Raw genomic sequence first — 121,896 nt, forward strand, 5'->3', positions numbered from 1 at the left:
GTCTGCTTCCTACACTTTGTCTAGGCCCTCGCCCTGTGGCAGGCGCTCCGCAAGATGAATCTCAACTTCACCTCTCCTCTCCACCCGGCGTCTTCTCAGAGGCCCACGTCGTTTTTCATCGAGGACATTCTGCTACACAAGCCCAAGCCGCTGAGGGAGGTGACTCCTGACCACTTTGCCAGCTCTCTGGCCTCAAGGGTGCCTTTGCTAGACTATGGCTACCCCCTGATGCCCACACCCACCCTCCTCACCCCTCACGCCCATCACCCTCTGCATAAAGGGGATCACCACCATCCTTATTTCCTGACCACCTCAGGTAAGTGACAGAGGCCTCTAAAAGTAGGGAAAGAGGGAGTGGTTTTGTTTGTTTGTTTGTTTTTCCACAGCCCCTAGAGCTTTGGAGACCAGACCTGGTGGCCTCCCTCCGTCTGTAGCAGTAGGATGGGGACCTGCCTGAGAGCTCCCTGGAGGCACACCAACCGAGGAGAACAATTTGTGGTCACTTCGCAGTTTGAAAAAAAAAAAAAAAAACAGAATAGGAATTGCGTTGGGGGAGAGCAGCTGGCGTGGATGGATGTGATGGTGTTCCTGGTGGGCAGTGCTTCGTCTTACTCCTGCTTTTCCAGGCTACTTTGGTTCTTCTCTCAACCCCACTTTTTAACTTCCTGTATCTCAGAAGGAGGGTCTCAATCATCTTGTCCCAGGGAAATCTCACTGAACTTTCCAGTGCAGAAAATGAAAAGGCTTCATTCACTTGGCCAGCTCTCTTAGGCTACGTTGGGGCAGGAAGATTTGCCGACTCTGTGGGAGACATAGAAGTGAGGAAGGGCTAGGCAGTAGTCTGGGGGCGGGGAGGGGGGGGGAAGACTGGCAGGAAGATGTGGACTGACAGAAAAGAGCTGCGGTTCTTAAACCATCTTCATTTCCAATGCTCATCATTTAATTTATAGTCCGTCTTCTTGGTTTCCTTCTTCTGGTCCAGTTGCTGGAGTCTCTGGAACCGGGTGCTGAAGTATTTCAAATTTACTGTTTGGCAAGGAGCGGGAATTGGTAAAGCAAGACCAGGCCTAGAAACGCTGTGAAATATCTGGGTTTTGCTGGCTTGTTTGTGTTTCTCTCGGGCTATTTAATGCATACTTTCTTCCTGAGCATTTTAATTCCAGCCATATAGAAAGATTCTTCTGGTCCAGATGCTGAGCATGGTAGTAAACTGGTTCTGGTGGCAGCTGAGGCAAGGCAGCGATGTGTGAAATATAGGAGCTGGAATCCAGAAAAAAAAAATACTGAAAGTGTATGGCAGTAAAATCCACTCTAAGTCGTTTAGGACAGGAGATTTTAAGGCTCCCTTTGAGGTTAGCATTGCTTCCTGGCTTCGCCTTACAGCGAAGGACGAACTTTTCTCCCAGGACTGGTGTTGGCTAAAATTGGTGGTGCTGAAACAGCTCGGATTTTCGTTGTTCTTTCCCTGGGATTGAGGGAACCTGGTGTCTGAGGCCTGTATGCTTGGGGCGCCTAAAACACTGAGTAAGGCTGAGAGAGTGGCCAAATGGAAGCGCCTTCTCCTGCGCTCCAGAAAAAGGAGCTTTGGCTTGCCTGATCCGCCTGATTCATCTGGGCCTTGGAGTTGGAGGAAAAGGATTTAGGACCGGACTAAGGGAGGGAGCTGGGTCTCCCGGACGGACGACCCAGCTACTGACAAGGAAATGTCAGAGGCTTGAGCCACAGTTTCTTGGGATAAGCGTTTTTGCGTTATTTTGTTGGTTACTGAAAGGATGAGGGCGATCTGAGAAAGCTAGTTTTCAGAGTTCAGAAGGCAAAGGCGACAGCACTCGGTGTTGGTAGGACCTCGGAGGGATGCAGATGGACAGCTTCAGTATCTTCGGATTTGCAAGAAAACTTTGCAAGGCCCAACAGATAGCTGCACGAGCTTAGTCTCTGCGGAAGCCTCCCTAGGAAGATGATTTGGCGGGGTAGGGGCGTGGGGGGTGGGAAAGCCCTCTGGATCTTTGCTCTATTTCTTTTTTGTTTCATTTGCTGCTGTTTATTATTTGTATTTCTGCCTTCTAGGAAAAGATCTCCAGGCACTATTTTGCTGTCCTAGAGTTATTGGGGAAGTGGGCTCCAGAAGGTTTGGGGCAAGTAGGAGACAGGTGTTTGGGAACGCTGGGCACCGGAGTGGAGTGGAACAGGTAGTTGTTTCCTGCGGGTGCGGGTTCTGTCCATCAGACTGCTCTTGTCTCTGTAGGGGTGCCTGTCCCAGCGCTGTTCCCGCACCCGCAGCACGCAGAGCTGCCAGGGAAGCATTGCCGCCGCCGCAAAGCTCGCACGGTGTTTTCTGACTCGCAGCTCTCGGGCCTGGAGAAAAGGTTTGAAATCCAGCGCTACCTGTCGACGCCAGAGCGTGTGGAGCTGGCCACTGCCCTCAGCCTCTCGGAGACTCAGGTGGGCAGGAGCAGGGTAGGAGGCCCCGGATTCTGCGTCCTGTTCTTCACCCCTCAGCTCCGAACAGTTCCAGAACCACCAAGTAAAAATGATCCTTTCTCCTCGCCTTCCAGGCTTTTCCCAAGATCCGACAGAATTTATACCCAATTTTCACTTTAGATCTATTTATCGGGTTCTAATGGGGGGTTGGGTGAGGGGAAATCACTTTGAAAGACTGCTCTGTCCCCTCCAAGTTAATGATTCTTTCTATCCCTCCTCTGCCCTTTTATCCAAGGGGCTGGCAAGCTGAGTTAGAGGGGGTTCTTTCTTGCGGAGAAGCTTTAACAGTATGTTTTGTTTTGAAGAGGGCTTCACTGTGTGACCCAGGTTGGCCCAGAATATTCTTCCTCCGTAGCCTCCTGGTGTAGCTAGCCAGTTTACACTCTGTGCTCCTTTTACTCCTCCTTACTGGCCCCCTACCCACCCCGTGTACTTATTTCAATCAGTGTCATTCACATCAGCAAGTCTTCATAGGTACCCCAGGGCTCTCACACACTATAGTGTATAAACCTCTCTCTCTCTCTCTCTCTCTCTCTCTCTCTCTGTCTTTTGTCCTATCCATCCACTTCCTTTCTCAACCCTTTTCTTTATTTCTTCTCATGCTCTTGCTGCGAAATCATTAGTCATTCAGGGCGGAGACTAATATTCTATCCAAAGAAAACCACTCACTTTATTCCGTTCTTATTTTCCAATCCATCCATCACAGGATCCTAAACAGTGTAATACTCTCATTACTTACTATCCAAACCATTTCTCTTCATCACTATTCTGGGGAAATCTTTCTTAGAATTCATCCTAAAAGGATAATTTGTGACTTACTCAAAGCGCGAGGCCGACCATGGCCTTAGGACCGAATTCAATTCAGTAGACAGGAGGCCTCCCTCCCCCGCTCCCGCTCCCCCCCAAATCCTCAACCAATCGTCCAGATCTTACTCCAGTCACCTTTTGTCTAGGGAATGACATGATTTTGTTTGTCTCCCCGGAATCAGGTGAAAACGTGGTTCCAGAACCGGCGGATGAAACATAAAAAGCAGCTGAGGAAAAGTCAAGACGAACCCAAAGCCGCAGATGGACCTGAGAGCCCCGAGGGCAGCCCCCGTGCCCCGGAGGCTGCGGCCGCCGAAGCTCGGCTGAGCCTGCCGGCCGGCGCCTTCGTGCTTACAGAGCCCGAGGACGAGGTGGACATAGGGGACGAAGGCGAGCTCAGTTCAGGGCCGCACGTGCTCTGAGTGGCCAGTCTGAGGGAGACCCGGGCGAGGAGGCCACGGAGCCAGATGCGGTCCTTCCCGGGAAGAAAGACTTGAGGAGACTATAGACTCTGTTCCAGCGGCCGGGCTGGAGGAAAGACAGACACACTGACAGTTCATTTATCAACCGGCAGCCGCTGGTGACTCACCCCCACGCCACCTCCCCGTCCCCATCGTGTCCCAGTCGGGAATCTCTAGTGTGATTGCTGGGTCCCGCGCCCCGCGTCTTCAGCGCCCGGGACCTGCTCTGTGTCTCTGCCCAAACTGGCACCCGGGCTCGTGGATGTACAATTCGACGGAGCTCCATCCCCCCATTGCCCCTCGCCCTGTCAATGCAGAACCCCTCCGTCCTCGCTTCTCATTCCCAAGTCCGCCAGCTCTGACACTCTGTACCCGCGGCTTCTCCACTCTGACGGCCGCTCTCCCTTAAGCAGTTTAGTTGACCACAGATAAAAAGGGACCAGGTGTCTGGGGCCATAGCAGATCCAGGCACAGTCACACCGGCTTCTTTAAACCTCCAATGTCCTGACAGAGTCGTTGGCGGGTGTTCACTACGTCTGCTCACACACCTACCGGGACCCCACACTTTAAACTCAAATCCTTAGGTGAATCCCTTCTATGGACTGCGCTTCCATCCTCTGGTGTCCCAGTGGTCAACGGTGCGCTCGTTGTCCCCTGCGCTTGCAGCGTTGGTGGCATGGAGGCTGCTCCCACAACCTCCCTCCCCACAGAACCGTGGGCAGAGAAAATACACAGCAAATTTCTGCTTCCTGAACTTGTTGCACTCTTGTCCCGCAACCCTTTCATGTTCCAAAGGCTACAGAGATTTTATAAGTAACTGTTCTCGGGTTGTTTGTGGACGCGCTCACTTCGTGCAGTGTTTCAGCAAGGCTTAAGCTCGCGACGAACTCACCCACCACCTTCCGAGTTAAGGCTAACGGGCTTGTGGGTTGCGGGCGCGCACCTGTTGGGGGCCTTCGAAGCTGTCACTCGCCGCGCCACTCCTCTCCTTAGCCCGTGGAAGGTCTTCTATTCTCTTACTAGGTCTGCAGTCTCTTTAGATAATAAAGGACTTGGGGGCGGGGGAAAAATGGGAAGGAGCTTGGATTTCCGGGAATCGTTTGTTGTCCCGCTTTTAGCACACCACCTCCCTAGGTCCGGACAGTTTCTTATTCCAATGAACTTGGCTAATGACCTTAACAGATTCCGTCTCCCTGACCTCAATTTTTCTGTTTTCAATCGTTTGATTAATGGAGAGTAATGAATCTCATGCACCTGAAACATGTCAGCGCAAACGGTATTTTGTCATGCTGAAGGGAACGGGGCCTGTGGTAAGCCATCTCTCCAGCCCCTGGAATGTAAAACTATACTAATGAACTACGCGGGGACACTTAGAGGACTTAACAGTGGTGGGGGAGGAGACTTCGGCTTCCGATCTGACTTCTAGTTGTTTTTAGACTAGCGAGCTGGGGAAGCCTGGGTGAATTTAGTGGATGCATTCTCCCCTCCGCGCCCCCCCCCCTCCCCAGGAGCAGAGATAAATAATTACAAAGACTGCAATGGTGTGAGTTTAGGTTGCATTTAATCTTTTCTTTCTTTCTTTCTTTCTTTCTTTCTTTCTTTCTTTCTTTCTTTCTTTTTCCCCAACGAGGGCATGGATTCTCAAGATTCCTCAAGGTTAAAGTTCTGAAGTCTAAGAATGTAGCAAATGTAGAGCTGCTTAAAAACAAGCGGTGGCCGCAGAGGAGAGCTCCATCCAGTTTGCATCCTTCAGGGAGGCAAGGCCACCAATTTAAAAACAGAAGCATTCCCTGTCTCGAAAAAACCAAAAAAACAAAACAAAACAAAAAAACCCCCAAAAAACAAAAACAAACAAACAAAAAAACAAAACAGAAGCATTGTGTACTTTTAAAAAACAGAGCAGACTTTCTCGAGTGTCTGCTCTGTAATAGTTACGGGAGCTGTGAGCCACAGATCAGGAAATTGAGGCTTGATAAAGTTGATTAATGCATCCATAACATCTGGGCTAGCTAACAGCCAAAGGTGGATACAGATGGACCTCTTTTGACTCTGTCCCCTTCTCTTTGTTTGTTTACTGGCTTTATAAGAACACTACCCTTATTTCTTTAGTTTGTGTAGGTGTGGCTAATGACATAAACCCAGGCTCAGATTTCTCCTCTTCTGTTCAGATAATGACAGTGAGTTTTCAAATCCAGAGTCTCTCCAGGTGAGCCCTCTACTTCCAAACCATACCTCCAGCCTCACAAAGCCTTTTAAAGGAACTAGTTTACAGAAAATGCTTACAACAACAACAACAACAACAACACACACACACTTGGTTTAAAAGAGTGTGACTTATCAATAAGAGAAAGATACTCTCACATAAGAGTATGGAGCCAACAATTAAGGGAAAAAGCTCAAATTGTTCTAGTCCTACAGATAACTGCCAACAGGTTTGGAAAGACTCTTTAAGTGAGTAAAAATAGAGGGAGAGGAAGATAATTTTTTACATATACATTTACATTATTACACACATATACAATAAACTAGATACAACAAGAAGAACCAGGAAACAACCAGGAATTATATAAATCCTGCATTTATAGTGTTTTGGCTATTTGTATTTGATAACCTTGGACAACACATCTTTCCTATCTTGGTGAGTCTAAAATTCTGAAAGTAAATCAATATCTATCATATCTCATCTCATTCAACTTAAAACATCGATCTAGACCTAAAAGCATCTTAATTCCTAAACTACTAAGCTGGATTGTAAAACTGAACTATCTGTTCTTCAACTCCAGCAGAGACTTGAGATGGAATAAAAAAAAAAAACAATTACCTGAATAAACAGGAAGTGCAGGTTAGCAGCTTCCAAAATGAAAAAATGACAGAGACAGTTTGCTGCCTGAACAGTCACCCAAATTCTCTATAACACTGGAGCATCATCTTCAGCCTTCTGACCCAGTATGTCTGAGAGACATATTTGTGAGGCAGGTACTATTGAGGACTTGCTTACCCTGTCTTGGCAGAGTTTGGCCATCGACTCTGCCTGCATCCAAGCTTGCCAATTTTTAGGCAGAATTCTGTCTGTGACAGAAATGAGGACATTTTCCCCATTGGCTGGTTTGTCACATTTGAAGCCATCTCCATAAGGAGGTTCTTTGATGCTCATTATCTTCTTTGAGGTAGGCTGGGTGTTGCCAGGAGTTAACCTGACTTATTGTCAAAGAATCTTTAAAATAATAAAAACACCCTTAAATGCCAGATTCTGTAGGTCCCTGAGGGTTTTGAAGACCGTATCTATTTTACCTTCTCTTTCTATAGAATCATGCCTATCTGTTAAACCTAGGATGTATATTCTTGTGATAAAAATAGCTAGTAATTGACATGACTATGATTTGATCCACTAACAATTAACTTGTATTACTTAATTATCCCAGCTTGCAATAACACTTTCAATGTATTAGAAGTAAGTCTTATATTAAGGTTCAGTTGTATGAGTACAATACCTCACAATATAACACACACACACAAACACACGTGTGTAATGTGAAGAATAATCTTAAATTTAAATTGTATTTCAATATATCAAAGTTAAACTTATTTTTGCATCAATATACAAAATATTATACCAATGAATTCAAAATAACCGTGTGAGTAACAATTAAGGCCTTAATTGGAGGAGTAGATTCCATAATCTACTTTTTTGTGCTATCATCCCTATATATTTCTATACTCCCCTTTCTTTCTTTTCAAACCCTATCTCCATACCTAAGAAAGAAAGATAAAGGAAAAGAGAGACATCCCTGAGTCCAACCTCGTTTTCTCTCTGAATAAGACCAATAATAACCTATAACCAACTCCCAATGCAAATAAACATCTGTAGCCCAAGAAAGCCACCAAAACCCTATCTGACCCCCCCTTAAGGGAAATGCGGTGTTGTAAGAGTTTTTTTTAAATTAGAGGGTGAACACAAAGTTAAAAGCACTTGGCATTTAAAAAAAAAACCCTCTTCTCCTTTCAGAAGATGCTAGGGAGAGTAGAGTGGGGGCATTTCAGCTTTTGCCTTGAAGAAACAGAAGCTTCTGGCTTAAGAATAGCTCTTCCTGACTGGGGCCCAGTGAGTCTGAAGCCCCAGGAACTGGTGTCTGACTTAGGAGCTGTGATTGCTCGGGAAGATGTTCCTCCCACTCACCCTGGTCTTTACTGGAAAAGCTGGGAAGGGGGAACTCTGAGTGCAGAGCCAAGCATATGACTGAGGCACAGTTTTCTCCCCAGCCCCACCCCAGCCCTGGAATTGTGGTAAATAAAATACTAGCAAAGTTCTAACCTCTCCTTCCCTCCTCCCTATTCTCCCTTTCTTCCAGGTCAGTGATGACATTAAAAGACAGACACAATTTAGTCTCAATTGAATGTAACGTGGCAGCAATTTTTGCTTTTGACCTTTGAAATTGATCAAATCCTCAATAGGCTGAAAACGTATTTTCTTGGAAGGGTCTAGGCTTTTGTCTCAACTCAGTTCCACTTGTTAGTAAAGATCCTACAAAACTATGTTCATTATATTATAGAAAGACACATACACCTGATTTCGAAGAAACAAACATCTTTGAGTAGCCAAGGAAGGCAAATCATTTCTTATCTAATCGCAAATGGGACCCCCTTCCCCCATTTTTCCCCCCAAGGCTGTTTTTGAAGGACTTGGTTTCAGAGCTTCTGAGAAAGACTTTTGGTAATATTTCTCAGCTTAGTGTTAGCTGATTGTCACACTAAGAAATGCTTAACTTGAATGTATGACACCACTTAAAGAGGATTGGCTTTCTGAAAGGTAGCAATGTGGAGAGGCACACTAAACAGGGCTTCCTGCAGCCGAGGGAATCATGCAATAAACACATACAGCTGAATTAGTGACTCCCAGGGTCTTCCTGAATTTGGCTCAATCTACAAAATGATGAATTAGTTGAGACACTTATATGTTTATTTTATGTGTTCTTGCCATCACACTTCAAAGAGAATACTGACAAGCTAAAATTTACTAAACATGCAGAAGCCTGGATGCTTATTGCTATGAGGAACACAAATAAAGGACTGTTAGCCATTTAGCTTGTCAGAGGAGAGCTTTGGGGAGGAAGGGAGAGGGAGGCTAGCTGTAGTAACTGCACTTGTAGGGCAGATCTACTCTGCCAAGCTAAAGATGAAGCTGACTTTAGGAACAGAAATTTTGGAACAATAGAGTAATTCCACAAGCCACTAAGCACGTTCTCATTAGGAAGACTTAAGCAGAGGTTACAAGGCAAGCCCAGGGCACTTTTGGTGTGGACTTATCTCTCTCCTTATTAATTAACTTATTTGTGTTTTATGTACATTGGTGACTTGACTGCATGCATGTCTGTGTGAGGGTGTAGGATCCTCTGGAACAGAAGTTCAAACAGTTGTGAGCTGCCATACCGGTCCTCTGGAGAGTAGTCAGTGCTCTTGATTGCTAAGCCATCTCTCCAGCCCCTAGACTTCTCTATCTATGCAAAGTTGGGCTAGATACCTCCTCCTGGGAATTGAACCCAGAGCCTCAAGCATTTTAGGCAGTGTACCACCACTGAACTCCTTCTCCAGCATTTATGTGGTCCTCCTCCTCCTCCTCCTCCTCCTTCTTCTTCCTTCTCAGAGTCTATTTATTATTTATACAGTATCCTGTCTGCATGTGAGCCAGCAGACCAGAAGAGGGCACCAGATCTCGTTTTAGTTGGTTTTGAGCCACCATGTGGTTGCTTGGAATTGAACTCAGGACCTTCAGAAAAACAGCCAGTGCTCTTAACCTCTGAGCCATCTCTCCAGCCCTTCTGTGGTTCTTAATCACTAAGATCTGACATCATATCTTCTCTCTTCAGGAAGGGAATTATGGGCTTCACATTATTTATATGGTCTGCCATTTCCTGAAGACGTCAGTTTGTGCATCCTAATTTAAATAAATAGATCCACAGCAATTAGAGTACTTAGGAAAAACAGAAGAGGAGGCGAGTACATATTTTAATTCATTAAGTTCCAATACTTCATCCTAGAAAGTAAATGAAAATAAAGTGGTATTTTACCAAGTTAAGAACAATGTTACTCTCAGGGAGAAGTTGCTAGTGTCAGAAGACACAGCTAGTAAGTTCTAAGCCCTTCACTTTATACTTAATACTGAAAGAGAGAAAATCTCAGATGACCACAAAGATGAAGGGGGCAGGATTAAGATTAGAAACTGGTTTCAGTAATATGCCACAGGACAGTCAAGTTGTTATAGGTGACAGCAGGTCTATGGGTATTGTTGCACATTGAAGAGAGTTTTTGTTTTTTGTTTTTGTTTTCATTTTTTTGGTAATTTGAGACAGAGTTTCTCTGTGTACTCTTGGCCATTCTGGACTCACTTTGTAGACCAGGCTGGCTCCAAACTCACAGCGATCCATCTGCCGCTGCCTCTCTAAGTGCTAGGATTACAGGTGTGTGCCACCATACCTGGCTGAGGAGAGACTTTTTGTAGCAAAATTGTATGTAAGAATGAAAAGGAAGTTGTATCTGGCAATTGTCTATTAACATCTTAGGTTGCTAAGGCTACACAGAGAAACCCTGTCTCGAAAAAACAAACAAACTTTTATATTTTTGGTTATGAGCCTGGGGTAAGCAAGTCTTCAATAGTTCCTGCTTCACCAATATATCTGCCAGATATATTGGGTCAGAAGGCAGAAGACAATGCTCCAATGTTACAGAGAGTTTTGGGTGACTGTTCAGGCACCAAACTGTCTCTGTCATTTTCTCATTTTGGAAGCGCCTATCTTGTACTTCCGGTTTACTCAGATAATTAATTTTATTCCTTCTCAAGTCTCTGTTGGGGTTGAAGACCAAATAGTTTAGTTTTACAATTAAGCTTAGTTGTTTAGGGGTTAAGTTGTTTTTATGCCTAGATAGATGTTTTAAATTAATAGAAACGAGATATGATAGATACTGATTTACCTTTACAATTGTAAACTCACCAAGATAGAAAAGATATTTTCTTCACGGCTGCCAAATACAAATAGGCAAAACACTATGAATGTTACATTTATATAATTGTGTATAACATTCTTGCTATATGTAGGTTATTGTATATATGTGTAATAATACAAAAGTATATGTAAAAGTAAAAATAAAATAAAAAAACTAAACACAAACAAACAAACAAAAGACATAGGTCAAATTTTAGAAACTTTTCTGGCCAAGAGCAATCTGAACCTGGAATAAAATTTCCTGGGAGGTTCTGATCTCTTTACAGTCTTTTCATTCAAAGCAAGGTGGGGCAACTGCTTACCGAGGTGTTTCAGAAAATCTCCTGCATCTAATAGGATGAGATAGATCCTCCTCAAGAGGCCTCGCATTTACACCTTTCTCTTCTGAACATCTCAGCTAAGACAGACAAGTCAGCCATCCCAGACAGAGAGGGAGACATGCTTGGGGTCATACAGCTTGTTAGAAGAGTAAAGTTGATAGTCTAGTTGGTCAGAGAAAATTCTAGTAACTGTTTATGAGTGAGAGAAAAAGTCGAAATGGCTCTCAGATTTCTCTCCAGTGTATTTTATTTGTTGTTCAAGTCTCACTATGTAGCTCAGGCTGGCCTTGAGCTCATGCTCTTCCTATGTCAGCCTCTCAAGTGCTAGGATTACAGGCTTGCATCCCATGCCCGGGGCACTTGTATCTTGGGTTGTTTTCCCTTCCCTCCTACCTCTCAGAGTTTCTAGAGGGTGCACCAGATAACATAGCCTCCATGGTCTCATTTGTAGTTACCCGTCTCTCTTTATCTTGTGCTTTCCTGGTGGTCTTGGAGAGTTACAGTTGGAGTTGGCAACATAGGCATTGGCTGGATGTGGCCCATAAATGAGTCAAGAATGGTGAACAGAGTGAGATAAGAGCTTTGAAAGGACCTACTATGAGGTCTCAGCTAGGAGGACATAACAGATGACAATGTGGCTCAGAACATATCAGTTAGGACGTCCCTGACATCAGACTACATAGGATCTCGCTCAGTCATATGCTTTACATGCTTAAGCAGACACCTAAGCTTCACCACTTCATCGCAAAGGGCTTAGCATGTCTCAGAGGAGCTGTGTGTGGGGTTCCTTTTTGTTCACGGAGAGGATTTGTATTCCCCGAGAGAGGGGCATGGCTCAGAAGGCTTCACTATGAATGGTTTGCTGACATCATGCCTTTTCCCTTCTACCTGTCCCTTCCCCATTTCTGTCTGGTTTGCTAAGGCGTGTACCATGCAAGCCTGAAGACCAATAGGGCATATGGAGAGGGAGGTTCACATTCATAAGGACTTTCTTAAGTAACAAAAGAATTGCCTTCAGTCTTCAACCTACCAAGGGAAAGCCAGTATCTAGGTTCTAGCTGAGTCTTTAAGCTGTCTCCTAGGAGCACAAAAAAAAAAAAAAACCCCACAAAAACAACTCCTTCCAAAAGTAGAAACAAAAGTGGGTGTAAATGGTCCCTATCTGTGATCCTGTCACTCGGGAGGTGAAGGCAAAGATCAGAAAGAAATTTAAGCTCATCTTTGGCTTGATGTAGCGAGGAAAGGGCCAGACTGGGAGACATGAAACTCTGTCTGGAAAAAAAAAATGTGGATGGATGGAGCAAGTGACGAGAGCAGTTTGTTGGGGCTAATGAGATGTCTCTGCATGTAAAGTGTGCACCATGCCAGGCTGAAGACCTGAGTTCCATCCCGGGAAACCACGTAAAGGTGCGAGGAGGGGAAACAATTCCACAAAGTTAGCCTCTGTCCTCCACGTATCTGCCATGGCTTGAGCTACCCTCCCCATATATAAAAATAGTACATTTTAAATGAAAATAACACAAACACACACACATTGTGAATTTTCAAAGAAGAATTAGTTTTAAAATTAGTTGAAATATTGATGAGTATATTCCTCGGAGGAATGACTAAATTCCCATTATTTATTGTCTCTGTAGACTCCACATTATCATTCATAAGATAATGTAGCGTCCTTACTAATAATTTACTCTAGCTCAAGCCAAGGGATAGCCTGCTAATATTTTATCTTCTTTGATTTGTTTTTGTTATTTTAAAGTTATGTGCATGTGAGTGGTTATGTGCATGTGTAAGTGTGTGTGTGAGATCTTCTGGAGCTAGAATTACAGGTGGGTATGACCCACCCAACATGATGCTGGGAAACAGCTCAGGTCCTCTGTAAGAGCAGCATGCACTCTTAGCCACTGAGTCGTCTCTCCAGTCCCATAGTGTTTTTCTTGGAGAGAGGGTTTTATGTAGCTCAGGCTGATCATAAAGTTGTTGCTGAGGATGAACTTGTGGTCTTCCTACCTCTACCTCCACAGTGCTGGGGTTCTGGGTATGCACCGCCACGCCCAGTTTATGCAGTGCTGGGGACTGAGCCAGAGGCTTCGTGCGCACTAGGCAGGCTCTCCACTAACCGAGATACATCCCTGGCTACTCAGCTACCCCTTCACTTTGCCACCTCGGTGCTTGGCTTGGGACTTCAAGTGGGAATTTATAAACTAAGAGCAAAAACAAGTGGACATATTTGTGTGCATGAATGTGAGTGTGTGTGCATGTGCGTGTGTGTGTGTGTGTGTGTGTGTGTGTGTGTGTGTGTGTGTGCGCGTGGGTACCATAGCATGTGTGTGGACGTGAAAGGATAACATGTGAGAGTTGTTCTTTACTTGCTATCATGTAGGTTCTCAGGGGTGATCACAGGCCATAAGCAGGCACCTTTACCCCACTGAGCCCATCTCACTGACCAACCCCTTCCTTTTTTTTTTTTTTAACTACAGAGACAACTTACCCTCTTCCATCTTGGGCCAATGATTTCGGCACGTCTGAATGTTTCTAAGAGATTTCACTAAATTGTTGTTTTTTAGTATTTCTGGTTTAAGAGCTTCCTAGAGCTTTACGCCTGAAAAGATGGAAATAGTTTTTTTCCTTCCCTGCTTCTGTCATACATGTGTACTCTCTCCATTTCTCTTCTCAGTAATGTAATGTGAGTTACATCCTTTTGATGATGTACATATGCACTATCCAGCTATGCCAGCTAGCCAGTGACTTTCCTGTAGGGCTTGTTTCCTTTGACCGAATTATCTCATTGTGCTAAAAACTCTTAATGTACTTGTGACTCACTTTTTTTTTTTTTTTTTTTTTTTTTGGTCTTTTGAGACAGGGTTTCTCTGTGTTAGCCTTGGCTGTCCTGGACTTGCTTTGTAAACCAGGCTGGCCTCGAACTCACAGCGATCAGTCTGCCTCTGCCTCCTGAGTGCTGGGATTAAAGGTGTGCGCCACCACGCCCGGCTTTGTGACTCACCTCTAAACTCTTTTATCTGTCTCCTACTCTTGAGATACTCACGTACTTCTAACATTCATTTCCCTGAAAAATCTCTCTCACAGACCCTTCTGATGGAGTCTGCTCTGTTTTCAGACTCCGTCTCTGGGATTTCCTTTCATTTCATTCTGTTCTTCTTTCTCATACTATCTTCTTTCTTGTGTACCTTCTCTTGTTTGGGTTTTGTTCTGTGCCTGGAACTAAGGACCAAACATCAGTTAAGAGCTCTACCATGGAGCTACACCCCTTGCTTTGGGAGAGAAATTTGCTTTGTTTTCTAAGAACTGGTGCCTGATGGGTAAAAGTATTGAAATCATCCCTGTCTAAAGCAAATCTTTACTCCAATCTCATCGTCACTAGTGTTTCCTTTTTCTTTCTTTGGTTTTTCTGAGACAGGGTTTCTCTCTGTAGCCTTGGCTGTTCCGGATTCACTTTGTAGAACTCACAATGGTCTGCCTGCCTCTGCCTCCCGAGAGCTGAGATTAAAGGCGTGTGCCACCACGGCCCGGTTGTTAATAGTGTTTCTAAGTAGAAATAATTCATGACTACTTCTGAGTAGTTCAGAATGCAAACACCACTGGTTTAGCTGCCAATTGCTGTTAATCCAAACCCACCTTCTTTCTCGACTGTGGCTATGCTGTTTCCCTGTATCCTTTCTGGAAGCTTCAGGAAGCCCCTGAAACTGACCAGAGTCTCTAAACTTCTTTTCCAAACATGTATATAGATTGTAAAGACAGCTGAGAACGACTCTCGGACAAGCCGTGTTTTGACGCGGCTCAGCCTGAGCAGCCTGGAGGAAGCAAAGAGAAGAGAAGCAGACGAGCTGCCCATAAGAAAGGAAGACCAGCTGAGCTACCTGGAAAAGGGTCAGACCAACCCAGTGAGCTGCTCTTAGGCTGTGCAGTGCACTCCAGGTCCCCCCAGCTGTGTGAGCTGTCGTCCATGCTAGGGTGGGCTTTGGTGATGCAGCTGTCTTTGAGTCATTTCTGCTCCTGTGAATAACCCCTCACCCATATTTTTGTAAATGACCCCAATAAAATTAATTGGCTCACCATGTATGGTGGTATCTGTCCTTTGATCTGTTGTTGGTTTCCTATCTGGGATAAGTGAGCATGTGTTCACATTTCCCCAAGAAGAGTGTCACACAACTGTTTCCTATGACTCATCTTGAAAATGAAATAAGATTGTGTGGATTGTGTGTGTGTTTTCAGTCTACCATATTTATCCAAAAGTTTTACCATCTGAAATTGATATATATATATATATATATATATATATATATATATATATATATATATATGGCCTTTGTTTGTCCCACTGTTGGAATTGAATTGATCCTTTATCTTTATCTCTTGGGAATGAAATGAATTTGTTGAGATATGGGGAATCGCTTTATCACTAGAGTGATATCCCTAGATTTAGAGCTAGGGATGTGGGGAAAGACTTCACAGCCAGATAACAGGGTGGGGACAGGCTAGCCAGGCTCACCAAGGTGATTTTTGACAGTCTGCTAGGTGGCCAAGATGAAGTACAAAATTAAGATGGGGGATAAATTTGTCACCAAGAACAAGTTTATACAGGGAGCAAAGTATTTTAGCCCATAATTTTATCCAGCCGATTGCCTCTTTTGTGTAAGAGGAAGGAAACACAGACTAGCCCTTCTGAAGCCAGAGTAAGAGATATGCACCCATGGGAGTTGTGAGGTTGGGAGCACAGAGCCTAAGAATTGTGTCTGTGGAAGGCTCTGAATAACTCCAGATGTTTGTAGAAATCACAAGGAGTGGGCCAGTGACGTAACTCAGTGGGTAAGGGCTCTTGTGACCACTCCTGATAAACTAAGTTCCAAACCCAGGACTCACATGCCGAAAGGAGAGAACAGGCTCGTACACATATGTACACACAAAATAAGTAGATGTGGCTTAAAGGAAAAAAAAAAACCCTTCCAGGGTGGGCATTTCACTGAAGTTGGTTCTCTGCATTTGGATGGTGGAATCTGTAGCTGTGGATCCAACCAGCTTCTGAAAAGATTTGTTTTCTGCTGGAACACGTGCAGCCTCTGTTCTCTTGTCACCATTCCCTAAACAATGCAGCCTGACAGCCACCTCCATAGCGTGTGCATTGTGCTATGTTAGCTGTCACAAATAACCTCATTTAAAGCACCTGGGAAGATATGCAGAAGTTACACACAAACACCATGCCATTTCAATCAAGGAGCTTGAACAGAGTTTTTCGTATCTGTGGGGAGTCTTGGGTCAGATTCCCCTTGGATTCTGAGGAGTGGCTGCATTGCCTTTTCCTTGAATTGGGGTTAATTTAAAATGTAGGTATGTAGCCTAGCTGGCGGCGGGGGAACGAGAAGAACAGACAAGAGACACAGACAGACAGACTGACTGACTGACAGACCGACTTGCACATATGCAGGCTCTCAGGAGATGGGGATGAATGAGGCAGGCAGAATTGGAAGGTGACCAATTAAGACATTAAGTGTTTTGTGCCACATGGACGCATCTGTATCGGGCTCTGATAACAAGGCCATCAGCTCATTTTCAGGGGGCCGATGCCTTCTTCAGCTCACTCCCCAGATCAAAGCAGAACTGTCCGCCTGCATTTTTCAGGCAGAATGGGGATGCTAATTTATACTCCTTAATGTGTGATGGTGAGAGACCCCCTTCAATTAACTGAATTCTATAGCCAGCAAAATAAAAGGTACACACACACACACACACAAAAAGAGGTGCAGGCTGGAGGAGCCGAAATTCTCATTAAATCAAAAGGTCCAGTATTCATTAGCTCGTGCATCTGAGGCTAAACACTAAATATGGGGATCATCAAAGGAGATTTAATGGGTTAAATTGAGACTATAATCTAATTAAAATATTAGACACAGCTAAATAGTTCTTTGATATTCATCTAAAGCTTTCATTAAAAATAGGTGCTTGAGGTTTGTAACATAGGAGATTATCAATTTTAAGTAGGGACAACAAATTTAGGGACCTCATCTGCACCACTTCAAAGTGTCACCATTGTGTGGGTGCAGGGAAAACAGGAGTGCACCTCACCGCAGGTGACAGAACGGGAGTAGGAGGCAGGGCCAGCCAGGCTTCACATTACTAATTTTGACCACCGCTTGGATGTCTAAGACTATAGGGAAATATTAAATGGGGAGAGAATTTACCATGAGGGGAAAAAATGGAGCCCAAATTATTCATTGCCGAACTCTTGACCGAGTTTGTTTAGAGTATTCTCTGATTTTTCTCTATGTAGACATTTTTTCAAAAGATTAATTTTTTTGAAAGGGTTTTCTTTCTTTTTTCTTTTCTTTTTTTTTTTTGTACAATCACATTCACAGTGTTGGTGCAAACTTGGGGCCCAGGGCTGGGGAGATGGCAAAGCTCTTGCTCTGCAGCCATGAAGGCCTGAGTTCAAATCCCCCATATCCACGTTTAAAAAAAAAAAAGAAGAAGAAGAAGAAGAAGCCAGGCATGGCTACCTATGCCTGTGACCTCAGCATTAGGGAGTGGAAACAGGCAGCTCCTGAGATCTCGACAGCTAAGCATTTTAGTTTCTGGTTCAGTGAGAGACCCTGTCTCAAGGCACTAAGGTGAAAAACCAACTGAGAAACACACCTAGTATCTCGTTCTCTTGCACGCGAGTGTGGATGTAGATACACAAATTCACACGGAGCTGGGGGCTGCAACAACAAAGCATCAGCTGAAAGGCAGGTTAGCAGTCCCACGACGAAGGTGGGCCTCTACCGACTGACATTTCTTTTTTTTCTTTCTTTCTTTTTTTGGCTCTCTTCCATGGGGTGGGTCTCACAAACTGACATTTCAATAAAAGAGTGTGTGTGATGTCTTAGGAGGCATGCCAAGACCTTACTAAATAATTTGCCTAGGATTCTCCCATTGCTGTCATCCTTTCAACCTGTTAGAGCGATGTAACAGCAAAGATCACTTATCCAGCTTATTGAAAATTAATTACTTTTGTGACCCGGGTTTCCAAGGGGGAAATAAGAAGGTAATGGAGAGGCAACAGGAGACACAAACCTGCCCACCAAATTCTTCTTTTCCTCTCTTCATATTTTATAGAGAGCACTGTGTTGCTAGTTAGAGAGCTCAAAAGAAAAGCCAATTTATCTTACATCTTACTGAGTTTTGTAATGTATTTTTAAAATAATATTTTGGGAAGTCCCGGCTTTCCAGTTATTTTACTGAACGAAATTAAGTCATCAACAGTGCAATTTGTGGTTGTTTCAAACTGTGGTGTGATTTAGGGAGTGAGGTGAATAGATGAAAAATCTTCCATTAAAAGCCATTTGCTTGAGAAATTGGTATTTATGTTTTCTCGGTCCCTTTAGGAGGAGAATGTAGGCTGTTGCTTAAGGAAGCCATTGAGTAGAAATGGACCTTATATTCAGTGTAGAAATGGTGGGTACTGGGACAGGTCTGAATATCGCTGGCTGTCAATCATGTTGAATGGGTTCTCGCTACTTAAAAAAATCATATAAAATAAATATAACTTGCTTGCATGTGTGTGTGTGTGTGTTTGGGTGTATGTGTTTGTGTGTGTGTGTGTGTGTGTGTGTGTGTGTGTGTGTGTGTGTGTGTGAAGGTCAAGGGTAGAAGTCAGGTTTCTTCCTCAGTTCTCTGGTTTCTCATTGACCATGAGCTTGTTGACTCTGCTGGACTGGCTGTCCACAGAACTCCTGGGCTCTGCCACCCAACAGTGCTAGGGTTACAGATGTGTGGGTACTGGGGATCCAAGCTCAGACCCTTACTTTAGGACTGATCCACTTCCCCTGCCCTTAAATGTAACTTTTTTCCCCTAAATGTAACTTTTAAAGAGTGCGTGTTTCACCTTAACTTTCCCTTTATAGTATAGAAATAGTATTGTTTTCTTTGACATCATAGACAATTTCTTATAATCACTGGTGTAGAGTGAGCATCATGGAACAACAAAATCTGTCCTAAAGCAGAGAATTCACTTTGTTGCTACGGTTTTCAATCCTTCCCTTCCTGGGAAAATAACGAGAGGCATATGGAGCATTTGTATACCTCTGTCTGTTTCCAGCCACTGGCAACAGAAACTATGGAACCAAACTGAGCCTCAGGGAAGAGAGTTCTTGTGCCTGTGAATACCTGAGAGATGGCTGAACTGCATGTTATTTATGGTTCACTACAATAGATAATAGTAATACTAAAGAGACCATAATAAGAAGGGCAATTGTAATTTTTTTCCTTAAGAAATTCTCATTTTCAAAGGCTACTTCTAATGTCACAATAATATATGCCATGATATAAACGTCATGGTTATGTATACGTATGTGTATACACCAATAACAACTTAGGGAGAATTAGCCAGACTTGGTGTCTGCAGACTAACACCCAAATTCAATTTCCTTCCCTGCTATTTTTCAATAAGTAATTAGAAAAGAAACCCCGTCTGAGTTGACCGAGTCTGCTATTGTAGGCTGTTTGCCGTCAGCTCAAAGTTCTCAATTAGCTCCAGTGTTGTTATAATTACTGGACGTGTTTTCAAACAACTCCCAGTTAATAACTGTTGGGATGAAGAGTCATTTTCTCACTGAAGATGGGACTGTGCTCGCTCGTGTTTGCTGTGATGTTTTGACAATGATTCATTAACCAATAATAAGCCCCAATTGGACCCATTAGGCACCATTGCCTTTGCTAGGCTTACCTTTCATTTTGTTCCTCAATATTGCCTTTTCTTGACTTGGTTTCTGGATAAGTCCCAAGAGACTCCTTACTACACAAAACAATATCAAGAAGACAGCTGTCATTAAATTCAGCTACTTGTATTTAAAAAAAAAAAAAGGCTCCGTGTAAGAGGATGCTCTTGTTGAAACTTAAGATGGAAAAAGCACTGTAAAAGGAAGGCTGTAATAAGGAGAATTATGGCTTAAAGAGCCTTTATCTGGACCCGCTCACAGGGACCAGGCAGAATTACCCTATGCCTTTCAATGGCTCATATAACATCTGGTCAAATGCACCCTCCTCCCCATCCGCCCTGCCACATTCCTCATCTCATTCAATTCTGAACTTCTTCCTTGACCTTGCTTGCTTCCCTCCCTCCCTCTCTCCCTCCTTTCTTCCTGGCTTCTTTGCGTCTTTGATTGTTTCTGTTCTTTCATTCTAGTAACCAATTTTGTTAAAACTGAAGGGTTTCCTAGGTTGTGGTATTTTCAGTCTGTCTGTTTAGTGTGTGTGTGTGTGTGTGTGTGTGTGTGTGTGTGTTTGTGTGTGTGTCACAATGTGCATGTGGTCGAGGACAACATTCGGGAATCAGTTCTCTCTCCTTCCGCTGTGGGCTCCAGGGGTTGGTTGAGCTCAGGCTGCCAGACTGGTGTGTCAGGTACCTTTACTCATCCAGCCTCTTGTGAACCCTCTATGTATTCTAATAGAAGATTTTGATGTCATGTTGATATGGTGGTGCACATGGCTGCCTCCCAACAGGCAGGTTCTTTTTTTTTTTGTTTGTTTGTTTGGTTGCTTCTGAGACAATAAACAATAAAATTAATCACTCAAGTTTGTGAAGCCAATATTGTGCAATGTAAAGGAGGCGATACAAAGCATTTGTCCTTCACTGTACTGACTCCTCCCCTCTATGTCTGGACCACGGGAGCTTAATGACGTTCCACTGAATGTTAGCACTGTGAGGTGGTGTGAGGCCACAGGAAGACCCATTGGATTCATTCTTTGACTTCAAGCCCAAACCTTGAGAAACTATTTCATGTCTTTAGCTGAAGTATTTTAGATGCCGTTTGGCTCTGAGTTAGGAAATTTAATGTCGTAGGGCAGTGGTTCTCAACCTTCCTATGGCTTGGACCCCTTTAATACAGCTCCTTACGGTGTGGTGACCTCCAGCCATAAAATTATTTTGGTTCTCCTTCATAACTGTAATTTTGCTGCTGTTATGAATCATAATGTAAATATACGATAGGCAGGCTATCTGATATGAGACCCTAGAAGGTCATGACCACAGCTTGAAACCAATGTCCTAGAGTCTTATGTGCTGGATGGTAAAGCCTGGTCCTGGAGGACCCTGGGAAATGATGTTTCCAGTCTGCCAACTCACTTCACCTGCTTCACCTGAGCATCGGCTCCTGAAGGTAAACGTGGAGGCGGTGGGAGGATTTGACATTCATAACAACATCCCTTGTCCACAAGCAAATGGGTTTCTTGACCATCAGCTCTGATTCCAGCTTTAAGAGGACGGTTCAAGCAGGGAGCTTTTGTACCTACTGTGACTCACGTAGCACACACACGACTTGAAACTTGAAAGTGAATTTCTTTTTTTGTGTGTGTGTGTTCATTTTAGGTTTCTGAGACAGAGTTTCTTTGTGGAGGCTTGGCTGTCTTAGATCTAAGAGATCAGCATGCCTCTGCCTCCCAAGTGCTGGGATTAAAGGTGTGTGCCACCAGTGTCTGGCACAAGAGGGAATATCTAAAGCCAATCCTTATGCCACATGCACACATTTGCTCTAGGTTGTTAAAAATGACCCATTTCTGGACATACTCATCAAAGGATGCCATGTCCAGCAAGGGGATAAAATGCGAATCCTTTAGCAAATTTGTTGTTGTTGTTTTGAGGCAGACTATTGCTATTTATCACTACACATCAGGCTAGCCTCGACCTTGGAAATGCCCCTCCTCCGCCTCAACGTCCCAAGAGCTGAAATTACAAACGTACATAACCATTCTTGGCTCTCTAGTAATTTCAAGACTGAGAATCTTGGTAATGTTTCAAAAGAGAAAACTAAAAGTCAGTATGAATATTTGTACTCATAGTAAACTCTGAAGTGCACACAGTCAATAATATTTGGAGATGCTTAGTAAATTTACGGATGTGGGGTCAGTGGCTTTGACCACAGAGTGATCTGAGGTGGGTTTCCCTAGGCATGTGGGATGTGTGACGAATACCTGAGTCTTAGTGCTCTGTTAGAGTAGAATTAGGTTTTTGGTTTGGTTTTTTTTTCCCTATTTCAGTATGCACAACTAGATGCAGCTTCAAATTTTCAACTTTACATATAATAACTTTTATGTAAAACTCTTTTGAAATTTGAGAGTGTTATTTTGGACATGTTGCCTCCATGACCGGGTCAGCCAAACTCATTTTAGGGAAACTGAAGAATGCACAGTCTCTCAGGGGTTAGAGAAACACACGCAGACAAATTTATTTGGCGATACTTGTGAATTTTCATTATGTGGAAGAAGGGCAGAGGTAGTTTAACAAATCAGAAGATCCAATATAAAATCAAAGGCTTTATTTTTCTAGCTTTGTACCAGCCCAAATTCTAACAGATTTGAAAAATAAATAATTCTATGTATTTTTCTCTCCAGAAGGTTAAACATGTCACCAGTGCTGACTGGGCCCCACATTAAGGACAGCAGGAAGGCAGGCAGGCAGGCAGGCAGGCAGGCGACAGTGTCAGGTCACCACTCAGTGTAGATGCAACTGTTTAGTTGTTTCTCTGGGTCCCTTTCACGACGTTTTTGATCCCCACCAACCACTGTCTAGACAATGTGAAGGACTTTGAAAGCAGCCACAGCCTGCTTCTCCCTCTCGTGTCTGCTCTGCAGGATCTCCAGCAGGGAGATGTCTGGCAAGCTTCCTTCTTTTTCACTGTTCCTCACATTTTTATTTTTCTTTGTGGCTTGGTCAGTCAGATTTGGTGGTTTAGGTTTGGGGATAGTCTTAGCATATTCCAAAGCCTAAGGGCATAAAAAGAAAAAAAAAAAACCCATCATTTGAAGTGGCAAGTTAGTCTTAGGGGAGGGTCATGATATGGATGGACACAGCTGCTGTAACACGGGCAGAAATGGTGATCGAATAGAGAATGCAGGCAGCACATTAGAATGGGTAGTTTAAAGGACATAAGTCACTAAACAACATGCTATGGAGCAAAAAGGAGGTGGGGAAGGATGCGGGCAGCTGCTGTGTTATTTAGATGATTTTTACTGTGACAAAGATCCTTCTAAGTGTTTAGAAACAAATTTCGCATGTGTTTAATCTGACAGCTTTCTGAGGGTCTTGTTAAAACCAAATTTCTAGTAGAATTAAACAAGCCCAGATAGGACTTGCCACCAGGGACTGAAGGTGTCATGTGTATCTGACGAAAATAGAACTTTGTTCATTACATCCCCTTGTTCTTTGAAAGAAAACCTGGGTAAATTTTAACTGCATCTATAGAAAACAGATACCAAAAAAAAATGTATGCTTTTAAAAATTTTACACCAAGCTTTAAAGGTTAAGTCATGGTAAAATGAGACCAGGATGTGGTTAATGATAGAGCCTTTGCCTTAGGTGCACATTAATCTGGTTTTGGTTAGGGTGGGCAAAGAGATGGGGAGGAGCAAGGGGAGAGGGCAAGAAAGAGAGGGCATTAAACTGGCTTTGCATTTTAAAGCTCTTTCGGTTAGATTTATTTATATGTATGAGCTCTTTGCTTGCAAGCGTGTCTGGGCACCATATACATGACTGGTGCTCTCAGAGGTCAGAAGAGGGCACTGGATCCTCCACAACGGAAGTTACAGAGGGTTGAAAGCCACCACATGGGTGCTGGGGACTAAACCAGGGTCCTCTGTAAATACAGTGAATGCTTTTAACCATGAGCCACCTCTCTAGCCCTGAGTTTCGTCTGTTTTTGTTTTGTTTTGTTTTTTTTGAGACAGGGGTTTCTCTGTGTAGCTCTGGCTGTCCTGGAACTCACTATTTAAACCAGGCTGGCCTCGAACCCACAGCAGTCTGCCTGCCTCTGCCTCCTGAGTGCTGGGATTAAAGGTGTGCGCCACCACCACTCAGCTTAAACTTTGTATTTTAGTAAGAATTTATTGGCAGAGGAAATGAGAGTGAATAGTATTTTCAAGTATCAGAAAGGGAAAACAAAATCCAAAACACAAAAAATGTTCCCATTATGAACATATGTAAGAGAAAGCTATGGGAATTTTCAGTAGATTTGTCATCATAAACTTCTTCATGAAAGTGTACTTGGTTGGAAAAAGAAAGAAATGATGCCATGGGCATTCAGTGAGGAAGATGAAGTCATCAATCTGAGGAAGAATTAATATGATGGTTGGTGAAGGAGAACGCGCAGCACTTGTTCCTAAGGCACCAAAGGGTCGCATGTTCCTCCTGTGAGGAGTCCCCAAGGCTGTGTAGGACAAAACAAACCAATCAAGGCAGTACATATTTCACTCACAGTCTCTTTGCTAGATAGCATCTGAGAGGGCGGCGATTCTGAATGTTTTTAAAATCTTTTTTTTTTCCTTTCACCAGAGGAAAAACATAGGGAAATGAGCTTAAATTATGAGGGACTGATTTATTGTTTGTTTGTTTATTTCACCTGAACAGCAAAAGGATGTGTTCCCTTGAAGGTTATTTAATGATCGAGAATGAAATCTACAGTTAGGATGGACTGCAAGTTTCTGCTGAGAAGCCACCATGTTATTTCTATGCGTGACAAAATTAAGACAACATACTGACCTATGCGCGTGTGAGTGTGTTTACACTAGTATTTGTATCCACAAACATGTAAATGCAGGAATGGCTGTTGCTAAACATGTCTCCTATGTCCCAAACATATCTCTTGTGGTGAGGAGGTGACCAAAGTGTCCCTTTAATTCTGACTGAAGCAATAAACGCCTTGGGGAGAGCGCCTTACCTTCTGCCGAGAAATCACTGACTTAGTTTCAGATTTTGCTGTCTGCGGTTTGGACAGGGCGAGAGTCTTCATGTTGTATTCCTTGACTTGCTTTGCATATTCTTTTTGCTGCATTAACTTTTGCATCTGCTCAAAGAAATGGAGCAGAGTGAGCTAACCACCGCTAGTTCTTGCAGTGACATTGGTTGTCTGGAGGTGGGCAGCTCGGGAGGGTGAGCAGGGTAACGTGGCAGCAGCGAACTGGTTAATGTTTCCCCAGGAGAATCCAGTGTGAGTGCAGCGGTGGCTAAATCCTATTCAGCCGCTTCTTTGTTGCATTTACCCAATTTATTTTCATTTTTGCTTCCAACTTTGAACTATACTCTTTTTATGCCTGAGTGCAACTGCAGTTCAAACACATTAAATGAAGATCTCCTTTCACTCGAGGAAAGAGAATAAAGTGGATGCACTTCCTAGGGGTTGGGGAACTCGGATCCTAAGTGTCTGCTCTGTAGCCACTTCAAAGTTATCAAGACAACTCTATCAGGGAGACCAACGACCACAGAGCACATGCATCCCTTTCCACACTCATGTGCCCCACTCCTCTCGGGGGAGGCTTTCAAATATAACTGAAGGGCAGTGCATAAAAGAACGGTTCTTTATTTTGCAGCAGGAGTATCTGGGACTCTATTATGTCAGCATGGCTGTTTTTGAGAGGTGTCCTCTGGTGTTTGCACTGGCGTTTGGTGCTGGGCGCATCTTTACCCCACATTGCTAAGGACGGATAGAGATATCCAAGGCCGAAAATGCAGCATGTCACTTACTTTTTCTCTGACGGACGCAAAGTCAGGTCCCAGGCCTCCAAGCTTCACGTCTCTTTTCTGATAACCTTTCAGCTTGGAACTCTGAAAATACAAGCACAAAACGGTTCCTTTGCAGGACCGGTGTCCCTTCCAGGAAGTCATGGGGCATAGGAAGGAAGGACAAGGAAGCCCAGAAGCCCTGGTGGAGGAGGGAGGATGAGCTCACTTCTTGGCAATGGTGCTGTTTTCATGGTAGTTACTGGCCATAGTCTATTTGGTGCTTGTAGTTGGTTAGCTAGCATGCTTTGACTTTATCACTTCTGAGGGAAACTAAATTGAAATTCTGAAATAATAAGCAATTTCAAGGTAATAATTTGCTCTTTGGTTAACATTAAAAAAAAAAGATTTATTTACTTTATGCGTATGGGTGTTCTGTTTTCATGTACACCAGAAGAGGGAATCAGATTCCATTACTGATGGTTCTGAGCCACCATGTGGGTGCTGGGAATTGAACTCAGGACCTCTGGAAGAACAGCCAGTGCTCTTAACCACTGAGCTATCTCTCCAGCCCCTTTGGCTAACATTTTTTTATTATGTTGTAGAGGAATTTATTAAATGAGCATTTTATTAAATTATTAAATTTATTAAATTAACATTTTCAAGCAAAGTGTGTATAATACAGCTCTCCCTCTGCAGCTGTTACTGTGATGTCTAGTCTCGAGCAGTTTGCAAAATCAAATAGTAGTCAATACACTGCTTCAGAAAGTTCCTGTCCGGTAAGGTGAACACTGCCTTTCAGAGACACCTCAGAGGACAAACTAGAAACTTTTACAGTTCGTTGTTGGAACAACAGATTTTTTTAAGGATGAAGATCAACTTTGATTCATTGATAATACTCAAAAGGAAGCATTTAAGTCTTGGCAAGACCTACTGAGAAGTTCACTTTGTTCTGTTAGTGCATTTTTGGAAAATCTGAAGGGCACCTAGAAGAAGTCAGAAAAAGGGCGTTGGATCTCCCGGAGCTGGAGCTATGTAAGATTGTGAGCTACCGTGTGGGTGTTGAGAACCAAACCTGGGTCCTCTGTAAGAGCAGCAAGTACTCTTAACCACTGAGCCACCACGCCATCCTGATGGACTGCGTTTCTGATATACAGCTTGGCGATGATTATCAGACGAATGAATACATTTTTATCAAATCAGTTAGGACTGCTTCTTATAGGATCCTAAGAATGAACTGCACACATTGTACCAACCATCTTGACATGGTTTCTACTTCTGTTTCCGGAACCCATGGATATGAACCCACTCTTTCCCCCAATATCCCCAGCTCAGAACTCTGGCCCGTGAGCTATAATTGAGTTTGCTGGGCAGCACTCATATTTTTGAAGGCTTTTATTCAGGTTGGCAAGCCCCTCCCCTTTTGTTTTTATTTCTTCTCTCTCCCCGCCCCCCCAAGTCGGTGGGATTCCTGGAGCTGGAACAGCACTCCTTCAGACAAGGGGGAAACAGGAGATTCACACAAGTCTTGGTTCTGATGTTTGGAGCTGTGGAGACCCCAGTGCTGGCAACTGCCTACCTCTGGGTTAACTGTATGAAGGAATAATGAAGCTATGGTTTTGAAATTGCTGGTCAGTCTGTCACCTCTGTGGAAGGCAATATTCCCAACACACCAGGGCTTCAGTGTCACTATTCAGAGGACCAAAATAATGTGTGACACTTCTGCACTCCAAGGATTAAAGGCTCTGTAAACAGAACTGGCCCCATTACAGTGTTAACCGTTTATGGTCAAAACTCCCTCAGTGCATCTAAGTCCAAAAGGCAAGGGAGAGTAAGATTCTATTTTAAGGAAGCTTTGGTCTAAAATCATTAAAACTAACATTGAAATAGGGGGAGTTACTGCATATCGAAGGACATTCCAAAATTATAAATCTTTAGAAAAACAGTCATTACCAACATAAAAGCACCACGTCTGCTCATGCCTGCTCCCTGTCCGTTATATGTTCATTCATATCTTCCTTTCTTTTTCTTTTGCGGGGGTGTGGGGGGCTGGGTCTGGCTCTGTAACCCCAGCTACCCTTGAACTAGCAGTTTTTCAGCCCAAGTGCTGGGATTACAAGCACATGCCGATATCTTTGGCTTGTGTATACACTTGTTGTTTTTAATATGAAAGGTTTTTTTTTTTTTTAGTTAACAACATTAATTTGGGTGTGCTTGTGTATGTGCACAGGCACATATACACATTCACATCATTATGCCTGTGGGACAAACCCCTTTACCTACTGAGCCATCTTGCTGGCCCCTCTTCATACATTTATAAAAGTATCCATTACTACTAACCATTTTGGTATTACACTTTACTTACCTGACACCAAGTGGATTTCAAAAAGTGAATTTTAGCCAAATATCCTATCATTTAGTGTTATCAAACAATTTAAGCATTTCTCTAAATGTTGGTCACTGGAGGTATGCTGAGGTAAACATTTTATGTTACTTTGATTATTTGTTTATTTGTTTTTATTTATTTATTTACTTATTTATTTATTACATATACAGTGTTGGCCTGCCTGTATGCCTGAACACCAGAAGAGGGCACAGATCTCTTTATAAATGGTTGTGAGCTACCACATGGTTGCTGGGAATTGAACTCAGGACCTCTGGAAGAGCAGACAGTGCTCTTAACCTCTGAGCCATCTCTCCAGCCCATTTCTTTGAAATAAATTGATGGGAGTATGACTATCAAGATCTAAAGAATGCTCAGCAGTGGTGGCGCACGCCTTTAATGCCAGCACTTGGGAGGCAGAGGCAGGTGGATCTCTGTGAGTTCGAGGCCAGCCTGGTCTACAGAGTCACTTCCAGTACAGCCAGGGCTACACAGAGAAACCCTGTCTCAAAAAACAAACAACAAAAAAGTTCTAATGAACATTTAAGGCCACCAATTAGCATTTCTGCCACTACTGTGATGATTAAAATAGTTCTTTTTTTCAAACCTTCATTACAAGGTAAATTATTATCATACTTTAAAAACTTCAGTTATTTCCAGCCAGGCATGGTGGCACATGCCTGTAATACCAGCACTCGAGGAGTCAGAGGCAGGCAGCTCATTGTAAGTTCAAGGCCAGCCTAGTCTACAAACCAATCCAGGACAGCCAAGCTACTTAGGGAAACCCCGCCTCAAAAAAAATAAAAAATAAAAATAAAAACAAACAAACAAAAAACCCAAAAAACAAAAACAAAAACAAAAAACAAAACAAAACCAACCAAACAACCAAACAACCAACCAAACAAACCCAAAACCAAACTTCAGTTATTTTTAATAGTTGAGTCAACTCAGATAACCTATGCTTGTGACTACAAAGTTAGTCTTCTCACATGTGCCATCTGTGTCACTGTTTCAAAAATCACTAAACTATGGTCTATTTGCCAAAGTAAAAAAAAAAGATGACAGAAAAGATTAAAAAAAAAACCAACCCCACAAATTACCACTCATATTCAGGCCATAAATCCAATTTGTCCAAAGACGATGAGAAAGAAATGATCAGTGGGCAGAAATCTCATCCTTAGCCTGGCGCAGCTTAACTTTTAATCATGCTACCAACTCACAAAAGACGCGCCAGGAAATGTGGATAACTGGGTGTGTTCATCTTCAGCCATTGCTTCTCCATAGCAACTTCAGTAAGCATCAAGGTTAGTGTTAAAAAAAAAAAAAAGAAAAGAAAGGACCAAGGGCCTAGCATTCCATATAGACAGGAAGGGAGAGCATGTGGCCCAAATGGGCCATCCCCATGGCTGCTGATCCCTTTACAGCATGAGCTGCCCACAGCACAGAGACATTTCTCAGGGGATGGGCTTGGCTCTTAGGGGAGTTTGTTCCGGGTGACTGGTGGTGAGAATCTTGGATCTGCTTAAGTTTGGCGCAAGTAATCAGGAAGAGCTCCACGCTGTAATTCTGTTTGATCTCTCTCCATCTAAAGTCTTAACAGCATTGCTGAGATGTAATTCTTATAGCACGAAATTCACTCATTTAAAGCTGTCCCGCTCAGTGGTTTTTAGGATCGTCACCGAATGGTGTAAGCATTGCCCAGTCTGATTGTACAACGTTTTCATCGTTCTGAAAACAAACAACTACAACAACAAAACCTCTAGCACCTGTTAACCCTCATTTGCCTCGCCTAGTCCCCACACCTCTAGCTCCAGGCAGCTAAGCTACTCTCTGTTTCTTCACTATTCTTTTGCAGTCAAGCAATCCACAGGTGTTATTTTCAGTTACTTCTCCTTGCCAAAATAATGATGTAGTGATAATGGTGATAATGATGGTGCTGATGACATTGATAATTATAAGAACTCAACATCAACAGTTCTGTTAAGTCTGTGAATACAGAGAATAGCATTAGACTAAAGAGGCCTGTTCTACACAATGATTGGCGGATCTGGGACCAGGGGTTCTGCACAAACTGTGGCACCAACCAAGGACACTACGTGCGGTAAACATTGAACCCTTACCCAGATCTAGCCAAGGGATAGGACATTCTCTACAGATGAGTGAAGAGTGGGGACTGACTTTCACATGAACTCTGATGCCTCTTGATGGGGAGGCCCAGTGGCTCTCACGGGAAGGATAGCAGGCTACCAAGAAGAGACTTTATACCCTATGATCATGTACAGGGGGAGGAGGTCCCCCTCAGTCACAGCTGTAGGGGAAGGGAATGGGGTGAAAGTGGGAGGGAGGGAGGAATGGGATAATAGAAGGTATGGGATAACAATTGAGATGTAATATGAATGAATTAATAAATAAATACAATTTAAAAAAAAAGAGGCCTGTTCTAGACAAATCTGTAAACATATTCACCCCTTGTCTTTGCATAAAGTTCACACAAACTCAGGCTTGGTGGCTTCCATGAGTTAGAGGTCAACTTGGGCTAGAAAGTGAATGAGACCCTGTCTTTAACATTTTCCCCAAACTACCAGGTGTGGTGGCACACACCTTTAATCCCAGCACTCTGGGAGGCAGAGGCAGGCAGATCTCTGTGAGTCTGCGAGTTGGAGGCCAGCCTGATCTACAAAGCAAGTCTAGTATAGCCAAGGCTACACAGAGAAAGCCTGTCTCAGAAAAAAAAAAGTTTACAAATCAACCAATCAAATGAACAAAAACAGCTGAAAACAAACAAACACACAAGCCACATACTTGCTGACATCTATTGGCCTCGGCCCCTCAAGCAGTGGCTGCGTGGGACTTTCTTGAGGCTGAGGTTTGTACTAATTATTCATGATCCTCTCAAGTAAGGTGTGTGACTGTCCCTGTGTACTCCAAGGGAACGCCTGCTTTAAAATGACCTTGACTGCTCTGTGAAGACTTGCTTCAGGTCTCAATTGTAGATCCTGCTGGGGGTGGGGCACTCGCAGCAGACCTGTTCTCCAGAAAGGACTGCAAGTTACTGAAAACAAGATAAAAAACAATGACTTGGATGCCGGGCAGCATTGAGCAAAGGATGTGTGCTCTGTGGTCACTAAACTTAATCCAAATAAAGCTCTTCTTAGGGGCAGCCAAGCAGCAAGCCCCAGATTGCCTATGACAACAAACACCAGTTAATTACAGAGCTTCAACCCTCGTCTGCTAGGGAACTCTTCACTGAGGCCCTATTTAGTGGTGACTGGAGACAGCAGAAATCTATTTTGATAGTTTGGAATCCCTTGTTCTGTGTTAATTTCTTAGTCTTGAGCCTGGATTTAATGACAAGGACAATGCCTAGTATTTTGATATTGCTCCCAACAGCACTGCCAGGAGAAGAAGAGGGCCCCAGGCCTATTATCTTTACAAATCCTCAAAATTTTGACTGTGATCAGGGCGATTCCCTTGGAAACCAAGAGATTTGACGTGGCCAGCAAATGGGCGTGCCGTGGATAATGACTCCCTCTGTCTGGTGCCCGGGCTACCTGCTGTCTTATACAAATCACTCAGTTCTAAGTCACTTCAGCTTCTGGAACGGCTTAGAGGACAAAGAGGGCTCCTGTGTGCTTGCCACATGCAGACTAAAGGGACTGGGCTGAGCAAATGGATGTGTGTGTGGGTTGCAGCCACCCTCACAGAAATCGGGGAGGCACGGCCAGGAGCAGGAAATTGTCTCTGCTCTTCTCATCTTTCCATGGCCTTAGAATCCCAGTGAGACACACTTTTACCAGGGCATTTTTCTCTATCGTTTCTCAGCACAACAGGAATTCAATTTGAGAAGAGGAAGGAAAGGGAAGTGACAATTAATTGGTGTATAATCTTTGCTAGGGAAGAAGCTGAGGGTTTAGCATATTATTTCATTAACTATCACACCACACCACAATAACTGATTGTTCCCTATGAGGAATCAGGGACTGGGAAGTCAGTAACTCCTCAATTGAGAAAATGCCTCTATTAAGATGGGGCTGTAGGCAAGACTGTAGGGAGTTTTCTTAATTAGTGATTGATGAGAAAGGGCTCAGCCCATTGTGAGTGAGGCCAATCCTAGGCGGGTGGTCCTGGGTTCTATAACAAAGCAGCTGAGCAAGCTGTGAGGAGCAAGCCAGTGAGCAACACCCTTCCAGAGTCACAGAGGCGCTAAGAGATGGGGTGGGCCAAGGACTTTGGGTGTCTGAATCTGCCCACTTCCTTCCCAACCCAGTTCAAAAGCTGTTGTTTTCAACAACAGGGATGTTCTTTTCCAAGAGGCTGTGTTTGTTTAGTTCTTAGGCCTTGGTGATCTATAAGCTCTGAAGTGAGCAGGCAGTCTCCATACTGTTAGAAAGTGTTAGTTGCAAAGGCTGATGGCACAAATGTTTTCATGGAAATAATACATATAATGCCCACCTCCCAGTCTGGTCTATAAATCTTGGTTTATTTGAGAAACACTTGAAAGCGATACAAGCAGTACTTTAGAACCCAACAGCCATGTAATGATGCTTCTCTGGGAAAAGAAGCAACTGGTGATTCCTGAATCTCAAGTCTCCTTATTTACAGAGAAAGTGGGTCTTCCAGTGTCAAGCTAATAGGCGCACTTTCCACACCTCAGAACCATGAGCTAAGCAAAATAACCTGCCTCAGGTACTTTATTATAGCAATGAAAAGCAAAAATACATTATTTCACCCTGGAAGAAAGTGATCTTCCTGAGAATTTAAAAAAGTTGCTTTTCACACAAAGAGATTGAACTGCACAAAAGTGCTCATCACTTTTTGACCCAAACTCTAGATAAAGAATTCATTAAAAGCTGGGTGGTGGTGGCACACGCCCTTAATCCCAGCACTTGGGAGGCAGAGGCAGGCGGATCTCTGTGAGTTCAAGGCCAGCATGGTCTACAAAGTGAGTCCAGGACAGCCAAGGCTACACAGAGAAACCCTGTCTTGAAAAACAAACCAAAACAAAAAAGAATTCATTAAAAAAAAAAAAAAACAAACCAAAACAAAAACAGCTGCCAGGGGCTGGAGAGATGGCTCAGAGGTTAAGAGCACTGCCTGCTCTTTCAAAGGTCAGGAGTTCAATTTCCAGCAACCACCCGATGGCTCACAATCATCTATTGTGAGATCTGGTGCCCTCTTCTGACCTGTAGGTGTTACATGCAGGCAGAACATTGTTGTTAAAATAGCAACAATGACAAAAAAAACTAGTTGCCATTCTGGAGAGCAGCTAAGTCAACAGACCGGCCTGGATTTTTTTTTTTTTAATGGATGCTGAAATGAGATGTGCTCCAAGAGGAATTATAGATGCTGAGGAATAGTGGTGGATAGCGAGGGACTAGACCCACAGAGCCTCTCGGAAGAGAACATTCCTGTTGCTGAAAACAGCAGCTTGTGAAATGGGTTCCCAGCTGCAGGCTTGGGAGGAAGTGAGTCCTTGGTCCAGCCCATCTGCTAGCATGACCGGGAGCCTGGAGGTGCTGCTGGCAGGCTTGCTTCTCACCGCTTACTCAGCCTGCCTTCTTTAGAACCTCTGTCAACATGGCTTTCCCTCACTCAGCCTGACTCTCTCTTTTCAGATATGTGAGACTCAGCTTAGGACGGGGCTGGGATGAGGAAAAGGGATGAGTAAAATGAGGATAAAAGCAAGATCATTATTACTTGTCTGCAGGACCAACTCTTCCCTGAGATGACCTGAAAAGAAAGTGGAAGTAGGCATCGTTGGCTACAGAAACTTCTGGAAAGGCAGCAAGGGAAAAAAAATCAGGAAGTAGCAAGGGCTGGAAGGGACAAAAGGTTCTTGGTTCCTAGATCACCTTACTGTGCAAGAGGCTAAGTGATGACATCCATGTCATCAAAACAAGACAAACCAAACCAAACAAACAACAACAAAAAACCCGACTTGGCTGGACCACCATGCTTTTATCACCTTTGTGCCGCTTCGTTTCCTGGGTTGCTTCCCTCTTTCCAGCTGAAGCAGGTAGCCTTCTGAATTACTACGGGTCATCTTCATCTGCCGGCTGTAGCTTCCCTCTGAGTTGAGCTGAGATTCACTCTCTACCCTGGACATGATAGGCGGGAGTGTGATGCTGGACAAGGAGCCCTCGCTGGGCTGCACCTCTGCTAGCTGCACCAAGGCTTGCTGGTGCTGCTCCATGATCTGGGCGAGCCGGGAATCTGGAGAGGCACTAACGGGCTCCATGTCTGAGGAAGAGTGGAATTTCCTTAGGAGAAAACACAGGTGTTTTATTTTGTTTTTAAAATAAAACTTGAACCCATCACCCCGCTTTCTGTGTAGAAATCTTTAGGAACCATTATTCTTGTCATGATTACATTGATTTCTTGTCTTCAAACCCTCCTCTTTTTCTTTGGGGCATTCTAACTCTTTCTCAAAAATATTTCATTTTTTATGTGTCTATATGTGTATACGTGTGTGCAGGTGTCCTTGGAGTCCCCAAGAGGGTGTCCCTACACCTGGAGTTAGAGATATCTTACATGAATGCTAGGAAGTGAACTCAGGTTCTCTGAAACAGTATTCTACTCTTACCTGCTGAGCCATCTCTCCAGCCCCTAACAGGACCTTCAGTTAATGCAGGAAGCATAGGATAATAAGCAAACAACCAAACCAAACCAAAAAACAGCAACAGAAGCCAAAACACCATTTTGGAAACCAAAGACCTTCCCATTATACAACAGCTAGAAATGTATTAAATTAAATGTATTAAATTAAGTATGTGCTCTTTAAATACATAGTTGGATCTGCCAGAGAATCTGGGACTCTCCAAGGGATGAAAACAAAATGGAGTGAAAGCCAAAGCTAGCTGGAGATATGCCCCCCCCCCCCCCCCGTCTCTGTCTCTGTCTCTGTCTCTGTCTGTCTCTGTCTCTGTCTCTGTCTCTGTCTCTCTCTCTCTCTCTCTCTCTCTCTCTCTCTCTCTCTCTCTCTCTCTCTCAGGCTTTTTGGTAAAGGATTTGACTTTTAATACAGGCAGGCTGGGAATGTGGCTCACTTGGGGGTGGACTACATGCCTGGCCCAAAAAGCCAGGAAGCAAATCTTGGGATTTTCTTCTCCATATTGGGAGGCAACTGTCCTTTCTGGAGCTCCATACCTTTGAGGTGTGCATTTCTGAAGACAGAAAAATACTGTTATACTCGTAAAGTATCAGGGACAAAAATTATTTGGGCCACCTAAGAAAAAGACTCAGGACTGGCAGGAACACCCTTCCATCAAGTGGCCCAGACTGACCACCCCACAGAAATCCAATGTCAATAGCCCTGTCACCCAACTAGCTCCCAATACAAATTTTTCAGATTGTCAAACGTGAGGCCAACCCTAATGCAGATGCAAAACAGGTGCAGAGCTAGAGCTAGAGCTAGATAGAGAGATAGAGAGAGAACAAACAAAAATTCCCAACCTGCCCCCACTAGACCCAACCAAAACCAGGAGGAAAGAGTAACAAAGAAAGTTTACTATGTTTAAAATTTTCAAAAATTTGCCATCTCCTTCGTTGACAACGTAGGATGTCAAGAAGGAATGATGCTGCTTCCCCGTAAGAGATGTGTCAGAAGACAGCCAGAGAGGCAAGGTGCACCTCAAAAGCATGAGAGCGGTGAGAAGGGTGGAAGTCAGCTGACACAGCACCCAGAGAATCTAAGAGCAATCCTAGAAGGATGTGTCTCAATAAGTAAGGCACTCTACTAGAGAGCACAGACAGAGAAGATGGAGGTAACAGGAAGAGGTGACCCATGAGACCCTCATATGTTTTTCCCAGAATGGGAAGAGGCAAGTCTCCAGCTTCAAAGGAGCCGGCACAAATCTATAAAAACAGTGATCTTACAGCTTCTGGAGAGAAAAATCAACAGCCCTTGAGATGGATCTGGAATCGGGTGGCTTCATGGTTTACAAACCTCACAGTGCAAACAAGAAGATGATTCTGAGGGTAAACGGTTAACGTAGAATTCTGTGATATTTTGCCAGCTGTCATTCAGAGACAGGGGCAGAGTGAAAGACAACGTCGGCCAGTGGTGCCAGGTCTCAGAATGCCTGGCTTCCAGGCAGTAAACAGAATGTACTAGAGTGAGAGTGAAAAGAGCAGAAGAGACGGGGTGGGGTGGGTGAGTGGGGGTGGGGTGGGGGGTGGGGAAGGCACAGGGAAGCTACATAATGGAGCTAAGGGGCATCCTTGTGGTAGGATGAGACTTGTCACAGAGAAGGTGCACGTAAGACACCACAGACTGACAGCAGCCTGCCCTGTGCCATCGCACTACACCACCGGCTGAGAGCAGCCTGCCCTGCGCCATCGCACTACACCACAGGCTGAGAGAACCTGCCCTCTGCCATCGCACTACACCACAGGCTGAGAGAACCTGCCCTGCGCCATCGCACTACACCACAGGCTGAGAGAACCTGCCCTCTGCCATCACACTACACCACAGGCTGAGAGAACCTGCCCTGTGCCATCGCACTACACCACAGGCTGAGAGCAGCCTGCCCTGTGCCATCACTACACCACAGGCTGAGAGAACCTGCCCTCTGCCATCGCACTACACCACAGGCTGAGAGAACCTGCCCTCTGCCATCGCAATACACCACAGGCTGAGAGAACCTGCCCTGTGCCATCGCACTACACCACAGGCTGAGAGAACCTGCCCTGCGCCATCGCACTACACCACAGGCTGAGAGAACCTGCCCTCTGCCATCGCACTACACCACAGGCTGAGAGAACCTGCCCTCTGCCATCGCAATACACCACAGGCTGAGAGAAGCCTGCCCTGTGCCATCGCATTACACCACAGGCTGAGAGAACCTGCCCTGCGCCATCGCACTACACCACAGGCTGAGAGCAGCCTGCCCTGTGCCATCGCACTACACCACAGGCTGAGAGAACCTGCCCTGTGCCATCGCACTACACCACAGGCTGAGAGAACCTGCCCTCTGCCATCGCACTACACCACAGGCTGAGAGAACCTGCCCTGTGCCATCGCACTACACCACAGGCTGAGAGAAGCCTGCCCTGTGCCATCGCACTACACCACAGGCTGAGAGAACCTGCCCTGTGCCATCGCACTACACCACAGGCTGAGAGAACCTGCCCTGTGCCATCGCACTACACCACAGGCTGAGAGAACCTGCCCTGTGCCATCGCACTACACCACAGGCTGAGAGAACCTGCCCTGTGCCATCGCACTACACCACAGGCTGAGAGAAGCCTGCCCTGTGCCATCGTACTACACCACAGGCTGAGAGAACCTGCCCTGTGCCATCGCACTACACCACAGGCTGAGAGAACCTGCCCTGTGCCATCGCACTACACCACAGGCTGAGAGAACCTGCCCTGTGCCATCGCACTACACCACAGGCTGAGAGAACCTGCCCTGCGCCATTGCACTACACCACAGGCTGAGAGCAGCCTGCCCTGTGCCATCGCACTACACCACAGGCTGAGAGAACCTGCCCTGTGCCATCGCACTACATGTCTCATTCAAAGAAAAACACAAGAGGATGAGTTCAACAAAATAAGGAAAATGTGAGATTTCAAAAAAAGAAATCCAGTCTGGAGAGAAACCACAGTGTTCTCAGGCCAGATGTGAAGCAGGTCTTTCCTGACATCAGAAAATTGTTAAGACATGTTAGCCAGGTATGGCCAATGAGTGCCTGCAACCCCACCACTTGGGAAGCTGAGCCAGGAAGATTGCCATGAGTTTGGGGACAGCCTGGGCAACACACTGACTATTTGACTCTAGCTGCGGCTGCATAGCAACTCTGTGCCCCTAACCACCCAAAGGGAGAAAAAGTAATAGCAGAAAAGAAAACAAGGACATGACTACAGATATAAGAGATCTCTAACACTATGAACGGATGATATGAAAACTTTAATGGTACTATATTTTTGGTAGTGCATCTTAAAACAGTTTTTATAGAAAATGTAACTCATCAGACTGACTAAAGGTGAAACAGGAAAGCTGGAAAGACTAAAGGTCATTATAACAATGAATTGGGGGTTCAAACCACAGACAGCGATACAAAAACCCAGGCCAGACAAAACAACTTTGATCTGCACAGTTTCATGGGAAAAATTCAACGAACTTTCATGAATGTGTGCTTACAACACATATATCTCTGGGGATATAAAAGAGTGAACGAGAGCCCAGTCTTCAACGTATTCACTTGCAGGTTGCCCCTCCTCATACCGCCCAGTCTGACCAGGAGCTCAAATGTAACTGACCTGCTCATTCATCTGTCTGTGCTAGGACTGCAGACCTGTGCCGCCCCATCCGGTTTGAGAGCATATTGATAACATACCTGGACAAGGCCAGTAGGCAATAGGAAAGCCTTATCTTTATTCATGCATATGAATGTCATTAAATTCTAAACAAATAAATTGAGCAATCTATTAAAAATCCAGTATGATGGGCTGGAGGATACAGCATGTGGTAGAGTCCCTGCCTAAAATGTGCAAGGCTCTTGGTTCTGTCAACGGCATCATGAAACAACAAACAGAAGACCAACGTGACAAGTTGGGTTAATCTTAGGCACCGAAGGATGGCAGCACAGTAAAAAGTCTGAGAATATATTTCATTACATTATAGGATTGATGAAACATACTTCAGTGACATGCTCACTTATAACAAGAGCTCTTTGTAAAGGAAAATAGTAGCAGGAAGAATTTCCTATATCATTCTAGTAAAAACTAAAAAGTGTTTATGTTTATTATTGTGTATATGCATGTGGTTGTGTGTCCATGCGTGCGTGCCTGCACGTGTGTGTGCATGCTGTGTGAGTTTATGTTTGTGTGAATGATGACATTCACACACACAGGTTACAGGAGGTCAGAGGATAACGGTTAGGGATCAAACTCTAGTCACTAGGCTTGCGTGACATGCTTGTGGTTTTCAGTCAGGTTATCACTTTGCAGCCTAGGCTGTCCTTGAACTCAGTATCTTCCATCCTCAGCCTCCTGTGAGTGAGATGACTGGGGCGCACACAACTATACATAGGTCAAGTGTTAAGAAAACATGCTAGCATTAGGAATGGTCTCCTGAAATGACTTAAAAACATCTTTCTTGTTATTGTTTGTAGACTACACTTAAGGAAATTGAATAACTCTAAAGAAAGAATAAGAAATAACTTTGCTTTCTCTGGCCTGAGATAGCCACTATTTCTTTTAAGATTTTTAAAGATTTAGGTTTTAATTAATTGGCTAATTAATTAATAAATCCATCCATCCATTCACTTATGGCAGGATCTTACTATGTAGGTGAACTTTCTTTCCATGTGCACTTTAGGATTGTAGAGTTCACAGCTTTTGGAGGTAACCCTGTGCCCCATTACAGGAGCATTTCCTCAGTGGCATATCTGTTAATGTTCACAGGGGACTAAATATCACAATTTCCCTAAACATTTTTCCATCATTAGATTTTCAGGTCATTTTTATAAGTAATGGTATTTCCGTGCCCACATAGCTCTCTAGGGAATGCCACTCCAGGCTGGAGATAACTTTTTCTCCAGCCATTACTCAATTCTTTCTAAGCATCGTGATTAACTTTGACTGGGTCCCTCCGCCCTCCTTCCTCCAACTTCGAGTGTCCCTAGCATGGACACAGTAGAGGAGACCCAGGAAGAGAGGGAAGACAGGAAAAATCAGGCAGGAATCGGAGGCAGGGGAGGGGTTACGTAGCCTTTTCTTCTAGCGTCACCCACCCATTGAGTCCCCTGTCCCCTTTCTCTACAGGCCTCTTGTTTCTCCTCCAGAAAACCACTTAAGACAAGGAAATTCCAGGGAGGCGTGATAGCTCTGTGGTAAAAGCACTTATGCAAGCCCTAATAACACTTAGACAACCCCAGATCCTCACACTGTCCTCTGACCTCCACACGTGCTCCACAATGTGCTCTCTCTCTCTCTCTCTCTCTCTCTCTCTCTCTCTCTCTCTCTCTCTCATGTGCACATGTGTGTGTATTCACTTGCACACATATACACACACTACCATATGCACATTAATAAAAATAAATAAAAATTTTGAAAAATTTAGAGAGAGTTCTCACCAGAGCATCTCTATGTTCTTGTATTTTGTCTCCACCTGCGGCTGTTTGGATTGCTTCTTGGTCTTCGTTGACCTGTGCTTATTTATGTCATAATTAGACTGAGGGCCTTTCTGGCTCAGGGACATGTGTCTGTAAGAAAGTTCCTCAAAATCACGCAGATCCATATCAGAAAGCATGTAAATGGGTTGCTGCTGATAGAAAAATATTTTCTCGTCTTTATGTCTGTGTCCTCTTTTTTTATTAGTATTCATTCCTGAGACAGGGTTTTTATACAATGCTCTGTCAAAAGCATGCTTGGGTAGAATGAATGTGTCCGAGGTGGCTTTGGGATTGTGGGTGAGTGCTCTGGAGTCCTGTAAATTGGTGTTAGAAACGTTCATACGAGCAGCCAGCTCATACTTTGCCGAGGCATCCCTAGGCTGCCTTTGGTTTTGAGGTTGTTGGAAAGGGTTATTCTGATTTTTTTGACTAACAGCAAGCTCTTTGGTCCCATGAGACTTCAGGCCACTTTGGTGTCTCCTGTGTTTCCGAGCCCTGGCTTTGGCTGCTTTTCTGGAAGGTTGCTGGCCGTTGGTTGCATCGGAGGACTGACCTCTTGGGAGGTTGCCTGACTTTGTGTCTTCATGCTGTGACAAATGTTCTTGGTAATTCTAAAAAAGATATTATGGTTAAGGCAAAAGTCAAAAGATGAGTACTTTTCATAAATTTGCAATTAATTCTTGTTTAAAACAGGGGGTGGGGTGGGGTGGGTGTGGGTGTTAAAACTTATAGAAATGTGAGCTCGGAGAGAGTACAGAAAGTTCTCTTCTAATTGCAGGTGATTGGAAGGTGAGGAGCTGAAGAAATGTTAGATTGTGAGACAAGAGAGATCTTGAGAGCTTAAAACAGCCCCTGTGTTAGCTCTCTGACTGGCAAGCTATATGGGCGAAGTGTCACCTAATGGAGAATTGGATGGGGAGGAGCTTTTCCTCCAAAGAGATGCACAGAAAGAATATACATCTGTGCCAACAGGTGCAGGCTTATGTTAACTAAATGAGTATTTCCAAAAATCTCACCCAGAAGTCACCAGAGGCTTGCCTGTGCCAACCAGGTACAAGTTCAATATAAGACCCAGTTCAGACCATCAGCTCTGTGTGCTCACACAGGTCAGCTGATAGAAATGACCTCTCCACCAGGTGAAACAAATTAGATCTTATTCAGAGGACTGTGAGAGAGCCAGAGCTGTGATAGGGCGTCCGTGAAGCCACAAGAGTTGTTTTGCTTTCTGTTGCTTAATATAGCCTGCACTTAGGCAATCAAACATCTGGGGGGAAGGGACCTCAATCTCAGAACGGTCTTCATGCTTTTCCAAGTCTGCTAGCAACAAAACGTGCTCCCGGTACAATAGATACCCTGTGTAACTATATAGTGCTGTGCAGCCATTTAAGAGTATTTGCCAAGGAGTAGAGCACTCATTACTTTGTGGATAATGAGCGGGGTGAGGAGGCCTTGGCAAGAAATGATTAACTGCTTATTGAAACAGTAAGATGGCCACGTGCATCGACGAGTTATAGAACTGTAACACTTTTGTCCCTTTCAGGACTCCCATGTAAAAAAGAGCCCGCCATGACCCACATCTATGCAAAGTTAATTGAAAAAAAAATGTAACCATTAGGTAGCTCATTGGAGGCCAACACTCAAACTGGGCAAGACATGCTTTTTCTTGTTCAGATTTGTTTTAGTCGCTTGGGAAGAAAGATCATAGCATGAGGATCAGTTTTAGGTTTTATTTCACTTCACTGATACACTCTGCAAGGCTGACAACGTAAGCCTCTGCACGTTCCCAAATAATAGTCATGTTCCCCACTTCTAATAAAACCACATTAGGATGCTAAGGACAAGACTGTTAAGTTTACACCAGTAATATACAGTATCATTTATAATATCAGATTTGTAAATATGTATTTGTAAAGAATGTCTTCTATTTTAAGTGTAGCATGTTTTCTTTGGAATTTGAGCCATTTGAGGATTGGCCAGGCTCTCACTGGCTCTTAAAAACGTTTGGTTTTCACCTGAAGTGTTCTCCCACCTTTAAAAAAACTGACAAAAATAGCAAATAAACCCCTCCCTTATGCATCCAGGTAAGAACAACGCTTATCAAGTCGCATGGGAAAGCGTGGGTAAAAAGACTCTACCAATATGTGGCCTCAAGGAGATTCTTTCTTATAGTGGCCCCAACTTTGTTACCTCCATTTTTCAAATTACATTTATTTATTTGTGTGTATGTGCAGGCATTGGTTTTCACCTCCCACCATGCGGGCCACAGGGATAGAGCTCATGTGGTCAGGCTTGGATGGAAAACGTCTTTGCTTGCTGAGCCATCTTGCCAGCCCAGAAATTATTTTATAATCTGACAGGTGTGTTTCTGAGACCCGGTGGCTCTTTGCATGCTGTCATCATGTTAGTAAAGGTCAAACAAGCCTCTGTTTGCTATGATCTATAACCTCTAATTCATACTGACCAATCACGGCCTCCTTTTCAGCATATGTTCAGCCTTTCACTCTCTGGGGGTGGGGGTGGGGGAAATAAAGGACTAACTAGAGACTCTCTGCTGTCACCTGACTCACATTTCCCCAGTTTTCTCTCTTTATTCCAAACCAACCCCCCCCCCAAAAAAAAAACAAAACATCTGAAGACCTGGTTACAGCTTGGTTGTAGCCATGTTGTCACCTTTGTTCCTGACGATTCAGATCACAGCAGCCCTCCTCGTTGGGTGCTTTGTCAACAAAGGCCAAAGACTCATCCTTTTACCAAACTTGAATTGTCTCGAGTGTTAAACCCTCTATTCACATAGACATAAGTGCCTAGAGATGGCATTTCAGTCCTCAGAAAGGAAGACATTTACCGACTTGATATGATTTCTCTCACCTTCCAAGTAGCCTACTTGAAATCTGCGGCTGGCTGGAGATTTATTACCCTACAATTGAGGCATCAGGTGCCACGCTTTAGGTGGTGAGACCTGAGTTCCCTGAAGTTAATATACAAAGCCATTCTCAGGCTATTTAATCTCCATCAGCGCGGAAATCCGCGATTTCATTCCGTTCTCACTAGGATTCTTTTGTTACCCACGCTGGCAATTGGTATACCCTCCATGCACTCAGCCTAACGGCTTAATGGCAGTAGGTTTTCGTGTTACATGTGGAGTGTCAGCGCTGGGAAATCTCGATGCCTAAGGCTCAGACGAGAGGGTTTTAGGGAGACCCATCTTTAGTTATCAGTGTCCAGCCACACTGTGCCATCACTCTAGCCCCGTGGAAGGCCCTGGCTGGCTGCTTCCTTCTTGTGGCTCTTCTGCTCACGTGTTAGAAGCAGAGAGGAGAATGCACACTCTTACCCACATCTCCTCCAACACAAAGGCCACTGGTGCTCTTAGCTGCCCTGACTGGGCCCTGGGGTCCTGAGAGCTCTTTCCTGGGCTTTAAGATGATCTCTGGTCCAGAGAACTTTCTGGTGAGCTTAGGTTCCATTTTTTTTTGGAAACCCTGCTGCTAAGGTTGAAGCCTGACATTACCAGGAAGCCTTGAGCTTGGTGCAAAATGACAGAGTCCCTTTGCCCTCTTCTATTCCTGGAGGGGATCCCAGACCCCATGCCCTCTACTTGAGGAATGTCATATAGACCTTAGGGAAGTTACAGGCCCAACTCCCTTCCTGTCCTGCCTGTAGAATCTGTTCAGTAAACACCTAGGATTCCTTGAATGCCACCCAGTGAAAATGAGGCGTCTCAGTACCCTAGCCTTTTGGCCACCCTGGATTTCCTCACACCTCCCTCAAAGTTCTATACATTCCCTTCACCCCTGGAATAAAGTTGATTGCAGAAGTTCACTGCCGGCCCTCAGAGTCATCCACCTCTACCCCCCATCCCATGCCTCTGCTCCCTTTGTCCTCTGGGGACCAATAGCTATGATTCCCAGGGGCCAGGGAGAACCCGAACAATTTTATCTAATATTATTTTATGCATATGTGAGTTTTGTCTACATTTATGTCTGTGTAGTGTGTGTGTGTGTGTGTGTGTGTGTGTGTGTGTGTGTGTGTGTGTGTGTGTATCTGCTGTCTGGAGGCCAGAAGAGGATGTTGGGTCCCTGGGACTGGAATTACAGATGGCTGTGAGCTACCGTGGGTGCTGGGAATTGAACCCAGGTCCTCTGAAAGAGCAGCCAGGGCTCTTAACCACTGAGCAGTCTCTCCAGCTCCTATCTAATAGTATTATTTATTTTTTTCTTCTTTTTCTCCAATATTATTATGAAACATCCAGTGTCACATATCTTTAATCCCCGCATTCAAGAGGCAGAGGCAGACAGATCTCTGAGTTCCAGGCCAGCCTGGTCTACAGAGTGAGTTTCAGGAGATACAAAGCTACACAGAGAAACCATCTTGAAACAAACAAACAAACAAACAAACAAACAAACAAATGGGCTGGAGAGATGGTCAGCAGTTAAGAGCACTGGTTGCTCTTCCAGAGGTCCTGAGTTCAATTCCCAGCAACCACATGGTGATCATAGCCATCTATAATGCCCTCTTCTGGTATGCAGGTATACATGCAGACAGAACACTCATATACATAAAATAAATAAATAAATCTTAAGAAAAGAGAAACATCTAGCATGAATTATTAATGAAGTCCCTCACTGTCAACGAGGAAGACCTCAGGTCAGATAAACAGAAACAATGCAGGTCTGCTGCTGGTGTTGAGCAGACCAAAGGTACGGCCTGCTCTTTGAAAAGATGGGGAAAGGGGCTGGCTGGTCACAGAGACTTGATGGTGATTAGTGAAAGGCTCCATGTGCTGTTTCATGCTACCATCACTGATGCTTTTGTTTTGAGTCTGGGGAGATCTTACTTCACCCTTAGGACACCTGGAAGGGTTCTGTATGGCCTCTGTGCAACTGCTGCCTTCAGTTTGGGCATATCAATGAAATGGGACCTCCAAAACCTGTGAGGACCCACAGGAGAGCACAGATCATGCTGCAGGACAATACAGTCCGAGGTAAGGTCCATGAAGAAGGCCTAAGCAGGAAGTAAAGATCTTAAGTAGGCACAAGAATCTGACACAGAAACGATGGAGCAGGGCTCTCTATTAGATCGACTTAGTGGATCCTGTCCTTCATACCCCACTGCCTGGAGACACTTCAGTCCCCATCTTTTCAACTCTTTGTGTGGCCTCCTGACATCAGCTTTCGGGAAGCTCTGGGTGAGTGACTATTGATTTATTCAGTTATTTCAGTTCTATCAGCAGCCTGGAGACCTGCTGCTGGAGAGAGAGTTTAGGGTGTCTGATTTTCTGAGTTCTCCAATGCCTGGAGGGACTTTAATGTTTTCAGCTTTACAGTTGCTTCATGTATGACTTCAGTTGGTGGTGTCAAACAGCCTCCTTGGGCTTGGTGATCTCAAAAGGCCTACCACCCCACAGGCTTTGAGACAAGGCTTCACTGTGTAGCATGGGCTGCCCTGGGATTTGCTATGTACACCAGGTTGACCTCAGACTTAGAGATCTGTCTGCCTCTGAGTGCTGGAGTGCTGGGATTACAGGCGTGTCACTATGCTCGTTCTTTCTTAAACAGGGATGGAGCCTGCTCCAAGAATGACTCCATGTAATTCCATGCACTGCCCGAAGGAAAGATCAGCTACTAATGATTCTTTTATTTCTTTTAGAAATAGCGGGACAATTTACCCATCCCCCAACTACACTTATGAGTGCCCAGGGACAAGAAGGATGCCATCGTGCTAGGATACCAGTTAGTAAGCTTGCACATTCTGCAAACTAGGCTTGGTGTGGCTCTGAGGGATCTCATCCAGCTTCCTGGACAGTGTCACCTGAGTCTACCGGGTAGCTATCGACTCCTAAAGGAAATCTTATTTTTCCTCTGCGCATGCCCTATCCTTCAGTGAGAGGTTTTGTCTGTCTGTTTTATTTGGCATGTAGAATGATGGCGTTCTGGGACAGGGGACTTTTCAAAAGCAGCTAGGGTTGCTGGAGGAGCAGGCAGGCAAGCTGTGGCTCTCCTGGGCAGAAGGCTGTCTTCAGCATAGGTAAGTATCCTAGGCATAAAATCACCCTTAAGTGACAAGAACACGGTGACAAACATTACTTCTACCCAGCAGTACCACTTGAAGCACACTTAACACACAATCTAGCGGGTGACCTTGAGCTGCTCTGCTCTCTGATGCCATTTGTCCTCAGGATCCATAGAAGTGTGTTCGACTTCTTTGTCATTCTCGATAGCCGTCTTGCCGGTGGCTCTGATGGGGCCGGAAACCTAAGAGCGTAAAACACATAGGGCAGTAAGTGGCGTATGCTGCATCATAAGTGGGTTCATTTCAGCCCCACAGTCACGGGGCTCCAGTCTGTGTCCTCTAGAGAGGGGCCCTGCAAAGAGAGGCTTTATGCTTGCTTTATAGCAAGGGTTCTTCGATTCAGTTCTCAGGCACTTATGTCAGTCAACCTTTTATTACTGTGATAAAACAAAATACAAGACAAACAATTTCAAAGGAGGCTACACAGAGAAATCCTGTCTCAAAAAAAAAGAAAGAAAGAAAGAAAAAAGAAAAGAAAAGAAAGAAAGAAAGAAAGAAAAATACCCATGTGTCTAAGTTATACAGAACCCAGTAGAACACCTGGCAGAAAGCAAAATTAGAGCTCTCCCATCTCATGGCAGGAAGAGAGCCTAGAAACAAGACATTTCAAGCTCTAGGACACCCACACCGACTCTAACAGACATCATGTAGTCTGCCTGTGTCTCCTGGCAGGCGGTGTCCATTTGTCAGTAGGAGGCTACGTTTGAAGGTCTTCCATGGGTTAAGGAGAAAAGGGAATCGTTCCCGCCTGATGAGCAGGAAATCCACTGCTGAGTAGTCCTGATGTCAGAAATCTCTCTTTTTCTTGTATTGTCTGCCCCTCTGCTCTTTGGTATAACACAGACCAGGTGACCCTGCTTCTCAGACAGCAGATTTGGTGCCAACCGACTCAGAAGTCTCTCTTACAGATTCTTAACGTTTCTGTCTCAAGATTCCTCATCCGTTCCCACTGTGACACGCTGCTCCAGCTGGGCTCTGGTGGCTAAGGTCTGCTTCTCCACCTATGAAATGCCAAGTCTCTTCCCTCCTAAATGGATGCAATTTATTTTTTAAATGTAGCTCTAGGGCTTTGCACTTATCTTGTTAAATTTCCTATGGTGGGTTGTGGCATGTGGGGTGGCCAGGTACAAGAATGCGGGATCATGGGGGCTGGATCTGACCGGCTTGAGTTCAAGGTCTCTCTCTGCTGGTGTTTACCAGTGGAGTCTAGTGTTCAGTCAGTAATGACAGAAAAGTGTATCTGTTGACTATTATGTGCTAGGTAGATATTTGACAGTGAAGACAACTCAACCCTTTGCATTAGGTATGGCATCCGTAGCTCCAAAAAGATAACATTGTGTTTCCTTTACTTTGAGTGTAACCTCATCTATCCCTAGTAAGTCCATGAAATAAGGAGCACAGTTACTAAACACATAAACACACACACACACACACACACACACACACACACACACACACACACGGAAAGAAAGTTAGGCAATATGGAAGTTTAAATGATTGAAAGTTGACCTTGGTGCTGAGACTCACAACCAAATATTGGGCGAAGCATAGAGAGTCTTGTGGAAAAGTGGGAGGAAGGATAAAAGGACCCAGAGGTGACAAGAGATCCACGAGAAGACCAACAGAGCCAACTAACCAGGCCCCAGGGAGGCTTGCAGAGACTGAAGCACCAACCAAGGACCGTTCATGGGCTGGATCTAGGTCCTCTACATAGATGTAGCTGATGGGCAGCTCAGGCCTCACGTGGGTCCCCTAGTAAGGGTAGTGGGGGCTGTCTCTGACATGGACTCTGTTGCCTGCTTTTTGATCACTTCCCCCTGAAGGGCCTGCCTTACCAGGCCACGGGGGAAGAGGATGAACTCAGTCCTGATGTGACTTGATGAGCTGGGGTTGGTGGGTTGGGGGGCTCCCCTTTTCTGAGGAATAGGAGAGGGAGGGTGGAACTAGGAGGAGAGGAAGGGGGTGGCTACAGCTGGAATGTAAAGTGAATAAATAAATTAATTTTTGAAACATTGAACTGGGGCTAGTGAGATGGCTTAGATGCAATGGTCCTCAACCTTCCTATTGCTGCGACCCTTTAATACAGTTCCTCATATTGTGGTGACCCCCAACCATAAAATTATTTTGTTGCTACTTTGCCACTATAATTTTACTACTGTTATGAATTATAATGTAAATATTTTTGGAGATAGAGGATTGCCAAAGGGGATCCCAGCCCACAGGGTGAGAATGCTGGCTGAGAGGATAAAGTGCTTGCTGTGAACACCTAGCAAGCTCATATGTAAAGGTTCTAGGTGAGTTCTGACCTTGCAAAGTTCTCTTCTGGTCTCCACATGTGTGCTGTTGTATGCATGTGACCATACTCACTCATCACACACATGTACGACAACAACAACAACAATTTTAAAAGTTGATCTGAAAGTGAAAAGAAAGCTAAAAAACAATTGCGTGAATTTTTTTCCTAAAATAGGGGCGGGGAAAATGTGCTATTAAATAATGGCTGGAATGATCATCTGCTTGTGAATGAATAACCTCTGCAAGCGGAAGACCTCACATCATAAAATAGTCCAAAGTTTAGAATGCTCAACGAAGGCCAAGAACTACTCCCCAACTTTACACCAGGGCTCCCCCTCACACAACTGCTCCCAGAAGCACCCTGAATCACAAAATAATAGCTTTCACAGCAGTGGCATAACGCAAAGGTTTCTGTTGTTGTTGTTGTTTTAATTTTTGAAACAAGATGTCACTATGTCGCAGTCCAGGCCGGCCTTCATCCTGCTGCCTCAAGCTCCCTAGCTCCGGGGTTCCAGGCCCGGGTGCCCATGCCTGGCTACCTTCTATCTCTTATTACCATGATGTTAGACAGAAACATGACTTGTTTAAAAGAAAAATCAAGTCTGTCGGGGATGAGAAACGAAGGTCAAGGGAGGAAAAAATTATAACTAGGTGACTGAACGAGGCGAGGATACTTTTTTAATCTCAAGGAGTCCTCTGGAGGGGACAGAGGAGAGTTGACCAGCGGGGTGTAGGTTCTTCAGCTTTTGCAAACGCTAAGAGAAATATAGGTTGTGCTTTGTGTAATGGGGTTTATCATTGGTGACATTAATTTCCCATCGACAACCATGCTTACATAGTTCTGTCAAAAACTTCACATATTGCTAATAAGAGAGTTGGCTGCATCCTTTGCCAGGGAGCGAAGGACACAGTTTCTGTGCACACTGTTCTGGTGAATCTTGCCCGCATCACCCCAGTGAGCTTGCTGGGCAGGTAAAACATACTTCTACATTAGCTCTTTGAAAGTGGAATGGGACACAACCTCTGCCAGCTTATTTTTTTTCCCTCTTTCTTTCTTTCTTTCCTCTCTTTTTTTTTTTTGTGAACCATTCTATTAATACCAATCAAATCGAGAAAATGATCAAATGAAATTGCATTTTGAGCATCGTAAGCTGTGTAATGTCTATTCTGTTAAATTGGGGCCTATAATTGCTTCTGTTCTGAAAAGATACAACAAAGACAGCAATCATGGCATGTCATTATCCCAGACTAGAAAACCGGCCTTTGCAGGGAGAACTTCAAAGGCTTGTGGTTCTCAAATTGCATTTGGCTGCTATTGTTGAAACGCAGGCAATCTTGATTAGGTGTTTACACTGAGGTAAGGCGCAGAGCAGAGAGCCTGAGTGCTTGGGTCTAGAGCCATTAAAAAATTGTACATTATGTTCCTTGCTTTGAAGTGAGGGTTTGTGGGGAGGAAAGCAACTCAGATTGAGGACAGCTGAGCTAGACTGGGCTGCGGTTTCTCTCTCAAAGAAAACGCACCAGGTTTGTAGAGAATCAGCCTGCGATGCAGGGAGTACAGCCGAGGCCTCGCCCAGAGCCGAGCTGTGGGATACAGGAGATCTGCATGACACACGCCGACACGTGCTTCATAAACACACTAATACCAGCCTGTAATCACCGTGGGCTGTGACCCATGTTTGCCTTTATATGGTGCCTTCTCTACTGTCTGTGTGTTATCTGCTGCGGGGAATTAGTTGAAAGGGCTTTCTTTGATAAGCTGGTCCCTAGTGGTGATGTACTGGCAACTAGCTACAGGCCCAAATTAAGTAAGCCAAAGTGTCAGATTAAAGAAACATTGTATCTATTGCATGTATATGTGTGTGTGTGTGTGTGCATACACATTGTCATGTGCAGGCCACCATGGTTCACATGCGGAGCGCAGAGAACAACTTGAGGACTTTGTTCTTTCCTTTCATCACATAGGCCCTGGGCATCAAACTCATGTGGTCAGGCTTGGCTGCAGGCACCTTTACCTGGTGAGCCATCTTGCCAGGCCAGAGTCAGGGTTTTTTTGTTTTTTGAATGTCACCATGGTCGTGATATATCAGCTACTTACACTTCCCCTTTGGGCATAATCACTGTCTCCAGTGAGGGTTTCTTTATTCGTCTGGCTAAGGAGTGCTCAGAAACACTTACTCCTGTCACATTCCTCATATATTTGCCCTGGTTTGTTTTTACACCTGCTCACGTTTCCATGGTCAGCAAAGAGAGATGGATTCAGATTCTGCTACTGTGCGGTGGCTTCGCTGACACTTAGCACCGCTGCCTAAATTATCAAGGGGTTTTGTGTTTTTCAGCTGCTTAGAGACAATGCATGTGCAATATTTGGACTCTGTTGCCAGCCTGTCTTCATCCCTATAGAACACTACAGGGTTTCTTTGTGTGGCCCTGGCTGGCCTGGAACTTGCTCAGTAGACCAGGCTGGCTGTCGAGGAACTCACTGTGTAGACCAGGCTGATCTCTAACCTGCCTCTGTCTGGCAACCAACACTCGCTCTGTGTGTGTGTGTGTGTGTGTGTGTGTGTGTGTGTGTGTGTGTGTGTGTATTCATATGTATATTTTGTAATGTTCCTTTTCAATAGCAGGTTCTGGAGCTGTTAAGACCCCCAAAGTGATCATTGTCTCCTACTTGAAAACACTTTCTTACTTTTCCATTGCCCTCGATATTTACAAATGCGCAAGATATTTACAATCTTGGGTTCCCAGCCACTTCTTCCGGCTTGGATCCCTGCTCCTTTCCTGACTCTTTGCAGTCCCACTGGTGGTCATGTGGACCATCATCTCTGGGTCTGTGTGAAGGCTAGTCTCTGCTTGCACACTACCCTTCACTTTGTTGGCTGTATTTATTTTATTGAGGAGAACACCTAGGGAATTTGTTAATGCTAGGTAAGCTACATCCTTACCCTCTAATTTTTTTTTTTCTTCTAAGACAACATCTCATGAAGTTACCCAGGCTGGCTCCTAACTCACCATCCTCTGCCTCAGCTTCCGGAGTAGCTGGGATTTCAGGTCTCCTATCCACAGCGTCGGCCTTGGTGCAAATGTAACTTCCTCCATGAAGTCTTCCTTGATTGCCACATGAAGCAACCATAGACACACTTTGTATTTTCTCTTTCCTAACAAGCAGTACCCTGTGGCTTGTGTTTCTTTCGCCTCCGCTTTAGTTGGGGTTATCATTGCTGTGAGAAAGCACCACGACCAAAAACAACTTGGGGAGGAAAGGGTTTATTTGGTTTACACTTCCACACCATTGTTCATCACTGAAGGAAGTGAGGCCATGGAGGGGTGTTGCTCACTGGCTTGCTCCCCATGGCTTGCTCAGCCTGCTTTCTTATAAAACACAGGACTGGTGGCCCCACCCACAATGGGCTGGGCCCTCCCCCATGTATCATTAAGAAAATGCCTTACAGCTGGATCTTCTGGAGGCAATTTTTTTTTCTCAATTGAGATGGCCTCCTTTCAGATGATTCTAGTTTGTGTCAACATGACACATCTTGTCATCACACCTTTCTTTACTGAAGTTCCATGATGGCAGAACGGAGGGACTAGGGCTGGGCTGCCATGTTGTACAGATCAGGACACTGTGCATTTCTACTTCCTAGTGGCTCTGAATGTGCCTGGCATACAGATGGCCAACAAATACAACTAGATGATGAGTTGGACCCATGTTGTCCCCTGAGCTCTCCTATCTTCATCAGAATGGATTTAATTAGTTCTCTGTTTACACAGGTTCCATATCCATGGGGTCAGCCAGGGCCTGGGGCATGGCTTTGTTATAGAGTTACCTCCCTAGCCTGCACGGGGCACTGACTTCAATCCCCAGTACCACCAAGGGAAAAACCAAAACAAAACCAAGACCAAACAACAAACAAAACCAAACAGATATCCAACTGACCATGTTTTTTTGTTTTTGTTTTGTTTTTGTTAAAACAAACAAACAAACAAACCACCAGTACTGAGCATGTGCAGACTCAATCCCGAACCCCATCACCCCCAGAATAATATGGCATAATAGCCATTGAAATTTTTTAAAGTTATGAATTGACATAAGCAAGAGCTGTCAGACAGTACACACAAGCAGGTGCATAGGGTTCACACAAATACCACACCACTTAATAGAGGGACTTGAACTCATCAGATTCTAGTGTCTGAGAACGCCCCCCCCCCCACCCCCCATGGATATTGAAGGACAGTTAAGTCTACTTAATTAACCGGGCAGGTTTGTGGTTTATATTAAATCCAGGCAGTCAACTGCCAGCGAAATGGTTTGGGAAGTAGGGCTTCCTCTTCTATCCTATTCTTGCTCACTGGGCCCCAGGTCCACTGGGCCTTCAGCCCCCCAACTTCTCACTGTTATCCCCTCTCCATGAACGATCTTCCTCCAAATATTTGTGTGCCATGTTTTCTCATGGTCCCCATATCCTCAGAGAGATACTGCCGTGCAGCCTTAGTTTAAATTGTGATTTCCTTAGCCTCTTGGCAAAGCTTTCCATATCTGCTCTGCGTCATCTCTTTCTTATTGCTAATGTGTTATGTCAATTGCCCACCCTTCCTACATCCTCAATAGGTCTCTGTATCCAACCATCCCACACTTCTTTTCTTTTTTCTTTGTTTCCTCTTCTTACCATAAGAGATCAGGTGTAGAATTTTCTGGTGGCTCAAGAGTTTTGGATTTGGGAGCATTTTAGGTTTGGGGTTCGAGATTAGTGACTCTTGGTCTGTAGAGCAGTTTCTAGTAAGCTCTGGTTTGTTGACATGTCTCCTTCCCTCTCCTCCATGAGATCTCAGGAGGAGGCATGCAAACAGTAGCATGACATGACCACAGGTTCACAGCAGCCTGGGTCATTTAATACAAGTGACAAAAGTGTCATTCACACTGCTTCTGACTTTGATTCAAATTAATGCAATGTGCCCCAGGTAAGACATCACAGAATTATCTAAAGTATGTCTTTGAGAGCTTAGAAATGACTCATCCTTGAAAATGATTAATTGTGTTAAATTTCCAGTTTTCAGAAGGGCACGCGAAAGCTACGTGCGAAGTTTTCTTCTGTGTGGATCGCTTTTCAGTCACGTGGGTTTAATGAAGTGTCACTCTACAGTGCTGAGCAGTGCCCACCAGAAGGATGCCTCAGAAATGTCTCATATTGAAAAAAACTATAAAGTTCAATTGGAATTACGTAGTCATAAGTAAGTGCTCTTGTGTTGGTATAGGACAAAATAAGAAAATCTATCAATCAATGAACAGACCCAGAGTCCCTGCTGGGAAGACGAAGAATTTCTACAAGTGCTGTGGAGCCGGATATCAAAAGCAGCATTGAACTGAAACAGTCTATGAGAGAGGAGTCTATGTTTTCAACTAAATAAAGGTATAAAAAGATGATCATAATTTAAATAAGATAAAGTTAAAGCTAACAGACAACCCAAAGCTTTTCTTAATTCAAAGCCACAGAAAAGGAGAGCAATTTAGTACTTGGATAACGGTCTTATCAATAGGAAAGTGTAAATTCATCTAAGCATTAATAATAAATACGTCATATCGGGCTTATGTGACATTAAAAGCTTCCACATATAGAATGCCATTTGAACATCCCAACAATCCTGACTCTGCTGTAGAAAGTAAACATTTGTTTCATTGAGACAGAGTCTCATGTAGCCCAGGCTGGACGTGAGAGCTCAAGGTGTCAGAGGATGGCCTTGAACTCTTGACTGCTTCAGCTTCCCAAGTGACAAATGTGTACCACCGCGCTGGGTTTATGCAGTCCTGGGAAGTCAGAACCAGGACTATGTACATTCTAGTGAGCACACTGGTAACTGCGCTACATGCCCAGTCCTAGAAATCAGACCTTTGTAACCTCACTTTAGCCAGGAAAATGAGGCTCCGCATGCTTCTGTGTTTGCCGAAGGCAAATAATGGCTCTAAAAGTAAAAGGGTTCAGGCCAGCAGGGTAGCTCAGCAGGCAGAGGTGCTTACCACTAAGCCACATGACCTGTGCTCTATCCCCGGAAGAGAGAATTGACTCTCAAAAGTTGTCCTTGGACCTCTGCATATATATGCTCCATGACACGCATGTACCTCTACAAATACACAATATCACACAGAATAGAAAAAACATGTGGCAGAAATAAAGGACCCCAAGTCACACTTTTTTTTTTGCTTCAAATTACATGGCTAAACTCAATAATTACCTACATTCTCTCCCTCCCTCCCCACATTTCTTCCAAATTTTGGACAAAGAAAGAGTATTTTAAAATTAATTTCTTTGGTACTATTTAGTTATGTGTGTCAGGGCTGAATTGGTCCATGACCTTGAGGAGCTCACAGTTATGAAAATGCACGCGCGCGCGCGCACGCACACACACACACACACACACACACACACACACACACACACACACACACGGGGGGGGGGGGGAGGGAGAGATTGAGAATGGTGTAATGGTGTAGCACTCTAGGTTCCGTGACAGTTGTTTAGGTGTGAGGAAGGAAGATGGAGGGAGGATATTTAGGTGTCTTGACAGGGCAGAGACCTCTGAGTTGAGACCATAAAGGAATAGAAGCCAGGAAAGAGCGGTCTGTGAACAGGGGACAAGTAGGTATCCAGAACACGTGTTGGTTTGGGAACTGTGAGCCCAGACAATAGCTGGAGTACTAGATGCAAGTAGGGAGGGGGTAAACAAAGAGACCAAAGGGCAGGAGGGGCCGGGTCGGCAAGGGCTTTTCACATCCTCAGAGTCTGCATTTTATCTGCAGGAGTGGTGATACACACCTTAACATCCCAGCACTGGGAGGCAGAGGCAGGTGGAGCTCTACAAACTCAAGGCCAGCCAGCAAGACCCCAAACAAATAAACAAGTCAACAAAAAGATAACAGGAAGATAATCAGAGCTGTAGCCAAGCAGGCCTCTAGGGAGGTCACATTTGAGGAGGGGAAATGGTGAAAGGATTATGATATAAAATTATAATTTAAAATCAAAGCGATAAATACTGTGTACACAACCCAAAGCTATTCATAAGCTCCTTATCTTAAATCCAAAGCCCAGTGGTTCAAAGCAATTATTAAAGAGAAGTGCCAACTGGGTGGATGTAAGATTGCAGCGTTCAAAGGCTAGTAAGATGACTTCGTGGTAGAGGTACTTGTGGCCATGCCCAACAACCTGAGTTTGATTCTTGGGAACCATATGGTGAAAGGAGAGAATCAAGTCCCACAAGTTGACCTCTGACCTCCACATGATGCAGTGGCACGCACATGCCAAATAAATAAATAAATAAATAAATAAAGTAAGTAAGTAAGTAACAATAAAAATGGGAGGGTTCTGTAATCCATGGGCAGAGTTTGACTAGGCATGCTCAGGAGACAGCATTTCCAGAGAGGATCAACTGAGAGGGTCAGACTTGCCTTGAGTATGTGTGTCCGGATCCCATGGGTTGGCTGTCTAGATGGAATAAATGGGGGAGATGACATACCCCACTTCCTGGCCAGTGTAAAGAGAGCTTCTCTGCTCTGCCACACCCTCTTCACCGTAATGGACAGAAACTTTGGTTTCCTATAAACCTTTCTTCTTCCAAGCTGTTTTCTCTCAAGTGTTTTGTCACACCACCACCACCAATGGCACAAATTCTGACTAAAAGGGATTCCTTTTATAGATAGGCTTTGAGTAGCCACACCATAGATGGCACGTTATATACAGTAGACCTCACGTCATACTCAAGCACACCAGGTAGGTCCTACTGTGTTGTGTCCTTATGTCACCTGAGATCCTATCTCTACTTCTGGGCACTGCCACAAGATAAGAAAAGACCATTTAGGAGAGCCAATCCCTTAATGGTTTCCTTTCTTTTCCTATAGTGAAAGGACTGTGTACACATGTCCACACATATATGTATACATACATATATATACATTTGTGCATGTGTTTGTGCAGGTCTGAATGTGGAGGCCAGAGGATAACCTTGGATGTGTTCTTTCTCAGGCATCCTCCTCTCCATCCCCTTCTTTTTGCTTTTTGTTTTTGTTTTTGTTTTGAGACAGGGTTTCTCTGTGTAGCCCTGGCTGTCCTGGAACTCGCCCTATAGACCAGGCTGGCCTTGAACTCAGATCTGCCTGTCTCTGCCTCCATAATCTTGCTGGGGTTAGGGGTTAAAGGTGTATGCCACTACTGCCCAGCTGCTTTCTTTTCTTTTCTTTTTTTAAGACAGGGTCTCTCACTGGCCTTGAAGGTCACCAATTAGGCTACGCTGGCTGGCCAGTGAGCTCCAGGGCCCCGCCTATCTTCCCCTTCTCAGCATACGCTACTTTTACCAAGCCTCCCCACCCTCCCAGGAGTTCTGGGGATCAAACTCAGGCCCTTGCGCTTGCTGAATGAGCCAACTCCCCAGTCCTATTATTTTCCCTATACTGCAGATCTGCCATATGTTAGGAGCTTTGTATAAAATATTCAGATAGTATTCCAATACAGAAGTTGACCCCGTAGATAAGCAAGATAAGATTTCAAGGAGTTGCTTGCTCAAACACTTGGCAAGTCCTCTGCTGAGAGCCAGGATACAGCCCTCGATCCTCTGACATCCCAAGCAAGGTTTTATTTCAGTTTTATCTCCCCTACCCTGTAATGAGAATCTTGTAATTTTAGTTTCTTTAAAAAACACGGAATTGCTTTGGGAATACGTTTTCGTTTGTGTGGGGATAAGAGGCTGCCTCACAACGGGTGACTATGATTTGCCTCATGCTCTAGCAGGGGTGTGTGATTTTGCCAGCTGCCCATCGTTTCTGAGTGTGTGACATTTGGAATCCTGGGAACTTTTCAGAGGGTATATATAGATGCTAGGTCCCCAAGAGGCGGGGTTGTTGCTGTTGCTGGCTGGTTGGTGGTTGGATGTTGTCAGTTGTTGTTTGTCAAGTAGTCATGTGCAAAGAAACAACAAGAAGAAATCAGGTATCAAGTGTGAAGATCAAATTTGCCCCAGGGAACTCTACCCCCCTAGTCTAATGATAACTTCACCCCCTTTCCCTCTTCTCTCCTATCTAGTGTTAGGGGTTAATACAGGTAGAATAGAATGGAAGAGAGAAAAAGGAACCCACAAAGTAGCAGAGACTGGCTGCCTCCACCTCCACCCCCAGCTCCATATTTTCTTATTCCTCATGTAAGGGCGCTGTTACCGATACAGAGGTAGTCAACACTCTTTGCAGATCTTTAATGTGTTTGTCTTTTGGATTCATCCCTTCGGGGCTCAGCTCAAATGATGCCCCTATGGGAGAGGCCACTTCAGTACACACAGCTTGTTTGGTTTCCTGTGAGATGTTACCTATGTCCTGTCTGTCCCATGGATGGGAGGCAGGCCCTGGATGATGGGTGCTCTGTATGCCTTATTTCCTGCTGCATCCTCAGTACAGAGAAGAGAACCCTAGGGCATAGTCAGTGCTCAGTGAACACTCGCTGACTGGCTGGCCTGCTGCTGCTGGTCCACAGATCTGGACAGCGGCTTCTGGTTTATGATTTTTACATGGTGCTGAGGACCACAGACAATCGATGACCTTTCTGTATTTACAATTGTAAAATATCTGTAATTTCTTTTCATGATATCAGTAGGAAAGGGCCAAATCGCACAGATGAGGCACTTAGAGCTCTTCTGAACTCAGGCTAGACTTCACCTTCATCTTCAAAGTCTATTGAAATCAAGGATAGAAGGGCAGTTCATTTCAGAACACACAATTTCCGTTAATGGTAGGTCATAAATTTGACTCAGACGCTAATGAGTTTCAAATACTCTAGGCTCTTGAATAAGTGCCAGTGGTCCCCAGCAGAGCGGAGGCCGATGGTGATGCTCAGGTGCCCTCTAGTGTGTGTTGCTTTTCACATCCCTTCCTGGCACCACACACACATCATGTGCTTAAGTCTTTATTGAAAATTTGTGTGTGTCCCTGGCGGCGGTGGCACATGCCTTTAATCCCAGCGCTCGGGAGGCAGAGTCAGAGGAGCTCTGAGTTCAAAGCCAGTCTGCTCTATAGAACAAGTTCCGGGACAGCCAGCACTGCATAATAGAGAAACCTTGTCTCCAAACAAATGAAAGAAAGTACGTGGTCATGTGTACCAACAATTCTATGAAAAACAAACAAGCAAACCATCAGGAAAGATGATGGGGAAAACTGAAGTTTAGGCCAGAGATTGCATTTTGAACCATATTCAGGTTGGGGGCAGGGGTAGGGAGATGGGGGTGTAGGGGTGTAGGGGGTGATAAACTTAGGTGACTGTTTGCGGCCAAAGGGTGAGAATTTAATCAGGGTTATTACACAATAGATATTGTAAGTGACTCTTGCCTTGCACTCCCCCAATCCCTGCCCCTTTTCTGAGAGGGGATCTTATGTATCTGAGGCTGGCCTCCGGCTGCTATGCAGCTTACAAAGACCATGAACTTCTGATACTCCTGGCCCCCGCCATCTCTATGCTACAATGTCAATTGTGTGCTACCATGCTTGGTCAATACGGTGCCACAGATCAAACTCAGGATTTTGTGGATGCTGGGCAAGAACTTTACCAACTGATCCACAGCCCATGCAGACCCTCATTTGTTGCTATTTTGCAGTTTAGTTTTTTAAAAAGCAGTAACTATACTATATAGGTATGGTTCAAAAACAATACACACAGAGGGTGTGGTGGGGCATGACTTTTAATTCCAGCACCGCAAAGGCAGAGACAGGTAGATCTATGTGAGTTCCAGGACAGCTAGGGCTGCCTTGTGAGACTCTGCCTCAAAACAAATAGCAAGAGAAAGAAAAAGAGAAATCCACAGGCATAAAAAGGCACAAGATGGAAAGCTATGCCTGTTCCCTCCCACTCCTTTCTATTAATCGCCTATGGAGTGTTCCAAAGTGTCTCACTACATAGTCTAATCTAGATCTAAAATCTATAATCTTCCTGCCTCATCTTCCCCATGTGCAGAGATTACAGGTGTGTGTGAGACACACCAACTTCACACATATTTTTATTCCTTCTGTTTTGTTTTGGTTTTGCTTCTTATATCTGCCTGTCTCACTCCTTGAATTTCTCTGACTGACAAATCCTGTTAAGTTGACCAAAGCATTTCAGAGCGGGTCTTCATTTCTTAAACAGCCATAGTATTATGCTTTGTCATAGGTGTAGACCTACCCTAATTTCCTTAACTCTTCCCTCCAAAATGATGGCTATTTGGGTGGCTTGTGATCTTTTGATACCACAAACAAGGCAGAAATGAATGATTTTGTATAGGTATTTTTTCAACACTGAACACATCTATCTATTTAGGATAAATACCTAGGAGTGGACTATGTTGGGCCAAATAAAAATGCTAATTACAAACTCATTTGTAGCCCTTACTGTGAGTCAGCCTCTAATGTAAGCCCTCTCTGTAGGCCAGTCTACTCATTGGATATTCTTAACTACCCTATGAGGAAAATACTATTATTATCTCCTTTATAGATGAGAAAGCTGGGCCACAGAGAGGTTTAAGAGCTTGCACAAGGTCATGAAGCCAGCGCAGGGCAGAGCCAAGCAACGGGGCTGCTTTTAGACACTATGTGCGAGTTTCTCTGGGAGTGCAATTGTATGCTACGTAGACATAAATCATCCCTTGTTCTGGTTATACTGATTTCTTCAGTTCCTGGCATTACTGAACATTTTCATCAACAGTTCCAGTGCTTACTAATCACAGGTAGAAGTGAATTTCACTGTAGGATTAATGGGCTCTTCTCTTAAAGTGATACGCTGAGTGTGTTCACAAAGCGCTCAGTAGCCACCTGTTTTAACTCCTCTGTGACTCTGTCTGAGTTTCTCTGTATGTTTCTACAGCGACTTCAGCCTCCTTCTTATTGACATGGATATCTCTATGCATTAGAGATAGAGCTTTACCGGTGGTATAAATTAGGAAATTTTTTTCCTAGTTTGTTTCTCATATCTTACGTTGTTTACACTTTTCTCTGGTAGGTGTTTTTGATATACACAAACCAAATTAGTAATCTCTTAGGGATTCTAGACTTTTAAATATGTCAGGGTTTGAAGAGAACCTTCCTATGCTTTTTCTAGTGTTTTGATGGTTGGAGCTTAATAATTAAGCATCTGACCTATTTGGAATTTGTTTTGTATGATGAGCATCTGAATTCAGTTTGCCATTTTTCTTGGCTTGCCCAGGCCGATTTTTGAAAAGTGCAGCATTTCTTATTGTACCACACGGTACATCATGTGCAATTAGGTTCTATTTATAGACTTCTCATCCTATCGTGTTCATATTTTCTGTCTATATGTGAATTAAATGCTACCCAGTGATTTGGAGCCTTGTAATACAGCATCCAGTAAGACTCCATCATTCCTTGCTCACATGTGTGCTGTGTTGTCTGTCTGTGGGTGTGAGTACCAATGTAGGCACATGCAGAGGTCAAGACATGACTTAGAGGGGTTTTTCTATATTATTCCCTTCCTCATTGCCTTCAGACAGGGTCTCTCATTGAACTTGCTGTCTTGTCTGGACTAGTTGGCCTGCTGTGAGCTTTTGGGGTCTGTCTGTTCTCACTGCTTCACATGCTGGGGTCACAGGAACACATACATATGTCTGGCTTTTTATATGGGTCCTTGGGATTTGAGCTCAGGTCCTTAAGCTTGTGAAGCAAGTGGTCTTACCCACGGAGCCATCACCCTCTTCCCAGACCTAGCTTTACTCTTAATTTCCACAGCTTTCTTTATTGTGCTTATTATGAACTTAAGAACCAGCTTTTTAACTTTTATTACAAATATAACCAAACAAATAGGATCAGAAGTTCAAGGCTATCTTTAGCTATATATAGGGTTCAGGGCAGCCTGGGTTACATGAAACTGTCTCAAAACCCAAAACAAGATAAAAAACAGACAAAAGTAAACAAAAACCAGACTTCAATGGGGGGAGCTGTCGTATGTTTATATGTAACAATTTAGAAAGAACTCATGTTTTGTATTAGTGACTGTGTTCAATAAAACAAATGGCACATACCATTATGGCACTCTGTTAGTCAAACACATTTCTACCCTTTAAAAAAAGAATAAGAATAGTAAGAAAAAAAAATCCATCTTGGAAAATCAATGAAGAAATAGTTTCAAACGCTATAAGCAACCAGCATCAAGACATTTAAACTCAGAGCAAGGGTGAGCAATGTCAACATTTCCTTCAAATAGTAAGTCAAGAGCTCAAAGACAGAATATCTAGTGTGAATTTAGTTTCCCCTGTGACTGTGAGAACACTGACAACCAAAGCACCCCAGGATTGTTTGCCAAGGTAACTTGTAACTACTATGCAAATGAACAGGTAAGAGGTCAGCAACAAAGTTCATGGTAAACTCTTTTCCTCTTATACTGGAAAAATAATGCCTTCCTTTGGCCTCACTATTTCCTCTCCTTCATGAGCAGTGTGTCTTGGGAATACTTTTGAAAGTAGTGACAGGAGCTGAATATAATCCCAGCACTCAAGGGGCTGAGGTGGGATGATTGCTGTGAGTTTGAGGCTAGCCTGGGGCAGCATGAGCTACAAAGTAAGACACTCAAAACAGGAAATGAAACAGTAATGCAAAGTGTTATCCTAGGCTGGGAGAGATGACCAGCAACAGACATTGCCACTCTTGAGTTCATTTCAAATTTAAGTAAACAATCAAGTGATATTTGAAATTTCATGTAAGGTTTGTTTGTTTCTTTGTTTTGTTTTGAGACAGGGTTTTTCTGTGTAGCCCTGGATATCCTGGAACTCACTCTATAGACCAGGCTGGCCTCAAAGTCAGAGATTTGTCTGTCTCTGCCATGTGAGTGCTGACATTAAAAGCGTGTGCCACCACTGCCTGGCTGAAATTTCATATAAGTTTTATGAAACAACAACAACAAATATGTTTATATTTAAAACAATGAAATTTAGCTGTCTTGGTAATGAGTTAAATATTCTGTACCCATTCCTGTATTTTATTGTTAGCTACAAATGTCACATATTCCTGGATCTTGTAGGTGCTGAATTCCAAGGTGTTCTTTAGTAGGGGTATGGAACTGCCAGTCAGGCAAGCTTTTTACTTGAGTCCATTGTATATATGTCATATTCACCATGAAGTGAGCTGAGAGGGTTGTCCTTATTTGTGTCCATGAAATAAAGCTAGATTTACTTGTTATAATAGCATTTCTTCTTGCTGTTGTTTTGTATATGTGAATATGTGTGTATATGGATGTGTGTGAATTGTGTGTGTGTGTGTGTGTGTGTGTGTGTGTGTGTGTGTGTGTGTGCGCGCGCACGGTATGTGTGTGAATGTGTTTGTGTGTTCCTGTTCCATAGTCCAGATTAGCTTCATATTTGCCATCCTCCAGCCTTGGTGTCTCAAGTGATGAGGCTACAAGTGTGTACCACTGTGCCTGGTCTCCAACAGGCCGATCATTTGGGAAATAAGTTATCCTCAGAATGATCAGATGGGGAAAAGAGGGCATTTATTATTTTCCAATTTTACATAGCGGAGAGTCTAAGCTGAAGTCACTTCACACTGCTTATACTGGACAATGAGGGGCAGTGCAATGGTTATCAATGGGCATCGGTGAGCTATGGAGTCATTTGAAGAGTTAAAAAGAAAAACCTTCCATGTTGTGCTCTGCTTCACAACACCACTCCATGCCACCCCAGCTCAGCACCCAGCACCCAGGACAGAATCTGGGTGCAGAATCACTCTCAAGGCAACCTGTGGCTCTAGGGGTGAACCTGTCGTGTTATCTCCACTTAGTGAGGTTGCAACCAATGGTGAGGCAAGAACAAAGACAGCCGACAGACACAGGGAACCAAACGCTCAGGCCTGCATTTCATCTATTGGAACACACAGCGGGGGGGGGGGGGGGGCTGGACTCCAAGGCACACACGTGGTGTACAGACATACGTGCAAACAAAACACTCATGCACATAAAGTAAATATTTTTTAAAAACAGCCTTCATGGGTCTTTGAATGGAGACATTTTAGGTACAGTAATTGAATCGTAGCAGTTACAGCACTGTGAACCACAGGTGGGTTTTAATTTCCTCTTAAGAACTTACGGAGTTATAATCTTCACCCTATAAGAAGCAGCTGTGCTAGCGAGGTGAAGGCACTTACCAGCAAGGCTGGCGACCTGAGCCTCAGGATCCACAGGTAGGAGAAAAGAAGTGACTCTTGCAAGCTGACCTCACACACAATCACATACATACATGCCCCCAACCCCCCCACCAACTCCCGACTAAATACAAAGAAAGAAGGTGGAAGAAAACGAAGGGGAAGAAAGAGGAGAAGCTTTACTCGGGCAAGTGGCTATCATAGCATCGTCATCCAGGAAAAAGAGACGTCCAGCCATTTCAAACCTGCACAAATTCCAGGGCAGCTTTAGAAAGAGCTGTGTGAACAACTGCTACGCACCTGTTCGAGGCGAGTCTCTCCTCTCTTTCTATTGTGAAGTTGAAGGTACGAATCTGTCTTAGGGGTAGGTAATCCCAAAGTCAGCTTGTTCTTTTCCACAAAATATTGCTTGGACTTCCTTCTGCGAGGGCCACGTGATCCCGGCAGGAAAACTTCGTTGTGTGAGCTTGAACTCTTTAGGTATTGAGACAGGTCGCTGGATTTCTCCTCCTGGTCACTGTCGCTTAGCTCTGAAAAGGAGTCATTTTGACGGATGCCATTCTCGTACCTTGGGCTTAGAAATTCGCTTCCAAGTAAGGAAGCTTCGCTTTGAGTATTCCTCTTCTCTTTGCCTTCCTCCCCTGAGAGCCCCATGGATGGCTCCCTGGAAGGGTAGAGTGGAGCAAAAGGCAGGGTTTCTGAAGAGCTAGCGGCAGACCCTGGCAACGCTTCCACAGTCAATAGCTGCCCCTCAGCTTTCTTATTCTTCCAATTGGGATCGTATCGGAGGTCTGAATACTTGTCTTCTACCTGAAGCTGGCTGTCCGAAGCAAAAAAAAAAGAGAGAGAGAGAGAGAGAGAGAGAGAGAGAGAGAGAGAGAGAGAGAAGTCCTTAATAAAAGTAAATTCCCATGGGGTCTCCAATTGTGACAGACCCAATACAACACACACACACACACACACACACACACACACACACACACACACACACAAACTCACTCATTCATTTCACTTCACCATTTTATTCAAATTCGATCTCAGACTGGGCCTCCAATTTCCCTTTCACTCGCTAGATGGTGAGGGTGCATCTAAGATTCAAATTAGAACCACAGAAAAGATCTAATTACCCAAGCTCACTGAAATCTGTAGTAAAAATGGTTGCCAACTAAATTCTAAAAGCAAGAACACGAACAAAAACGGAAGGTCTGCAATGCTAAGCCAGCATGTATTTATGGTTCAAAGAGTCCTGTTGCTTACGAATACCAGCAACAATCTGGTATTTCTCCTGCTGAAGGTAAAAGTACAATTCATACTGGACAGCTGGGCTTGTTGTAGTTCAGCTGATAGAGTGCTGGCCTAGCATGCACGAGACCCTGTATGTTATCCCCAGAGTTAGGCATGGTGATGCACGAGGGAGGTGGGCGTGGCTGGAGGATCAGATGTGTAAGGTCATCCTTGAGGACAGGTGCATGGAGATCAGCCTGGACTATATGAAACCCTGTCTTAAAAAAAGGAGGAGGAGGAGGTGGAAGAGGAAGAGGAGGGGGAGGAGGAAGAGGAGAGGAGAGAGGGACAGGGGGAAGGAAAAGAAAGAAAGGAAAAGCTTAACAATTTATACCTCAGCTGGTTCTATGCATGTTTGAATATTCATCTCTAGGAAGAGAAGCATATAATGTCACCTTGAATTTTCCCTCTTGAGAGGAAAGTCAGGTTTTATTGCAAATTGAATATCTACACACACAGGCTCTTTTTCCTTTTTTTTTTTTCAGGAATTTTGGGTTCCAGTCCTCTTATCTATGGGTGTTTATATCAAACGTTCTACAGAAAAATCTGCCAAGACTTAGAAGCAGACTGTCGCTCCGAGTCCTGGCTGTCACAGCCAATGCACAGGAACCTCAGGAGACAGGTCACTGTGGGCCTCAAGTCTTAAAACAGTCTCACTAAATTAAGGGTAGGGGCATGGCCTTGCCTGATGGAAGTAACTTGGACCCCAAATAAAGTCCTCTGGTCTGCCACGACAGCCTCAGTTTGTAAAAGTAGCCCCCAGTCTTAACCAAAAAAGAAAAGGGAAAAAGCTGGTGATACAGCATATTTAATGGCCTCTTTGATCTTCAAAAGCTAAATGGGACAGATTTTCCCGTGCTGAGGACAGTGGATGCAATCTCCTAATCAAAAAGAAAATGTAAATCACCCAGCTTTTTATGCTATTTGATATTCCCGATTACAGAGGACATAATTTTATGCTGGGTAAACAAACTAATGGTCCCTATGACGCCAATTTACCGTTCTTAACGTGAACCTAGATGTCTTTGATTCACTGTAAAGAAAAAAAAAACCAACCAAACAAAAACAAAAAACAAAAACAAAAACCTCATATGCTTTCCTAAATTGTCATTGTGAGTTTTCAGCCCTCCTAAGAGGGTGGGAAACTTTCGGATGGAGGAGGCTCTTCCCTTTCCTGGATGGGATTTTCCCTAACAAAACTCTGGAGAGAGATTGGTCTGTCTGTCAGGAAATGGCCCATCACTGTGTCTGCCACACAGACACCACAAGATGGCCTGTCTCCAGGGCCATGATGGGCAGGTTCCTCCTGTGGGCTGTCTGTCCTACTAACTTCGGTATTTGGACATTGGGCCTTTCACCTTTCACCTTCGAGGCAGTTTGTCTCAAATGGAGATGTTGTATTTCCTCCATTTCTCAAGGCTGACTAAAGACTGGCAAAAAGCCATGTATCTTAAAGCATGCACTAGCTAACTTACCACCATGGTGGTCTTTTCACCTAATTAAGGTCATAGACAGCAGGGGCTGTGGTACACCTCCCTTCCCTAATCTCTGTCTTAGTATAGGGCAGCGCTTTAAAGTCAGACAAGTTAAATGCATCTAGAATAAATAACTGGATCTCCATAAATACTCCAACATAAATACAGCAGATGGTAGTTATTTTAAAAACTATCAACATAATTAAAATCTTAATGTGAAGATGCTTCTTGCACTGGGGCAGATTAGTGAATGATGTTAGGGTTTATCTTATACTGAGTAACCTAAGGTTTAGCTGCAGTTGTTTATATGGAGAAGAAAGTTCAGCTATTATCTTCAAGTAGATATAACTTTTTAAAACAAACAAACAAAGGCTGTATTCCCATATCCAGAGTTTACTGGAAGGAATAACTTATATTCATTTACTCGGTAGCTCACAGTTGTTTGGACAAGCGTTTCCTGAGCACTGACTGAGCTGGGAGATACAGGGTTAAGAAGCACAGTGTTGGGGGTCTCAGCTTGGAAGGGAAACAAAGAAAAGCAACAATCAACCCCATGGAGTAGTGATGCCTGTTCTGGCAGGAACCACAGGGCCACCTGGATTCCGGAGCAACCTTGGTTGTGGCTACAGGAAGCCATGGCCATGACCTAAGGCTAAGGAAACAGCCACCAGGCTGAGAGGACAGTAGGAAAAAGGCATGGAGGGGACAGAGCAGCTTTGCTTCCAAAGAACAAATGCTCTGCAGATAAGGGAGACTGGGAAGAGGAAAGCTGAGGCCCAGAGCTCAAGGTTAACCAGAGGTCAGATATGCCAGGACCTCATAAACTCTGCAAGCATTTGGGGTTAGCTAGATTATATGAGCACTTAATTTTGGAGAGAGGACTGGGCACCAATCAAGAGCAGCCGAAGGAATGAGCTTCAGAGCAGCCTTTTGAAGACATTTAGAACAGTCTTCTTGATGACCCAACTGGGCATCACTGGGCTGGAGGGATGACTCAGTGGTTAAGAGCACTTGCTGCTCCTACAGAGGACCTGGGGTTTGGTTCATAAGACCGGGCATGGCGGCATGATTGCTCATAACCACCTGTGACTCCAGTTCCAGAGGCATCTACATTTAATTGTTCAATAATATCTCAAAACCCACCCTGTCATCATCCTGTTAGCCTGAGATAACTCAGTTACTGGTGTATCTGAGTAACACCTGATATTTAAGAAAAATAGGTAGTTGCTATAGTTTGGGTTTTAAATGCCCCGGGAGGCCCACGTGTTGAAGGTTTGGTCCCCAACTTGTAACAATACCGAGAGGTGGTAGAACGTGTGGTAGATGTGGCCTCATAGACGGAAGCCATGCCCTTTGGGCCACTGGAGCTTTGCTCTCTCTGTTTCTGGGCCTCCATGGGGTGAACAGGCCTCCTCTCACAGACGTTTCTGCCTTAATATTGCCACAAGCCTGAATAAACAGGGTCAAGTGCCCACGGAAGTGTGAGCCCAGAGAGATTCTTCCTCCTTTTAAAGGTGTTTATTTCAAGCATTTCATCACAGTCATGGAAAGAGGCAGTCAATATTTGAAGGGAATGCATTCACCTATTCTTACCCCGTGCTGTTACATTAGAAAGAGCCCCCTGACTGGTCACACTGCATTTAACTAGCCTCAAACAGTGACGACCAATAGGCATCCATTTGCCGGTTCAGGCAGATGCTACAGCTGAGTGTGCAGAGACAAAGCTCTAGAATAGAATTGCCTGCCCTTAATTTCTGGTGCTACCGATCACTCTGTGAATGATGGGCAGATTATTTAACGTCTGCACCTGGCACAGAGTAAGGATGGCGTGAACACTAGCTGGGAGAGCCTGTCAGTAAGCTGTATTGCCAGGGTTTGCTCACTGTCTACTTCACTCAGTCTCTAGGATGCAACACAGTTGTTGTGTACTATGCTTCCTGCTGATGAAGCTCAAGGGATGCTTCTCCCCACCCCCACCCCCCAGGGGTTAAGGTATTTCTAGGGCATGAGGCTCTAAGTGGTACCCTAGTGGCCTGAAAGATATAACACTCATTAGAAGGAGAAAAAAAATCTGGCTTTTACACATGATTTAGATTCTGTGGGAAATGTCTAAGGCATAATTTAGGAAATGGGATTAAGAAATATCAATGAATACACATGATGAACATGTGTTTAACAACCACTAAGTAATGATAAGGGAGATACAAGTAAGTGAATTAAATTATTTTGTACCTTCCAGAAAGCTCATATTGTCAAGGCCCTAGCGCATTCCATGTCTTTAAGAAATGGCAGTTTGGGGCTGGAGAGATGGCTCAGCCATTAAAGGCTAAGCTGACAACCATAAATATAAGAAATGGCAGTTTGTTGGTCGGTGATGGTGCACACCTTTAATCCCAGCACTCAGAGGCAGAGGCAGATGGAGCTCTGAGTTAGAGGCCAGCCTGGTCTACAGAGTGAGTTACAGGACAGCCAGAGAAAAAGAGAAAAAGAAATGGCAGCTTGGAAGATCATCACAAGCTGCTGAGAAGCAGGCTTCTGAAGCAGTGGTCAGAGGGAAAGTACCAAGGAAGGTGTATTGTACACAAAGCATCCTGAAGCATCCACGGTGCCCATGAAAGCTTTAAGGATGCTGTGCCATCTATTCTGGCAATGGCTCTCTCCAAACATCCCCTTCACCATTCCAAATGGAAGACATGTTGAAGCTAACGGGAGGCTTTTTCCTCCCCAAAATCATGTGCATGGAAAATTGTAATGCTTCCCAGAAATGAATCGAGTCATTGAAACAGAACATGACACTAAAGGACCCCATTGTACCGAGCTCGTGTGCTAAGAAGCGCAATTGTGTTTTGCAGTCTGGGTCAACACACGGGGACAAAATGAGTGTGAAGTGCTCTTTCACGGGCAATCATCTGCACACAGACCGTGCACCTCTTCTCCTCCTCATCCGATCGCAAGGTCACACAGACAATGAGAACACAACTCCTTTGTTACCCGTCAGACAACAGATGTCGGGGCTCCTCTTCAGAGGCCTGGGTTAGAAATGGATGCAGAGAGAAGAGGGAGTTGTGTGTGTGTGTGTGGGTCTCACATGCGTTCAGTGGGGTATTTGCTGCCTTTAATGGACCATGTTTGAGTCCGTGCTGTGATAACTTCAAACAAATAAAATCAAATCTCCATTTAATGAAGAGCCTCATACTCAGTTTGTATTCAATCAAAAAATTACTAAAATTAGAGCATGTTTCTAGTTCAATTAACATCCTCTGCACTCACAATAAAATATTCAATAACTGGCCATTTTGCCAGTTGAGGAGGGGAGTAAAAGCAAAGCCCACTGTGAGTTAGCTGTTATTTATTTGCCACTTTATGTTAAGCAGGCAGTTAGATTGAAACTGCACATATTATTACTGATTTAGGTTTCATTTAATCCTTTGAAACAGAATAATTATTCCCAATTTATATGCCATTAAATCTTTTATGCACACGAGCAGCAAATTCAATTTCTGTTTAAGTGTAGAGTTTGTGATGCTCTTTAAAGGAGCCTCAAAACTGACAATTGTTTTTGAGGGCTCCTAAATCCTATCTCATCTTGCTCTTCTTATCAATGGCTTTTAAGGAAATAAAATGCAACAAATCCAAAAGATTAAAAGTTCTGGAGGTAGGAAATAAAATGTTTCCACTTCCAGACATACTTTGTGGCGGTTATTTGTAACCTATAAATTTTCATTTAATAGAGGCATTTATTTTACTTAAATAATTAAACATTTTAATAGAAAAACAATGTCTTAATGAACTGAAGGTAAAACCTGTCTATAGAAACACATTAAAATGAAGGGGGTTAATTGTTATTTAGTGAACTTTGTTTATAGCAATTACATCATTTGGATACTTTTGACTCAACTCACTTTTTTCTTCTTTTTTTTTTCAACAACAGATTTGTGTTCTGTTGTTGTTGGGCTTGTTTGTTTGTTTTGGTTTTCTTTTTGAGACAGGATCTCTCCACATAGCCGTAGCTTTGGTCCTGGTACTCATTATGTAGACTAGGCTGGCCTTGAACTCATAGAGAGCTACCTGCCTCTGCCTCCCAAGCGCTGGGATTAAAGGGGTGTGCCACTACGCTGGGCTTCAACAACAGGTTTGTTACTGTTATAGTCAGGTATTTGTCCCAAGTTATTGCTAGGACCAATTGCAATTCAAGGACAACCTGTTTACTTAGGGAAGTAAATTCTCTAAGAATCACAAGGTAAAATTTTAGCATCTCACTTCTACTGGTGTGACAGTTACCCAGAACAAAGGCTACAATGTCACAAGAATTGTATTGTTACAGTATTCTGATCAAGGTTCTGCTGAACCGGATGGAGGAAAGGCTTTCTCCTTCTGGTCAGGAGAATGGGGTCTACTGCTGGTCTGGGTATGACCCTAAGCTACTCCAAACATAAGAGTCAATCCAATTGGGTTTGTCAGTTATCTGGCTAAGGAACCACCCCTCAGAAAGTGGATTCCCTAATGCCATGATAAAAAAAAAAAATCCAATTATTACCTTAGTGAGATAATGTACCTTTCCTTCCTAGAACTCCGTACAGTAACTATAGGCCTGCCGTGAGGCTTTACTAAGTCTGTCCACACTTCTGAGCCCTGACTCAGAAAGGTGTAATTCCCAACCCTGCCCCATGCCACTCCCTCATCTCTTTCTTTCACATATTAGCCAAGGGGTAGGTGCTTTATCTCTGGCACTTTGGGTTTCTTCCTTTCTCTCTGAAGCTCTCTTGCCCTATAGCTGCTCGCTGAGCCTCTGTGCTTAACACAAAAGGGAAGTTTTAAATAATTTTTATTTATTTATTTTTATTTTACGTGTATGGGTCTTTTGCCTGTATGTGTGTGTATATATGTACCCACCACTTGCATGCAGTACCTGAGGAGGCCAGAAGAGGGCATCAGATGTAATGCCATGGAGCTGGCATTACAGAGGATTATGAGACGCCATGTCTACCCTAGCACTCAAATTCCAGGTCCTCTGCAACAGCAGCAAGTGTTCTTAATCACTGAACCATCTCTCCAGGCCCTCTCTTCATATTAATTAGTAAGATGGGGGCTCCCCCAGATTTCCAGTAATTATGAAGCAGCACCTGGAGCCACAGTTTCTCTCACTGTGAGACTTTATGACATGACTTGCAGACACTTTCTACGGAAGGTTTGGGTGTTCCTTCTATTCAACAAAAGAATTGTCAAGAATAGAGACTTTGCTTTGTTTTGAACTTCTTATGCATCTAAGAATGAACTCTGGATCCTCCCAACTTATGCTGCTTAGTGCGGGGATTACAGGTATACACCACTGTGTCCAGTTTATGCAGTGCTGGGATTGAACCCAGGCCTTTGTGTATGCTGGGCAAGCATTCTACTGACTGAACCACCTTCCTAGCCCAATACCTCAACTTTTAGATGTTCAAGTACTTATACCTCCTTTAGACAGTGTACATTTTACATTTTAAATGTGAGAGTAATAGTATTAGAATTTATATTAGACATCATGGGGGAAAACAACGGACAGGTCTTACCCCTCTGTGGTGGTTTTAGTAAGCATGGCTACTGTATGCTCATATATTTGTATGCTTGGTCCCTAGTTGGTGGAACTCATTTTGGGAAGGATTAGTAAGTATGTAGCCTTGTTGGAGGAGGCATATCACTGGGGATGGGAGGTTTCAAAATCTCATACAAGACCCAGTCTCTCTCTCCTCTCTCTCCTCTCTCTCCTTCTCCCTCTCTCTCCCCCTCCCTCCCTCTCTTTCCCCTTCTCTTTCTCCCTCACACCCTTTCTTCCTCTCCCTCCTTCCCTCTCTCCCTCCCTCCCTCTCTCTCTCCCTTTCTTCTCCTCTCTCTCCCTCTCCCTTCCTCTCCCTCCCCCCTCTCCCCTACTGCTCTAGTGCCATGCCTCCCTGCTACCATGGACTCAGCCTCTGAAACTGTAAGGAAATGGCCAATTAAACGATTTCTGTTATAAGGCCCATTGGTCACAGTGTCTCTTCACAGCAATAAGAAAGTAACTAAGACACCAGGTTCTGCCACCAGGCTCTGATCAATGGGGTAAGCCTGAGCAAGTCTCTTCATTTCTCTTTTGTATGAAGGAAAACTGGCTGACCTTTATGAGTTAGGGTGGGCTTTTACTGTGTAAAACTTCTAAATGTTAGTAACTATGGGGAAATCACCTAATTTAAATGCAATACACTAAAAAATTATACTAAGAAGATTGTAATACTGAAACTAAAAAAGTATTAAACTGGGCTTGATGACTCACAGTGGGAATCTCAACACTTAGGAAGGACTTCCATGAATTCAAAGCCAGCCTAAGCTAAACAGTGAGACCCTGCCTCAAATGACCAGACGGCTCCACAAATAAAGGCATTCGTTCCTCCTGACCCACGTGGTAGAAGGAGAGAACCAATTCCCGAAAGCTGTCCTGTGATGTCCATGACTTCACCTGACATTTGTGATCCCACACACAAATTTGTCATTTTTTTTAAAAAAAGAAAGGATGTTGAAAAAAATATAGTTATCCAAGTTTTCTATATCTTCCAACTTGCCAGGAAATGAAAAAGATGAAGCACAGGGCATAAATTAAGCTATTTCTTCAGTAACTTGTTACAATCTTCTTGATAAACTCACAGGATTGCGGGTAAGTAATTGTACTTTCTAAGGTTTTAAAAAACTGGCTCTGTAGTTACTTGAACACAAAAAAAACGTACCCTACTTTTAGAGTAAAAGAGGAAGGAACTAGCAGCTCCTGGGGCTATAAGAGAGAGCCCCCATGAGCCTTCATGGCTTTAGTATTTCTGGCAGGAGCCTGGCCTCACACACACTGCTTGCTTCCTCCATGACAGTCCACCTGTCATGAAGGCACCACATCTGCTCTGAGGAGCGCACCAGGGTTTAACTAAGACATAGTTAGTGAGCAAGTGACTGAGTGTAAAGCAGAAACAGTTAATACCTACAGCAAAAAAGCACCGCTTTGATATAACCATTGCCACAAAGAAGATTTTTTTCTACTATTTCCTACATCACTTAGGACTCCTAAAGCCCATGGTATACAGGATAGTGTATTTAAAGAAGCTGGCCAATCAATGACCTTAAATTGAAAGTGTCCTCATTAACAGGCAATAGAAATCAGCGTAGATGCGTACCATTAGAAATAAGTAAGAATGAAAGTTAATGCCCAGAACCTTCTGGAATGGTCTTCACAGTCCTAGAACGTGAGAACAAGTCTTGGATGACTTTCTTGTTTTCCCAACTGCTGAAAAGAAAATCCACAACCCTCACTCATAAGGGATACTGGTGTAGCCTTAGCTTAAATATTTTCCAAGTGTTCTTGAAAACAACTGGAGAAATTTAGGGGAAGAGGAAATTTGGGGGAAAGGCTTTCTTTACCCACCTTGCTTGTTTACACTCTCCAGTACTCCTGTTTCAGGCCCTAGAATTAATTATTCAGTGCTTTTTCGGATTCCTGCATTATTACTAGAAGCAACATATTTTAAAGTGCCAGGGGGTGGGTGGTTTTGCTATAACACAGTAAAAACAAAGGTGCTTATTACTAAGTCAGTCGTCCACCCCTTCCCAATAGTTTCTGAGGGCTTGACTGAACTGGTAATGCATCCCCATGCTGCTTGCCTCCCATTGATTCCTAGCTCACGGAGCACCCTTAGACAGGATCCAACCCCTTTGGATACTGATACTGTGGTTTCCAGGTGGATATGAGAAGAATCTGCCGCAGAGCACTCTAGTGGAAACATGGCTGTGCCACAGGAGACGTGTTCAAGAATAAAGGCTACTGTGTCCCCTGACCTCATCGAGCAAGGGGAAATACAGCAATGGTCTGCTTATTCTGAAGACACGGCATCCTTCGGACAACTGGCCTACTTTATAAAGATGTGTACTTCCACACACACGTTTACTCTGGCTTCAGGGTAGTCTTACCCTGAGATTGCTCTACTTGAGTCTTTGCATTTTCTTTTATTATTATTTTTGTGTGTGAGTGAGCACACATAGTCAGTGCAGGTGATGAGGTCAGAGGACAACGTGCGGGAGTTGGTTCTCTCCTTCCACCACATGGGTCCAGAGGAATCAAGCTCAGACCCTCAGCCACCTCAACAGCCCCATCTTCAACTCTTTACTAGTTAGTTACCTGGAGTCCTTTATCAGACCAGTTCACAATTGCACACTCCATTTCATGACATTCTTTTATTCATTTTATGTGTGTATGGGTGCACACCCCAGTGCACATGTGGAGGTCAGAGAATGGCTTGTGGGTCAGTTCTTTCCTTCTCCTATATGGGTCTTGGAGAGCAAACTCAGGTCGTCAGGGTTGCTGGTAAGCCTTGCTGGTAAGCCATCTTAGACCCACGATTCCATATTCAGATGTTCACAGTTAGAGCTTTGGGTCATCTAGCAACCTCTAGGCTCTTATACGTCCTAAAGTCTCAGTTTCTTCCTGGCAAAATAATGGTAATGCCTCAGGGCAGGGTTCACACGCATGGGCGCTGCATGTGTGAAACTCTGAGCTCATTTCCTAGCACTATAATAAGAACTGGTTTTTAAAAAATTAAATTAACCTTATCTAGAGGCTCCAGCTAAGATAAAGGAAATAACATATGAAGCAAATGGCCCTACAAATAAAAAGAATTATAGAAATATCCCTATAAACAAGACCTTATTTAGCACACGTGCGAGGTACAGGATGGCTGCCTTCTGATTTTCCTCTTTTATTAATGCACAAGACTTCAGAAGGCTTCAGCACTGAAGATGTTGTTTCTGATGCTCTGGGTCTTACATTGATCTGCGTCTTCGTGAGTGCCGGGTGTCACAAGGCTTAAGGATTATCGCATGGCGACCCTCTCTCCACTCTTGATTCATTCACTACTGTCAATGCTCTTCCAATTTCCATTAAGTAAAGGGGTTTTCTCTAAGCCACAGACTTGACTTCTGGAGGTTCTAGTAACATCAAAACGCAAGTGTGGGGCTAAGTGATTTGCCAGCAGCTTTTAAAACTATTGCTTATGAAAGCAAGAAGAAAGGTTTGTCTTGGTTTAAGGCCAGGCATGGACTAATTTCTCTTTCTTTCTTTGAACTACAATCCCCAGAATGCCATCTACCTTGTAAAACTGAAAGGCTGCTTCAATTTAATGTGGAGAGCCTGGGATCAATGTATGTGGAGCGTGGCTCATAACCACTTAGATTTGAGCGGCAGCACATCTAGGAAAGGACTGTGTAACTAATACACAGAGGCAGAGAAAAGATCGATACTCAACCATACTTGAATCGCATTTTGGAGACATTATTTGGACAAATCCTTCAGTTTGTTTTTTCTCTGTAGTGCGGAGACTGGCTTTTTCGCACCCAGTGAAGGGGACGCTGCCTTCTCCCGGGCACTAAGGTTGCCATCCATTCTAACCCCGCCCTGCAGTTTACAGTCTAGCATGAAACATCACCATGGCAGGGCGACCAGGGGGACACAGGGTTACTTAAGGGCTTCTGAACCAGAAGGTGAAGAACCTAGCGATGACTTTGACTTTTGGAAGCACAATCCTTTATTTTGAGATGTAGTGCATAGTAATCTAATGATCCCTTGACTGTCCAAACAAGGCTAAAGTCTGGTACCTGCTAAGCATGGTACCAAAAGAGGAAACAGCGAACAACCGCGATAATGAGGTGGAGTCTTATCTCGGTGTCCTTATCTTAAAAGTCAGATGAAAAAAACAAAACAACAAAACAACAACAACAAGAGAACCAGTACAATGCAGAAGACTTTTGGGGGTTGGAGAGATGACTCGATGGTCAAAAGCATTGGCTGCTCTTGCACCAGCACATAATAGCAGTTCACAACCATCTGTAACACCAGTTCCAGGGGATCTGATATCCTCTTCTAGCCTCTGTGGGTGCTGCACACTTTGGGAGTATACACACACACACACACACACACACACACACACACACACACACACACACACAGGCAAAACACTCACACCGACAAAGAAAATGAAAAAACAAAACAAAACAAAAAAGACTTCCTTCTCTTCCCCTTCTCTGAGAAGAAAGGGAGGGGGCATGGGGGGAGGGGAGAGGGAGGGACTGGGGGAGGGGGGAGGGGAACTTCCTAGCAGGATGTTAAGTAAATAAACAAATTGATTAATGAAAAAAAAGAGACTATTTTTTTTTTTATGATGTCTTCATTCATTTACTATCTTGAAGGGTACAGATCTCCCACATCAGAGCATCAAGTCAGACTGCATGAATGCTCTGCTCCAGGACTCACTAGAAACAAATGGCACCCATCAAGATGGGCTGACTATAGTATCTACTTACTATGGCTGCCATAGGATTCAGCAGGTGACATATATAACATATGTAGTACAATGACAGGCTCATGAGAGAAGTTCTATACATGGTAACTTATTACACTTCACTAGTGGAGCTGAGTGTGGTGGCGCACGCCTTTAATCCTAGAACTCGGGAGGCAGAGGCAGGTGGATCACTGTGAATTCGAGGCTAGCCTGGTCTGCAAAACAAGATTAGGACAGCCAAGGCTACGCAGAGAGACCCTGTCTCGAAAAACCAAAAACCAAACCAAACCAAACCAAAAAACAAAAAACAAAACAAAACAATAACAAAAAAAAAACCCCAAAACAAAACACTTCATTAGTGGCTTCCTTTGTCCCTCAACCTCAGTAGCTAATCTGTCACCAAATTCTGTCTATTCTTATATATATATGTGTGTGTGTGTGTGTGTGTGTGTGTGTGTACATATATGTATGTATGTATTTCAATTAAAACCTTGTTTAAAAAAAAATAAGTCAACCAGGGCACCCAGGGTGTTAGATAACCATACCATAACATCTGTAGACACTGGCATACTGTGTAGCATGAGGCAAGTCCATAATTACAGGTACACAAAGTATATTTTGTTAAATGAAGTCATCCAGTCATTGGAGAGTATGTCTGAATTGACTTCCTTTGGCTAAAAACATACAAGTCATGATGGACAAGCAATTAAAATTTACCAACAAGTGGAATGTTGTAACCTCTCAGAGTGCAGAAGTTTAAGAATGTCTAGGCCATTGGGCAGTCTGGGAAGCCACAGGCACTGTGGGCCCAGGTCCCTTCTCCTATCACTCTGTACTTCTGCGCATTACATATCCTAAAGGAACTCCCATACCCAACAGGCCACAGAAGGGTACACACAGACAAGTGTGAAATAAGAGTTGGAACAACCTAAGTATAGGCATCAGTAGATGTGATGGCTGATGGGAACTAGAATCAAGCGGGAGGCACACCTCTGGGCACACCTGTGAGGTGAGGGGACCCTGACGCTGGAGAGACAAGGGGACTGTGCTGCGCAGTAAGCTCACCCCTCCCTGCCATGAGACTAGCGGTTCATACACCTGCTGCCATGACCTTCCTGCCGCGAGGGACTGTAGCCTTTAAAACTGTGAGCCCAAACCCGAACCCTTCCTCCTTTAAGGTGCTTCCTGTCATGTGCCTGATCACAGCACTGGGAGAATGAACTTACAGTAGGAAGTGGGTAAGCTGTCTGTCCTTCCACACTATATAACTTACCTATAAGACAAGCAAAAAAAAAAAATGTAATGCTGACTGAACCAAAATGGAGATATTGTGCACATATATGTATATATGCACATGTATACATATACATATATGTATATAATCACGAATTATAGGCACCCGTGAAAGACATGAACAAGGAAAAGGGGGTTAAAAAGGACGTACAACCACATCAGTATGTTTCAGTCACTTCTGAGGGGGAAAAGGGGAAATACATGAAAAAGGTACAAGGAAACTAATTTTTTTTTCCTTTTTAAACATGTTTATCTCTGTGTATCTGTGTATAGATATGTGTGCAGTTGAGTGCAAGTACCTGCAGTGGCCAGAGGTGTCACATCCCCTGGCACATGAGTTACAGGCACCCTTGAGCGTCTGTTGTGGCTGCCAGCAACCGGACTTGGGTCCTCTGAATGGGAAATACAGACTCGGTTGAGCCGCCTCTCTAGCCCCAGCAAGGAAATGCTTAGATGATATTTATGACTGCAACTTTAAAATAATCTAATATAAATATGACATTAAAGGGTTATGTCATTTCTCCCTTCTGGGTTTTTGTGTTTTTTTTTTTTTTAATAGGAAAGACATTTTCCATAGTTTAAAAAGCTATAGGCCCATGTCTGGCTCAGTGGTAGAGTGCTTTGCCTAGGATGCCCAAGGCTCTGACTTTGATCCATAATACCAAAAACCAACCGAGCAAACAAAAACAAAAAACCATGAAACATGACAGTAATAACCAAAGAAAGGCGTGCCTTTAAGCCACTGTGGCCTCGGACAAAGAATTTCTTCTCTGTTAGCCTCATTTCCCCCAACTTTAATATAAGAACCACAACACAATTCTCAACAGAATTATAATGAAGAACTGAGAAAAGGAAAAAAGAAAACATCCTTTAAAAAAAACTACAGTATTGGCTGGGCGTGGTGGCGCAGGGCTTTAATCCCAGCACTCAGGAGGCAGAGGCAGGTAGATCACTGTGAGTTCAAGGCCAGCCTGGTCTACAAAGTGAGTCTAGGACAGTCAAGGCTACATAGAGAAACCTTGTCTTGAAAAACCAAACAAATAAATAATACAGTATTGATATTGTAATAATCATTGCTAGCTTGCTGCTTCATTGTCCATAGTTTGTAATATTCGCTCTCTGATATAAAGGCACCAGCTTCCAGAAATACTGCTTCATCATGATTCCATCCCCAGCCCCCCACCCCCAGCCCCCCACCCCATGTTGACTCAACCAGTCTATTTAGTTAAAGTCATCCTAAACCCTCTTCTGCCTCCAGCCTTTCAGTGACAGCACTTATCATTTTTACTGGATTTTGGAAACTCCATAATAATTTGATGACAAGTTGTTGATTTTTTTTTTTTAACTTGTATCTCCAGGGAAATGAAGGAGAGGAAGGAGGAAAAGACTCAGGACCGGATGCTAACGTTGGCTCTTAGAGACCTCACTGTACTCCTTGGACAAGTTCTTTGAGGTGTGAAATGTGGGCCCCCCATAGGCTTGTGGTCGACAGCCAGTGGCCCTATTCTGGGAGGTTGTAGAACCTTGGCAAATGTGCTCTAGCTAGGAGAAGCAGGTCTTTACAAGCTGGGCCGCTTCAGGGTCCCCTGGCCTCTGCTTCCTCCAGCACAGACCAAGTCTCCTCAGCTCCCGTACCCTCCGCACACAACAGAGTGCTCCCTCTGAACCAGGGGAATAAATAATTTTTCTCTTCTCTCAGGTACTTTGTTACAGCAACAAAAAGAGTTACTAAGACAGGTGCTTATACCCGATGACCTTACGGATTGTCTCGTGGCTCTTAAGGCATGTTCATGAGGCCCCTTTACCCGGTCAGTAATGACTGCATTGCTTAATTAAAGAAGAGGAGGAGGAGACCAGGCACAGTGGCGCACGCCTTTAATCCCAGCACTTGGGAGGCAGAGACAAAGGCAGGCAGGTCTCTGTGAGTTTGAGGCTAGAGCCTGGCCACAAAGTGAGTCCAGGACAGTCAGGGCTACACAGAGAAACTCTGTTTTGAAAAACCCAAAAGCAAAAAGGAGGAGGGGGAGGAGAAGGAGGAGGAGGGGAAGGGGGGAGGGGAAGAGGAGAGACGAAGAGGAAGAAGAGGCGGAGAGGAGGAAGAGTGGAGAATGTGGTGAAATCAAGGAGCTACACTGTCTCTAGTTGCTCAGAGACCTGCCTTGCACACTCTTCATTAGGACAACACATCCTTTCTCACCTGGTAAGGTACTGGAAACTACTCAACACCACTGCCTTTCACAGGCCAGTTCCTTACCTGTGATTCCCAGCGCCACCTTGGGATCCCAAGTTTTCCTTGTTGGCGCTGTGGGCTGCTTTTCTGTTCACTGCCTCCTCTGCCCCTCCGAGGCTGTCAGGGCTGTCCTCCCCTAAGCTGTCAGGCTCCATGTCTTTGTGCTGGATTCGGTCCTCAGTTTCGGACTGAAACCGAATCTCTTGAGGAAGGCTTTCTGAATCCGATTCTAAGGAATCCCTCGAAATCAGGTTTAAGTCTTCCTTCTTAAAGGGTCTGCTTGCAGCCTGGGTCCTCAAGATGGTGTGATAGACAGGAGAGTGACTGGAGAGCGTGGGGACTGGTTTATATTTACTCATCCTGAAAAATAGAAACATGGAACAGGAAGGCTCTTGTTAGCAGGAGCAGTTAGTTGATATTTATAATTGTGGCTCTCAAAAGCATTGCTTAAAAAATTATATTTATGTTACTCTGTGGCTACTGAAATCATAATGGCGATGTTTGTCAAAAATGTCAACGAGCAAGAGAACCTTGTTATATTATCTGCAGGCTTCTGAATGCAGCCTTTTGAGTGTACGAGCAAGGAAGGCCTATTGGAAAAATGATTGTTTTTCTCTCTCTGCAGAAACACATCTGATTTAGGGCTCATAAGCAGCCTGAGTAATTGAATGGGGTTTTATTGAGGAAATCAAATGGCTGCTTGAAAGCGGATTCCGTTTCCAGCTTCCAAGGGCTTCTTACAAACAAGCCGGAACAAAGCCAAATGGCTAATTGTGAGCAGTGCTTTTGGTGGCTTTATTTCAAATGCCCAGGGCAAGTGTGTGTGTGTGTGTGTGTGTGTGTGTGTGTAGCAACCACAGACTGGTTCAGGGTTTACCATTTAGAAAGTAAGGGAGAGAGAAGCATCATTTCCTCAAGGGGAACTGTAATGCACAGACTGTTTCATTCCTAGACCACCGTCAACTGGCTCCATCATTTAGAAAAGGCTTTTACTATCCAGGATGCTGCTGGAAATGAATGTGTAATTTGGTGGCCATTATATGGCGCTCAATCTCAGCTTTCTATTAAACAAAAACAGTGTAATAATGATTGTTTTAAAAAAAACGTTCAATAAACAAGGCATGTTCATGCATGCTGATAAGCTAAGCACTTTAGGGAGGGGAGGAAGATCAGGTATTGGAAGGAGGTCAATTTGGGCAGCCTGAGACCCTATCTGTCTGTCTGTCTGTCTGTCTGTCTGTCTATCTATCTATCTATCTACATCGTCCCAAATTGTTCAACAAGAGGGCTGTGAATCCTGCCACAGAGTGACTCAATCAATGCAGAGGCCAGATGTCTGCCTACCTGGGGTAGCTGCTGCTGCTCTTGGCCTGCATTACAGCCAGCAGTTAGTGGAGTCCCATGCAAATTGCCTAAGGGTATGGTGCAAAGCGAACCCTCACTGTCTCCAACAGCTACTCTAGTGACCCAGGGGACAGTTTACAGAAGAGGTGCTTTTGGGTCGGCACAGGATTGGAAGACGATGGAGGGAATGGGATTTCCTTTCATCTCTACCCAGGCTTTCTCTTCCGGTTTATTTATGCTCCTCTCTCTCTCTCTCTCTCTCTCTCTCTCTCTCTCTCTCTCTCTGTGTGTGTGTGTGTGTGTGTGAGAGAGAGAGAGAGAGAGAGACAGAGAGAGAGAGAGAGAGAGACAGAGAGAGAGAGAGAGAGAGACTGTTTTGACTGGCTGTCTCATGTTCTTTTGGAAAATCTGGTTTTTAATTAAAAATACCTTGACCTGATTCCTGTTCCTTGAATTATTATTATATTGACTTTGTTGCTAGGGTTTCCAAGGACACAGTCTGCTCCTTGGATGAGAGCACCTTTACAAACGTAACAGACAAAAGATAGTGCTCACGCTTAAACAAACATGGAACGATTCTCTGCTTAACCCCAAATTCCTTCCTGGTCATTGCCTAATTTTAGATCAATTTGCCTGCAGGAAGTCTCTTGTTTAGTATACACGTAGCATTCTGCCATAGTTTAATACTGATGTGGTTTTTCAGGATTTTTTTTTTTTTTAGAAAGCAGCATGAAAACATTTTAAATCTAAGTCTCAATATACACCAGTTTTGTTTCTTAAAAAACCCACTGTATTTGAAATCTTGAAAAACTAGCTGAAAAAAAAAATCTTAAAAAACAAAGCTAGGGAGTTATAGCTCATGGTTAGAACGTACATGATGCCTGGGCTTTAATCTACAACTCCAGCAAGAAAAAAAAATTAGTCTTCATCTCAGATTTGCTTTTCATATAATAATTCCTATTCATCATTCTGTCTTAACGAGAACCCAGGATTTCTTGGCAGTAATAAGCAATGGCCATATATGAGAACAATTTTGTCGTTGTTGACAGAATGATAGAATTTAGGGGAGAATGTAAAAGAGCAGAGTGAAATATTCCCCAAGTTGAGTTTTCTGTGGCGGCCTGATTTTAAAGGGGATGGGACAGAAGGATTATAGAAAAAGAGAGGACCCCCTTGAGTAAATTTACTATGTGGGCTACATTTCACGAGTCCCTAGTGACACTCCATACAAAAACAAACAGAAAGAACGAAAAATAAAGCAACGGTTGGGCCTCTGCGATTCCTGACCAATCCACTTTTTAGTAAACAAGGAAGGCATGGGCAAGTCCTCTATTATCTAGTGATGGAGAAACCGCAAGTTCTCCGGAATCCCGCTGTCTCTGCCACTAGTTGGGGACAAATCCGCCTAAGGCAGAGGACAAGGAGGCTCCCTTAGGATGAAGTCGCCCTGTTTGGAAGAGGCAAGATGCTGCCCCGTGGGGATCGCCTGGTTTTTGCCGTCGTCGCCTCTTTCTAAGGGTCAGGGCAGACTGCAGGGGGCGTTTGAAGGTCCAGAGGTGGCCGGTTGGAGGTTGGGACAAGGGGCTGAGGGCAGGGCTGTCAGGCCTGTGGGTTGCGGCCCTGCCTGGGCGCGGTCCTTCCTCCCGGACCGGAGACTATCGCTCCCTCGCGCCCGGCCGGGAGTTCTCGGTACACCCTGGCCCGCGCGGCCCCTTCCCACCCGCCGGGAACCGCCCGTCACCTGTCGGCGCTGTTGGGCTGCCGCGCCCCTGGCCCCGCAACCTCCGCGGCCCCGGTTCCCGCTGCGGCTCCCGCCCCGCCCGCCGCTGCCTGGAGACCGCGGCCAACACCGCGCCGCTCGCTGGGGGCCGCGGGCCCAGCGCTCCCGCTGCTCGGCGCGGCGCGGGGGGTGGGGTGGGGGACCACGGCTCGGGCTGCACAGGTCCAGCTACCCCGACCCAGCGGAGGAGGAAAAGCAGGGAGGGGAAGAGTCTTGTTGCTAGTGTAGGTGAAGACGCATTAAGGAGAAAGGTACCCAGTTAAGTGAATGGCAGGGAGGCAAGGAGAGATGAGACAGGACCAAGCGGGAGGGAAGAAGAGAACATATGGACAGCCAGTAAGCATTTGACCTTTACTGGAAAGGAACTTAATTCATTAATAATTAGAAGAGGGAAAATTAAAGCCACGCAAGAGAGCACACTCACCACAAGGGCATCTTAAGGTGAAAAATTGGCCACCTGTTGGTGATGCCACCTCACCAACGCGAGTCTCAGCACTCAAGAGGGAGTGGCTGGAGGATCAGGAGAGTAAGAGCCTGTCTTAGAAATCCAGAACACCTAAATGAACTGCAAGCAGATAAACACACACCAACACACACCGGTTCCAAGTGCCAAATGTAAAGGACTTATATGGGAGAAGGACTCTCAGGCGTGTGAACCAGACCACGCTTTGGGAAATGGGTTGGCATCGTCTGGGATGTGCGGGTACACCTTAGTTCCCAGCAACCTCCCCTTGAGACATTCGCCCAAGGAAGCATGTGTTTTTATGCGTCTTGATGTCTTAAATCTGTAATGCTCCACCGGCTCAGGGACTTGAAAACCTGCCTCTTAGCTGGTTGGTGGCATTTTGTGTAGTTGACTGCGACTGGCCTTTGAGGATGATAGTCCATTGGTGAGTTCTCTGCTTTTCCCAGGATGTGAAGAGCTTGTGCCTTGCTGGTCCCTTAGAGTCAGCCATGCCTTCCCCACCTTGATAGACTGAAACCAAAGCTGAAATACTTGTCTCTTCTTGCTGTCCGGCATTTTGGCACAACTATGAGGAAAGTACCTCGCATGGCATCCAAACTGGAGAATATGGGAACATAAACATTAAATATGAGAACATAAAAAGTAAGGACAAAATTTTAAGGGTTTATAGGTGCACACACAGCAAAGCCAAAGGGGGCGGGGAGCAAGGTAGGAATTTATTAGCTCCGATCAGCCCATGAAAGTGTGAGGGAGAGCACTTTTGAGATTATATTTCTTGACTTTAATGGTTGATGTCTTTAAGATGCACATTATTATGTGTAAGATGCCTCACTATCAAAAGTTTTCGACGACGAAGAAAGGACATGCTGGAAATTCACATAAAGACACAGTAGATCCGAATAACTGCCTTCAGAGTGGCAAGAATGTCTTTAGACCAGTTGCTTTACTAATAATAGAAACCAGGAAATTGGAAAATAACCTTATACCTAGTTTTACCGCTTTTCAATGTGGTTTTTATTTCGTCCCTATACATGCACAATAAGACCCCAGTGTTCCCTGACAAATAAAAATAAGTTATCGGAAGCATCTGTATTATTATGCCCAGTCTGTTGCACAAACTGTCATTATAGCCACACCAAGCATGCAGAGACAGGCCATGCTAAAGTATTCACTCTTCAAGGCAGCTTCTGGGTGGGTTGTTCAAAAGTGAACCACTCGCCTGGTGGTGGTGGTGCAGGTCTTTCTTTAATCCCAGCACTCAGGAGGCAGAGGCAGGTTGATCCCTGTGAGTCTGAGGCCAGCCTGTTCTACAATGTGAGTCCAGGCTAAACAGATGAACCCTGTCTTGAAAAAAAACAAAAAAAACCAAAAAAATCAGTGCAAGTTACTGCTGTGCTTCTTCAGGTCCTTCAGCGGCCTTCTCATCAGCTGGAGATCACTTCTTCTGGTTTTCTGCAAAGCAGGGACCTCTTGTGGCTCACGAGGGTTGTGATCCAGTGGCTACCGGTAGAGACATGCCACCTGCTCAACACAGGACCCCGGGAGTTTGGCCCACCTCCCCTTCCTCCTCTGTAACCGCTAATCCTGCTTACTCTTTGTTGTAACTAAAAGGCTGAAATAATAAGCACAAATGCCAGGTTCTATCAGGGGTCAGAAGCGATGTCAGTTGTTTATAATGGCGAGAATTTGACATGAAGATTCAAAGAGTTGGAGATTCTCATGGTATAGAGACCACAGGAAGCGGCTCTGGCCTTGAGACTAGAGAGGGGAGCGCAGCGATGAACCTGACATCATTGTCCTTGAGAAGCCTGGGACAGGAATGCTCGGAACAAGGATCCAGGCCTCTGAGGGGGGTAGGGGGACTAAAAGAGCTGGCCCTGGGAGGAACAGGCCGGGATGCTTCTGAAGCGCACTGAGCCTGGGGCATGCAATGACTCTGTCAGGGGACTTGGAGGAAACAGGAAGAGGAGTGTCAGACCCTTTGCCTCCTTCACCCAGGCCACCTCTGTCTCCTGCTCACCACCAGGGAAGCCAGCAAGAAGCCTACTGGGAAAGGAGAAATATGGTTCGCCGGAGTTATGTCTGCCTGATAGTCACTCTGTGTCTGTGTGTATATGTGTGTGTTTGTGTGTATGTGTGCCTTTTTTGTGAGTCTGTGTGTGTGTGTATGTATGTATATGGTGTTTGTATGTGATTCTGTTTGTGACTGCAGGTACCTGAGGAGGAAAGAGGCAATAGACCCCCCTTGAGCCCGAGTTACAGGTGGTTGTGAGTCTTTGAATGTGGTTCTGGGATCTGAACTCTAGTCCTAGAGTAAAGTGCACTCCTAACTGCAGAGTGGTCGTCTCTCCAGCCCTGCACTTCCTGTCTTAATAAAGAAAAAAAGAAAAAAAGAAAAAAGAAAAAAGAAAAAAAGAAAAGAAAAGAAAGAGAGAAAGAAAAATGACCTAGCTGGGCTCCATGACACACACCTGTAATCCTAGCACTCAGAGAGGCAGAGGCAGGCGGATTGCTGTGAGTTCAAGGCCAGCCTGGTCTACAAAGTGAGTCCAGGATAGCCAAAGCTAACACAGAGAAACCCTGTCTCAAAAACAAAAAGAAAAGAAATACAAAAGACCTATTGTTTCACGGAGCCAATTATTTTCTCTTTTTAAATATTAGTACAGTTGTTTCCCTGAACTTTGGCTTTTCTAGAAATTAAGTAGGATGACTTTTAAAAACAAACCCATAAACTGTATGATGCATTTGGGGAGACTACAAGACAGTTTTGCTTCCTGTGACCAGTTTATTTGGGTCTGAAAACAAGGAGCAGAGGAGACAAGATGGTGGAAGTTAACATATTTCAACCCTGATGACAGACCTGCTAAGGAGTGCATTACAGGAAGTGAAGAGGCCTTCTCCTTTAGAAGGTTCAGGATGGTTAAAAAAAAAAAATACAACCGCGTTTCATCTAGATCAAACCCCTTTATGAATATAGCAAATTACCATGACTTCAGCCAGAGGAAGGGATGGGAGATTATGTTGTTGGGGTAAATTAGTGGGCTCATTAACGGTCAGCAGTTCAAACCACCACCTCCTTCATCTACAGGGAGCCTCGTGACTTCAGGGTGTTCAGCCTGTTGGGTGGTTGTCATTTTCTCTGTTATTTTCACCTAATGACAGATGGTATGGGTGATGCTTGGAGCCAGAAGTATGTAAGTGTTTACTTATTTGTAATGGGGCACTATGGCAAACATTCCTCTGACTTACTTCCTGGAAGGCAGCATTGGGAAGGGCGTGTCCCTTCTTCTCTGGCTCCATCTTCCTTAAGTAGGAAAAGGGCAGCATCCTGCCTTGGGCGAAATTCCTAATCCAGCTGTTTTTCTCACTGCCTATGTGTTTGGTAGCTGCTTGACTATGTCTGGGTCACTGTACTTACATCAGTAAAACAAACGACTCAGGGTCAGTGTTTTCCAGGATAATGACTGTGCACAAAACAACCCGCTCTTGGATTTAAAGCTGCTCCATTTGGGAGGTGAAGGTGACTGCAGATCCAAGTCCTGTGGCTTGAGTAACTGTCGGATCTTCAGTTCACAATCATTCTGACAGAGCAACTCAAGACCAGTAAGGACACAGCATTTCCTACTTCTCTTCCCTGCTGTGTCCTTGGCACACTATCCCTGCCCTGGAAGGAGTAATGGTGGCTCCAGGCATCATTTGGAGTTACATTTTCCAAGAAGGATGCTTTGATTCCAAAAGCCTCTTCTCATCACTAAGAAATGTGTTTTCTGTGCCAGGCACAAGATGGGAAGTTTGTACATTTGAGGCTATCTTGGGCCACACAGCAAGATCCTGTCTCAAATATGTAAATAAACAAGAAAGCCTATCAGGAACTTATTCATGTCTCAATGGCCAGTGCTGCTTTACGCTATTGCATTTATTGTAATATGTATTCTGCATGCATGGGTGTAACAAATCTTAGGTATAAAACCAGCTTGCCCTTGTACTGAGCATGTGCAGCCCTTGTCATGATTCCCCAAACACTGGTCTGCAATTGCTATCTGCATTGTATCAAGTATCATTCACAGTCAGGAGGTGATATATATTTTCAGACAGATGTATGTGGCTTAGAAGTGACTATCACTCTGTTTTCTATAAGGGACTTGAACATCTTCAGGTTTTGGTGGTCTGGGGATGCTGCCAGGGAGGCCCTGGGAGTTTCCCACATAGACACGCACCATCGCTATTTGTGATTCAAGTACATTTGAACAAAACTGGGTTAAATCGAGCTACACAGATCCCTTCATGGCAACTTTTAGATTCTGTATGTTGAAACGATAATGTCTGATGGCTCTCACATTTGTATGACCCCAGGAAACTTTAAAAAAAAATTATCTATTCATTCCTTTTGTGTTAGTATTAGTATAGACGAGTGTGCCATGATGCATGTGTGGCAGTCAGAAGACAACTCCCACGGGGCCATTCTCCCCTTCCACCACATGGGTCCCAGATACCAAACTCAAATCTTCAGGATTTGTGGCAGAGGCCTTTACCTGATGAGCCATCTCACCATCCCAGGAAAGTTTTCTTTCCCCCACAAAACTTCTACTAATATTTCTAGGACATTAGCTTTCTTGAAAATACATTTTAATCTTGGCATAAAGATCCTTATTAATCTGAGTATTTTACCTGTGGAAACTAAACCAGGAATTACTGGGGTTGTGAGAAGTCTATAAATATAACTGCTTTATTGGTAAGTGTCTCTGTAACACATGGATGGTATACACTCAAACTGGGTAATAGAAGGGATTTAATAAACTAAACTCAAAGCTTTGGGGGAAAGAAAAGGTTGCGCAGGATCCTGTGATGCCCATTTAGAAAGAAAGAAAGAAAGAAGTGGGTAGATTTCAAAACCAGAGAGAGAGCAAAACACCTTACAGGAACTGCAACCTCTAGCTGAAGAGTGCAGCCAGTCCTGCTAAGCCTGGGCAGCTGGTGCTCTTTGCTCACCAGCTGGTACCTCACATTCACTCCAGAGAGAGGGAAAGGGGTAACACTGATGCAGCCCACATCATTAGTCTCCCAGGGCAAATAAGAGATACCGAACACAGTTCCTAGCATCACATTTCATTTTAAGTGTCCCCTCTATAGCAATAGAGGGGGCACGGTAGTCTTGGACTGGCATCCAGGTTCTACCCTTAGTTTGCTCAATCTTGGGACGAGTGCTTTATAGTGATGACCAGGAGACCGTGATCACCTCAACCATAATGGACAGTTCAGCTCCACTTTGAAGACATTTGGTTTGAGATCCATGAGGTTTCCCCGACCAGGTATCAGGACAGTCTTTAGAAAATCCTGATTCTAAAACTTTACCCCAAGTTCCCTGGCACTAGTCACTGGGAATGAACTGGGGATCCCCATCTTAGGAAATCCTGTCAGGGGCATTCTGACAATTGGCTAAGTCCATTCCTGTACTCCACATGTTGCTGACTTGTTGGCACATTGACTTGGTTCCTAAAAAAAAGGATCTTGTGAAATGGGGGCAGTCACAGGGGGCAACCTGTGGGAGGACTCACTGCAAACATAGACTCAAAGTTGGCCAGCATCCGTTTAATTGGCCATGACAGGCACCGCCTCTGAGTTAAGAGCGCTTCCATCTGGGTTGTTTTCAAACTGCCTGTGGCTTGATGAGTGGCTGAGGCTGTGTGTGAATGACGTCCCAGATCTAGATGCCTTTGCACATCGAAACTCCTTTGAAAGCAGTACGGTACCTGGCTCACTCCCGTTCTCTCAGCCTCCTATCCCTATGCTTGTCCCAAGCAGTTCTGTCCTGGAAACAAAGCAGGTGGTCACAGGAGTGCGAGCAAGAACATGTGGATGTCCAGAGAGGGTGTGGGAGACCAGCCTAGGAAAGAAGCAGTGGCCTACATAGAGCTACCCTTGGCCACGGTGTCAACTTGAATGGGCAAGAAGGATGCCACATAGTAGTATATGTGTACCCGGGTGGCCTGCCAAAGGCTTCCACACAGAGGGGCCACGTGGTGTGAGGTGCCAGAACTCAAAGTTAGTAAGCAGAGACTGCATGGAGGAAGTGAGGACAGAAGCACAGAAATTAAGAATGGGAGCCCTAGGCAGTGGTGGCGCACGCCTTTAATCCCAGCACTTGGGAGGCAGAGGCAGGTGGATCTCTGTGAGTTTGAGGCCAGCCTGGTCTACAGAGTGAGTCCAGGGAAGCCAGGTCTATACAGAGGAACCCTGTCTTTGGGGGCGGGGGAGTTTGAGCCTTTGTAGGAAAGGGACTTGCTATGGACAGAGGGCAATGGCAGAACTGGGAGATGACCTCTACTCATGGAATTGATCAAATTAGCAAATATTAGGGATTCAAAAACTCATCTCTCAGAGGAGGGACTTATGAATACAGAAAGAGAGACTCTAGAATAAGGTCATGGTTTCAAGAGACAGACGTAGACACACACACACACACACACACACACACACACACACACACACACACACAGAGAGAGAGAGAGAGAGAGAGAGAGAGAGAGAGAGAGAGAGAGAGAGAGAGAGAGAGAGAGAGAGAATACATGTATATAAATAGTCCAAAGTTTTGTCCATTGAGAGGACCTGACAATGATGATACTTCAAAAACAGTGGTGACAACTATCACAAATCCTGGCTTCTACACACCAGTGTCCCCTGTTAGACTGCAGACCCTCTTCGCAACTTCTCTCCATCTTCCAAAAACCAGCCCATGCCTCTCTGGGACAAGGTTGTGCCATGCTGTGGCCTTGAAGCCCAGCCCCTCTCAAAGCTGCAAGTACCTGGCTCCTTGTTCACACCAAATCAGATAGTGTGGAACTTGCGGACAGCCCCTCCAAACTATAAAAGTTAAGTATCTTTGTTGTTCAAGTGATTTCTCCTAAGGCACACTCCCTCCTTCCTTTATGTTCCCCCATTGTGTTATCCATAGAGACTATCTTTACTTCTCTTTAAGCTATTTTTTTTTGTTTTTTTGTTTTTTTTGCATTTTACCCACCCCAAAGCCCAATCATAGTCCCAGTGTTTTCAAGACTCTCTCCTTAAAAAAGCTTACTTCTTATGGGCACCTGGTCTCAGCTTCCTTTCTTGCTGTTTCGTGTGCTTCGGTAACTTACAACATCCACTGCACACGACTAAGGATTCCTAGAGAACTGCTGACTTCAGGCCTGTGACAGGGAAAGTCTGAAGGTCTAGTATCAGAAAGCAAACAGTGTGCCTGAAGATGGATCCATGTCTTCCAGGGGGATGCAGAAGCCGCTGTCTGCAGTTTGACTGTGAACTTCGCAGTGGGCCAGTTTGGTAGTCACGGATTACAGCTCTCTGAATAACAGAGGAGACCAAGGGCTAAGAAAGTGCAGATCTAAGAAAATGAGTGAATAGCCTTAAAGTTGAACGAGGAAAACAACATCGGCAAAGTTTTGAAGCAAAATACTGAAAGAGGAAGAGAGGAAGTTTGCAGTGAAGAATTCCAACAGCTCCAAGGGAACCAATCAAAGGGAGTACCATAAACCAAGTGAGATAAATAATACACAGGAGAAGAAAACCCAGCAGGCCTCCTTGAGAGTCCAGTACAAGTGTAATTTGACCCCCCCCCCAATCCCAAAGAAACATTGGACAAACCCCAACTGAAGGCTGCTCTTTAAAAGAATTACCCTGCGTTGCAAACACCCAGGTCATGGAAAGAGAAACAAGGCAGACAAATAATTCCAAACAGACAGAGGTGAAGATGAAGTGAGCATCTAACTGGGGCCTTTGGGACAGTTGGGACAATAGGAAGAGGTTGACTGGCGTCTGCTTTAGTCCCTGTCCTAATGCTGTGAAGAGACATCACGGCCGAGGCAACTTTTATGAAAGAAGGCCTTTAATCGTGGGCTTGCTTACAGCTTCAGAGCGCTGGTCCATCATCATCATCATGGTGGGAAGCAGACAGGCATGGTCGTAGAGCAGCAGCTGAGAGCTTCACATCTGGACCGACGGGCAGTAGGCAGAGAGAGCGAGACTGGGCCTCGTATGGAGTTTTGAAACTTCAAAGCTCATCCCCAGTGACACGCCTCCTCCAACAGGACCACACCTCCTAATCCTTCCCAAATAGTTCCGCTAACCCGGAGACCAAACATTCAAGCATAGGAGCCTGGGGTGGCCATTTGCATGCAGACCACCACAGCAGGCAAGGGCTGTGAGTGGAAAGACAGAAACGCTGCTTTCCTGACTTCGATGGTTGCCTTGCGGTGATATGTGTCTTTGTCGGAGTACCCAGAGGGCTTAAGGGGGCTTGAACATCCTGTCCATTCACTCTCAGATAGGTGAGGGTGGTCCTCTGTGCTGCTTTACACTTTGCTAAAATTTTGTGATTGCTAAATGAAAAAAAAAAGTCACAGAAGGAATAGGACCAGGTTATGTGTCTACAATAACACGTGACCATATAGGTGTGTGTCTATACGTGTTTGTGTGCATGAGTGTGTGCAGGTAAGTATGGGTGTGTATATGAGTATGCATAGGTGTGTGCATCTAATACTTTCAAACTGGTTTTCTTAAATCCAAATAATGAGAAACGCTTCCTAGAGCACCAGAACTTGCTATGTCCTCTAAATTAATGTTTAGGTAAGAGAGTTATCAGTCATTTTCACACAGATAATTAAGAAGCGCAACGACCTCTAGAAAGACACACTCTGCTCTTTACTAAAATTGCAAAAGCCATTCACAAGTTCAACAATCTGTCAATCAAACTCGGGAGCCTCTCCTGTACATGCTTTTATCGTGTTGTAGTTAGGTTAAAAATTGTCTGTCATTTTGGATCACATGGTGAGTAAGGCGGCCTCCTGGCAGTTGAATGCAGGTCTTGTGCTGAGAGTTGTGGGTCTCTGGCTTGTCCTGTCCATCACATGCTGTGACATCCCACTTTTCCGTGTTGTCCGTTTGGCATCTTCTGAGAGCCTGTCTTGAAAGCAGGTTTCCGGTATCTCAGATCTTCTCAGGCTTATGCTCTTTTGACCAGAAGGAGAAATTTCAAAGCAATTCAAATAGTTCCACTACTGTCCCGTATCTAAGAACTCCCTTCGAGGTCATAAGATGTTCGCTGGTCATAGTGACCCTGATCAAAAAGACTTAGCAGACTCCTCCAGCTCAGAGGTAGTGTCAGTCATAATAGGTTCTTTTTATGCTCTTCTTTCAATGAGGAGCTTTCTGTCCACGGCTTGGTCCTCACGTTGCTGTCCTGGCTCAATGGACACTGTCTTGAATTCTACTCAATGGACATTTTTTTCCTATGTCACAGTACTTAACGCTCCTTTCCAGGGCCTGATTCGGCTGCCCTGAAATCCCATCTTCTATCGCAGGGAACGCTACACAATACTCTCTGGGACGCGACTGTGCTTGCCTTCCAGTTTCCAATGCTGGGCATTCTCCCTCTTAGTTTTGGCTCCCGAGTATAGCCGCGTGATGTAGTTCATGCAATGCTTAGACTTGGAGGCTGAAAGAAAAACACATTGAAGATGAGCTTTGAACAGCATTGCACCCATTTAGTTGAAGCTTCGTGGAGGTCATATTTTAGTTTTAAAGCTTAACCTACCACGATCTGGCCTTTGTAAATGTTCTAAGTGCACTGTTGTGCCTTAATTAAAAAAAAAACTTATGTTACATTAACAGTATGCCAATTGACTTAAGATACAATACATAGATAATTTTGCTCTCTACTGACTGAAGAAAATTAACACGTTGCCTTCAGCAAAATCACATACTAGAAAATAACAAGGCCTGCGGGGGAAAATAGGTTGAAGTGGAACTGTCAAAGCTTCGAGCCGGAGATGGCCCAAACCCTGATCTTTTGAAAGCGTAAGACGATGCGGCTGCAGCCTTGGGTTTGAGGCGTGGAGGCCATGAGGATTGTGCTGCTTATCTTGACTGCCAGCATAATCGGGTCGACAAACATCCAGAAGATCAGTAAAGCATGGTTCTGGGGGTATCTGTTGTTTCTAGGGAGGGTGAAGTGGGGGGAAAGCACCCACCCCGAGTGTGGGAAGCACCAACTGACAGGCCAAGGCCCAGGTGGAATCAAAGGGAGAAGGAACGAAGAAGCCAGCAACCAGATGGCCTCTCTCTCTGCCCACTTCCTGGCTGCCATGATGTGAGCTGCCCTATTCTATATTTCACCACTCTCCCCACCCACCCACCGCAGGGAGCGGAGACCTTGGAAAGTGTGAGCTAATGTAAATCCTTTGTACCTTTGTCCGTCAAGTATTGGCTATAGCAGTGAAAAACCAAACCACACCTGACTAACACAGGAAGAAAATGGAAATCTTAGCCCAGGAGAAAATCCCTCCGCTTTTGGAGATGGACTGCTCCCATCTGTGCAGGGAGTCCTGAGTGCAGGCGTCCATTCTGTTTCACCAAACCGTGAGGACATTTGCTTGTTCAGCACCCGCGGTGAGGGCTTTTCTGTCTCTGCTGAAGCTCATGATTCTCCTCCACTGTTTTACCTCCTCCTTGGCCAGGAAAAACACCACAGGCATGTACACAAGTGGCACCGGTGCCAGTTGCCTGCGCAGCACACCCAAGCAGACTAGTTCCCACACATCTCCCCATCATCCAGTCCCTGGGTCTCTGTTAGAAGCCTATTCTCTCTGTTTCACACTTTGGAAGGTCAAAATGAAACAAAAAGGCATAGATGTCTTAAGGGAGTAGCTCCTCTTACCAAAACCCTCAGTCAAATAGACAGAACCAAGCAGGAAAGCTCAGTACATTTCTTGAAACGCCTGGCAGGAAGAATAAGTTAATTTGCATGGAGGACATGCAGCAGGTAGAAGGTATAAAATTCTTGCCTTGCTATTGACCTAACTTCTGCCCACTAGATTTAAAAAAAGAAAGAAAGAAATACACATGTGTGCACGTGCAGACCCATTCACACCCATCAGCCACACCCATATGCTCTCTTTTCCCCTTATAGAGTATTCTTCACCATTATTTTGCTCGAAGTATTGAAATGAAGCCATCTAACAACCTCAAATATTTCTCTTTGTATTAATTAAGCCTTGAATTGCTTTATTAAATGAAGCCTATCAGACACTCCATTTGTGCCAGGCTCCATGACAGACTTCAAGGATGCAGAATGAATCTGGTTTCTTACTGCCTGACAGAACAAAGCATTAAAGCGATATGGAAAGGGTGATGTGTAGAATGCTGCGCATCTCAGGCCACACAGTGTGGCCCTGAATGTGACAAGAAAGCTAGAGCTGGCCTTCCTAAAATAGAAGGCCTTTCACTACATGAATTTAATTAACATTTAAGCTTTAAAGGTAAACTTTCTTAAATACTGTAAGTCAAATGCTTTCCCTAAGGCAGCTCAGGAATGAACCTCACTGTTTTAAGTCTCAGGCCATATGCTTTACTTACTCTGGCTGTTATTCTCTTGGGAAGATGTTTCTTCATTGTTGGATCTTGATCTGTAACTTTCCAGAGTTTGCTCTGCAATCTCACTTTCTGCAAGAGAAGAAAACTAAGTTACTAATTTCTGGCATCGCAGACATGATTAGAAATGGATGTTTGAGTAAGATGACTGCATGGCCACAGTTGAAGCGTCATGCCCTCCTGTGCCCTGTGTATTCATTAGCTCAAAATGGTATGTCTTACAATGTTTTCAGGGTTCCCAGGGGGCACTGTAAGAGATGAAGTCAAATGACAGCAGAATCGAAGCAAGCACTGTCCTTCGGAAAGGAACAATTGCAGCAGCCCTTACAGAATGACGGTGGCCAATCACCAATGAGAGGCTTTGAAATAATACTGTGCCATTTGCCTATTGCACAAATGAAGCATCTGATCCTGTCTCCGAGCTTATTTATATGTCTTTGTTCTATGGCCAAATGATCTTTTACATGATTTAATTAGTATACAAAATGTTGGGTTTTCATTGTGACAGTCTCGTGCATATTGTGGAGGTTTGAATAAGAATGAGCTGTGTAGGTTTATATAGTTGAATGCCTAACCATCATGACATGCAACTGTTTGGGAAGGATTAGAAGGCGTGGCCTTGTTTTGAGGAGGTATGCCACTGGTAGTGGGATCTGAGGTTTCAAAAGCCCACACCAGGCCCAGTTTCTCTCTCTACTTGTGGATGAAGATGTAGAACTTTCAGCTGCTTCTCCAGCGTCATCCCTGCCTGCATCCCTGCCCACTATGATGATAACGGACTAATCCTCTGAAACTGTTATCAAGTCCCTAGTTAAATGTTTTCTTCTATACGTTGCCTTGGTCATGGTGTCTCTTCACAGCAATGAAACAGTGACTAAGACACATATGTCTCTTTGAAGTTTTCTTATGTTTATCTCCCACCATCGCTCTATTGACTTCTCTCAGAGTTCTTCTCCCCTCCCACTCTTCCTCTCTGGACTTCCTTCTACTTTCATGTCATATGTCATACGTCTGCACATGAGAGAAAGCACATGCTATTCATCTTTGCCTCTCTACCCGCTCTTGGGCACCCCTTTGGGTCTGTGCATAATGAGTTATTTCTTCATTTGACTATCTAAACTAGCTCATACTAAGCTAACAAGAGTGGTGCTTTTCAGTCAGAGATATTCACAGATGCTGCATTTTGAGTTGATACAAAAACTTTTCTGTTACTGGAGGCCTTGGGTCAAATGTGACTAGATCAGTTTTGTTCAGCAGCGCTATAACCCAAGTCATTGAAAATACTCAAGCAGCTACAGTGAGAAAAAGAAAGGGGGGGGGAAGTAGAATTTAATTTCAATATACAATTCAGTTAACTGGTATACCTCAAATATCATATTATAGTTGAGTTTGGGTGTGCATGCGTGTGCACTGGTTTTTCAAACATGGGTAGTTTATCTTTATAGAGAACCTTGATAGAGGCTCATGACAAGACAGGGGCTTGACCGTCATCTTGTGGCTGCTGCAATGGACAGCATAGGACTAGATGAGTAGTTGAAATTGAAGAAAGAATTTCTTTTAAGTAGTTTTTTAAGTCTTTGATTTGTATATAATGTACTGTGATCATATTTCCCCCATTGTCTTTTTCCATGCCACCTCCCACTCCTGCTGACCCTCAAATTTTCCCCAACTAGTCTCCCTCCTGCTATTATGCTTTTTGTGTGCTGGCCGCTCTTACACATGCGGTCACAGCCACTGTGTTCATGATGCTGACAGCCATGCACAGCTACAGCATTTTATGGCACTCCTCCCACGCTCCAGCTTTTACAGTCTTCCTATCCTCATGAAGAAGGCCTTGAATCCCACACATGCTTATGGAATGGAATTACCAAATTAATGGATTTACTGTCAAACTCTGTTAGGTGTTGAGTGTATATATTTTAATAGGAATCTTCTATACTAGCGATTTTTATTTTTGATTTATTTATTACTATGCTATTATTAGGGTTGATATTATTTTGTTTTAATAGTAACTCTTTCATTAGAATGACTGGTGTCATACGGATGAGTGAAGCCAAGCACAGTCCTGGAAAATAGGAAATGCACAAGACATTTATCTATAACCAGAACATAAGGAGAGAAGGGGGCTCCTGTCTTGTAGACTCACTCAGCCCTGATACCTGGACTGATACATGGCATGCAGTGGGCACTCGGTGAGACTCACCAAGGGAATGGGTGAATTGGCTCAGTGTTTTGTCAACAAGAGCATCTGTAGTTCAGCACCAACTCCCATAGCTGTTTTAATTCCTGCCTGATACTTTATGAGAGAGGTCCCTGGAGATCCATAGTGCACTTTTGTTAGCAAACAAATGATTGCTTATTGGAGTGACAGCCCTTACTTGCCTACTTGCACAGCAGCTAAGAGAGGAGCTTTGATTGACAGCGTTTCCCTTCTGTCTAGTCAGCCATTGGGCCCTTAGAGACCTCGCGGGGTTCTCTGCCACTCACCCTTCTTCCATATCATGTGTGCTTTTCGCAGCTTCATGATGAAGAGCTGAACAATGATGAAGAGGATGAAGATGAGGAAGGACACCAGTGTGAGCAGCAGGATGCCACTCTTCCTCCTCGCCAGTCCTGTGTACTGAGCAGTGGCTTCTGTAAGGAGAATGAGAGAGCGCTAGGCAGTTTGCATTTTGTGGCTCTTCCCTCTGGTTTTGCTCACCGCGGAATGTGATGGTTACTTTTCATCTTTCTTTTTTTACTATTTTTTTTCTTTTTTGAGATAAGGACTTGTTGTGCAGCCCTAGGCAGCCTGGAACTTGCTGTGTAATCAAGGCTGGCCTTAAACTCACAGGGACCAACTTGTCTCTATTCCCCTAGTGCTGGGGTTAAAAGCATGTGACACCACACCTGGCCATGATGTCTAATTTTATTTGTCAGCCTGACATAATGAAGAGTCACTTGCAAGCAGATAGTCTCAATGAGAGAGTGCCCAGATCATGACGTGGGAATGTCACTGGGAGATTGTCTTGATTACGTTAGCTCAATGGGAAGACCCAGCCCATTGTGGGTGGCACCATTCCCTGGGTTTCTTTCTGGACTACATAAAAAGTGAAGAAAGGGATCTGAGGAGTAAGCATGCATGCATGCATTCTCATCCTACTCCTAATAATGAATGGGATGAACTGCTTCAACCCCCTGCCTTGACTTTCCCACGGTTATGGGCTGTAACCTGGAACTGTAAGCAGAGTAAGTCCCTTCTCCCTTCAAGCTGCCCTTGTGAGGATATTTAATCATAGCAACAAGGGTTGCAGCCAGGACAAATAATATATACTGCACTCCTCCAGTGCAATATGGACCAAAAGGCAGCTCAGCTCAAGAGCTAGGCCAAGTTTCCTGTAGAAATCACAAATTGCGTACTGTTCAGCTCTCTGAAGGAAGCAAATGGGCAATAGAGACAAAGCAAACTAATGGATAATTTGAAAAGTTTTTTTGTTGTTGTTGTTGCTGTTATAAATGACATAGACATTTAGTTCTTTTTTTCATTTCTAGAGAAGGCACACAAGAATAGTGACTTAAATTACAGTCTGGGAATTTTAAGTAGCTATGAGGAATGTTTGTTCAGCACAGTGCAGCTCAGTAGCTCGGGAGATTAAGGGGTTTGGAAAAAACTATCCAAATAAAACAAAATGCCTTGTACCTTGGCTAGGTTAAATGCGGTCCTCGTAAGGCATTAGGGGATACACTTGAGGAGCTCTTGAAAGTGCTTCTAAACTAGTCTATAATTTTGCCAAAAGTCCTTCATCTCAGCCGACAGGCTCAGAATTAAGGAATGGTGGCTCAGTTGAGAACAGAGTACTTGAAGCTGCCTAGGACATAATCCATAAGCCGTAGGGGATCATTTTCTCTTTATAAAAATAAATACGTTTAAAAAGGCAAACAGAAGTAAGATGTGCTAACTTCCAGAATCATGTGCATTTACAGACTAGTGTTTTTGGGCATTCAGAGACAGGTATCAGCCTTGGGGGAGAAGCAAGGCCATTTAGGTGAAGCCTCTTCTACCACGGGGTGATAAGGATAGACTAGGCAGGGCTCTTGATACAGGATGGAGCCTCCGATCGTCATGTAACTTTCAGGGACTTTCTAGAAGCAAGAATGCAGAGGTAAGTGGCAGAGCACACCTTATGCAGATGGAGGGCTTATATTACATGTTATAGACTATGGAAAGCCAGAAAGGTTCTCAATACACAAGTGTGCAGGCTACAAGGGTCTGTTTCAATGGTGCTAAGCCTGGACCAGACAAGGAAGAGCTGAAGTTACAAGAAGACAAGGGCCTATATTAAGGGAGTGACTATGATCATAGACAATACACCTGGGAGAGAAGACTCACGAGCCATTGGCAACTGCATGTATGTGCACGTGTGTGCGTCTAGATCTGTATCTACACAGAGAGTGAATGGTTAGGAGTACACAATGCTTTGAACAAGCTGATTTGTGAAAAACGATGCTACTTGAATTCTTTAAAATGTTGAGCTTAGGAGAGAGGACATTTGACTAAAGACATGGAAGAAAATAGAATGAGAAGGCTGGTGAGATGGCTCAGCAGGTAAGGGTGCCTGCTGCCTAGCCTGATGATCTGAGTTTGATTCTTGGGACATACAGAAAGAAAGGGGGGCACCAACTCCTGAAAGTTGATCTCCACGTGCATGGCATGCCCCCTTCCACAAACAAATAATTAACCAAGTAAATAACTAAACAAACAAATAAGTAATCATGTAATCAACTTTTTTTTTTAAAAAGGAGCATGGACTGGAATTGAGAGTGATCATCCCAGGAACATTTAAGTATGGAACCCATCCATGTATAGGCAGCAAGAAACAACACAGGAATGAGTGAGCTTTGTATAAACTAAAGGAAGCTGGTTGGGGACTGTAGCTCAGTGGTTAATGCTTGCATACCGTGTGCGAAATCTTGGGTTTAATTCCCAAAAGACAAACTTTAAACAAAGACTGGATGAAGCAGTGACGTCAAGAACATCTACATTTAAGAACTCAGAGGAGGTGACTGAAGAAATGGCTCAGCAGTTAAGAGCACTAGCTACTCTTTCAGAGGACCCATGTTTGAGTCTCATATGCCTACATGGTGGCCCACAGTGGTCTGTAACTCCAGTTTCTGGGGACCCAGTGCCCCCTTCTAGCCTCTACAGTCACTAGGCACACATGTAGTATATATAACAAGCATTCAAGCAAACACTCATACCCATTAAAGACAAATCCTTTAAAAACAAAAGAACCCAGGGAAAGAAACAGAGCTAGTTAACTACTGGAGAGATGCAGTGGTTAGCGAAAACAACAGCACTGGGTAGTAGGTTAAGGAAGTCATGATGGGACAGGGGCGTGACTGACATGTCTTGAGGGTAGAAGGTCAAGGAAAGCAAGGACTGAAGAGGCCACTACATACAACCAGGAGGTCAAAATACCAAACAGCTGTTCTAAATGTAGTAGGTGACACTCACCAGTGGTCAAGGCAGGGTCTTGAGTGACATGTTCCTTCTCTTCCTTGTCAGTCTCTGGTATACTGGAATTTTCCATCATTGAGACTAAGGTGAGAGTAAGACATGAAACAACATATCCTATATATGTGACTCATCCAATAACTGCTCTGGCTTGGCCTTCCCTCTAAACCTCATGTTGACATTGACTTGCGATGTGATAGTGTGGACATGTGAGTCTTTAAGAGGATTAGGTCCAGAAAGCACCATCCACGTGGAAGAACTAATGGGATTACATGAGAGCGAGTTCCTTTTAAATATATTTATTTTATGTAAATGGATATTTTGTCTGTCTGTCTGTCTGTCTGTCTGTCTGTCTGTATGTATGTATGTATGCACCACAGTGAGTGCCAAGTACCCAAAAAAGGCCAGGAGAGGGTGTCAGATCCCCTGGAGTTAAATATGGTTGTGAGCCACCATGTCAATGCTGGGAATCGAACCTGCAACCTCCAGAAAAGCAACCAGTGCTTTTCACTGAGTCATTTCTCAAGCTTAGACCAAATTCATTTTAAAGAAATGGCTTTACCCCTCTTGCTCTCTCTCTACTATAGCCCTTGATGGCTGTGGCTCCTTAATGGACTGACCGTGATTTTGGGCCACTTTTCCATCATTCCCATGTATTATATTATATTATATTATATTATATTATATTATATTATATTATATTATATTATATTATATTATATTATATTATATCATCTTTCTGCATAGTCCAGGCTGGCCTAGAACTCACAGAAATCTTCCTGCCGCTGCCTCTTGAGTACTGAATTTAAAGGCATGTGTCACCATGCCAGCCTCCATCTTACTTTCTGAGGCAGATTCTCTCTCATGGAACCTGCTAGACTGGTTGGTCAGCGAGCCTCGAGGAAACACCCATCCCTGTCTCCCCAGGGCTGATGTAATGCATGCTGCAGGTTCTTACACATATGCTGGGGATTTGAACTCAGGTCCTCATGTATGTGCAGAAGGCCTTACCCTGCTGGGTCATTCTCCTAGCCCCTGTGGTAGGTTGTTCTAATCTATGGCCACCCAACCATGCTGCAGAACACCAGAACCCAGTCCCCATCTCTAACGGGCCTTCGGCACTCATCATCTGTCCTCCTTCCTCCCTCTCCCCTTCCCCACCCCTCCCCTTCTGAGTTTCTATTAATAATAATTACACTTGTATTTGCTTTTACTTTTAGGTCAATATTTTAAAAAAATATCTATCTATTTATTATGCATACAGTGTTGCCTGCATGTAACATCTGCAGGCCAGAGGAGAGCACCAGATCTCATTGTAGGTGGTTGTGAGCCACCATGTGGTTGCTGGGAATTGAACTCAAGGCCTTTGGAAGAGCAGCCGGTGCTCTTAACCTCTGAGCCACCTCCCTAGCCCCTAGTAAACATTTTTAGCTCCCACATATGAGAAAGAACATGTAGTCTTTGTTTTTCTATGCCTGTGATATTTTGCTTTGAACTTCCAGTTTCTTACAAAAACAGTCCTAAATGGCTACACTCCTTTTGTTTACTGATAAAGGCAACCCTTCATTGACCATTTAGTGTGCACCAGGGTATGTAGCTGATGTGTTGGTATCTCACCTCAGCTCCGAGAGAACAGGTTTTGAGCAGTTAGCAAAAGGCCTAGTCCTGAAGCAATTGCGTAGCAGGGTCAGCAAGAAAACTCCCAGTTTGTTTTCTAATTTGGGAGTGTAAATGAGAATCATCACTCTGTGTTTCCTTCTTGAGTGAGAACGACTAGGGAGAAGGTCCATGGGATGCTTCAAGAGAACCACTGAATATTGGAGGACGACAGGGACAGCATCTGGGCTCTCTGGGGGAAAACCTGGGTAGAGATGCACATGGCAAAGTATTTTGTGTTGTGCTAGACTCTCAGCTGCCAACCCAAGGCCTGGGCGCCGTGTTTTAGAGGCAGGAGGAATTGTGAGGCTTTAGCAGAAGAACAAGCACAGTAAGATAGCTTTTCTGGAGTTCTGTTGTTTGTGCTTCCAATCCCCCCTCTCTCTCAGCTGCCCATCGCACAGCGCCACTACGTGGCCCCAAGGGGAATGAAGCCTCTTGGTCTCGAAATAGATATTATTAACAGCAATACAATTGCAGAAATTGAAAGCCGAGAAGAATTTTACAGACCATGTCTCTTAACCCCTGCATTGTATATGAAAATGCGGAGCAGAAAATTGAGTTGTTCGGTAGTGGTGCCAGGCAATTTAAAAACAACCAGATTCCAAACACGTTTAAAAATATTGGATTATTAAAGCAAGGATGTGGTTGCCGCACTTCATAATGTTTTCAATTTCCACTACTCTTGAAAAAACCCTGTACAGTACATATTGTATTTTTCAGTGTTTAAAAACCCAAAACATTTACTTTTCAACGTTATTCAGGGCACAGGATTTTTTTTAAAAAAATGTGACATGTTGCTCAAAACTACGAACATGATAATGACCCAAAGACATTTACCCTCCCAGATGGAATTATTATAGAGAACGCGCAGGAGTGCATATCTTCCTGAGGGAGGCTAGCTAGCATGTTCAAAACACCAACAACATCTCTCATTAGTTAATTAATCAATTCATTCATTCATTCATTCATTAATTCACACACCAGTTGTTCCACATTTTCTGAGAACCCACTATTGCCACATACAATGCTGCATAAAGTTAAATGAACTACACAATAATTTCCCCCAAATTAACTAGTTAATTCATTATCTAAAATACAAGACTTTCTAACCTCTTCTTATAGCTCCACCCTGTCAAAGTGACCCATGGCTGGAGGGATGGCTCAGACAGTTGCACTTCCAGAGGGCCTGGGGTTCAATTCCCAACAACAACATGGTGGCTCACAACTGTCTGAACTCCAGGTCCAGGGGATCTCACATGGACATGCAGGCAAAAGACCAATGCACATAAAAATAAATAATTTAAAAAGATTGACCCATGTCCTTGACAACCAAGTGCCTTCAAAGGTGAGTGAGCTCATAGTGACTGACAATACTTCTGTCCCTGGCTTCTGCTCCTTAGGCCTCTGTACATGGGAAGTATTTATATTAGGGGTGATGTAGGCAGAAGACAGGAGTAAATCTCCTAAGTGACTTCAATTCTGCCTTCGTCTCAGAGGTCATTTGCATGGCACAGTCATATGTACAGGTGTGTGTGTGTGTGTGTGTGTGTGTGTGTGTGTGTGTGTGTGCATGTGTTAGATCTCCAGCTTAAGATCTCTAACCTGATAAGGCCTTATGACACCAAACTCATGAAATAAGAGTTCTTGACCTGACTCTATCCTGGGACACCGTAAAACTGGAGCCAACCGGAGAGAGGTCTACGTAGTCTTATGAAAAATAAATGTGAAGGCTAGAGAGATGGTGTAGTGGGTAAAGTGTTCAGCATGCAGGCATGAAGGCTTGAATTCTGTTACCCATAGAAGTCATAAAAGTCAGACACCGTAGCACGTGCATGCAACCCAGCACAGGGAAGTAGAGACAAGATTCTGACAGGTTTGTTTGCAGGCCCGCCAGTCTAACTGAAATGTTGGGCTACGAGTTCAGTAAGAGACCTTGTCTCAAAAATCAATTAATCAATCAAAAAGAACCAGGCAGAAAGAGTGATTGAGGAAAGAAATTCTTACATCAGCCTCTGGTTTCCACGCACATACATACACACACACACATACACATATATATACACATACACAAGTTTAAAAAATATTCTTTAGCCCAGACATGGTGGTGACCACCTTTAATTCCAATGCTTGGGAGCCAGAGGCAGGAAAGATCTCTGTGAGTTTGAGGCCAGCCTGGTCTACAAAGAGAGTCCAGGACAGCCAAGGCTACACAGAGAAACCCTGTCTCGAAAAAAATTTTTTCTTTAAATGTAGGATTAAAAATGTGCATTCACAACCAGACATTTCTTCTGAGGTTTCAGTAATTTTTGAGACTTACCCGTACTTGTGGGCTGCTGGGGGCCTTGAGAGGAGAGGGAGCTCTGCTCCGGGGCATCGGAAGCTGTTTCTTGATCTGCAACTAAAAAGGGGGAAAAACAAAATTCTGCAACCGCCGAGATCAGCTTTAGCCACATTGCGCTCAGTGTCACCGTGCACAGAGCCTGCCTGCTACCCACTTCGTGTGTGTGTGTGTGTGTGTGTGTGTGTGTGTGTGTGTGTGTGTGTGTGTTTTGAAACCTGGAGCCCCACACTTTGTGTCTTGAATCTTTCCCCTGCTGCTTGCCCATCTGCTAGGTGACCTGGCTGAGAGTACAACATGCTGGGACCCCTGTGTGCAAGGACATTTGGCCGTAGCAGGCATAGGGCATTCACTGTGTCCTTCTGCACAACCCTATCAGTTCCTCTGTCTGTCCCTCTGCATATGGAGGTTTTCCCATTTCCAGAGGAGATACACTTCCATATCATTGACACATTTCTCCAGCTGCAGATAGAGCTGAATCTCAATGCTACTATCTGCATGGTCCTCAGTGATTTGAGCCAAATGCTTAATTTATCCAGCACTGAACATTTCCCCATATGTGTGAAATACAGTTGCTAGATTTTGCCTCGTGTGTGTATGTGTGTATGTGCAGCAATAACTCCACTCATATAAAGTGTTTAATGCTGTAATGCCTGTTTACTAAGTGAAATGCTCACTAAACTTTATTCTGTAACATAAAGAAATGTTTGTGAGCCGGGCACTCCTTTAATCCCAGCACTCAGGAGGCAGAGGCAGGTGGATCTCTGTGAGTTCAAGGCCAGCCTGGTCTACGAAGAGAATTCCAGGACAGCCAAGGCTACTCGGAGAAACCCTGTCTTGAAAAAAAAAAGTTTGTGGCTATTTCCCAAGAGTCAGCTTAGATCATTTTCATCAGTTAGTGAAAAGGCCAGCCTCCAGGAAGCATGTAAGTGTTTAAGTACCTCACTGTCTATCAACATACAATATGTGAGAGGTGGGTATCAGTTCCTAAAAGCTATGGATGCTTCTCAATGTTCATTCAATCAAAGAATTTTTTGTGATTTAAAATTGTCATTTTAGTAATTAAGCATATGTAATTTTTAAACAGTTGCAAAAAACAAAAACAAAACCCTGGATTGAGGGTAAAACTTTAAGGGAAATGAGGAGAATTATGAAAAACCATTAAAGACAACATTTCAGAAGTTCCCTTTACCTATGATGATACAGTTTTGCTTGCTTTTTGAGACAGGCTATTGTTGTATAATAGCTTTGGTTGATCTGGAACTTGCCATATAGACCAGGCTTGTCTGGAATGCCTGATGACTCTAGTGAATTATTATATACTTATCTCAAGCAAGATAATGCAGTAGAAATAATTGGACACAGAAATGATTGAAAACAGCATTGTTTCCTATTAAGCCAGACATCAAGCGTTTTTAAAAAAGCATAAAATGAAAATTTCCCACCAATGTTTGTAACGTTGTTATTTCTCATAAAACTATGCAATGCCTGTTAACATATAGTAGATTTATTATTTCAAAAATCACTTAACCATGTATTTTAAATTTCTCAGTTTAAATTACTAATAGGTAAATAGTAGCAGAGACAATTCAATATATAAAAGTTCATTGTGGTCCTCAGTCATCCTTAAGGGTGTGGAAGGTGGGCTGGGGAAAGGACTCAGCTGGTAAATGCCTGTTATGTAAATGCAGGGACCACAGTCAGCATCTCTAGCACCCTCTGATAAGCCTGAACAGCACAAACCTGTTCTCCCAGCACTCAGAGGCAGAGACAGGCAGATCTATGTCACCTGCTGGCCAGGCAGTCTCCCAGACCAATGATCTCCAGGGTCAGTGAGAGACTGCCTCAAGAAGTAAGATTAGACAGTGACTGAGGAAGGCATGTTGGCCTCTGGCCACACACGCTTTCACCTACACCTGCACTGGCACACTGTGCATACACCGACACAAACACGTATACATACACAGAGAGACAAACACACATATGCACACACAGAGTGTGGGGGGTATTTACACTGAAAACATTTGAGAGCTGTGGCTGAAGGCTGTAAAACCCCACTTCCACATTAGTGATGGGAACTAAAAGTTCTTTGTTTGGAATCCCAAACAGACGAAGCAAATCAGTGCCCTGGAGAACTTAACCCTTCTTGTTCTGTTCTCTAGAAACCTTGCCTATTTCTAGATGTGACACATTCTTAGGAGCATCCTTATGCTCCCAGCATCCCACCAGAGGAGTGTAGGTGCAGAGCCTCAGAACGCTTACCTGTTACAGTGCTTTAAAACATTCTTAGCTAGTAAGTTTGTTTTTTTAACTGATTGGGTAAACAAAAGACACGTGTGGCATATGCTCACTTATAAGTGGGTATTAACCCACCATAGATGTGGCTCATCAAAGAAAAAAAGTAATAAACAAACAGAAGCCAGCTACTGTTGATATAATGGCCCATTTCGAATATTTCTCTGGAGATCTGGCATGGCTCTAGATAGTCAGTAGATAGCTATGATGCCTATTATTGATTGTCAACTTGACACACTTGTGAAGAGGGAAAGTCAAGTGAAAACATATTGGCCTACAGGTGTGTCTGTAGTGCCCTGTCTTGACTGATGATTAACCTGGGAAGGCTTAAGCAAGGGTTGAACTCTGCCACCCCTTGGCAGGCGGTCCTGGGTTCTATAAGAAAGCAGGGTGAGCAAGCCACAAGGAGCATCAGTTAGCAGCACTCCTCCATAGCCTTTGCTCCAGTTCCTGCCTCCTGGTTCCTGCCTTGAGTTCGTGCCCTGAGTTCCCTCAGTGATGGGCTGTGACCTGAGTGCTGTATGATTAAATAAACCCTTTCCTCCTTTAAGTTGCTTTCGGTCAGTGTTTTATCACCGCAACAAGGAAGCAAACTAGGACAATAGTGAAATATTATGGTAAATTAAAGACAGTGAAACATAACCATTCTTCTTACCCAAATCTTCAAACCGGAAGGGGGCAACCAGCTTCCTTCCCTGCAGGCCCGTGTGCCGGATAATGCAGTGCACTGTTGAGTTTTTGTTGTATGTGTGGACTATGAGCGTGCTGGTGGTGTTACACGTTTTCCCATCAGTTTCAAATTCATGGTGGTGTTCACCTGCACAGGATTTTAAAGAAACGGGAAAGGTTATGGCTGTGGAGCTCTATTGCATGGTTGTCACACACAGCAAGCAGAACTGCAGTCTAACACTAAGGATAATGTTGAGTGTTCAAAGCGTGTCTTAGGCTGATGAAATCGTTTGGCAAGCTGGAGCGTTAATGAAACTTTCATGAGGGCTGGAGATGGTTCAGCACTTAAAGGCACTGACTACTCTTCCAGAGGACCGGGGTTCAAATCCCAGCACCCACATGGCAGCTCACAACGGTCTGCAACTCTAAGATTTGACACGCACACAGACATATGGGCAGGCAAAACACCAATGCTCATAAAGTAAAAGTAAATTTAAAAAGAAAACTTTAATGAAAAACACCTTATGGTGTGATTTCTTGGGACACAGTGACTTGGTAAGCTGAATATCATGCGTACACATATAATGTTAAATTTGTTTCCAATTTTATGGCTGTGAAAAGGCTTATACTCAGTGTTACACTTATTTTTGAGAATTTTGTCAGCTTTTAAGAAGTATTATAAATAACCCGCTTTATATTTCTACCATAATTTTAAAAATTATGGTTTGGGATAGCCTTTTAAAATTAGGCAAAAATTTGATAATTGTAATGCTAATTTCTCTGGAGCATAACTCATGTAAAGAGTGCCATCTTTGGATACCTTTTGACACCAGAGGGCGCCATAACACTTAAAAAGCTTTTGGAAATTTTAGCAAGACAGCAAACAAAGAACCCTCTCAGCTTACCATAGATCTCCAGGCCGCTCCCCAGAAGCCAGGTGATTTGTGGAGGGGGCTTGCTTCTCTCTGTGGAACACTTCAGCACGACATGTTTTTCTCCATTCTCCCTTCTGAGAACTGAAGCTTCCACAGTTGGCTGGAAAGGAGGCACTAGAAGAAAATTAATTTTTCTGTGCTGAGTTGTAGGTGAGCATGTGTGTGCACAGGCATGTAAGGGCCGGAGGTAGATTTCAAGTGTACTCTTTGATCACTGTCTATCAGAGGATTTGAAGCTCTTGGATGCGGCTAGACTGGCCATCCAGTGACCTCCAGGAATGTACCCGTCACCTTCATTGGTGCCGGAGTTAAAGCTGCCTGTGCCCAGCTTTTATATGGGCAGTGGGCTGGGCGTCCTTACTCAATTTGTCAGGCTTGCATGGCAAGCACTTTTCTTAATGAGACGGCTCCCCGCCCACCTGGTCTGCATGTGTTGGCAAAGCGCAGCCCCTGTGTATCTTAGGGTTTGCTGTAGGATGATTGTTTAAGTACGGGTCCTATTTCTTGCTTAACTTTTCCGGGAATCCAATCATGTTATGTTTCTGAAGAACCAACTTGGCTGAAGTCAGGATGTTTGCTGCCGAGTATGTGACCGAGAAATCCTGAGAATTCCCAAAGAGGCGTCCTTAGCACAGCAGCCTGAATGGGACGTAGCACCACGGTTGCCAGGACACTCGGGACAGACCTGCCTTCTAGTCCCCTCCCTGTCACCAGCTAGCTGTAGAAACGTCAGCAAGTCCTCCAGCTTCTTGGTATGTCAGCCGTTAACACAAAGGAGCTGGCTTTTTAGGTCTAAACTTTTGTAAGTTTATGCAAATAAAGGCAACATTAATTTCTTATGCCCCTTCCTTACATCAAAACATTTCGGTTCACAAGGACCCATGGTCTTTTCTCTTTGTACTGCTGCCCTGGAGATTATTTTTAGCTGGGTGTGCTTTTTCTTTTCTCCAAGTCTATATTTGCTTTCATGGAGAACTGCATTTGTATGCATTTATTGAATCCATCCAGACATAGGGAAAGCACTGACTGGGCCTGGGGCAGGCTCTAGACGGATTGCTTGTTGGCACCGCAAAGATGGGAAGGAGAGATCCAAGTCTGGCTGTGGACTTAGGGCCTATGTTTTTAGTTAGAACAGCAGTTCTCAACATGTGGGTCGTGAGCCCTTTGGGGGTAAAGAATCTTTTCACAGGAGTCGCCTAAGACCGTCGGAAACCACAGAGATACACAGTACGAGTCACAACAATAGCAAAATTACAGTTATGAAGTAGCAGTGAAAATAATTTAGTGGTATGTGGTGGGGGGGTGAGGGGTGACCACAGCATGAGGGGCTGTGTTAAAGGGTTGCAGCGTCAGAAAGGTTGAGAGCTGCTGAGTCAGAGGGCATGTCTTGGGGCTTAGAGGGATGGCTCTGTGGTAGAGCATGTGCTCGCCACACTCAAAGCTCTGAGCTCAGTCCTCAGTAGCATCCACAGAAAAGCAAAAATTCCTCTGGGCTCGGTGCTATGACAGTGCTGTGGCAGCCTAGAAGCTGTCCTAACCAGCTCAGTGGTAGAAATAAATAATGGGCAAACCCCTTAAGGGCGGAGATGATAGCTACACTTTGTATTCCCCCAGAGTCTCATATGCTGCCTGGCACATAGGCACAGCCTAGAAAATAGGAACCTTACTTCCGTTTAGTTTCCCGTAAAGAAAATTTAGTTGACGCCCAAGGCAAATGTATCAATTTACTTTTGAGTCTGGAGCTTGCCGTACAAAATGGTCTCTTTAGTTTTCTTTCAACAAAAGAGTCACCCTGAGAAGCTCCTGCTAGACGTAAAACTTCTAAAACTAAAACATCAAGTTTACAAATGGTACTTCATGGAGCTGGCTCAGTGGGCCAGAAGGAATATCGTCCTTGCGTAGGACCTGCATCTGGTGCGTAGCACCCATGTTGGGAGGCCTCACAATCAACTGTTGGCTCTAATGGGTCTGGCAATGCCTTCTGGCTTGTTTGGGCACCCACACTTTATGCTCACATAAACACAGACACATAGTTGAAAATGAATTAAATCTTATAAATTATTCGTTGAAATTTTAGAGTAGGCTGGGGGAGGTGGCTCAGCAGAGGGACGTTCATGCTACCAAGCCCAACAACCTGAGTTCAATCCCCAAGATCTATATGGCGGGAGGAAAGACCGCAGTCCTGTCCTCTGACTTGTGCATGAGCCCCGTGGCAATGCTCATCTGCAGATCTTTTTTTTGTTTTTTTAATACATAGATAAAAATGGTGCAGTTTGCATTTGTCACACTATGACAGCCAGGGGAGTTCCTCTACTGGGGACATACCTAACACAACCACTCTCACTTGCTTCATCTTCACGAGACCTTCATAGTGTAAGCACTTATACACGCCTTCATCTTGTAGAGTCACGTTGGACACGCTGATGGAGAGCTGTGCAGCCGAATGGTGAAGAAGCTGGTATTTAGAGCTTTTTAAAGCTGTGCAAGAGGCAAAAGAAGCTGGTAAGAGGAAAGCTCGCCCACTGGAGTGCCTGCCTCTGGTCTCCTACTTGCCGGGATCAAAGGGACATGCCACCACACCAGGCTTCTGGTGCTTTCATGAATGACCTGCTGTCATTTGCTTCTTTGAAACCTGATGTATGTGTGGTTTGTCTTGTCGCAACAAATGTCAGCAGTGGAGGAGAGATAACGCCAGCTGAGTGCGTTCAGTTTTTACTTTAAGAAATGTTTATTAGCCTGGCGTGGTGGCGCGCACCTTTAATCTCAGTACTTGGGAGGCAGAGGCCGGCGGAATCTCTGTGAATTCGAGGCCAGCCTGGTCTACAAAGCGGAGTCCAGGTCAGCCAAGGCTACACAGAAAAACCATGTCTCAAAAAAACAAAAATGAAAGAACACACACACACACACACACACACACACACACACACACACAGAGACAAATGTTTAGTACTATTTGAAGATTCCTGTGGATTTTGACTCAGTCCTTCCAGGGATTTAGCCCATAGTACAAAAAAGCCAGCTCATAAAGTGCTGACCCAGCATGGGGAGTCACTCTTCATCTTGTTTACATACTGACCTGGGAATTTCACTTAAAGTCAAAGGCGCCTGGGCAAAGCAGAGGCTCTGGAAAGAGCGAGTTTGTTTGCTTTTAACTGTTAAAGGTGCACCCCATGCACAAGGGTAAACAGAGTTAGACCATGGATGACTGGCCAAGGGCATGTTTCTCATCCAAAAGGATGGGTGTGCCTCTTGGGACCAGATGCCTCCTGAGCTAGCACTCTGGGTTTTCAGCCTCATCTCTATTGACATGGGAGCCAAGAGTTCCTCGTTGTGGGGCTGCAGCGTGCAGTGTGGGATCTTTAGTGCACGCCTGGTCTCTGCCTTTTAGACTCCAGAGCCAGCATCCCCACTCCCAACTTGTAACAACCCCAATAGTTCTCGGACACTGCCAAATGCCAACCAGAGGGCAAGATGACTCCATCTGGGGACATTTCGGTGTGAATTAAGGGGTTTGGCTGCAGGAACCTCAGAACGTCTTCTTGTTCTGACTTTGGAGAACTCCTCATTCTTCCAAAGAGAATTAACACAATAACACAAAGCTTTTAACAGAGTTATTCCTACTCAAAGATCATTTCTCTGTAACTTTTCTCAACTTGCATCTACTTAGTCTATTGGATGTGCTATTAATAGCCTGTACGCTTAGGATGATGTATTGACTAGTTTATATTTACTATTATTTATATACATATATGAATACTATATTTATATGTATCAATTCAACAGTATTGACAAAGCATATCTTTTTTAGTGGCTCTGTTTGTGGACTTTAACTTGCTGGTTGTGATTTTTTCAAGTACTTGACAGCAATATCACGTGGTCTCATTATGAAAGAGTCTTTGGTAAATTCCTGTCCATGGTCTAAGTGATGTGTGGTTTGTCCCTTTCTTTCCATCTCAAACATGACACATATTTGTCACATGTGACATGGAGAAAGGCACGACCATCCTCCTGACTAAAGTGCATCCTGTCAATTTCCATTGCCTGGGAATCTTGGTCTGAAGTCTAACAGGGCAAAGATAGGGTAATGTGACTTTGCAGCTGACTCCAGCCAGACGGTGATGCGTCACTGCCACGGGAAGGTCCACCAAGGCAGCCTGTTGCCTGCCTGTGGCTTTCCTGTGGGTGTTTCCTGGTCACTGGGAGTCAAAAAGTGATGTGGGGGTGAGATGCCTGTGTGGAAAGGTGCTTTGTAATTTGAGCCCCCTTTAACAACCTTTCTGATGGGATTTCCATTTCTGACTTCCTGTCCCCCCAAAACAGCCATGTGTCATATAACAGGCCTCTGAGGTGTGAGTCACATGTAACAGTGGGTGGCCAGAGCCCACCCTTTGGCTGACTCATGTGGGCTTTCTGTCCCACTAGCCTGGCCCAGATGGAAATCCCTTAAGTTGAGTTTTGTTATTTTCCTTCTCCCCACCAACCTACTTACCAGGATGCTGATTTAAAAAAATGGTGAACCCCGAGGGGGCCAGCCACTGGAGAGAGGCATTTTTTGTCTGAGAAGTTACACACTTAAGGGTGAGCATCTGGCCTTCCTCCACCATGATGGTTTCCATGTTCAGAAAGGCTGCTGTGGAGAGAGAGAGAGAGAGAGCGGGGAAAGTCAGGCAGGGTGCATGCGTGTATGAGGTGTGCCAGTCTGAAGAGAACCCCAGGGGTTCATTTCTGTCCTTCTGCCAAGTGAGTCCCATGACTGAACTCAGGTTGTCAAACCTGATAATAAGTGCCCTGGCAGCAAAAGCAGTCACCGACCCAAAGAAGAGATCTGTTGCTCAGTTTACAGATGAATGAATCCATCCAGCTCAAGGTCACAGAGCTCATGGGGCTGGAATCAGGGTGTAGACTTCAGTCCACATCTATAACTACACAGACCTATCGGAGTGATGAGCCCAGGAACACAGCATTCACTGACTCAGTTTATAAAATGGGGTGCTTTGCAAGCTACATTGCTTGTCTTTGAGTTTGTGCCGGGTGGGGATTTTGCAGTTCCCAATGTTGCTCAGTGCTAAAGTGCTTTCTAGCAATGGAGAAGCCCTGGATTGAATCCAATCACACAGACAGACAGACAGACAGACAGACACACACACACACACACACCATCCATCCATCCATCCATCCATGGTGCTCTAGTGACTTCTTGGGCCTTTGCTCACTGGGAGGAGATAAATCCACCCCAGCTACCTTCTACCACACAGGTATTTCTCTAGCCAATACATGAGTCTGATTTCCCCGAATCACAATCCCCCAGAGAATGATGAAGAACTGACTCTAAGCAGTGACAAATGTATTGTCCCAGAAAGAAAATAAAGGAAGAATAAACTTGTTTTACTGAATTGGCACATTTATCATCATTCATTATTGCTTCATGTTTTAGACAAAATTGTTTTTCCGAGGTATAATGTAATTCTTACCCAGGAGGGTGTAAAAACTATCCAACCAGAAAAATACTATATTTATAAATTATGACCAGAAAATGTTTTATAGCCCTATCTTCAACCTAAAAAACAAAGAAGGAAAAAGGAAAGAAGTTTATTTCCTTGTGATACACACCTTGTGAAAAAAAATCCTCTTTTGAGACAATGTCTCTTGTAGCCCAGACTGGCCTTGAACCCACCACATAGCCCAAGCTGGCACTTAACTCCTGATTCTCCTGCCTCAGCCTCTGAAGTGCTGGGATTACTGTTATGAGCCACCATGCCCAGCATCCTTGAGATAATTTTTAAGTAGCAGGGAAAATGCTTTGGGGAGCCCTGGACAGTACAGCCTTTCCTGTGCATCCCATCCCTAGCCCTAAATTTCTATGTAGGCTGTAACAATAACAACCCAGAATTTTTGTGTTGTACTCACACTGACTTTCACAGGAAAACAATCTGTTTTACTTCTAATTGAAAAACATCTATCGCATCAGCCAACGTGGGCAAATGAGTCCCTGTGAGGCTGGAGCAATGACTTAGACTGTAAATGCTTGCCACGCAATCATGGGAGGTCTGAGCTTGGACCCCAGCACCCACTGAAAATGTATATAACAGGTGCAGAGTACTCATCTGCAATCCTGGCGCTGTGGAGGTGGAGACAGGAGGACCCCCTGGGGGGCTTGCTGGCCAGCTAGTCTAGCAGAAAAGATGAGCTCCAGGTTCAAAGAGAGACCCTGTCTGAATACACTCAGTGTTCACCTCTAGCTTCCACATACATGCATGCCACACACACATATGTGCACACATACTTAAATATGTGTATACACAGAGAGAGAGATGAGGGAGACTGGGGGGGAGGGGGAAGAGGGAAGGGGAGGGGGAGAGATGTGTGTGTGGAGCTGGAGATGCAGCTCCAACAGTAGAATACGTGCCTATCATGCTGCAGGTGCTGGCTTCAATTACTAAGTAACTAAGTAAGTAAGTAAGTAAGTAAGTAAGTAAGTAAGTAAGTAACCAGGACATCTGTGCTTTCAAAAACAGACAATGAGGCCTGGTAGCCAGAATTCTGCCTGAGTTTCCTCATGGGAAATAGTCTTGTGCTCATGAATTAAATAAAGTCAGTAGACTCTTACAGTGTCGTCCTTAGAGTGTGACAAGCTGTACCACTCTTCCTTGTGGGCTTTGCTGGTCTTAACGTCAGCCCCATGTTTGATCCTGCAGCAGGAAATCGGTGTAGAGACAGCGGCTTGTCCATGGTGAAAGCACAGGCCCACCCAGCTTTGTTTTAGCTGTCACACTTAAAATATTACTTGGGATGTCTAGGTCTGCCAAAGGATGCAGGAGGAAGACACTGTGCTGAGTCTCCAGAGGGAAGCCTTCCAAGGAAAATGGTGTGTAGTCCTCTTCATGCTGGTGGAAGCTGCATGGGAAGTTTGCCGTCTTTTCGCTTTTCTTTCACCTAACTTTGGAGTCAAACTTTCACCTGTCGTCAGGGCAACGAGGTGTGAGGTTTTGTTTTTTCTTACCACTTCCTCCCCATAGATGTTAAAGCTGTACTGCATTCTCACTCACGATTAGCTTTTCTTGTGCCCTGAGGGCCACGTGCCAACTTCCTATTTGCCCCTGTTTAGGTGTGTGTGTGTGTGTGTGTGTGTGTGTGTGTTGGGAGTCAGACATAGGAAGATCCCTGGAGGTAGCTGACAGCCAGTCTGACTAAAACAGTGGGCTTCAGGTTTAATAGAGAATGTCTCAAGGGAATGAGGGAGAAAGCATTAGAGGAATCCACCTAGTATTCTCTACTGACCTCTGCATTGCATACACCAGCATACACAAGTGTATACACACACACACACACACACACACACACACACACACACACACACACCAAACTGTGTTCCTTTCAGTGGATGGCTTGTCACCAAAGCACGTGTGAGCAACTTTTAAGCAAAGGGTGAGTGGCAGTCACACCCATCTCCTGAAGCACATACAGGCTAATCCAGTGCATTTGTAAGACTCCTCGGTCTTTCCCACGGTTAGTGGGAAGCTACAGTGGAGGGTTCCTTGCCTCTGTACAGGTTATCAGAGAGACTGAAAAGATAATATTCGTTTAAAAAATTGTCGTAGTGCCTAATTGTTGCATGTAATAAATTCAAAACCAAAGCAGAGAGTGTTGCAGCGCCCCAAACTCAGCATGTCCAGTTGGAATCGGGATCTGTCCTGTCCCCTGTGTCTCTCCTGCTCTCATAACTAACACAGGTGTGCCGCAGGCTCAACTGCAGTGTTTCTGTACATTAGTGAATGTGGCCACCAGACATTCAGCCACACACCGGCCTTCCATCTCTCCACAGCACTGATTTAACCAACTCACTCTTCCCTCACACTACGGGAGTGTCCTTGGTTGAGGCTCCCATTGCTTCTTGCTAGACCACTCTAAAAACTGTCTCTTAGAGTGACATTTTAAAGATGGTCTGGTCTTCCTTCGTTTAAAAATATTTCCTGAGGGCCAGACTTGGTGGCATATGCCTTTAATTACAGCACTCGAGAGACAGAGACGGTCAGATTTCTCTGAGTTCTAGGCCAGTTGGGGCTGAGAAACCCTGTCTCAGAAAGTAGATAGATAGATAGATAGATAGATAGATAGATAGATAGATAGATAGATAGAAAGATAGATAGATGATAGATAGATAGATATATTCCTGGGTTTGGAGACATGGCTCAGCAGTTAAGAGCATTTGCTGCTCTTCCAGAGGATGGTTTGACTCCCAGCACCCACAGGTGGCTCACAACAGTCTGTAACTCCAGTTCCAAGGGATCCAATGACTTCATTGGCTTCTGAAGGCATGCATATGGGTGCACAGGCATACATGCAGACAAAACACCCATACTCTTAAAATAAAAAAATAGCATTGCCTCTAACGCAGAGAACCTGAGTTCAATTCCTGGTACCCATGTTCAGCAGTTAACAGCTGTCTATTACTCCAGCTCCAGGGGGATCGAACACTTCTGGCCTTCACTGGTGCCTGCACTCACATGCACACACCCCGCATGTGTATTATTATTAGAGAGAAATAAGGAATGCTTAAAAGCATTTTCTGTGGTTCCCTTTGTATGTAGGGACCAGGCTAAAATCCCTCACGATTTTCCTCAGATGTTCTCTTCCCGTCTTACTGGATGATGCTCCTCCCAGATATTCCATGTGAAGGGACACTCCTTGGGTCCTGAAAGATTCAGGCTGCAAAGCCGCTTTTGCCCAGCTGTTCTTATGTCCTCTAAGATTCTCCTTATGGAGACTCAACTCATAGGTTGCAACTTTTGTCGAAACATCCAAGTAGAAGGCTGCGGGGACTGCTCAGTGGTTAGAGCGTGTGCGGAGCAAGCAAGAGGATGGAAACCGACACAAGTACATGGGGAGGGGGTGGTAGCTCGCTTGCACTTCCCACACTTAGGAGGCAGAGGCAGGGGATCCCTGCAGCAAGCTGCCTAGGGAGGCAGGCCATGTTGGCAAGCTCTAGGCTTGTCTGAGAGAGATCCTGCCTCCAAATGAATAAGTGGAGAGTGATCAAGGAAGATTCTGAATATCACACTCGGGCTTGCACACGCATTCTCATGCACAGCCACACACACACATGTGCACACAAATATGGCACGTGCATCCATACCACGCACAAACACATTAAAAACAATCACTAGAAAACAGGCCTACTCCTCTCCTTCCAACTGACTAGCTCTCTTTTCTCCACTAAAGGATTCCAATGGCTGGGACTGGGGCAAATGTGCCATATATTGACTACTACTCTCAGGGACCAGAACAAAGTTAGGTCTTTAGATATCAGTTGAACTAATGGGCAAAAGGGACAAATGTAAAACCTCAGAGGCAAGTATTTTAACAGACCTCTAATTTTTTTTTTTCTTTCTGTAACGGTGACATCAAATACTAGAGACTTAAAATCAAATAGAGCTAAAAACACAGGGAGTGACTTCTCAGACTGGAGTCCCGTTTCCATGGCTCCTCCGGAGAGTTAGGCAGGAACGCGCTTCAGTGCAGAGCATTACAAGAAGAGACTGGTGTTATTTTTAGATAGAATAGGCAGAGAAAACTACAGATGTGAAAATAAATTATACTTGTCAAAAATCAAGTCGTTTCCCAGATTGTCACAAAGAGGCTGACTTGATGTAAGAGAAGAAAGGAATGCTTCAGGTTTGCGGAGGCCGTCCTTCCCGCAGCTGAGAAGGGAGGTTAAGTTGGTGCTGGGTTTGACCTGTCCACTGTCCATAATGTAAGTGAGAGGAGAGTGAATTTTGGAAAGAGAAGAAAAACAATCCAGACTTGTTCCCGTTATATTTTATCCACCCTAGAGATTATTCATTCCAGGAGCCTTGAAAAGAGGACCAGGGCCCAAGGTCATGAGATTCTTTTGTCTGTAAATCTCTGGCAGTCTCAGAAACCACCATGGTGATTTTTCCTACTGCCTAGTTTGCTAAAGGCGGCTGACACGTTACAGCCGTGTCAAAGTGGATGTTTTGCTGCCCTCATGTTGACAAGAAAGCAGCATGACCAGCTCCTGCCCATGTGGGACTTGAGGGGACTGAGCAGGCTTAGGTCAGTGTGAACAGGTTAGTTAAATTCCTCTAACCTCAGTCTTTCTCCTGTACAGACTGAAGGTATCAATATCTACCTTGGCATTTTTGCTGGGAATCAGTGTCCTTAACAGTTTACCCAGCACTATGCATGACACAATAACTGTTTTTTTTTCTCCCTCCATATAAATCACAAGCAAGCTGCATATTCTAGTAGACTTGTATTAAGCTTATCTTTTTATTTTCTTAATTTTTGAAACAGGCTCTTGCTATGTTGCACTGCATTTAGTGATATCCACTGTGTAGCCTTGACTGATTTTTGAACTCATGGTGATCCCCCTGCCCCAAATTCTGATGTTACAGATGTGCACTGTCATGCTCAGATTAGGTTTATTTTAAGATATGATTCGTTTGTTTTTGCTCTTTAATTTAAAACTTTTTTCTATAGGTTTTTGTTTTTGTTTGGTTTTTAGAGACAAGGTTTATCTGTGTAGACTTGGGTAGACCAGGCTGGCCTCGAACTCTGCCTCCCTGAGTGCTGGGATTACAGGCATGCGCCACCATGCTGGCTTCTATGGGATATATATATGTATGTGTGTATATATATATATATATGAAGTTTGAAGCCTGGAAAAATTAAGGTCAGTTGAAGGCTTTAAACCTTGGAATAATTGAAACCATCGTAATTTTGGCTGTCCAAATGTACCCTTTCAGAATGCATTAGCTGTTCATTAAGCCACTTACTGAAGAAACTAATGTCACTCATTACCACAATGGAACCCTTGTTAAATTTCTCAGGGTACAGGGAACGGAAAGGAAGGCACCAGTTGAAGGACCGAGCTCAGGAATTGAAAACCTATGGAAAAAAAAAATCTTGCTGCCCGCTTCCTTCACTTGCTGTTCTGAAATGAGTACAGATGAGAGGGGTAGGTGAATTACCTGACGCAGAGCAGGAGAGTCACTATGTGGGAGCAAGCAAGCACGTGGAGTCGAGCAGTGACTCTGTACGTGGTCCTTTTCTACACATGTGACACAAGGGCCATCAGAGACCTGGGACACCAGAACGTGATTCCCTCACCCTTGCCCCCACACTTGGGTAGGAAAAACTTTGACCTAAGCTGAAAAAGGTGATTGTATCTTCCTCTAATTGTCACAGTTGCTACAGTAGAATTAGGACTCAAAAACAAAATTGTAGGCAAATGTGAAGTATAGCTGATGTCTATAAAACAGGTAGCTTTCGGGGCTGGAGAGATGGCTTAACTGGTAGGAGCAGCGGCCGCTCGCACAGAGGCCTCAAGTTCCTTCCCAGCGCTAACAGGGCAGCTCATGGCTCTCTGTAACTCTAATTCCAAAAGATCCAACTCTCTCTTCTGACCCCCTTGGACACTGCGTGCACACTGTACACACACTCAGGCAGGCACAATGCTCATACCCAATGGAATTAAAAATAAATACATGTTTAAAAGTGCAGTTTTCACTGTGTTCTTATTTCTCTGAACTGAACTAGAAATGACTAGTGCCTCACCACTGCCAAAGAATGTTTGCGTTTGAGATTGTCTTATAATGAGGAGTTTGACAGATCAAAAACTTATTAACTTGTTCTTCTAAAAATGCAAAAACTGAGCCAGGCGATTGTGGCGCATGCCTTTCATCCCAGCACTTGGGAGGCAGAGGCAGGTGGATCTCTGTTAGTTTGAGGCCAGCTTGGTCTACAGAGTGAGTTCCAATACAGCTGGGGCAGGGAGGCGGGGACAGTAACAAAAGGCAAAATCTGAGAAAATTTTAGAGAAATTATCTAACAAAGACTGACACAGCAAGAAAGTTTTGAAATCTGAAATGGATGTCTTTTCAACTGATGAACCTCAGACAGACGGGGAAGCTGGTCACATTGCATCACAACAGATCCCACAGATGCAGGCTTTACGGTGCCTCTCTCCTGAAAAGCAGCTGAACAAGAGACAGAATAGACACAGTAACTGCCCTCCGATGTGTGAGTCGAGTGCAGCCAGAGGGGCATTAGCTCCGAGAATACAGCTGACCGACAAGCAGGTTTGGCAAGAAAACAAAACAAAAAGCCAACTTCAGTCAGCTGAGCACAAACACTCTAAGTCTTACCTTGCAATGGGACCCAGAACAGCAAGCTGAGAGCTCCCCACCACATGCTGGCTGTGCTGAACACACTCTTTGACAGCTTCCTGTAGCTTCTAAAGTACACACAGGCTTTTGAAGGGAGGAGGCTGCAGCTCTGTGACCTTCTGTGTGTCACCTCCTCCACCTACTCTGAGCCCCCTCTTAGGTCGCTGCCCCTAACACACCTCTTGGTGGAACATCTTGGAGACCACAGGTGTCATATCCATTGTGGAGAGGTGTGAATGAGCTGTTGGTGACAAAAACTGCTCTGCCACAAGTGGGTAGTGATGGTAAGTCAACTCCTTATGAGGCTTTGGGGAAGAGGGTAGGAAAGATTACAGTGTGAGGTCTGGTGAGGTCATCTTTATTATTTTTTTCTAGTTTATTAGACAAATAATAGCTAGGTAATTTTTGCCCAACCTTTTTGAATATTTTGGATTTCTAACGTGGACAGCAATTTCCAGTGGTTATTAGATACATTGATTCATTCATTCACTTTTGAAATCTGGACATTTTACTTTCAGTCTGCTTACTCATCTTCTCATCCATCCACCCTTTCTCCCTTCCATCTCTCTATGTCTTCAACATCTCTTATATGCCTCACTAAGATGATCAGATGTGAGGCAAAAGCTCCTTGTATGTTTGTTTTTAAGAAAAATATGCTCTGGTGAGAAATTAAAATATGCAGATAGACAGTTTTGGTTCACTTCTCTCATTCATTGAGATAGACTATTTCATGTGGACTAGGTAGGTTGCCATGAGTGAATATAAGGCTGAGTGGACTCTCTGCTTGACATGTGTATACTATTCTTTACGTATGTATGTATGTTTGTGTGTGTGTGTGTGTGTGTGTGTGTGTATATACATACACACACACACACATATTACAGCTTCAATGTATGTCTGCTTACCTTGTGTGTGCTTAGTGCCTACAGAGGCCAGAAGGAGGCATCGGATCCCCTGGAACTGGAGTTACAGACAGTAACTTTCTGCTGCTAGGTGCTGGGGATCGAACCCAGGTCCTCTGGAAAAGCAGTGGCTGCTCTTAACCACTGAGCCATCTGTCCAGCTCCCACACTACTCTTTATTCTGACTACTCTTAGTCTAAAAGTCTAAGATTATGTTTGATGTATTTTTTTCTAGTGC

General features: G+C 44.3%; 3 protein-coding genes across 4 annotated transcripts in view; 1 reads left to right on the plus strand and 2 right to left on the minus strand.

Moving 5' to 3' along the window:
- Nucleotides 1-4,873, plus strand: part of BSX (brain specific homeobox) — a 4,951-nt gene extending 78 nt beyond the window's left edge. Inside the window, exons 1-3 of the mRNA XM_084781913.1 lie at nucleotides 1-316; nucleotides 2,246-2,442; nucleotides 3,471-4,873. The exon at nucleotides 1-316 is cut by the window's left edge and continues 78 nt beyond it. Coding sequence (XP_084638039.1) covers nucleotides 55-316; nucleotides 2,246-2,442; nucleotides 3,471-3,710 — 699 coding nt within the window. The 5' untranslated portion in view covers nucleotides 1-54 and the 3' untranslated portion in view covers nucleotides 3,711-4,873. The remainder of the gene's footprint in view (nucleotides 317-2,245; nucleotides 2,443-3,470) is intronic.
- Nucleotides 4,874-22,299: 17,426 nt separating this feature from the next.
- Nucleotides 22,300-83,372, minus strand: JHY (junctional cadherin complex regulator). 2 transcript variants are annotated; one of them, XM_084783591.1, is made up of 9 exons: nucleotides 83,250-83,372; nucleotides 80,189-80,524; nucleotides 63,858-64,377; nucleotides 46,189-46,302; nucleotides 40,010-40,659; nucleotides 33,895-34,189; nucleotides 25,571-25,651; nucleotides 24,768-24,893; nucleotides 22,300-22,818 (listed from the first exon to the last, which is right to left on the minus strand). In XM_084783591.1, the coding sequence occupies exons 2-9, from the start codon at nucleotides 80,521-80,523 to the stop codon at nucleotides 22,621-22,623; spliced, it is 2,319 nt and encodes a 772-aa protein (XP_084639717.1). In that variant the 5' UTR covers nucleotide 80,524; nucleotides 83,250-83,372; the 3' UTR covers nucleotides 22,300-22,620. The 2 variants fall into 2 exon arrangements, with proteins under 2 accessions (XP_084639717.1, XP_084639716.1); XM_084783590.1 differs by lacking the exon at nucleotides 83,250-83,372 and adding an exon at nucleotides 81,509-83,162.
- A 6,894-nt stretch (nucleotides 83,373-90,266) lies between these two features.
- Nucleotides 90,267-120,797, minus strand: CRTAM (cytotoxic and regulatory T cell molecule). The gene is made up of 10 exons (XM_084781664.1): nucleotides 120,736-120,797; nucleotides 113,058-113,198; nucleotides 110,894-111,046; nucleotides 108,539-108,682; nucleotides 107,620-107,781; nucleotides 104,649-104,729; nucleotides 100,673-100,756; nucleotides 97,666-97,812; nucleotides 95,164-95,250; nucleotides 90,267-93,244 (listed from the first exon to the last, which is right to left on the minus strand). The coding sequence occupies exons 1-10, from the start codon at nucleotides 120,779-120,781 to the stop codon at nucleotides 93,117-93,119; spliced, it is 1,173 nt and encodes a 390-aa protein (XP_084637790.1). The 5' UTR covers nucleotides 120,782-120,797; the 3' UTR covers nucleotides 90,267-93,116.
- Nucleotides 120,798-121,896: the final 1,099 nt, after the last annotated feature.

This window comes from Acomys minous, assembly GCF_964271855.1.
Source record: "Acomys minous genome assembly, chromosome: 5".
NCBI classification, from domain to species: Eukaryota; Metazoa; Chordata; class Mammalia; order Rodentia; family Muridae; genus Acomys; species Acomys minous.

What these genes read in the sequence shown, in the direction of transcription:
- CRTAM (XM_084781664.1), bottom strand. Translation starts at nt 120,781, where the DNA reads ATGTGGTGGGGAGCTCTCAGCTTGCTGTTCTGGGTCCCATTGCAAG. An exon ending in GTTCTGGGTCCCATTGCAAG is followed by an intron (nt 113,199 to 120,735) that starts GTAAGACTTAGA and finishes CTCTCTCCACAG; the next exon opens with CAGCCTTTCTGAACATGGAA. An exon ending in CCAAGAGAATAACAGCCAGA is followed by an intron (nt 93,245 to 95,163) that starts GTAAGTAAAGCA and finishes TTTTTCTTTCAG; the next exon opens with CCTCCAAGTCTAAGCATTGC.
- JHY (XM_084783590.1), bottom strand. Translation starts at nt 81,540, where the DNA reads ATGCAGGCCAAGAGCAGCAGCAGCTACCCCAG. An exon ending in AGCAGCAGCAGCTACCCCAG is followed by an intron (nt 80,525 to 81,508) that starts GTAGGCAGACAT and finishes TCTATTTTTCAG; the next exon opens with GATGAGTAAATATAAACCAG. An exon ending in AAGAACATAGAGATGCTCTG is followed by an intron (nt 34,190 to 40,009) that starts GTGAGAACTCTC and finishes TTTTCTCCTAAG; the next exon opens with GAAATTCCACTCTTCCTCAG.